Consider the following 144,179-nt stretch of genomic DNA (forward strand, 5'->3'; position numbering starts at 1 on the left):
ATAGGAAAGTGTGTGGTCATGTACTTTGGTAGAAGGAATAAAGGCACAGACAATTTTCTAAGTGGGGAGAATACACTGAAATCAGACATACAACTGGACTTGGCAGTCCACATGTAGGATTCCCTTAGGATTAACTTGCAGATTGAGGCAGTGGTAAGGAAGACTAATGGGCTAGAATATAAAAGCAAAGATGTAATGCTGAGGCTTTATAAGGCTTTAGTCAGACGATTCTTGGAGTATTATGAGACGTTTTGAGCCCCATTTCTAAGAAAGAACGTGCTGGCATTGGAGAAGGTCCAGAGGAAGTTCATGAAAAGGCTCCTGGGAGAAAGAGCTAATGTATGAGAAGCATTTGATCACTTTGGGCCTGTACTTACTGGAGTTTAGAAGAATAAGTGGGGATCTCATTGAAACTTATCAAATACTTAAAGACCTAGGTAGGGTGGATGTGGAGAGGATGTTTCCTACAGCCCCAGAGGTACAAGGATGGTCTCAGAATAGAAGGATGCCCCTTTAGAACAGAGATGAGGAGGAATTTCTTTAACCAGATGGTGGTGAATCTGTGGAATTAATTTCCACAGACGGCTCTGGAAGCCAAGTTTAAAGTGCAGATTGATAGGTTCTTGATCAGTAATGGCTTCAAAGATTACGGGAAGAAGGCAAGAGAACGAGATTGAGAAGGACCATACATCAGTCATAATGGAATGCCAGAGTAGACTCAATGTGCCGAATAGCCTTATTCCGCTCGTGTTTTATGGTCTTATGGTCTATTGCCATCAAACTCTGAACCAATTACCTCTTTCATATTCCCTTCCCAGCAGAGCCACCATGTTTTTGGACACTGAAGTCTACATTTTAGTTATTCTGTTATTGTCACTTGAGCCCTCCAGATTGCAATACCCTCCATGCACCATTATGATGCTTTGTACTTGCATTGAATTTACTGTTTTATTCATTATTACTGTGTGTACTGTTTACAGATTGCATTGCAACCTGGTGTTTATGTCAATAAACTAATCTGAATCTGAGTAGTTAGAGCATTTATTAAAATGTTATACTGATAATACTCAGCTAGATAGAAGGGAGAGCACATCATTCAAATCCCAGGAAATTAGCAAAATGAGTCATAGAATCCTACAGCAAGAAACAGCCAGCGAAGTCTGTGCCAATTGTCAAGCACTTGCATATACAGTATAAGGCCCCTCCCAGGCTGATGGAGTAACACTACATATTCTGTCTGACAACATGAACATCAATTTCTCCAGCCTCTGGTAATTTCTTGTTTCCCCCCCCCCCCCCCCACTTCTCTCTTTTTCCATTCCCCATTCTGGCTCGTCTCTCACCACTTCTCTTCAACTCACCTGCCTATCACTTTGATCTGGTGCCCATCCTCCTTCCCTTTCTTTCAACGTCCTCTCCTATCAGATTCCTTCTTCTTCAGCCTCTTACCTTTTGCACCTATCACCTCTCAGCTTTTCACTTCATCACCCCCTCTCTCATCCACCTGTTGGCTTCATCTATCACTTTCAAGCTTGTACCCCTTCACCTCCCCTCATCTTCTTGATCTGCCTTCTTCGCCCTTATTTTCCAGTCCTGATTAAGGCCCCCAGCCTGCAATGTTGACTGTTTATTCCTCCACATAGACGTTGCCTGACCTGCCGAGTTCCTCCAGTATTTTGTGTGTGTTCCCTATTTTCTAGGGTGGTGGGGTGGGGATATGTCTCTGTCAAGGGAGATGTAAGGTGCTCCTTCCCTCTGCTAGCCTACAGGTCACCCTTGGGCAAAGTGTCACACTGGCTTAGCCCCCTGAGCAGGGTCATGTGAAGCCATGGGAGCAGGTGCTACACCTTGTGCAAGGGTGACAAGCAGGCTAACAGAAGGAAGGAGCATCTGACACCTCTTTTGGTAGACATATCTGTACCCTGCCATCCAAGGTTCAAGTACCATGCTGAATACTTGTGGAAGTATTCTTGGCCATCTTTTCAACACAAGTCTGAAGGAGCATTTCGCTTGGAGACAGTACTTTACACATGAGTATTAAACTGAAACCCATTCTGTCTCCTCATGTGACCTAAAAGATCTCATGACGCTCTCATGGAAGAGCACAGTATCTTGAAATTTGCATGGAAATATATAATTCTTAACATTAAGGAATTTAATTAGTTTTTCATCACATTGCTCTATTTAACTTTAAGGAAAAGAGTGTTTGAAGTCTGCAACCTACAGGTCCAGTCAAAACTTTTGGTTTATGGAGCAGTTGTCCTTCCTACATTACTGTACGGTGCTGTATCATTGACCACCTACAGTAGACCCCTGAAAGCCCTGGAGAAATACCGCCAAAGATCCTTATGAAAGATCTTGAGGATCAGATGGATGGACTGACACACTAGCACCAGTGTACCGGAGAAGGCCAACATGACCAGCATCTCCTCCAGGATAAAGCAACGCCAACACTGATGAATAGGTCATATCATCTGCATACCTAACTCAGGCCTGCCCAAACAGATGCCCAAACAGATGCCTCACTCCCAGCAGAAGGAAGGTGAGCGAGCCCTCAGTGAGCAAAGGATAGAAAATATCAAAATTAGCCTTGCAACATTATATTCAACATTGCATCGAAAAACTGGGAAGACGTTGCACTCAATAGGTACACCTGGAAGAAATCTGTTCAAGAGGGAGCTGCACTATATGAGAACAGCCTCTGCTGTACCACAGAGAACAAGGGGCAGCTGCGAAAGGAGAGACTGAACAACCAAAAGACCCAACCACTGACCACAGCCACCACCTTCTCTCACCCACACGGCACCGGAAGATGTGGATCCTGGATCGGCCTCTACAGTCACCTGAGGACCCACTGATAGACAACCACTAGGGAGAACAAACTCGACTCAATTGATCACACCTCATTGCTGCTCACGTCACATTGGCTGCTACAAGTCCCAACATTAATCTGCACTTCGACGTTACTCAATTGACTGCAAGGGATTGTAGAATACCTTTAATGGAGAAAGCTGCTACATAAAAGTTCTTCCTTCACAGAGAACAGAGAAGAGTTTAAGCTGCCCCATCCAGTGCACTCTCTACTTCACAGTTCAGAGCTGAGGTTTAGGTCTGAACTTTTCAGTCAGAGATTCACAATGTTAACAGTCACACTACTGTAAAGTTCACAAGCAAAAGTGACGAAAGAGCACACTGCTCCTATGGTATGCGCACAATAACTATGAAACACCAGGGCACTTTCACTGATAATAGACTTCATCCATGATCATCCAATGAAACAGCGACAGTATGCTATGAAATCCTCAGCAATGACCCTGCTGTAGATAAGGTTGAAGGTAACCTCTGCTACTTAATTAGATTGTTTGTTCAGCACCAAGAGCTGGAGGGGCCAAAACGTCCTCCAACTGAATACTAAGAAGACTAAAGTCATTGCCTTCAGTGCCTATCACAAATTTTGGCACAGACAACAGGAATTCTGCAGATGCTGGAAATTCAAGCAACATACATCAAAGTTGCTGGTGAACACAGCAGACCAGGCAGCATCTCTAGGAAGAGGTACAGTCGACGTTTCAGGCTGAGACCCTTCGTCAGGACTAACTGAAGGAAGAGTTAGTAAGAGATGGTAAGAGCTCTTACTAACTCTTCCTTCAGTTAGTCCTGACGAAGGGTCTCAGCCTGAAACGTCGACTGTATCTTTTCCTAGAGATGCTGCCCGTTCTTTGGAACAGAGGTCAGTTTCATTCACCAAAATCAACTTCATTCCACACAGATTCCCTGAATTTACAAAACACCAGATATGAATGCATTTTTATTCTTATTTGACGTGTACCAGAAATGTTCCTTAAAGTTCCAGTCAAGTCACTTTTTATTGTCAGTTCAACCATAACTGCTGGTACAGTACACAGTAAAAACAAGACAATGTTTTTCAGGACCATAGTGCTACATGAACAATACAAAAACTACACTGAACTACGTAAAACAACACAAAAACTACACTAGACTACAGACCTACCCAGGACTGCATAAAGTGCACAAAACAGTGCAGGCATTACAATAAATAATAAACAAGACAATAGGCACAGTAGAGGGCAGTAGGTTGGTGTCAGTCCAGGCTCTAGGTATTGAGGAGTCTGATGACTTGGGGGAAGAAACTGTTACATAGTCTGGTCGTGACAGCCCAAATGCTTCGGTGCCTTTTGCCAGATGGCAGGAGAGAGAAGAGTTTGTATGAGGGCTGTGTGGGTCCTTCATAATGCTGTTTGCTTTACGGATGTAGCGTGTGGTGTAAATGTCTGTAATGGTGGGGAGAGAGACCCCGATGATCATCTCAGCTGACCTCACTATCCGCTGCAGGGTCTTGTGATCCGAGATGGTGCAATTTCCGAACCAGACAGTGATGCAGCTGCTCAGGATGCTCTCAGTACAACCTCTGTAGAATGTGGTGAGGATGGGGGGTGGGAGATGAACTTTTGTCGGACCTCGCAAAAAATAGAGAGACTGCTGGGCTTTCTTTGCTATGGAGCTGGTGTTGAGGGATCAGGTGAGATTCTCCGCCAGGTGAACACCAAGAAATTTGGTGCTCTTAACGATCTCTACAGAGGAGTCGTCGATGTTCAGCGGAGAGTGGTCACTCCGTGTCCTCCTGAAGTCAACAACCATCTCTTTTGTTTTGTTCACATTCAGAGACCGGTTGTTGGCTCTGCACCAGTCTGTTAGCCGCTGCACCTCCTCTCTGTATGCTGACTCATCGTTCTTGCTGATGAGACCCACCACGGTCGTGTCATCGGTGAACTTGATGATGTGGTTCGAGCTGTGTGTTGCAGCACAGTTGTGGGTCAGCAGAGTGAACAGCAGTGGACTGAGCACACAGCCCTGGGGGCCCCCCGTGCTCAGTGTGATGGTGTTGGAGATGCTGCTCCCGATCTGGACTGACTGAGGTCTCCCAGTCAGGAAGTCTAGGATCCAGTTGCAGAGGGAGGTGTTCAGGCCCAGTCGGCTCAGCTTTCCAATCAGTTTCTGAGGAATGATTGTGTTGAATGCTGAACTGAAATCTATGAACAGCATTTGAACGTACGTGTCTTTTTTGTCCAGGTGGAGGGTGATGGCAATGGCGTCATCTGTTGAACGGTTGGGACGGTACGCAAACTGCAGGGGGTCCAGTGAGGGGGGCAGCAGGGTCTTGATGTGCCTCATGACGAGCCTCTCGAAACACTTCATGATGATGGATGTGAGTGCGACGGGACGGTGGTCGTTGAAGCAGGACACTGAAGACTTCTTTGGCATGGGGACGATGGTGGCAGCTTTGAAGCATATAGGAACGACAACGCTGCTCAGGGAGATGTTGAAGATGTCAGTGAGAATCTCTGCTAGCTGGTCTAAGCACTCGGCCAGGAATATTGCCTGGTCCAGCAGCCTTCCGTGGGTTGACCCTGTGCAGGGTTCTCCTCATATGGGCCACGGTAAGACACAGCACCTGGTTCTTTGGAGGAGGGGTGGTCTTCCTCGCCACCATGTCATTTTCTGCCTCAAAACGAGAATAGAAGTTGTTTAACGCATCTGGGAGGGAGGCATCACCAGCACAGGCAGGTTGTTATAGCTTGGGTTTGAGGTGGGGATAAGCTCGCACTACCTATTAAATGTTCCAAATAGTGTGAGCCTCAAATAACCTCTGACAACCGAGTCCTGCTCCGGGTCATTATATGCATGTGGTTTAACTACTAAGCCTAGCAGAACTGTTTCAACTGACAGGAGAAGGGGTAAAGATGGCTTTCTGGTGCCTTAAAACCAGTCACTTTGAGCAGATGAGGCTCATTAGACATGGTTGGCAGCTCATCTAGGAGAAGGAAAACTCTGATCTCAAACCTCTGCTGTCTTGCAGCTGTACCCGCTCAAGGGGAAACTTTTAGGAGTAAAATCCGGAGCTGGAGTCCCTGAGCAGTCCTATGTTGAATTCAACAAATGACTGGCAACTCCTGCAGCACTGATGGTCCCAAATTGTATTTTTCTCTGCCATTCCTTTGGGTTCATCAGATGCGTGGAGAGGCGGATCCTGCTACATAGCAACAGCTTGCTCTCCATATTGTATTGCCCTGGCTTGTGTATCACACTGACAGCTAGGACACAATGTCCATGGTTGATTCCAAACTGATGGAGGGCTTGTCATCAGAAAGCAACAATTGACCGAAGTCCAATTGACGTCATGATCCTCATGCTCAAGGGCTTATAATTTCCAAGCCAGCTAGGACAATTACCTACCAACCACTCACCTCTTCCATTTCTCTCAGTTCCCAGCCATTGTTTCTACTGAAAATGCAGCACTGATATTCTGGAAATATTTTGATTGGATGTTCATACTGATTCCATATTTTCCCAATATTTAAGTAGACTAAGATCTCAACCGGATTCCTGCCCCATAGGGGAATCTTGCACACCAACACCAGAAGAGGAAAGGGCAACATGAAAGATAGCTAAATTGCACAGTGGTCGGTGCAGAAATTCCTCAATTCAAGGAATATCCTATGGGATATTTGAATCTTTGAAGTGTGAGTACAATAAATAGAGAATTACTCCCCACACACAGGAATACACTGTACCAAAATACCCATGACATAATTTACCACATCTTCTTGATTAATGAAGTTCTGGTTAATAAAAAGCTTCCACATCCCTTTTGAAGGTTGGGGATGATCATATCCAGCTTCTTACAAATGTTGCAAGTTTAGTCCTACACCTCTGTAGAGTAGTTGACATGGAAAGGGTACAAGAGTACCTGGAAGGGAAAACCGGATCAGAGACATTCAGTATTACAAATGAGAGACAGTGAAGACAGTGACAGAGATGGTGACAGAGACAGAGACAGACAGAGAAAGTCAAATAGACAGACAGACAGAAAAAAAGGCAGAGGAAGATGTTGGAGTGTGGGTGAAACAAAAAACAAGAGGGAGAGAGAGAGAGCTTGCTAGTGAGGGAGTGTGTTTGAGAGAGGGCATGTGTATCTTAGAGAAAGCTTGAAGGAAAGCAAAGGTGCACAGAAAACAATGAACGAAGAAACCTAAAGATGGAGAAAAACTGGAAAACAAAAATGAAAGGCACTTATTATAACAATAACTCACCTAAAAGTTGTTAAACCTTTTGCGATTTCTTTCTGACACAACATCAGGAAGGACCAGCTTAACCAAATAACCTCTTGGAAAGCCGATGGTATCTGGTTTTAGACCCTGACTGGTTCTATCCTCCATTGTAATCAAACAAGGGTATGCTTGGGAGGAGAGAAAACTAAACTTTCACCCGATCCCATTGGGACATTTGTTCCAATATTCCCAAAGAGGTTCTTCAGTAAAATGTCCAAGAGTTGATGGAACATATTCACATTGTTCAAAACACCAATTATGTAATTAAGCATGAGGATAAAGGATGAACACTGGGTGGATGAAACATCAGACATTAAGCAGGCAGGGTTTAAACACAAATTTAAAATCTACATAGTTTAATCAAGCTTTGGAATGATCAGAGAAGGCAATATAATTGTGATACTTCATTGCAGACAAAGGATACTAATTCAGTTAGTTCCTGTATACATGAATGAAAATGCAAGATGAACAAGCACTTAGAAATGCCCTTGTGTTGCTGCTATGGTGCAAAAATATAGTGAGCTAGATATTCTTTGATTAAATTGCATTAATTTAATGCAGGACTTTGTGAATTGATTTGTAATCAGAAGGTTATAGAGGGCATCAAGGGAAGAGGCAACATCAGAGGAAAAAATACTGAGTGGAGGAACACCAAGGACATGTATAGCGCTGGTCGTTGAGAGTGTTTTGGTTGAAGGGTGTGCTTGTGGTAAGGATCATGGCAGCACAGTGGTTAGCACAATGCTTTACATTACAGGTGATCCAGATTCAATCTGTGCCACCACCTGTAAGGAGTTTGTACGTCCTCCTTGTGGATTTCCTCTGGGTGCTCCAGTTTCCTTTCCACACTTCAAAGACGTACCAGTCGGTAGGTTAATTGGTAATGGTAAATTGTCCCATGATTAGGCTAGGATTGAATTGGGGGATTGCTGGGTGGTGCATCTCGAAGGGCCAGAAGGGCCTGTTCCATTCTGTATCTCTATAAATAAATAAAAGTGATTGGACAGGAGTTCGCAGCTTAGGCTAGAGATGGGATTTGTGGAGCCTGAGAGACATTAGTAATGAGAAACAAATGGTTGGCATGGAAGGATTCCCCAAGAAAAATTCCTAAAGAGAGCATACTTGCCAAAGGGTTAATGCTTGGATTCCCAAACTCTGAATCATAACTAACTTATAACTAATTTATAAAGTTATCTTTATGTTAGTTATAAAGAACTTATAACTAACAAAATAAGCCCCAGGTATTTAATTAAAGTGAAGGTTGATAGGTTCTTGATTTTATCAGGGCATGAAAAATTATGTGGAGAAGACAGGAGAATGGGGCGGAGAAGGAAATGGATTATCCAGGAAGAAATGGCAGAGCAGACCCGATGGGCCGAATGGCATAATTCTGCTTCTCTCTCTTATGGTCTTATAGTCTTAAAAGCCATTTCGTTCAAAATATCCCACACTGTTCTCCATTACTGCTCATGTCTGTGTATATGTTTGATCGAGGACACATTTTCAAAATTAGTTAAACCTCACACAACCATGTTTCAGAATCGGAATCAGAATCAGGTTTATTATTGCTCTTATGCGATGAGAAATTTGTTAACTTAGCAGCAGCAGTTCAATGCAATACATAATCTAGCAGAGAGAAAAAAAAATAAATACAACAAAACATAATAATAATAAATAAAGAAGTAAATCAATTATGTATATTGAATAGATTTTAAAACGTGCAAAACAGATATACTGTATATATAAAAAAAGTGAGGTAGTGTCCAAAGCTTCAATGTCCATTTAGGAATCGGATGGCAGAGGGGAAGAAGCTGTTTCTGAATCACTGTGTGTGTGCCTTCAGGTTTCTGTACCTCCTACCTGATGGCAACAGTGAGCAAAGGGCATGCCCTGGGTGCTGGAGGTCCTTAATAATGGACAACATTTTAATTTAAAATGTTGCACTAAGCTCTCACAATGAACAGTTAAAGTTCCAGAGCAGCATTTATGAATCCCATTCAACACTGTTGTAGGAACAACATAAATTCAATCCCCTTCATGTAAGTGGTCACACTTTGAATTTCATGCAAACTATTTAACAGCCTCCTCTGCCACACTTACTCTACCCAGCAGGCAATCGTAGTAAAGGAACTGGAAGTCACGCACACAATCTACCAGCAGTCAGGGATGTACCATGAGAAGGGACACCAATCTCGCTGACATTGGTCACAAAACGGATGAATATATTTTAAAGATAATTTAGTAAGCAGGCTTCTGTAGCTTTGTTGTCTCTATATTTTGTCCAGTAAAATCTGGCCCCACACTTGTCAGAGTAATGGGTATTTACTATATGTGAGAGACTTCAAAATTTTACTCGGAGAGCAGACTGGGTTGCTCTTTCAAATGAAAGATTACTTTTGCTGGACTTATTTCTGAAAATTTACACTTCAATTAGGTAAATAGAATAAATAAAGTTCTAATTTGTTCATGCATTAACTGGCCTTGAAGCCAGGCTGAATTCTTAGATATATACAGTAACTGCATTCACTGGTATTGTTTTAATATTATTCAAGCTGCGGAAAGCCGCAGCATGTTTACTTCCATCGTGTTTAACCTCCAGTCCTTCACTGGTATTTAACAAGCTTTCATGTTATATACAATGTTGTCTCTGCTATTCAAGATATTCTCACCATTTCTGATAAGGGTGCCTCCACTAGCAAATCTGATGTGAGGACTGTTCCTGGACTCCTTCTGCTGACTCTACAGACAACAGCTTTCTGAATCCTTCTGTCTTGCCGGCTCGGTTATCCCAAAGATATCATTTACCCATCTTTCCTCCCGAATGAGAAAAACATAGATTACAGTATCTGAGAATGTCAACGTGAACAACTCCCATTGCTGTGTTGTTCCTTGTGGCACATCGGGTGGCAACTTTCCCTCTTCATTAGCATTTTTGTCTGTATTTTTATGAGGCTGAGTTGCTAGCTCGATGCTCAGCCCAGCATGGATGGAAAGAGTGCAAGGAGCTGGCCGGATTAGAACCTGGAATGACTCGCCTCGAAGTCCGGTGTGGATGCCACGACACTACCGGCCAGCTGACAGTGACTTGTAGCTCTAATGAAATAGACTGTTGAGGTCCTTGAGGTGTTCAGTGAATGGCTGTTAATGTTGCATGCCACTGTCACTGTGGATACGAGGCTGAAGCCATGACAAAGGACTGTAGAAAGTAGGAGAATGATATTACCATATGATCATAAGATAAAGGAGCAAAATTAAGCCATTTGGGCCATTGAGTCTGCTCTGCCATTTCATCGTGGCTAATCCATTTCCCTTTCAGCCCCAATCTCCTGCCTTCTCCTCGTATCGATTCATGCCCTGACCAATCAAGAATCTATCATCCTCTGCCTTAAATATACCCAATGTCCAGGTCTCCACAGCTGCCTGTGGCAGCAAGTATGATGCTGATTACTTCCAAACTAGCCGATTGTGATGGTAACCTGTCAAACTGGTGGTGTGGACAGATTCATGGTCTTATTCCAGGCATTGCTGCATCTGCTGCAAACTGTCAACACACTTTTCAATGCTGTAGTGTCCACTTTAAGGCCAATATGCAAATCAGTATCCAAGAACTGACAGAAGGCCTCATCCTGTTCCCTTTTCAACCAGTGCTGGGCAGAGTGGGCAGTGGGCTTCCTCTGTATCAGCTGATGATGCAGCCAACAAAAGATGGAAAAGGTAAGCAATTCTTTGTGTGAGACTGAGGAAAGAAGGACTCCATCTTCCTCAAGGATTTATTAAAGTCAAAGTCATGTTTGTTGTCACAGGCATGGGAACATGTGTGCACAGGAGCAATGAAAAATGTACTTGCAGCAGCATCACCAGCACCTACCATTATGTAAGTATTATTTACAAGATAAACAGACTCTACCATAAACATAAATTAAACACATTGTCAAGACCATAAGACGTAGCAACAGAACTAGGCCATCTGGCCCATCGACTCTGCTCCATGCCAACATGTCTGATCTATTATCCCTCTCATCTCCATTCTCCTGCCTTCTCCCCATCACTTCTGACGCCCTTATTAATCAAGAACCGATTACCTTTTACTTTAAATATACTTAGCTTCCATGACAGTCTGTGGCAATAAATTCAACAGTTTCATCACCCTCTGTATTTTTTTTACAAGAGAGAACACAATTAGAACAAAAACAATTTCTATTTTAGTGCAGAGCGAGCAAAGAGGTCATGGTGTTGTTAAACTGTAGTGATCAGGGTTGCGCCAGTTGGTTCAAGAACTGAATAGTTGAAGAGAAGTAACTGTTCCTGAACCTGGTGGTGGGGGACTTCAATCATCTGTACCTCCTGCCTGATTGTAGCTGAGAGAAGCTGGCCTTGCCCCTGATGGTGGGAATCTTTGGTCATGGGTGGTGTCTTCCAGAGGCAGTGACTCTTGTCAATACAGTAAATGTATTGGAGGAGGGGAAGATGGCGGGGCGATGTAGCTTGCGCGGCCACTCCGGTGAATTATATCTGTTATCTGTTTAGTAGGGTGCCGTGCACAGTCCTGATTTGATGGAGACAGACATGAGAGAACGGAGGAATATCTGGAGAATCTTCTGAAATGCCTTTTTCGCTGCTGTTGTTACTGTGTGATCCTGAATCTCCAGAGGGGAAGGCCCTGAGTCCTCCGCTCTGCTTCCGGCTCGGCCACCAGGACGGAGTCGAAGCGCTTGGCAGAGATGGTGCCCGGTGCTCGGTGTCGGAGGGCTGGTCGGAGGCTCGAAGTTTTCAGACAGACTCAGAGTCGGCTGAGGTTAGGTGCTTCCAATGCATCAACAGTTATCGGTGCCTGGAGGTTTATGGCAGAGAGAGTTTCTCCTATCGGGGACTATCGGGAGTCGATCGGAACTTAGAGACTTTTTTTTACCGTTCCCATGGTCTGCTCTTTATCAAATTATGGTATTGTTTTGCACTGCTGTAACTATATGTTGTAATTATGTGGTCTTGTCAGTGTTAGTCTTTGGTTTGTCCTTTTTTTGTGATATCAATCTGGAGGAACGTTGTATCATTTCTTAATGCATGCATGCATTTCTAAATGACAATAAGCGAGGACTGAGTGTCCTCATAATCTAATCTAATCTAATCTAAATGTGTGGGAGGGATGTCTCAGTGATGCACGGAGCTGATTCTACTACCCTCTGCAGCTTCTTGCATTCCTGCATGTTCCTCTTGCTGTACCTCACGATAAGTAACCGGTCAGAATGCGTTCAACAGTACATCTGCAGTACTTCATCTGGCTAAAGTTATTCTAGTATAGGCATCAGCTGGTACGTTCAGTGTTGTCCAGACATGATGCCCTAGTTCTAGGAGGGTTATTTTCTGACCACTGATCACCATTTTCAATACCGCTGACACTCCACTCAAAAAGAGTCAGGGTTGACTTTCACAAAGGATGCCAGGCTTCTAATAGGCATGATGCACTCACAGGCCATTCCAAGTTTACATTGTTTTACATCTGCTTGTGGAACTGTTTTCATTAGAACAAAGATGAGTGAGAACACGTTTTATAGCAGCTGTAAATTGTATGCAATTTTTAAAAAATTATCAGGGAGGAACTACAGATCAGTGAGTCAGTAATGTTACGAGTATCAGTTCTCAACAATAATGATCTGCCAGGCATGGACAGAATGTGTATTTACTGACAACTACCTTTATTGGCTCAACTAACAAGCATGTGAAATTACAAACTAAATAGCTGTGTGCACGCCCATTAGGTCTGCCTGAGCCTCTGTGAGCAGTCAAAGTTCAAAATTCAAAGTAATATTTACTATCAGTACATACATGTCACCACGTACAACCCCAAGATTCTTTATCTGTCGGCATATTTAGCTAATCTAAAGAACACTAACTGAAATGGTGTCAGTGGACAACAACCTGTGCGAATGCAGATGTTAATTAATAGTGAAAAATAATGAGCATGAAATAACAAGATAAAAGTTAGTCTATCTTCAGTGGTTAGGAAGATGTTGGAGCTGATTATTAAGAATGAGATCTCAGGGTACTTGGAGGCACATTATAAAATAGACCATAGCCAGCATGGTTTCCTCAAGGAAAACTTTGCCTGACAAATCTGTTGGAATTCTTTGAAGAAGTAATGAGCAAAGAAATGGCAGATGGAATACAGTGTTGGGAAGTGTATGGACTTGGGAGTAAGAGACTTGGGAGTCCTTGTGCAGGATTCCCTAAAGGTTAATTCATGGGTTGAGTCTGTGGTGAGGAAGGTGAATGTGATGAAGGCATTCATTTCTAAAGGATTAGAATATAAAGCAAGGATGTAATGTTGAGACTTTATAAAGCACTGGTGAGGCTTCATTTGGAGCATTATCTTACAGAGGATGGGCTGAAACTGAAGAGGGCTCAAAGAGGTTCACAAAAATGATTCCAGGATTGAATGGCTTGTCATATGAAGAGCATTTGATGGCTCTGGGCCTGTATTCACTGGAATTCAGAAGAATGAGGTGTGACCTCATTGAAACCTATCAAATGGTGAAAGGTCTCGATAGAGTGGATGTGGAAAGGGTGTATCTTATGGTGGGAGAGTCTAAGTCCAGAGGACACAGCCTCAGAATAGAGTTGTGTCCTTTTAGAATAGAGATGAGGAGGAATTTCTTTAGCCAGAAAGTGTTGAATCTGTGGAATTCTTTGCTACAGACAGCTGTGGAGGCCAAGTTTTTATGTATATATAGGGGAAAGGTTGATAAATTCTTGATTGTTCAGGACATGAAGGGATACGGAGAGAATGCAGGAGACTGGGGCTAAGAGGTTAATTGGATCACAAATGATGAAATAGCAGAGCAGACTCAATGGGCCAAATAGCCTAATTCTGTTCCTGCATCTTATGGTGTTATTGTCTTTTAAATGAGTCCCTAAATGAGTGTGGTTATTTCTTTTTGTTCAATAGCCTGATGTTTGAGGGGCAGTAACTGTTCTTGAACCTGGTGGTGTGAGTCCTGAGGCAGTTGTACCCGCTACCTGATGCCAGCAGTGAGAAAAGAGCATGGCCTGAGTAGTGAGAACCTTTGATGATTGACGCTGCTTTTCTATGGCAATGTTTCATGTAGAAGTATTCAATGGTTGGGAGAGTTTTACCCCTGATGTACTGGGCCGAATCCACTACCTTTCGAAGGAGTTTACACTCAAAGGCATTAGTGTTCCCATACCAGGCCATAATGCAGCCCGTCAGCACACATCTATAGAAATTTGCAAACAACAGGAATTCTGCAGATGCTGGAAATTCAAGCAACATACATCAAAGTTGCTGGTGAACGCAGCAGGCCAAGCAGCATCTATAGGAAGAGGCGCAGTCGACGTTTCAGGCCGAGACCCTTCGTCAGGACTAACTCATATCTAGAAATTTGCCATGGTTTTTCATAACATGCCAAATCTCCGCAGATTCCTGAGGAAGAAGGGGAGCTGTTGTGCTTTCTTTGTAATTATATTTACATGGCGAGTCCTGGACAAGTTCTCTGAGATAGTGACAGCCAGAAATTTGATGTTACTGACCCTCTCCACCTCAGGAAAGTAATACCTGGGAAAAGGAGACTACACTGGCCAGGCATTCCTCTTGATCCCGATGTAATCTCTACATTTCTGATATGGGGTCATCTACTGCAATGGCTGGTCCCCACTGAGTTGTCATTGCCTGTGCTCCCAATATTCTCCGTTCTTATCCTTTTCCTTACCAGATCAATCTGAGATGTTTCAATTTCATTGGCTAGGGTCATCTGATTGATCTGTGTCAGCTTCTCATTGGATCTGACCCAGGGCTACAAACAGTAGTGCCTTATTGCTCTTTCCCCCAGTCTTGTGCTTTAGGCAATTTCTTTTGTTCTAGTTCAAACCAGTTCAGCTAGGTCAGCCAAACACCGGACTCAGACAAGCAGACCAGAGGCTGGTCCAACTGCAAGCCTGCCATTTTACATTATAAACAGCTTTTTAATCTGAAGATGGTCTCTGGTGTAGCAGATCAATAGCAGAAACTCCTTCAATTGCTCTGATTAAGTTATCTCTGAACAAGAACCAATTCAGAAAATCGCGGCTGCAAGGACAGTCTTACAAAATGGCCACTTCCATTCCTGTGACGACATGGCAAAAATAAACCCTCACAACATGCTGGAGGAACTCAGCAGGTCGGGCAGCATCCGTGAAAACGATCAGTCAACATTTACTGTCTAGGTAGTCTCCATCCCCTTGGTATGAACTTAGAATTCTCCAACTTCCAGTAATTTCCTTCCCCTCCCTTCCCCTATCCTTGTTTCACTCTGCCACCTCCCCCAGTTGCCTATCACCACCCTCATGGTTCCGCCTCCTTCTACTACCCGTTGTGTTTTCTCCTGTTCCTTCTTCACCTTTCCTGCCCATCACCTCCCAGCTTCCCCTCCCCCACCCCTTTATCTTTCCCTTTACTGGTTTTTCACCTGGAACCTACCAGCCTTCTCCTTCCCACCCTCCCCCACCTTCTTTATAAGGGCTCTGCCCCTTCCCCCTACAGTCCTGATGAAGGGTTCCGGCCCGAAACGTTGACTCATCATTTCCACGGATGCTGCCCGACCTGCTGAGTTCCTCCAGCGTGTTGTGAGTGTTGCTTTGACCACAGCATCTGCAGGGTATTTTGTGATGGCAAAAATAAAGACTTTTGCTTTGTCTGTTTTCACCACGCTTGCCTCATTTCTGTTCCCTGATTTGTAGACTGTTGTTCTTTCTGACCAACTATAACAAGAATACAGAAATTTAGGTTTATCGCCAAAAACAAAGGGAGAGGTTAGGAGATTCTTTTGAGCCCCAAAACGTCATTAGGACAATGTAATGTAATGTAAGAACGTAAGAGTGAAAATAGAATCCAACTAATCCTCTCTGAACCATATAGATTGACAAGATTTTGTTCATTGACTTAATTTGATAGTAGTGATGGTGTAAAACGTTGGCTGTATTTCCCAGTCAACTGAGAGGAATTCAGTGCTGAGTCTATCTTCCCTCAATAGCACACCACCATTCTGATGAATATGCTTGACTGTGGAGTGTGGGAGAAAACTAGAGACACAAAAGACTGCAGATGCCAGAAACTGGAGTGTCATTCCCGAAGAAGGGTTTTGACCCAAAACATCAGCTGGGGGGGAGAGTGAATTATGATGCTATTAGACAGGAACTTGGGAGCGTAAATTAGAAACAGGTGTACTCAGGGAAATGTACAATGGAAATGTGGAGGCTGTTTTGTGTGACCCTTCATCAAGACTGAAATTTTAACGTATCGGCCTGAAGCATCGATTGGTCAATGTTCTCCATAAGTGTGGAGTTTCACCAGCATTGTGTGTGTTGGTTCAGACATACTGTGAGGCCCTCCGTTCGTCGGGGTTGACCACGGGTGCTGAGTCCCAGCTGTCTATGTGATACTCAAGCCCGGGCAGTATGATATGGAGAAAAGCTGTTGCCCATGTAACAGGCTCCCTCTCTCCATACAGCTGATAAGTCCAAAGGAACAGCTGAGACCGATACAGTTTGGCACCAGCGACATTGTAGGAGTTGCCAGTCAGTGTTGAACTCAATCTGGACTCCAGCTTCAGATCTCCCCTCCAGGTTTACTCCCAAAGTCTTCCCCATGAGTGGGTATAGCCACAAGGCAGCAGAGGTTTGAGATCCGAGTTTTCCTTCTCCAAGATGAACTGTCAGCCATGGCTGATGAGTCCCACCTGCCCAAAGCAACTGGTTTTAAGGCACCAGTAACCTGCCTTTGCCCCTTCTCCTGTCAGTAGAAATGGTTCCGCTGGGCTTAGTAGCTAAGCTACATGTGAAGGCCAGGAGCTGGACTTGGTTGTCAAAGGCTATTCGCCACGCCATTGGGAGCATTTAATAGGTAATGGGAGATTATCCTCACAGCCTCCCCGCAGTTACGACACCGTGAGGAACCAACCACACCGTAGAATCTACAGAAAAGATAGCATCACCACATGTTCGTTATTTGTTAAAAAAAAACGAGGTTGCAACAAGATATTGGTAGTAGCTTGTCTTAAGGAGTCATGGAATATATCTAGTAAATTACAGTGTAGTTATAGAAAGAGTAGACAATGGTAATACAGACAAGATTTTCAGAAGCCTTTTAGCAATATGCTGTATAATAAGTTAATGAGGAAAGTGAGAGAATGTGAAGGCCGGAAATGGACAACCAATCCTGCCACTTTTTTATAGCGGTTATTTCCCCACTACTGGTTAATGCAATGCTATTACAGCTCAAAGCATTCAGAGTTCAATTCCAGCACCATCCGTAAGGAAATTGCATGTTCTCCCAATGACTGTGCGGATTTCCTCGGGGTGCTCCTACAGTCCAAAGACGTATCGGCTCGTAGGTTAATTAGTCATTATAAAGTGTCCTGTGATTAAATAGATGGCTTGCTTTGCATTATAGCTCATAGGAACATAGAAACATAGAAAACCTACAGCACAATACAGGCCCTTAGACCCACAAAACTGTGCTGAACAGGTCCTTACCTTCAAACTACCTCGGTTTACCCATAGCCCTCTATTTCACTGAGCTCCATGTACCTATCCAGGAGACTCTTAAAAGACCCTATCATTTCCACCTCAACCTACGCCGCCAGCAGCCCATTCCACGCAATCAACGCTCTCTGCGTAAAAAACTTACCCCTGACTGCTCCTCTGTACCTACTTCCAAGCACCTTAAAACTATGCCATCTTGTGCTAGCCATTTCAGCCCTGGGAAAAAGCCTCCTACTAGCCACACGATCAATGCCTCTCGTTATCTTGTACACCTTTATCAGGTCACCTCTTATCTTCCACTGCTCCAAGGAGAGAAGGCCGAGTTCACTCAATCTGTTTTCATAAGGCATGCTCCCCAATCCAGGCAACATCCTTGTAAAACTCCTCTGCACCCTTTCTATGATTTCCACGTCCTTCCTGTAGTGAGCTGACCAGAATTGAGCACAGTACTCCAAGTGGGGTCTGACCAGGGTCCTATAAAGCTGCAACATTACCTCTCGGCTCTTAAACTCAATCCCACGATTGATGAAGGCCAGTGCACCATAAGCCTTCTTAACCACACAGTCAACCTGTGTAGCAGCTTTGAGTGTCCTATGGACTCGGACCCCAAGATCCCTCTGATCCTCCACACTGCCAAGATTCTTGCCATTAATGCTATATTCTGCCATCATATTTGACCCACCAAAATGAACAACCTCACACTTATCTGGGTTGAACTCCATCTGCCACTTCTCAGCACAGTTTTGCATCCTATTAATGTCCTGATGTAACCTCTGACAGCCCTTCACACTGTCCACATACCCTCAACCTTTGTGTCATCAGCAAATTTACTAACCCATCATTCCACTTCCTCATCCAGGTCATTTATAAAAATCATGAAGAGTAGGGGTCCCAGGTCAGATCCCTGAGGCACACCACTGGTCACCGACCTCCATGCAGCATATGACACATCTACAACCACTCTTTGCCTTCTGTGGGCAAGCCAGTTCTGGATCCGCAAAGCAATGTCCCCTTGGATCCCATGCCTCCCTAATTTCTCAATAAGCCTTGCATGGGGTACCTTAACAAATATCTTGCTGAAATCCATATACACTACATCTGCTGTTCTACCTTCATCAATGTGTTTTGTCACATCCTCAAATAATTCAATCAGGCTTGTAAGGTACAACCTGCCTTTGAAAAAGCCATGCTGACTATTCTGAATCATATTATGCCTCTCCCAATGTTCATAAATCCTGCCTCTCAGGATCTTCTCCATCAACTTACCAATCACTGAAGTAAGACTGACTGGTCTATAGCTTCCTGGGCTATCTTTACTCCCTTTCTTGAATAAGGGAACGACATCCACAACCCTCCAATCCTCCAGAACCTCTCCCGTCCTCATTGATGATGTAAAGATCATCGCCAGAGGCTCAGCAATCTCCTTCCTCGCTTCCCACAGTAGCCTTGGGCACATCCCGTCCGGTCCCAGTGACTTATCCAACTTGATGCTTTCCAAAAGCTCCAGCAGATCCTCTTCCTTAATACTTACATGCTCAGGCTTTTCAGTCCACTGCAAGTCATCCCTACAATCACCAAGATGCTTTTCCGTAGTGAATACTGAAGCAAACTATTCATTAAGTACCTCCGCTATCTCCTCTGGTTCCATACACACTTTTCCACTGTCACACTTGATCGGTCAAGTTGGTCATTGCGTCAGAAGGGCCTGTTCCCCACTTTATCTCTAAGTAAATAAATAAATAAACAAACAAACAAACAAACAAACAAACAAACGGTCTTGACCTTAAACATCACTGTTCATCACCCCTTATAGATGCTGCTGACCCAATGAGTTACTCCAGCATTTTGTGTGTAATGTTGGAATCATGACTGATCAAAAATTCAAATTATAAGCTTATGCATGATATTGAACCTTAATACTTTGTTCTTTTAGCATTTGGGGAAATGTAATATCGTCATTGTATAAACAAGTGATATCCAGGACCAGTTAATTTCATGTGACTGTGTAATGTCTGCTGATGATGAATCACATTCATAGTTGGTGACCCAGGTAACATGATTTGAAGGGAGTTTCCTCTTTTGCAAGTATAGACAATATAAGAGATAGGAGCAGAATTAGGCCAATTGGCCCACCGAGTCTGCTCTGCCATTTCAAATAATAAAACACCTGCTGCTTAAGAGGCAATTGAAATGGAGGCATTGTTCAGTGTTCAGAACTGCTGCAACTTTTTACTGCTAACCCTTAAAAATTCCTGTCCGTGATCCTCAAGAGTCACACCACCAGATTCAGGAGCAGTTGGTTGAACACCCTAGTTGGATGGTCTTTCATTGATTCTGTTATGGCTATTATTCCATAGATTTGTAGGGTTGTACAGTATATGGTGGCTTATGAACTTTGATAATAAAATTTACTTTGAACTTTGAACTTTAAACTTTAAACGATGAATTTGAGTGTTAAATCAACAAGAGAGTTTTGAGAACCCTAGACGGGTATTGGAAATACCTCTTAAAAATGCATAGAATAATAGCAATGCTTAAGGGGTATATAGACAGGCAGGGATATGAAGCATATAGACCTTGTGAAGGCAGATACGCAGTTGAAATTTACATCAGGTTTGGCACAGACACTATAGGTCAATGGGCCTGCTCCTGTGCTGCTCTCTTTTGTGCTCTTTGTAAAATACTTTACCCAGTTGACCTTAGGAGGGAGATTTAGCATGACAACTTACGAGGGGTGATTGATAGGTTCATGGCCTAAGGTAGAAGGAGTCAATTTTAGAAAACCTAGCACATTTATTTTTCAACATAGTCCCCTCCTACATTTACACACTTAGTCCAGCGGTCATGGAGCATACAGATCCCTTCTTTGTAGAAGTCGCGTCTTGGACCTCCAGAAAGTGGTCCACAGCAGGGTGATTGATAAGTTCGTGGCCTAAGAAAGACAACGATGAGTTATTAACTTCAAACATTCTGCATAATCACTCAAAGAATTGAACTGCATGTGCATGTAATGAGAGCTGTATAACTCATCTCCTTCTACCTTTGGCCACGAATTTATTAATCACCCCTGCCGTGGACTACTTTCCAGAGGTCCAAGACGCTGACTTCTACAAAGAAGGGATCCGTATGCTCCACAACCGCTGGACTAAGTGTGTAAATGTAGGAGGGGACTATGTTGAAAAATAAATGTGCTAGATTTTCTAAAGTTGACTCCTTCTACCTTAGGCCACAAGCTTATCAACCACCCCTCTTATTACCAATACTGTCGTCAAATCCCATGATTTTTAAAATTTATTTCTCTTTCTACCAGCCTATTCTTTTTCGTTATGATCTTTCCATAAAAACTAAGTTTAAAGATGAATTGACACAGTTATCTTTTCACCACCAACAAGCAGGATGTTATATCATCTGGAGTGTGGCTGAGAACTATTGGAAAGTACTGTTGTGATTGCCAGGTAGGGTCTGGTCGGTTTTCAACCTTTCGTTCCACTCCCCACATGCAACATTTGGTTATGTTGCAGATGAATGAGGCAAAAACTGGTTTACCTCTTCTACTTCCAGAGAACTGTAAGTCAGTATCATGCTGATCACATGGCAGACAGAAACAAGTTTCACATGCAGTCAGAATAAAATGAAATTATCATTTAGTTAATTAGCTAAAAACTCATGAATTTATACTTCTACCAGATATGTTTGCAAGTCAGTATTAATTTCTGCTTAATGGGCGTGAGACTGAATGATTGAATTTTTATTCTGCTCTGGTTTGATATGATGTTCTCCCCCCCCCCCCACTCCAAATGTATTGGCAGCAGCTGCTGACAGAATGGATCTGATAACATTAATGCTGTGGTCCACAACAGCCAAGCTGGCATATGTTGTGGAATTGACAGTACCATGGGAAGATGGTGTCGAAGAAGCTTATGAGAGGAAAAAGACCAAGTACTCTGAACTGGCAACTGAAGTTGCCCAGAATGGCTGGAAGACCAAGATTTTCCCTGTAACAGCGGGATGCAGGGGATTCGTTGCTACATCTACGACTAGTCTATTGAAGAAGATGGGAGTGAGGGGTCACTCCCTCCAACAAGCAATCAAGTCCTCGTCAAATGCAGCAGAAGAAAGCAGTAATTGGATTTGGATTAAAAGGAAAGACAACAACTGGGCTGCAAGATGAAGACAGGAGGGTATGGAACTGAGGGGGGTGTATCTGGGACACCAGGTAGCACCGTTGAGCCCTCTGGAGATGTCATGGGCTTATTAACGAAACATCAAAGAAGGAGGGTGCCCCCCGATAACCTCGATGACATACCTACCTTCCCTCCGTGTCACCACTCCAAACCCACTGCCAACATCAAGAGTGCCAACTTACCATAGGGATTGAAACATCAAGTCCTAGTAGCTGTACAAATAATGAGCATCTTCCATCAAATCTCATTTGACAGGGATTGTATATTACCTACTACACCAAGCAGTCCAGTTCTAAAGAGCTCAGATGTTTTGCCTGATGTTTACTCAAACATTGTTCTGTTTCAGATAAAGATGCTCTATCTAATATTCTGCTATTTGTTTCCTATTTATATGCTATTTAAAAAGTATCGCGGTTTGGAATTAGAATTGGTTTATTATTGTCACATGAACTGAGATACTGTGAAATGCTTGTCTTGCACACTGTTCATACAGATCAATCTGTTGAAGTATAACAAGGTAAAACAATTACAATGCAGAATAGAGTGCAGCAGTCACAGAGAAAGTGCAGCGTTCATAACAAGGTAGATTGTGAGGTGAAGAATCCATTTTATCAAAGGTCCATTCAAGGTTCTGGTAACAGTGGGATTTTAGCTGTTCTTGAGCCTGGTGGTATGCTCTTTCAGGCTTTTGTATCTTCTGCCTAACGGAGGAGATGATAAGAGAGAATATCAGAGAAGGATGGAATCTTACGTTATGTTGGCCGGTTCACTGAGGTAGCGAGAAGTATAGATAGAGTCCATGGAGGGGAGGTTTCTGTCATGTACTGAGCTGTGTCCACAAGTCTCTGCATTTCTTGTGGTCACATGTAGAACAGTTGCCGTACCAATTCAGATAGGATCTATTTAATGTGCATCAATAAAAATTGGTAAAAGTCAATGTGGGCATGCCTTATTTTTTTTGGCCTCTTGAGGTAGCAGAGGCATTTGTGAGCTTTCTTTGTGGTTGGGCCGGACAGGCTGTTGGTGATGTTCACTGCCAGGAACCTGCAGCTCTCAACCCTCTCAATCTCCATACTATTGATGTAGGCAGGACCATGTGCACTGTGTCCCTCCTGAAGTCCACGACTGGCTCATTGGTTTTGTTGACATTGAGGAAAAGGGTGCTGTCATGACACCATACTAATAAGCTCTCTGTACTTGGACTCAGTGCTATCTGATATTGTGGTGGTTGTCTGTCTTGCCCGACGATGACAGGAGAGCTGTGCGGGAGAGTTTTTAAAGTGGAAAAGCCTTTGCAATGGGGCAGTTCCACTCTCTCAACCTCAGAAATCCGGGTCCAGTGGTACGAACAGGCTCCACAAACTGGGGCCTTCCTTGGTTGCAGTGGATGACCATGACGTCTTCTGTGTCTTGTCATGCCCTTCACTCTCCACGGAGCGTTACAGTGCGGCCTTCCTGACCATTGAATCTCACTGTATACCTCATCCTCCCGGTCCACCGGAGCGGATTTTGCAAGTTATACCAGGTGAGGATAGCCAGTGGATCTCACGCCCCGATGAGATACGTGTGAGCCCCGCTAGTTATCCTCACCTGGTTTAGCCCGTCTGTTGAAGCTGTGTACCAGGTAGTGGCCGCTGTCGCATACAACATCTACTTTGGAGACACAGGTGAGAACTGAGTGTGTGGTGGGGACCAAAGGTGAGTGAGCTGCCTCCAGGTTGGATACAATATTTTATTTGGTGTATATCTACCAGTGCTGACTTAGCTTGAAGTAATGTTCTGATTTGGTCATATATACCATCTATTATTTTATATATGTCAATGAAATAATCATTCAGGACTTTGCAGTGACCAATTTAATTTTCCATAAATCTTTCTTGATTTGCTGATATCAGAAACTATATTCATACTCTGCTCTTTAATTTTATGGTCCCTGTTTGGTAAAATGTAGTTGAAGGATATGGGATAGTAGGAATAAAGGGAAACTTTTCTCATTGGCTGCTGGTAACTGGTAGTGTTCGACATGTGGAGCAGCAGGTAGTATTGAGGAAGCAGGGAGTCTACAGAAGGACTGGGACAGATTGGGAGAATGGGCAAAGACGTGATAAAGTGTATGGAAATGTACAGTCTTGCTCTTTGATAGGAAGAATAAAGGTGTAGACCACACTCTAAATGGGGAGTAAGTTCAAAAATCAGAGGTGCAAAGGGTCTTGGGAGCCCTGGTGCTGGATTCCCTAAAGGTTAGCTTGAGGTTTGAGCCAGTTCCAAAGAAGGCGAATGCAATGATAGCATTCCTCCCGAGAGTTCGAGAATATAAGAGCAAGGATGCGATACTGAGGCTTTATAAGGCATTGAACAGAGCACACTTGGAGTATTGTGAGCAGTTTTGGGCTCCTTATCTATGAAAAGATGTGCTGGCATTGGAGAGGATCCAGAGAATGTTCGTGAGAATGATTATGGGAATCAAAAGGTTCATGTTTGAGGGGTTTTTTTTAGCTCTGGGCCTGTACTCACAAGTTTAGAAGAATGAGGGTGGGATCTTATTGAAACCGATCGAATATTAGAAGGTCTACATAGAGTGTATGTGACAAGGATGTTTCCAATAGTGGGCAATTCCAGGACCAGAAGGCACAGCCTCATAATGGAGGGATGTCCATTTAGATCAGAGATGAGCAGAAGTTTCTTCAACCAGAGGCCGGTAAACCTATGGAATTAATTGCCATAGATGGCTGTGTAGGTCAGGTCATGCATATATTTAAAGCAGAGGTTCATAGGTTCTTGATGTAGTCAGGGTGTCAAAGGTTATGGAGAGAAGGGTCGAGAATGGAGTTCAGAGGGATAATAAATCAGCCATTATTGAATGGCAGAGTAGATTTGATGGGCCAAATAGCCTAATTCTGCTCCAGTGTCTCATGGAACTATGGTCTAATAGAAGACTGAAAGAACATGAAGCCTTTCAGTCACTCAAGGTGCAAAAATTGTCATGCCTGGCACAGATCCAAACCCCAAGGATTTGTTCATTGGCCAAAAAATTAGGAGGCACAGAGAAGATAGTACTTTTTTAAAAAAATTATGTGCTTTACTTTGCAGTTTAATTATTTCTAAATATTTTATTTAATTTGTGAATTGTTTTGTTTTTATTATTTTCATTAGCTTTAGATTTAGAAGTTTGGAAAGGACTCAAAAAGTCACCTTTGTGCCCACATCACTGTGTTTCAGGATAGAGGGGCAAGCTAAATAGACCCCTCACATCGCACCCAGGTACAGTAAGTGCATGTATGTGGAAATTGTGAGCGGTGGCTCCAGGAAGGGCGGTTGTGTCCACACAATCTGACTCAATCACAAACACACACAATTATACAAACACAAATATATGCATGTAAACAAATTTATGTAAAATATCCTCAGGTGTTTTGAACTGTATCTTTGGCATCATCTCTCTGGACTCTGCTCTGCTGTCTGCAAAGAAAATTTAAGCACCCATCCTTCTGTGCACAGACATCTCTATCTCTCCCCCCATTTGTCTGTCTACCTCTGAACATCTCTCTCTCCCTCCCTCTCTCATTCTCTCTCTCTCTCTCCCTTTCCATATCTCTATCATCTCTTTTTCTATATCCATCTGTGCATCTGTCTGTTCATCCACCTCCTTCTCTGTTAGCCTAACTATCTATATGTCCACTGAATTAAGTTGGAATCTGGACCTCACAATTTACCTTCTTCTGGCCTTGCATTTTATTAAATGCCTGTCTGGACTTTCTCTGTAATTGCAATACTTTATTTCAGTATTCTGGTACTGCCTTTGCCCTGTAGAATCCCAATGTACTGATGTGATGAAGTAATCTGTATGAATGGGAAGCACAACAAAGTTTTCCACTGTACACATGACAATAATAAATCTATTTAGCTATGTAAATCATGCAGACACATGCAGTTATGCTCATGTGCATCCAGACATACAGTACTGTGCAAAAATCTGAGCTAGGGTGCCTATGACATTTGCACAGCACTGTATTTGTCAACATGGAGTGGAGAGCAAGCTTGTTAATCTGGTGGGAGCAAAGAATGTTGGGAATGGTGAGGGAGGAGTGCCACAGGAGGAGTGTGGGACAGGTGGCAGAGAAGGAGTGCCAGGGGTGGGGGTTGACATTGGTGTAGTCACACATAGCCCTGATACACCAGGCAAGGTCATTTCAGTCCAAACAATTGGTTTATTGCTCATTACAGAATGCCCCTCTGGTGCTTCCCTCTCCCTCCTCCCTCCCTTCCCCTTTTCCCAACCATGATTCCCCTCTCCCTCTTCTCTTCCCTCCCCTCAGTCCACAATAGAGAACCATATCATGAAATTTGTTTTTTTTTGTGGCAGCAGTACAGTGTAATATATAGAACTACTACAGTACTGTGCAAAAGTCTTTGGCACCTTACCTATATGTATGTGCCTAAGACTTTTACACAGTTCTATATATATACAGTATATATGCACATACATACTATGTAGAGATGCTCTCAAACATTACTGAAAGTGTGATAACACGGCAGCCTCAAAACTGTAGGAATCTGGTTTCATTCATCCTGTCTCTGCAGAGTATATATGCTCTGTGCATGGTTTTACCCCCCACCACCCCCACTGCCCCCCTCCCCAGGTACCCTGATTCCAAAGATGTGATCGAATGGAGGAGTATTGTAAATGATCCTCAGTGCAGGGAGGTGGGCTGAGGATCAGATGAGAGTTGACAGGTCAATATGAGAGAATACGTTGCAGGTGTATGGGAAGTGAGAGGGAAGGAATTGAACTGCTAGGAACTGGGAAGGACTCAGTAGATGAAATTACCCCCAACACCATAATAAGTCAGTAAATTCTGATCGAAAACTAATACAATTTGTCATCTTCTACAGATACATTTCTTTGATTCATTCAAAACATTACGCTTCTCCCCAAGCAATGCAAATCTACAGAGATTACAGGTATCACACTTTGATGGATAAATCCCCATGTGATTTCTGAAGTTACTTGTCAGAAAGATACAACAGAAAGAGCAAAAGGTGTGGAACCACTCAAATATACAGGTTTCGGATCTCAAATACATTTCAGAAGTCAAACTCCACCAAGGAGAATAAATAGTTCCTTTTTAAAACACATACAGACTGTTCTCTTAAGAGTTTCTATCAGGAAATATTGCAACACACCCACAGCTTGTTTACAAGAAAGTATGATGCAGTCATGTGGAAGATATCATGGAAAAATACATCCATTATTTATGTCACCACAGCCGATTACATTGTTTTTCTTACACCATCATTTAAAGGAATGCCGTCCTTACAGGGGACTGGCTGGAAAATCTTCCATCATTTACTGATCTGGCATATCCCACAGTAATGACATTTCTTTCAGTTGTTTTTCAGGAAAAAAAATAAAAAATGAAACAGTGATCCTTTTCATTCAATAACTCACACCCGCGGAGCTCAAGTGACCACACATGAATGAAACCAACAGGGAACCAGTACCTATCTAATTCTCTGAGGAATTATACACCATCCTAACTGAAGGATTAACAATACCTCTATACCTGTTGATTGTCAGCCACCTTCTTATGTCCAAGTTATGTTTGCTTAGCAAATTAACATGTAGTGTGCGCAAGGAGCTTCATGGGAGCATTATTAAACTGAATTTAAGATTAAGTGAAATGTAGGATTGTGATCAAAAGTTTAGTTAAAGTTGTAGACTTCATGGAATGTCTTAAAGAGAAGGTTTAAAAAAGGAACTCAGAGGTTCCACAAAATTTTAATGCACCCATTAGGCAACTTCTAAGCTGTATTTTACTCTGGTCTTCAGAGGCAAATTTAGAGAATTTCAATCAAATATGCAACACCTGTTTATTCCTCAGATGCACCTTTGGAATTCTGTAATATGAATTAAATGCAGAAACCAGTGCTTCATTTTTTTAGATCAGCTGAGTGGATTGATCTTGCTTCCTCCAGCAAACCGCTACATGAGATGCTCCATCTTATTACAGGAGAAGTATGCTAGGTGTTTGTATGTGGACTTAGTTATTCAGAAAATAAACTCCTTGAGTTGCATTTTTGTGGCCGCTGCAGCAGATTAATCAACTGGCAATTCTCTCAAAATGCTCTGTCTGTCATCAATGTGCAGTAAGTTATCAAGAAAGTTGATTAAGGAAAGGCAGTAGATGTTGTCTACATGGACTTTAGCAAGACCTTTGACAAGATCCTGCATGGGAGGTTGGTCAGGAAGCTTCAGTCACTTGGCATCCAAGACGAGTTATTCTCCACGATCTCCAGCAGCAAAGGTGCACCACGAAGCTGTGGGCTTAGCCCGCTGCTCTACTTGCTTTACACTTATGACTGTGTGGCTAAGCACAGCTCCAATGCAATGTACAAGTTTGTTGATGACACCACTGCCATTGGCCGAAGCAAAGCTGGTGACGAATCAGCATACAGGAGGGAGATTGAAAATCTGGCTGAGTGGTGCCACAGCAACAACCTCTCACTCAATGTCAGCAAGACCAAGGAGCTGATTGTTGACTTCAGGAGGAGGAAATTGGAGCACCATATTGGGGGATCAGAGGCGGAGAGGATCAGCAACTTTAAATTCCTTGGTGTTATCATTTCAGAGGACAATATGAGGACAAACTAGCCAATTATATAAAGCAGGATATGAAAAGTTTTTTCAGTTATATAAAGAATAAAAGGGAGGCGAAAGCTGATATTGGACCACTGGAAAATGATGCTGGTGAGGTAGTAATGGAGGACAAAGAAATGGCAGATGAAATTAATAAGTACTTTGTGTCAGTCTTTACTGTGGAAGGCGCTAGCTGTATGCCGGAGTTCTCTGAGTGTCAGGGAGCAGGTGTGAATGTCATTGCTATTACAAAGGAAAAAGTCCTAGGTAAACTTAAAGGTCCTAAGGTGGATAAGTCATGTAGACCAGATAGACAACATCCCAGAGTCCTGAGAGAGGTTGCTGAAGAGATAACAGATGCATTAGTCATGATCTTTCAAGAATCACTGGATTCTGGCATGGCCCCAGAGGACTGGAAAACTGCAAATGTCACTCCACTCTTTAAGAAAGGAGAAAGACAAAAGAAAGAAACTTACAGATCAAACAACAGGAATTCTGCAGATGCTGGAAATGCAAGCAACACACATCAAAGTTGCTGGTGAACGCAGCAGGCCAGGCAGCATCTATAGGAAGAGGCGCAGTCGACGTTTCAGGCCGAGACCCTTCGTCAGGACTTATAGATCAGTTGGACTAACCTCAGTGGTTGGAAGAGTGTTGCAGTCCATTATTAAGGACAAGGTTTCAGGGTACTTGGAAACTAATGATAAAATAAGTCAAAGTCAGCATGGTTTCTGTAAAGGGGAATCTTGCCTGACAAACCTGTTAGAGTTCTTCGAGGAAGTAACAAGCAGGGTAGATAAAGGAGAGGTAATGGATGTCACTTACTTGATTTTCAGAAGATATTTGATAAGGTGCCATACATGAAGCTGCTTAAGAAGAAAAGTCCTATGGTGTTACAGGAAATATACTGGTATGGATAAAGGAATGACTGACAGGTTGGAGGCAGTGAGTGGAAATAAAGGGGACTTTTTCGGTTGGCTACCAGTGACTAGTGGTGTTCTTCAGGGCTCAGTACTAGGACTGCTACTTTTCACATTGTCAGTGATTTAGATAATGGAATTGATGGCTTTGTGACAAAGTTTCTCGATGATATGAATATAGGTGGAGGGGTAGATAGTGCTGTGGAAGCAATGTGTTTTCAAATAGGACTTAGGCAAATTGAAAGAATGGGAAAAAAAGTGGCAGATAGAATATAGTGTTGGGAAATGTATGATAATGCATTTTGGTAAAAGGAATAGTGCGGACTATTATCTAAATCGGGAGAAAATTCAAACATCAGAGGTGCAGAGGGACTTGGGAGTCCTCATGCAAGAGTCCCAGAAGGTTAATTTACTGGTTGAGACTGTTGTAAAGAAGGCAAATGCAATGTTGGCATTATTTCAAGGAGAATAGAATATAAAAGCAAGGAGCTAATGTTGAAACTTAATTAGACACTAGTCAGGCCGCACTTGGAGTATTGTCAACCTTTTTGGGGCCTTAACTCTGAAATGATGTGTTGTCATTGGATAAAGTCCAGAGGAGGTTCACAAGGATAATTCTGGGAATGAAGGTGTTAACATATGAGGAGCGTTTGGCAGCTTTGGGCGTGTACTCACTGGAATTCTGAAGAATACGTGGCGATCTCGTTGAAACCTAGCAAATGTTGAAAGGTCTAGATAAGGTGGAAGTGGAGAGGATGTTCCCTATGGTGGGGGTATCCAGAACTAAAGGGCACAGCTTCAAAAGAGAGGAGTGACCTTTTAGAACAGAAATAAGGAGGAGTTTTTTTTTAGCCAAAGAATGGTGAATCAGTGGAATGCTCTGAAAGAGACTGCAGTGGAAGCCAAAGCCATGGATATATTCAGAGTGAAAGTTGATAGATTCCTGATTGGTTGGGGCATCAAGGGATATGGTGAGAGTGCAGGTGTATGGAGTTGAATGGGAACTGGGATCAGCCATGATGAAATGGCAGAGCAGCCTCGATAGGCTGAATGGCCTAATTCTGCTCCTATGTCTTATGGTCTTATGGGCCTGTTCTGGGCCCAGCATGTATGTGCAATTACGAAGAAAGCACGACGGTGCCTCTACTTCCTTAGGAGTTTGCAAAAGTTCAGCATGACATCTAAAACTTTGACAAACTTCCATAGATGTGTGGTGCATTATAGATGACTTGGATGAATTATAGCCTAGTATGGAAACACCAATGCCCTTGAATGGAATACCCTGTAAAAAGTAGTACATACAGCCCAGTCCATCAGGTGTAAAACCACCCCCAGCACTAAGCACATTTCCATGGAACATTGTCACAGAAACGCTGCACCCATCCTCGGGGACCCCCACACCCCACACCCCACACCATCAGGAAGAAGGTACAGGAGCCTCAGAACTCACACTACCAGGTTCACGAACAGTTATTACCCCTCAACTATCAGGCTCTTGAAGCAAAAGGGATAACTTTACTCAACTTCACTTGCCCCATCGCTGAACTATTCCCACATTCTTCCTCTCATGTTTTCATTATCTATTGCTGATTTATTTACTATTATTATTTCTTTATTTTTATATTTGCTCAGTTTATTGTCGTTTGCACACTAGTTGAACACCCAAGTTGATGCGGTCTTGCATTGATTATTATTCTATTATGGATTTAGTGAGAAATCCTGCAAGAAAATGAATCTCAGGGTTATATATGGTGACACATATATACTTTAATAATACATTTACTTTGAACTTTGAAATTTACTTTCACTTGATTTGACATTGCCTTCGCAGGAGAAGCCTGAGAGTGGTAGTAGGTAGTTGCCTCTCTGACTGGAGGCTTGTGGCTGGTTAAGTGCCGCAGAGATCAGTACTGGATCCATTGTTGTTTGTCCTCTATATCAGCAAACAGGGTGATAATGTGGTTATCTGGATCAGCAAATTTGCAAATGACACCAAGATTGGAGATGGTGTGCACAGTGAGGGAGGCTATCGAGGCTTCCAGTGAGATCCAGACCGGCTAGAAAAATGGGCTGAAAAGTGGCAGATGAAATTTAATGCTGATAGGTGTGAGGTTTTGCACTTTGGGAGGACTGACTGGGGTAGGACGTACACAGTGGAAGGTCGGGCACTGAGGACTGCGACAGAACAATGCAATCCTGGAATACAGATCCATAATTCCTTGAAATTGGTAGACAGGGTTGTAAAGAAAGCTTTTGGCACTTTGGCCTTCATAAATCAATGTATTGAGTACAGGAGTTGGGATGTTATGTTGAAGCTGCATAAGACATTTATGAGGCCTAATTTGGAATATTGTGTGCAGTCTGGTCAGCTAACTACATATATGAAAGATATCAATAAGATTGAAAGAGTACTGAGAAAATTTACAAGGGTGTTGCCAGGACATGAGTACTTGAGTTATAAGGAAAGGTTGACTAGGTTAGGATTTTATTCCATGGAGCATGGGAAGAATGAGGAGAGATTTGATAGAGGCGTACAAAATTATGAGCAGTATAGATAAGGTAAATGCTAGCAGACCTTTTCCAATGAGGTTGGGTGAGACTAGGACCAGAGATCATAGGTTAACAGTGAAAGCTGTAACAGTTAAGGGGAACCTGACCCTGTGGAAGTGGTGAATGTGGGTTCGATTTCAGCAGTTAAGAGAAATTTGGATAAATACTGTATATGGATAGGAGGGGTATGGATAGATACGGCCCATGTGCTGGTCAATGGATTAGGCAAAATAATAGTTCAGCAGAAGCTAGACGGGCCAAAGGGCGTGTTTCTGTGGTGTAATGCTTTACGATACTAAGTCACGTCCACAATAACCCTCCCACAAACACTATGGACAACCTACTCCGTATTATGGGAATGCAATACCACCAACCCTATCAAATACATATGTCCACTTTTGTCCAAATCTTCTCACAATTTCTACCCCACGTCTAAACTCTATAAATTTCAATTTCGGCATTTAGACAGGTCGACCAAAACCAGCCTTTCAACCAAAAACAAGACCAAAGGAAGATGCAGAGGATTGTAAATTTAGTCGGCTCCATCTGGGGTACTAGCCTACAAAGTACCCAGGACATCTTCAAGGAGCGGTGTCTCAGAATGGCAACGTCCATTATTAAGGACCTCCAGCACCCAGGACCTCCATTACTAAGGGCCTCCAGCACCTATCCGTCTGTAGAGATGGGCAGCCAGGCAGAGCAAGTCCTCACTGGTGTTTAAGCCACTGAACTCCTGCCTTCAAATGCCCTGACATTTCCTTACAGGAGGTAAAGCTGTGTGAGACAGAGATTCACCTTTTGTCAAAGGCAATGAGACTGTCTGATTTTTAAATTTGCCTTTAGAAAAGACATTAAAAAGCTGGAAAAAAATTCAAAGTTCAAAAGTTCAAAGTAAATATTATTATCTAAGTACATATATGTCACAAGATACAACCCCGAGATTCATTTTCCTGTGGGCCTACTCAGCAAATCTATAGAATAGAAACTATAACAGGATCAATGAAAGATCAACCAGAGTGCAGAAGACAACAAACTGTGCAAATACAAATATAAATAAATAGCAATAAATAATGAGAACGAGGTAATGAGATAGAGTCTTTAAAGTGAGATCAAATGATGGCACAACTGAGTGTAGTTATTCCCTTTTATTCTAGAGTCTGATGGTTGTGGGGTAGTAACTGTTCTTGAACATGGTTGTCTGAGGTCTGAGGCTCTTCTACCTTCTACCTGATGGCAGCAGCAAGAAGACAGCCTAACCTAGGTGGTGGGGTTCCTGATGATGATAATGCTTTCCTACAAGAATGTTTCCCATGTAGATGTGCTCAATGATTGGGAGGGCTTTCCGGTAATGTACTGGGCAAATCCAGTACCTTTGTAGAATTTTCCATTCAAAGACATTGGCGTTTAATTAAATTGTATTTTTTAAAATGAAAAAAGCTTAAAAAATAATTAAGATTGCATTAAAATGCTAATAAATAATACAGGGCATTTAAGAAACTCTTAGATAGGTTCATGGATGATAGAAAAGTGGAGGGCTATGTAGGAGGGAAGGGTTAGATTGATCTTAGAGTAGGTTAAAAGGTCAGCACAACATTATGGGCTGAACAGCCTGTACTGTGCTGTGGTGTTGTATGTTTTATGTTCTATAACTGAAGAAATAAATAGCCAGACTACCGGGTATAGAACCCTTGTTATTCCAATGGAGTGTAAGTAAAGAGGAAATCTTAATGAAGCCACTTCTGGTTCTACCATTCGGAGCTGAAGTCATCATCTAGATCAGGGATGGCCAACCTTTTACATTCCATGCGTCAATTTTTTCACTCATGAGTTCAGATGCGTCATACAACTCTTGTACCCCCATTCAATTCTTGTAAAAATATGTTAATATAGAACTCGTGCGTGAAAAAATCGCATCTGAACTCATGCGTGACATAAATGACAGATGGAATGTAAAAGGTTGGCCACCCCTGATCTAGATCAAGGCTTCCCAACCTGGGGTCCATGAACCTCTCCGATAATGGTAGGGGGTATGGCATAAAAACGGTTGGTAACCCCCAATCTGTAGCCTCAACAGCTACAGGGCCAGAGTGCACAAGCTACTAAATCAACTACTTTGCAGCCGCAGGCACATGGAACATTTCCATGGATCTGTGAACTAACCTGCGCTTGGTCAAATCTCTCAAATCCTGTTTAGAAATTGTGAAACCTCATCCGCCCACTGATGTCATTTTATAGTGTACACCATTATCCTTTTCAATGAAATCCATTGTCTTCTTTGCCAGGTTTCTCTATCAGTTCTTAGTAGCCACCTGAGATCAAGGTAATCACACATCTTGCTAAACCAGAATTCCATTCACAGACCATATCTCAATTTTCTCCACTCTTTATCGATTCTTATCTAAATTAAGTGAAAACTTTGGAATGACAAAACTTCTTATTTCAGTTCTGGTGAAGAAATCTATTCTTTGGAAATGCAGAAAATGAGAATATTTTGAATTGTTTTTCTTCAATACCATCATCCCACAGAGACTAGTGGAGAAACTGTCGCTGCTTGGCCTTAGCACTGCCATATGTCGCTGGATTCTGGATTTCTTGACAGAGAGACCACAGTCAGTCCGTGTTGGCAGGAACATCTCTGACTCCATCACACTGAGCACTGGATCCCCACAAGGCTGTGTGCTTAGCCCATTGCTATTTATACTGCTAACACATGACTGTGCAGCCAGATTCAAGGAGAAGCTGATCATTAAATTTGCAGATGATACCACAGTGGTGGGGCTCATCAGCAAAAATGATGAAATTATGTACAGGGAGGAGGTCAAACACCTAGAGAGCTGGTGCAGGGATAACAATTTGATGGTTAATGTCACCAAAACCAAGGAGATGATCATTGATTTCAGATGGTCTCAGCCTGAGCACACACCCCTCAGCATCAGCGGCTCCACAGTGGAAAGAGTGGAAAACATCAAGTTCCTTGGGGTGCAGATCTCGGACAATCTCACCTGGTCCAGGAACACCACTGGGACTGAGAAACGGGCCCAGCAGAGATTGCACTTTCTGAGGAAGCTTAAACAAGCATCACTCCCCACTAACATCTTAACTACATCCTACAGAGGCGTGGTTGAGAGTGTGCTGACCTTTTGCATCACAACCTGGTACTCCAGCTGCAGTGCTGTCGACAAAAAAACCTTGCAGAGGGTGGTTAGGGGAGCAGAGAAGGTTATTGGGGTCTCCCTACCTTCTGTCCAAGACCTCTTTCAGAGCCGATGCCTCCAGAAGACACGGTACATCATTAAAGATCCCTCACAGCCTCTCCATGAACTGTTTGTTCTTCTGCCATCAGGCAAACGTTACAGGAGCATCAAAACTAAAACCACAAGGCTACTAAACAGCTTCCTCCCACAGGCAGTCAGACTGCTAAATAGCTGCTCTACCTGACTCTGCTTTGGACACTTTTAACTTGCAATGGACACTTATAACTGATTTTAACGGACATGTGGCTGTTGTGTTTTACTATTCATTGTTATGTTTATTATTTAGTGTTGCATTTGTTATGTTACGATTGCACTGCCCCTGAAAAACGCTGTCTCATTCTGCCCTGCAGAGCTGAAGTATGGTTAGAATGACAACAAAGTTTTTTGAATCTTTGAATCTTGAGTCTTGAATCTTTGGGTTGAGGAAGAGACAACATTTATTTTGAAACTAAGTATTTTGGTTTCAAGAATAGATGCCAGACATGATAAAAAAAAATATGTGAAAGGTAGAAACAGTACAAAGAATCTTTACACTTGTGGCTGTTACATCCTGTAGCGTACCTACATCCCATTTCACCACTGCTGTTTAGGGCACCAATGAAGGTGCTCCATCATTGGCAGTGCTCATGGCTTTCTCCATAGTGCCAGTAGCTTCCTCTCAGTTTTCACTACAGTCAGTCATGCAAGTCCCAGGTGGAGACTCGGGAACGCCATCGCACACAGATGTAGAAGGATTCTTCATTGCTGTTTCAATAACAATTCTGCTTGACCAGTCAGGAGGACCTGGGAACCACCTACCCTTTGACCTGTTTGGCATGGATGACCCTACTAAGAGACAAAGCATAAAGCCCTGGCTCCAGCCTAGATAGTTCTCTGGGTCCAAGCCTCCAAACCACGGCAAGATTGTGGAGGATTCGATATTGTAAACTTCAAAAAATCGCCGACAAACATGGCACCATTGCACCTCACGTGGCCTCTTTAGGTGTTCCTCCTGCCATTGCTCAAGAGGCTTCCCGCGCCCAGCTCTCCTGCTCCTGCCCAGGCTCTGGTACTTAACCACAGCCTCAGTGTTTGCTGCATGTACTCCTGCACTTTGGACAGAGCCACTCTGTAGTTTTCCCTTACAGGCATCTCAATGTACCAGAACACAACAACAACTTTCAGGCAGACCAAAGGCTGTCCTTCACCAAGTTGACAACCTTCCATCAGCACCTGATGTCTGTCTCTGTGTGTGTCCCCAGGGACAGCCTGTAGATTGAGGAGTCCTCTGTTACACAGTTCCTGGGGATGAATGGGGACACGGACTCATGTATCCATTTCCACACTCCCTTAGAAAATTCACAGTTTGCAGAAAGGTGGGTGACCATTTCTACTCCACTACAGCAGTCCTAAGGTCAAGGTACATTGGGATGATATGTCACATGTAGAGGAGAGCTCTGACTGGGAAGGCATGTCTCACGACCAGCCAAGTGAAGTCTTGCTGCTGGTTGCTATATCTGTCCATGAAGCATTCTAGCACATGGCTTGGACAACTGATTGGAGAACAAACCCATCGAACCACTAATGTTCCTATCTGCAGGACGTTCCCTGCTGACCACTGCCTGATGGGCTTGTAGTACTTGGAAGAACTCTTTCACAAATGAACAGTACTGCAGAAATGTCCAGATGACTGGGCCATTGTGTGGTAGGGGGACCACCCAGACAGTTGGATGTTGCTGTAGAAGATTGTTATCAGGATGAGGACAATGTTGGGTATGCTTTTGTCCCCATTCTCTAGGGGCACATGCAATGTGACCTGATGGTCTTGCTCCATCTTGGAATCCCAGATAAACAGGAACGTGTCTCAGATGATTAGTGAGACAGAGGAACGAGGAACAGGCCACGCTCACACCAAGTACAGCAGCCCTGACAGCATATGATACCGGGTGATCAAGTTTTTCCTACTTACTGACAGAACACGTTATTTTCCACTGACTCAATATTTATTTGACCTTCTCATTCTGCTTCAGCACCTTTAGCTAGTCAGACCTGATGGTGAAGGGGATGTTGGAATGGTTGGGCCAGTTTCGGAAGAGGATGGCCTTGCTTTTCTTGTAGAGGGCTCTGGTCTCAAATGCCAAATCAAGCTGGCCACAAGTGCAAATCACTCCACTCCCCTTGACTGCAGAAGCAGTTGCTGCAAGTTTCTCTGGAGTTTGCTCAATTCTCTCTGAGCGTGTCTTGCTTTCTGAACACCTTTGAAGATAAAGAACCTCTTGACGTCTTCCCTGGTTGCTTCTCTCATGTAAGGGGAACTGTGAAGGTCCCTGTTGATTCTGCAATTGTACACCCCTTGTAATCCAGATATCTCACCTCTCCCGGAAGTTCCAGGAGTCTCCCACATATTGATAGTGGCTCCCTGATACCCACAAATTATATACAATATCCCGGTAATTGATTTTTTTGAGAGTGAACAAGAGAGCGAGAGAGAGAGCAAGCGCAACAGTGAGAGAGAGTGAGAGAGAGAGAGAGAGAGAGAGAGAGAGAAAGAGAGAGAGAGAGAGAGAGAGAGAGAGACAGCACGCCATGGCAGAGTGTTCCAAAAAAAAAATAGAAAACGTACGTCACCCCAGACTACACTAAAGTGTACCCCTGCCTAATAGGGGTCAAAAATAATGACAGTGTTGTTCGCTGCACTGTTTGCAAGTGGTTAAGACTGTAAAAGACATGTTGCGGTGAGTTTAACAGGTGTTATTCGTTCATTAGCATAGCTAACATTATTTAAACCAGCTGGCTAGCTGCTAAGGAGCTACACTATTGCAGACATCCCACCTCTCCCAGAAGTTCCGGGAGTCTCCCACAAATTGATGGTGCTACCTCCCTGAAATGAGTTTTTACAGGGTGGGATGTCTGGTAATCTATCCCTTATTAACCTTGAGAAGGTGGTTGCATTGTAGTCCTTCTGGTAAAGGAATCCCGCAATGCTGTGGAGCAGGTTCTGGGGCATCCCGTGAGTCAGGACAGGGTGCGGTCAAGAAACCCAGCAGCATTTCACGGTATTATCGTTGTGTCGGTAAAAGTTGCAGATCTGAGTGCTGTTGCCAGACTCATCATCATCATTATGTGCAATGTCGTATAATCTGGGAGATCTTGGTCTTATGACCACAGTAGTTCTTGGCAAATGCTTCCACAGAAGTGGTTTTGGCAGCGCCTTTACCAGGCAGGTGACTCCAGCCATCATCCATACTCTTCAAACACTGTCTGCCTGGCGCCAGTGGTCCCAGAGACAGAACGTGTGATAATGGACAATAGACAATAGACAATAGATGCAGGAGTAGGCCATTCAGCCCTTCGAGCCAGCACCACCATTCACTGTGATCATGGCTGATCATCCACAGTCAGTACCCTTTTCCTGCCTTCTCCCCATATTCCTTGACTCCGCTATCTTTAAGAGCTCTATCTAACTCTTTCTTGAAAGAGTCCAGAGAATTGGCCTCCACTGCCTTCTGAGGCAGAGCATTCCACAGAACCACTACCCTCTGTGTAAAAAAGTTTTTCCTCAACTCCGTACTAAATGATCTACCCCTTAAACTGTGGCCTCTGGTTCTGTACTCCCCCAACATCGGGAACATGTTTCCTGCCTCTAGCGTGCCCAATCCCTTAATAATCTTACATGTTGATATGCACCAGCAGCTCATACAACTATCCACCACCTGTTCCCATGGCTTCATGTAACCCTGATCAGAGGGCTAAGCAGGTGCTACTCCTTGTGCAAGGGTGACCTGCGGCTAGTGGAGGGAAGGAACACCTTACACCTCCTTTGATGGAAACTTATCTCCACCCTGTAACACAAGTTGCCAGACTCTCTTTGGTAAATAACTGCAATGAATTTGTAGTTAGTACAATAACATCCATTCAATGTTTCTAAATGGAGTAAATACTTACAAGAAGGGGTGTCAATTGAGTAGACCGCCTTGTCCTATACAGTGTCCAGTTTATCCTATGTTGTTGGCGATGCACACATCTCCAGGCTAGTTCTTCATACTCCTGGCTTATGCCATACAGGTAGTGGAAAGGCTTGGGGATTTATGGAGAGAGTCACTTGCCCCGTGATACCTGCTCTCAGATCTGGTTCTTGAGTTTTTGATCAAGGTTGATGAGGAACTCTGGCGGGAGTGTACACAGAGTGAAAAGGTTAAACTCTGTCTTTCAAAGAATGATCATTGTCCGGTATTTTGTAGCAAAAATGTTGCATGCCACTCATCAGCCCATGTGTAAATGTTGTCTAGATCTGCTAGGTGTAATTGTGGACCGATTCATTCTCAGTGAAGTGGCAAATAGAATTAAATATTGTATAATTATCAACGACCATCGTTAATTTTAAAGAATGATCATATAAAGGCCATTGTTGAAAGACAGAAAAGGTGAGGCTTAGTGCAGGCCTGCATACCTTACTGACATCATAGATTTTGTGTGAGGTTTGACTTCAACCATTAGAGTGTTTTTGCATCGATGCCCATTGACCAGGGCTCCTTCGAGCTTCACTGAGTCAGATGCTGCTTTGAATCAACAGCTCTCACCTCACCTCTGAACTTCATGTTCGGACCAAGGCAGGACAAAAATGAGGTCCAGAGGAGAGTGGTCTTTATAAAGTCCAGGCTAAGTTTTAGTGAGTAGTTATCGGTTACTGTCCCTTTGTTGCACTGTTTACGGGAATTTTTGTTACTTTGATGATGGCTGAGCATGGACTAGCTGGATGGTCATCCATGTGATTAGATTCGTGCAAGATGTTGGATTAGCCAAGTCGTCAAGATTATTATCATTTACCTATATACACGTATACCGGCAAATGAAACAACGTTTGCCCAGGCGAGGGTGTAAAGTTTAGTAGTACACGTAACACGTATAACACAGAAAAACTGAGGAGAATAAGAATTAAATCTACAAATGCATTACACATGGATAAAGAAAGTAATGTGTATAAATTAAATATTGTAGGGTATAGAACAAATTAATCGGTGACACGTCGAGTGCGATGTGGCAGGGAGTTCAGAAGCCTAATGGCCTGAGGGAAGAAGCTGCTTCCCATCCTGACCATTCTTGTCTTTATGCATCCGAGTCTCCTGCCTGATGGTAGAAAGTCAAAGGGGATGCTGGATGGATGGGTGGGATCCTTAATAACACTTACTGCCCTCCTGATAAATGTCCCAGATGGATGGCTAAAAGACCCCTATGAGCCTCTCAGCTATTCTCACAGTGTTTTGTAGGGACTTCCGGTCCAATGCTCAGTTGCTCCCATACCAGACGGAGCTGGGGCTTGTCAGGAGGGTGCTCCTGTAAAATTCAGTTAAGATATTGGGGTGACACGATGTAGTCTCCTTCCTGATGAGAGTGGGACAAACAATCCATGAGCTGAGTGAGAGGGATCATGTTACTGGTCCTTTTCAGGAAGCTTTCTGTATTTATGTCCTTGATGGTGAGTTTTCTGGTGCCGGTGATGCATCGGTCAGTTTTGACTACCCATTGTACAGCCTTTCTGTCCATCGCAGTGCAGTTTCCACACTATACAGTGACGCAGCTATTTAGGATGCTCTCTACTCCACATCTGTAGAACGACATGAGAACGGATGTGCAAAGTCCAGCTCTCTCAGCCTTCTTAGAAAGTAGAGATGTTGGTGAGGTTTTTTTTTTGACTGTGTAGGATGTATTCTGGGGCCACATGAGGTTGTGTGAGATGTGCACTCCCAGCAGTTTGAAACTGCTCAGAGTTTCCACTGCTGAGCCGCTGATGTAAAGGGGTTGTGAATAGTACGAGTTCTGCTGAAGTTGATAACCAACTTCTTTGTCTTGTTGATATTAACGAAGAGGTTATTTGCTTGGCACAAGGCCTCCACCTCCAATCTGTAGGCCATCTCGTAGTTGCTGGCAATGAGCCTAATCACAGCTTTTCAAGTTCGTGCCATCAGCAAACTTTACAATGTGATTGCTCGGGTGTTTAGCCGACCATGTCAGTGCTTGAATAATCCTGACAAGCCATCCCTCTGAGACCTCGGAAAACTGTTGTCTGTAAGGAGGCTAAAACTGCTAGGTGGGGAGCATGTTTCTATTTACTTGCTGGAGCCAATTCTGTTGCCTCACCTGCCCACAAAGGTTGGACACATTTATCATCCCACAAAAGCTGGAGGTACTCACCTGGTCAGGAAGCATCGATGGCTAGAACGTGGACAGTGTCAGATTTCTGCATCTGTAGTCTTGTGTGTCAATATCCGCCACCCTTTTTCTCTCCCCTCTTCTCCTCTTTTTCTCTCCCCTCTTCTTTCAGATCCTCTTTATCTCTCTCTTTCTTGGCCACCGACCTGCCTTCTCCTCTCTGATCTCATTGTTAACTCTACATCAAGGCAATATCAGTATGAGACCATAACTGGCAGTGAGACTGTGCACGAGTAGTAAGTCTGTGTAAAAATCGCTGAATGTCTCGGCTTTGCTTATTGCGTGGCGGCCGGGGCCGGGGCCGGGGTCGAAGTGCTCGGCAGAGATGATGCTCGGTGCTTGGTGTCGGAGGGCTGGTCGGAGACTCGAAGTTTTCAGATGGACTCAACAGTCGGCAGTGATCGGGTGCTTCCAGGATGCTGCATCGACAAGTTTGCGGTGCTGGAGGTTCATGGCAGGGAGAGTTTTTCTTCCTTCTACCATCTGCGTGAGGTGATGGGACTTTCGAGAGACTTTGAGACTTTTTTTTAACCGTGTCCATGATCTGTTCTTTATCAAATTACGGTACTTGCTTTGCACTGTTGTAACTATATGTTATAATTATGTGGTTTTTGTCATTTTTTCGGTCTTGGTTTGTCTTGTGTTTCTGTGATATCATACTGGAGGAACATTGTATCATTTCTTAATGCATGCAGTACTAAATGACAATAAAAGAGGACTGCGTGTCCTCATAATCTAATAACCTAATCTAATCAGTATGAGACCATAATTGGCAGTGAAACTGTGCATGATTAGTAAGTCTGTGTAAAAATCACGGAATGTCTGTACAGAAAAAAAATAATTTCATGAGATTTAACCATCCCAGAACCGAATTATGTGCTTGTACTGGAAATGTCTGTGCAAAGGATGTTTTAAAATTGCAAAATGATCATGCACTTTCAATTTTTGATCTAGCAATAACCATCTAGCCAACTATAATCCTTCTTACTTTGTGCTTTGCTTTTGCTCATGTCAGCAATAACCGCAGGGAATGAAATAAGAGGTCTGCCAGTCATAGCTTGCCTCATAATGGAAGTGAATAGCGAGTGATACTAGGTTCAAGATGTAAGCCAAGTTTTGTTCAAACAAACATCAGTAATCAGTACACAAATCACACGATATGCTATCATTAATTCCAATAATGGCTACTCTTCTGAAACTTCCCAAAAGAAATTCCTTTCCTTCTTTTAGTCACTGTGAGTGAAAATAGTCCACAGCAAACCAATCAGAAATTGGAACACTAGAAACTTCCTACTGCTCGTGCCTCTTGAGGTTAAGAATTGTACTTTGGCCTAATTTGAATAATAGGGACTTTCCCTTGTTTTTTCTTGCTCAAACAATATGTGTAATCAAACCATAAAATACTTTTTTCATATGTTGCTAGCTCAATGTCTGATTATATTCAGAGGTTAAGATCATGGCCTTGCTTTTTTTCATTTGAGATGTAAATTGTCCTATGATTAGGCTCAGATAAAATCTGGTGAGTGCTGGCAGGTGCGGCACAAAGGTTCGGAAGGGTCTACCCTGTGCTGTATCTCAATAAATTATTGCTGTCTTATACGACACAGAATTAGTTGTTTTGCAGCAACAGTTCAGTGTAAAGACATACAGTTGCTACAAATTATAAAATAAATATATAAAAAAGGATAACGAGGTAGTACCCTAGGACTCTCTGGAAATCTTATGGCGGAGGGGAAGAAGCTGTTCCTGAATGATTGAGTGTGTGTCTTCAGGCTCCTGTACCTCCTCCCTGATGGGAGTAACAGAAACAGGTGATGGATGCCGCATTCTTGAGCTGTCACTTCTTGAAGACATCCTTGATGGTGGGGAGGGTTGTGCCTGTGTTCAGGCTGACTGACTCCACAACCCTCTGCAGCCTCCTGTGATCCAGAATAAAAAGGCAGGGGGAGGGCAGGATGACCCACCTGGCTTCACCTATCACCTCCTAGCCAGTCCTCCTTCCCCTCCCCTCCCCCACCTTTTTATTCTGGCATCTTCTTCTCTTCTTTCCAGTCCAGAAACATGGACTGATTATTCTTTTCCATAGGGGCTGCCTAACCTGCTGAGTTTCTCCAGTGTTGTGTATGTGTTGCTTTGAAGGGGAACAAAATAATTGTTACTCTAGATCTGATTAATGCAGCAAACAAACAAAAACACAATAATATTAAAAAAACACAATAAATATAAATATGTAAGATGAGTTATATAGAGAGATTGATTGTACTCTATGTCCATAAAGTGAGACTAGAATTGGAAGTACACTGTAATATTTGTATACTCCGCCTGCACCTGACAACCTTTACTTCTCTTTACCTACTTTTCTAGCCTGAATGATCAGTTAGTCTTTTCTCCATACCTTTCGAAATTTCCAGTTACTGGAACTGCCCCTAACCATAGTCACGCTTCCCATCAAGAGTCACTCCCACCCTTGGCATCCGTACTCCCCTTAGTTAGGTATAGTCACTTGATAACTTGGTTTGGGAGTTTGTCTTCACTTTTTTCAAGGAAATGGCCACATATAGGCTTGACAACAGCCAGAGACTTGGAGAGATAAGCAAAGGTCTCAGGCCTCAGCTTGAGCTCTTAGGTAGGATCACCAGAGAGATCAAAGTACAGCTTATATATATGGGTTCGACAAGCCGACTAAACCAGGTGAGGATAGCTGACGTGTCTCAAACCCTCGGTGAGAGAGGGAGTTGTCTATTCCAGCACGTGAAGACAGACTCCAGCGGATTGAGTGGACGAGACCCATGGAAGGTCCAACGGTCAAGAAGGCGGTCTCTGTAAGCGTCATGGAACGTGTAGAGCAGGACAAGACACAGAAGATGTCCTGGTCATCCACTGCGCCTAGTCCCATCTCCAGTTGTCTCGACTCTTGTGTTGCCACTGGATCCAGATGGGAACTGGAAAGAGAGAGTGAGGCTGATGTTGCGCGACTCTCCCTCACTTAAATCCAAATCATGCGCTGGTCTTGACATCATCATAATGGTGTCAAGGTCTTCATTGACGTCGACGATAGATGAACACACATATATTAAAAAAAAAGAAACTTCAGATGCTGAAAACCTGAAATAAAAACGTTAATTGATGGAAACACTGAGGAAACCAGGCAACATCTGGGAAAAAGAGTCAATATTCCAGGTCAATGGCCTTTCATGGTTGGCAGGTATCTTAATAGTATGTGTGATGAGATACTAGGATTCACAGTTAGTATGGAATTATGATGTTTATAAGTGATATTACAAGCATGTGGAAATACAAGATAAATTAGCACAGATTACTGGGACTCAGGCAGTGGTGTTTACACAGTGACATATCCTGCACTGGTCCAAAGTCAATGTCAAAGCCACATTTATTGCCATATGCACAAGTATATGTGTGTACACTTGCAATGTAAAACTTCCTTGAAGGAGCATCACAGGCAAATATTACAAATATTACTCTCTCACGGTGGTGTCTGAAAAGAGGATGCTGTCTAAGTTGTATGCCATCTTGGTCAATGTCTCCCATCCACTACATAATGTACTGGTTGGGCACAGGAGTACATTCAGCCAGAGACTCATTCCACCAAGATGCAGCACAGAGCGTCATAGGAAGTCATTCCTGCCTGTGGCCGTCAAACTTTACAACTCCTCCCTTGGAGGGTCAGACACCCTGAGCCAATAGGCTGGTCCTGGACTTATTTCCTGGCATATTTTACATATTATTATTTAATTATTTATGGTTTTATATTGCTATATTTATACTCTGTTCTTGGTTGGTGCAACTGTAATGAAACCAAATTTCCCTCGGGATCAATAAAGTATGACTATGACTATGACTATGACAAGCAGAATGCACAAGAAAAGCATAAATTAAATACAATTTTTATAGGAAAGAACATAATGAGAAGAAATAAAAATTCATGATTGTGCAGTGATTAAAGTGGTCATAATGTCACTAAACTGAAGTGATTAGGGTTGTGCTGGTTGGTTCAAGAGAAGAAACTGTTTTTAAACCTGGTGGTATGGGACTTCAGACTCCTCTGCCTCCTGCCTGATTGCAGCTGTGTGTGGTGTGGCCATATAGTGGAGATCTTTGATGATAGACAATGCCATCTTAAGGAAGACCATGAGACATACGGGCAGAGTTAAGCTATTCAGCCCATCGAGTCTGCTCTGACATTCCACTATGGCTGATTTATTACCTCTCTCAATCCCATACTCCAGCCTTCTTTTCATAATCTTTGATGCCCTGACTGATCAAGAACCTATCAACCTCCACTTTAAATATACTCAATGACGACTTCCACAGCCAACCGTGGCAATGAATTCCATATATTCATCACCCTCTGGCTAAAGAAATCAATCCTCATCTTCATTCAAAATGGAGGTTCTTCTATTCAGAGGCTGTGTACTCTGGTCCTAGACTCCCACAACATAGGAGACATCCTCTCCACACCCACTCTACCTAGGCCTTTCAACATAGGGAATTCTGTATGAGAATCTCTGCACCTCTGAATTCTGAATTTTCTCCCTGTTTAGAAAATAGTCTATGCTTTTTTTTCCTTCTGCCAAAATGCATGAGCATTCATTTCCCAACACCATATTCCATGTGTCACTTCTTTTCCCATTCTCCTAATCTGTCTACATCCTTCTGCAGCTTCCCCTGCTTCCTCAAAGCCACCTGCTCCTCCACCTATCTTGGAATCATCTGCCAACTTGGCCAGTAAGCCATCAATTCTGTCATCCAAATCATTGACGTACAACATAAAAAAAAGAGGTCCCAACACCCACCCCTGAGGAGCACAAATGGTTATTGGCAGCCAATCATAGAAGACTCCTTTTATTCCCACTCTTTGCCTTCTGACAATCAGCCAATGCTTATTAAGTTCAACAGCCATTTCTTTATCTCCCATTACTACTTATCCAGCATCAATCTCCAGTGCTCCGATATCTACTCTCATCTCTCTTCAAGGAGTCTTCATCTCATGTTTTTGATATTTATTGTTACTTATTGATTATTATTATTTCTTTTTCTTTTTCTCTTGCATTTGCACAGTTTGTTGTCTGCCGTATTAGATGTGGTCTTTCACTGACTCTATTATGGTTATTGGATTTATTGAGTATGCCCACTAGAAAATGAATTTCAGGGTTGTATATGGTGACAGAAATGTACGTTGATAATAAGTTTACTTTGAACTTTGAACTAAAAAAACCTTTATATTATTAGCAAGTCTACCTTCATATTTTATCTTATATCTCCTTATAGCTTCTTTAGATGCCTTCTGTTGGATTTTAAAAGCTTCCCAATCCTCTAACTTCCCAGGAATTTTTTGCTATATTGTTTGCCCTCTCTTATCCTTTTATGTCATCTTTGACAGCTTATCAACAACGGTTGCCTCATCCTCCCTTTAGAATTCTTCTTCATCTTTGGGATGTATCTATCCTGTGACTTCCAAGTTGCCCCCAGAAACTCCAGCTATTGCTGTTCTACTAGTGTCCCCTTCCAATCAACTTTGACCAGCTCATCTCTCATTAAAATGCCAAGTTCAAAGTTCCTAGTAACTATATTACCAAAGTACATATATGTCACCACATGTAACCCTGAGATTCATTTTCTTACAGGCATACAATAAATCCATAATAGAATAAATACCATATCAATGAGAGATTGCGCTAGCTTGGGTGTTCAACCAAAATTCAAAAGTAAAATTTATTATCAGAATACATACATGCACACAATGTGCAAAAGACAGCAAACTGCGCAAATACAAAAAGAAAGAATAAATAAATAAATAAATAAGCAATAAATATCAAGAACATGAGATGCAAAGTCCTTGAAAGTGAGTCCATAGGTTTTGGAACATTTCAGTGATAGGGCAAGTGAAGTTGAATGACATTATCCTTTCTAGTTTAAGAGTCTGATGGTTGAGGGTAATAACTATTCCTGAACCTGTTGGTGTGAGTCCTGAGGCTCCTGTGCCTTCTTCCTGATGGCAGCAGTGAGAAGAGAGCATGACGTGGGTGGTGGGGGTCCCTGATATGAAAGCTGCTTTCCTGTGGCAATGCTCTGTGTAGATGTATTCAATGGTAGGGAGGGCTTACCCATGATGGGCTGGGCCATATTCACTACATTTTGTAGGATTTCAATTCAAGGGCATTCATGTTTCTATACCAGGATATGATGCAGCCATCTAGAGAAGTTTGTCAACGTTTTAGATGTCATGCTGAATCTTTGCAAACTTATAAGGAAGTAGAGGCACTGCCTTGTTTTCTTCATAATTGCACTTATGTGCTGGGCCCAAGCACAAGTTCACCAAGGAATTTAAATTCATGCTGTGTAGTTCCCTTTCCTTCACTGTAATGCTGATAAATCTGACTTTATCTTCTCTCCCTCAAACTGCAGGTGGATTCTGTCATACTCTGATCACTGTCTCCTATGGGTTCTTTTACCTTAAGCTCCTTGAGGTAGGGAGGATGTGCTCACGATACATTGGGCAGAGTCTGCCATTCTGTGCTGTTTCTTACCTTCCAGCACATTTGAATTGCCGTGATACAACCAATCAGGTAGTTTCAGCAGAACATCTATATCGGTTTGTTCGCATGTTCGGTGAGAGGCTGGACTTCCTTTATGGGGTTCAGGAGAGAAAGAGTTCAAATCTTCCAGGCATTGGCATATTTACAGTTGAGAGAACAACCTTGAAACAATCAGGCTGGAGTTAAAGTACACTGGTATCTTTTAAAGGGATCAATGTTTAAAAGAGGTTTTAAAATTGAGATGGCTGAAGCTAAGGAGAAGTAATAAATTGTAATGGTTATTCATAGAATTGTATATTTGAAGAGCAGTGATCATTGGCTATGTGGTAAGGTGTAGTTTTGTTCTAAATTGTGATTTTCTTTTTCTCTGTTGATGTTTGTTTCACATGTGTCACTGCCTGCCCATTCCTCCGCTGGCATTTAGAGCAGCAGCGAAGCTTCTCCATCTCAAGCAGAGTTCAGGGCTTCCTTCATCATAGCAGTAGCTTCCTCTTGGTTTTCACTACTGTCAGTCATGCAAGTCCCAGCTGGAGACTCAGGAATACTGTCACACTCAGATGGAGAAGGATTCTTCGTCGCTGCTTCAAAACAATTTTGTTGTTAGCCCTGAGTTGAGCCCCCGAACCTGGAGGACCGGTGGATCGTGCTTAGTCTGGCCTTTACCCTTTGACCTGTTTGGCATGGGTGACCCTTTTACCAAGAGCCAGAGCATAAAGCCCTGACTTCAGCCAACATTGCTCTCCAGGTCATTTGAGGCACAAAAGCCTCCAAACCTTACTACAAGGTTGTGGTCCTCTCGGAGGTTCATATGTGAAAACGAACATATTACGTCCAATTTATTCTGCCTTGTTATTGTTTTACCTTGTTCTACCTCAGTGCACTGTGTAATGATCTGATCAGTATGAACAATATGCAAGACAAGCCTTTCACTGCATCTCGGTACATGTGACAATAATAAACCAGTTCCCATTCTAATTCCCCCAATTTACTGATCCTTGTCCTTCTGCAGAAATTTGAGGACTAATCCCAAGTGAAATTGGCGCCACAATAGTATAGTGGTTAGTGCAACACTGTTACAGATCGGGGCATTCCAGAGGTTAGAGTTCAATTGTGCTGCCGTTCTGCAGGGAGTCGATAGGCGTTCTCCCCATGGAATGCGTGGGTTTTCTCAAGGTGCTACGGTTTCCTCCCACAGTCCGAAGCCCTGCCAGGTAGGTCATTGCAAGTTGTCCCGCGATGAAGTTAGAGCTAATTGGGGTTGCTGGGTTGCTGGGGCGGTGTGGCTTAGAGGGCTGGAAGGGCATACTCCACACTGGATCAGAATCCAGATCAGGTTCATTATCACCGGCATGTGATGTGAAATTGTTAACTTAGCAGCAGCAGTTCAATGCAATACATAACCCAGCAGAGAGAAAAAATAGTAATAATAAATAAACAAATAAATAAATTACAGTATACATATATTGAATAGATTTAAAAAACGTAAATCACTAAATGTAAATAAATAAAAATTGCAACAGCCGTTACTGGAGGATTAGGAAAACTGTAAATGTACAAGAGTGACAGAGTGTACTAGGGTGTTGTGACTGTGAGAGTAGAAAGCAGAAAGGTAGGGGATAGTAGGAGCTGCTAACCAGCCAGGTATTTAATTATCCAGTAGTTATTAAAAGAAAGAACAGATTAATTAATTGCAAGGACTTTGGTAATAATTAGAAATAGGGCGATTTCTAAAACAGTCACTTGATCAGGAGAAAGGAATGTGAGGCATGAATGCCACTATTATCAGCCAGGCCCTCTGAATGAGCCCATTGTCACCTCAGGACATGAAGGCTCCACAATAATGTTTGATATCAGAAAGTTACAGTAATATTCCTACCACTAAGCATACACCCCTGAGACAATTCCCAATGTAATTATTAAACTTTGAGCATTTGCAATCTAAAAATAAGATAGGGACAGAGCGAGATCATGACGAAGCAGGAACGTAGTTAATAATTTACATCACTGCCGTAAAATTAAAATCTGCATAGAACCTGGCCCTGGTGTTCAAACCTGTTATTTGCAGCGATGAAGTCACTGGTGGACTCTGCTCGCAGACACAGCTGCTTGGAAAGATAAACTCTTCATTATTGTGCTTTTGCACGTAAATAAACCAATGTACAAGCTCACCCAAGGAAAGTCGACCATGAGAAGTTGCCAACCCTTCCCACCGTGGTATGTGGACTGAGCAGATGTGACGTAAAATAAGAGACAATCATCGATAGGGAGAGATTACCAGACAGCGGCCTGAAATAGTACAAGAGCTACTGTACTTCAGTGCTCAGATGAAGAGGAAAACCTGAAGAAGTCATGTTGTCTCCAGAGGATAACCTACTTGGAGCATGAGTAATCTCCTTGGAGATTTGCCTCCCAAGTAAGATGTTGGAAGGATTCCTGGTGTGACTCAGGTGCTAGTCATGTCCCCCATACCAAACCTGGGCATTTTGGAACTGAGGATTATTTTCAAGTGTTGTTGCTGCTGTGTAAATTGTGGTACAGTACTCATGTGTGGTGTTGAGACCTGCTGCTGGTATCAGCAGGCTCCAACATGGTGGTTTAAAGAGCCCAGCAAATATCTTTTCCGCCAGTATTTCACTGCAAACACAGTGCAGTATTGGCTCCACTTGCTGACCAGCTGAGAAATAGATGTACAGTACTGTGCAAAAGTCTTAGGCATATATACATAGCTAGTGTGCCTAAGATCTTTGCTTACAACACTGTCATTACCATCATCATGTGCCATATCAAATGACATGGGCAATCAAGATCTCATTACCATGACTGTTCTTGGCAAGGTTTTCTACACAGGTGATTTGCCATTGCTTTCTTCCGGGTAGTGTCTTTGCATGACTGGTGACTCTAGCTATTATCAACACTCTTCAGAGATTGTCTGCCTGGCGTCAAAGATTGCATAACTAGGACGTGTGATGTGCACTGGCTGCTCATCTGACCATCCACCACCTGCTCCCATGGCTCCATGTGACCCTGATTGGGGGCTAAACAGGTACCACACCTTGCCCAGGGGAGACCTGCAGGCTAGCAGAGGGCAGGAACACCTTACACCTTTGGTAAAGACGTACCTCCACCCTGCCGCCCAAACACTATATCATTGGTTAAAATAGGAAGGTGGTTGGGAAACAGAAATAAGACACTTAGCTTTGCAGTAGCTCAGTAGTGTGAAGTGTTATTTGGTAACTGGAAAGACATAATATACAGTACTGCGCAGAAGTCTTGGGCACCCTAGTTACAGTTTATTTATGTGAACCTAAGGCTTCTGTACAGTACTGTCTGTGTATAAGAAGGGCCAGAGCCGCCTATACTTCCTGAGGAGACTGAGGTCCTTTGGAGTATTCAGGCCTCTCCTTCACATGTTCTACCAGTCTGTTGTCACCAGAACAATCTTTTATGTGGTGGTGTGCTAAGGCAATGGCATCGACATGGATGATGCCAACAGGCTCAATAAACTGATTAGAAAAGCTGGCTCTGTTATGGGAGTCAAACGGGACACACTGGAGGCTTTGATGGAGCAAAGGACCCTGCAGAAAATTTTGGCAATTCTGGACAATGTTTCTCACCCTCTGCATGCCACCATGGTTAAACAGAGGAGCATTTTTAGTAATAAACTAAGACAACTACGTTGCTCCAAAGAGCACTACATGGGGTCTTTCTTACCCTCGGCCATTAGGCTCTATAATGAGTCAGTCTTTAGCTGGGAAGTGGTGACTCCCTCCTGTTAGACTGTTTGTGGTAACTTATTTTTATTCTTTCTACTTCTCTTCCAATATTTATATCTGTGCACTTGTAATGCTACTGTGACACTGTAATTTCCTTTGGGATCAATAAAGTATCTATCTATCTATCTATCTATCTATCTCAGTCGAACCTCTGGTATATGCCATGGCCTGCCCTTGGCATGGATTTCCCTTGACACCATTCCTACCTCAGCACCACTCTGCCATCAGCTTTGCCACTGTCTCACCAGAATATCCTGGATTATAAAGTGCCAAGTAACAATGTTTTTACCAGTCCTCCACTCGTCTGCAACAGATACTTTGAAGTGTTTCCATTTCCAACTATTGACCATTGCTGGAGCGGACTTGGAGGCAATTTGATGCGGCACACCGAGGCAAGGCAGCAGGGCCCAGGCCCGAAAGCGAAGAACGACCCGCGGACGGGCCAATTTAAGTGCTAGGCAGAATCAAGGCAGTGGGACCCCGGGCCTGAGAATGTATTGAAGCAGCAGGGCCCAGGCCCGAAAATGAGGAACAGACCAATGTTTGGCCGATTTAAGCCAGTTTGAAAAGGTCAGGGTGTCAGGGCCAGTGTTCAGCTCTCTGCTCATGAGGTTGACTCATCCCTGCGCTGAACTGAGGCTGTGGCCTGCAGCTAACGGTCTCCTGGGTCGGCTGCAGTAATAACTGGCTTTGTGGCTGTGTACTCACTTTCATGAACCTCAGTTCGGAATGTTAATTCTTCACTTTCATTTTTTGCGCGGATTATTTTTCTCCTGAACATTGGTCTTTCTTTAATGGGTTCTATTGGATTTCTTTGTTTTGTGGCTGCCTATAAGGAGATGAAGCTCAGGATTATACACAACACACATACAAATGTAGTCTGAGCATTTTTACACATGGTACCCAAATAGTAATGTTCCATATGTTTCTACTGGAGCAAATGGGGAATGTCATCTTTGTTGCATGTTTGGGGCTTGTATTACCTGAGATAACTGCATTGGTGACTACCTTAGACAGACACCCTAAAGCTCGAGGGATTTCTATAATACCCATAGTGAGACCTCCAACATTTTTACCTCAAAAGACTTGCAGTTTTCTATCCTTTGCACTCTAGTGGTTTCCTGCCAAGCCCACCAACTAGTATCAGAATGACTGAACTGCAGTGAGCACTATCACATCACTATTCCCATTTCTACACTGCATTGGTGAACTACAGTAGAGAAACAGGGTCTTCAACCCCTCCAGTCTATGCCGATCTGATCATCTGCACAGACCGTATCCCTCCAGATTCCTCCAGTCCTTGTACTTAGCCAAACTTCTCTTAAGTGGTATCATTGAACTTGCATCCACAACTTCTACTGGCAGATCATTCCACACTCGCTCTACTTCCTGAGTGAAGAAAATTCGCCTCAGAGTCACCTTGAATAGTTCACCTTTCACCCTAAACTTATGACCTCTCGTTCTAGTTTCACCCAACCTGGTGGGAAAATGTCTGCATGTCTTTATAGCTCATAATTTTATATAACTCTATAAGACCTCCCCTCATTCACCCATACTCTGTCCGCCCCTGTTCCCTGCTCTTATCTGGGACATGTTGACTGAACAAAGCTGATGGACATCTTTAAGTGCCATCTCCATGTTGATAGCACCACTGTTCACTCCTGTGAATACTAAGCCCAGTGTATGAGATTTTTCTTCACTCTTCCAGTCCATTTAATCAATGAGCTTCCTCTAAAAAGCTCTGAAAGTTTCCATTTCTTCCAGAGTCTTCAGGGCATTCACTGTTTTCTCTGTCCGGGGTCACGGGAACTAAACTTGCAGTCCACACAACTCACTGTACTGAAACACTGCTTCAACAGTTTCAATATGTTGTATCAGTGGTTCTGGAAAGACTCAGACATGTCAGACAAGAGAAAATCTGCAGATGCTGGAAATCCAAGCAACGCACACTGTACCCTTTTCCTAGATGCTCCCTGGCCCACTGAGCTCCTCCAGCATTTTGTGTGTGATTCTCGGACATCTCATGTGTCACCATTACTAACACATCCAACATTGATCACCACACCCTTCAGCACATTTAGCTCTTCTGTGCCTTCCTCATGAGGTTTCAACAATGTCATTCACCCTCAAGAATTTTTACACTTGTTTCAAATATGGTCGGATAACTAAGTCTGTGTCTCCCAAGCTCACTGACGTATCCACCACATCTACTGTCTGCCATCATCTCTGCTCTATGTAGAGAATTCTGCTCTCTGTTTCTTTCTGGTGTTGGACAGGGTGTAGAATTGTTATTTTCCTTGTCGTTTAGCTTTCCTATGTTTGCTCGTATTTTTATATAATCACCTACAATACTGTGTGTAAGGGGGTTTCGTCTTTTATGTTATGTTATGTTATGTGTGGAGGCTAATTAAAATCTTAGGCACATACGCTTTCAAAAAAGAGATGGATAGAGCTCTTAAAGATAGCGGAATCAAAGACTATGGGGATAAGGCAGGAAATAGATACTGATTGTGGGTGATCAGCCATGATCACAGTGAATGGCAGTGCTGGCTCGAAGGGCCGAATGGCCTATTCCTGCACCTATTATCTATTGTCTATATATATATATATATATAGCTTGGGTGCCTAAGACTTTTGCACAGCACTGTATTGTCAACATGGTGCAGAGGGTGAGTTTGTAAAACTGGCAGGAGTAAAGGATGTTGGGAATGATGAAGGTGGAGGGCCACAGGCTGCAAGACAGGAGGCAGAGAGGAATGCTGGGACGGAAGGTGACGTGGACGTTCCGCTCTTGTAACACTTAATAAAACACTCACAAGCAATACATTTTATGCCTCATTCCAGACTTCTGAAGAACTTTTGGATTGCAAAAGCATCAGAATATCCAGCATGGTCATGACAGCCTACTTCCCCAGTGGTCACCTGCTTGTTAAAGTTGATGTCCAAATAATGTCTCCTAAATGGGTCCTACACCAAGCTGATCCACTCGGGTTGGCTTTATGGTGCCTTTCCTGCCACACGCGACAGAATACTCTCTTTATTTGGTAAAGGGGATGTGTAAATGCGTATATGTTGTTTGTATACTGTAGTTAAGTTAGATACTTCCGTCTATTTTGTAATATGATTGTATCTACATGGAGGTGCAGTTATATTCTAATTCATGTGTAGTTGTCAGCTAACTTTGTTGGTTATTAAAGACGGTGTGTCCTAGTACTAAATAAGAAGGAGCTCATTGTCCGCAGCATGAGAGAACGATAGGGCCTGCCAGGAGTTCACACGGGACAGGAATAAGTGCGGAACTATTATTGTGTTTTCTGCTAGGTATCATTTTGTAAATATTGGCAGTTTTCTTTTCATTATTTTGGCTAATTTTTGTAAGTTTGATTTTTAACGCACCTAATAAACACCCTTTCACGAAAATGGTAAGCAACTCCAGTCTTTTTTTTCTTTGGTCATAAGCCACAATGATGTTAGGTTAGCTATCTGCCTACCAATTTCTCTTTGAATCCACCTGCGTTGTCAGGAAGAAAAAGGTTTCCTTGATCCTTGGATCTGGTTGTTAATTGATAGGGAGAGGGGAACTAGCTTCATTTATCTGGGAACAGAACACGTTGAGGTCATGTGCAACAACTAGGATGGTTCAGGCTGGTGCCCTTTTAAAATTATCTGCTCTGTGCAACGAAGCATGAAGATTGTCCAGCAAGAACGTTGTCTTGTGCAGAAGTACTTGAGTAACTCAATATATTATAGACTGCACTGGTGATGATGATTCACAAGACTGTTAACGAACACTCAAACTCTAATGAAGTCACCTTCAAAATGGTGTATGATAATACAGAAACTAACACTACCGAGAAAGTTGCAATTAAAATCATGTTCTTGAGTTTCAGTCTTTAAGGGCGGCAGTGCCGGGCTCCTTGGGGTTATGACCGGTTCTGCCTCCGCAGCTTCACTCTCTGATTATTTTATCCATCACAGTTTCTGGCACACAGAGAGGGCAGTGTTGGTTTCACAGGGGTCCTTGACAGTCCACTGGAGAATATTACTTACTCCTCTGAGGAAATTAGATCCCAATAACAAGGACTCAATTGCTGCACAAGCTCACTATCATGTCTCCTACATCTATCAGATAGCAACTTATCCTCCTATGCACCAGAGAAAACAATCTAAGTTTGTCCAACCTCTCTTTACAGTTCATACTCAACTTCTTCTGCACCCTCCACAAAGCCTCCATATCCCTTGGGTAATACAGTAACCAGAATGAGACGCAATGCTTCCCATGTGGCCTTTCCAAACTTTCATCCAGCTGCAATATGACTTGCCAACTTTTACACTGAATGCCCCATCCAGTGAAGGGAAGGATGATGAAGACCTTCCTACCACCCTCTCCACTTGTGTTTTCTGGTAGCTACATAGTCCTCTGTCAATCAATGCTTCCAAAGGACTTGCTATTTACCGTGTATTTTTGACCCCCGCAAAATGGACCACTTCACATGCGTCAGGATTAAACTCCAACTATCATTTCTCCATTCAAATGTCCAATTGATCTGTATCAAGTGGGATCAGCTGACAAACTTCCACACTATCTGCAATTGCTCCAATTTTTGTGTTGCCCAAGCCTTTTAATCAGACCCATTAACCTTTTTGCCCAAATCATTTCCATATGTCCAACATGGACCACACCTGGAGTATTGTGTGCAGTTTTGGTCCCCTAATCTGAGGAAAGACATCCTTGCCATAGAGGGAGTACAAAGAAGGTTCACCAGATTGATTCCTGGGATGGCAGGGCTTTCATATGAAGAAAGATTGGATGAACTGGGCTTGTACTCATTGGAATTTAGAAGATTGAGGGAGGATCTGATTGAAACGTATAAAATCCTAAAGGGATTGGACAGGCTAGATGCAGGAAGATCGTTCCCGATGTTGGGGAAATCCAGAACAAGGGGTCAGAGTTTGAGGATAAAGGGGAAGCCTTTTAGGACCGAGATTAGGAAAAACTTCTTCACACAGAGAGTGGTGAATCTGTAGAATTCTCTGCCACAGGAAACAGTTGAGGCCAGTTCATTGGCTATATTTAAGAGGGAGTTAGATATGGCCCTTGTGGCTACGGGGATCAGGGGATATGGAGGGAAGGCTGGTGCAGGGTTCTGAGTTGGATGATCAGCCATGATCATAATAAATGGCGATGCAGGCTCGAAGGGCCGAATGGCCTACTCCTGCACCTATTTTCTATGTTTCTATGTTTCTATGTTTCTATGCAGCATTGTGGAGCACCCTTGTCCAATCAGTATAAAACCAATCCACCACAACCCCCCTGTCGTCTATCACTAAGCCAGTTTTGTTTCCCATCTAGCAGCTCACTATGCGACTTAATCTTCTGGTTCAGCCCATCATGAGGGAATCTTGTCAAATATCTTACAGCACCCACTGCCCTGCCTCGTCAATCAGATTTGGTACCTCCTAAAACTACTCAATCAAGTTTGTGAGATATAACCTTGTCCTTACAAAGCCATGCTGACTATCCCTAGTACATCAAAATGCGAGTGAATCCAATCTCTAAGAATCTTTTCCAATGATTTCCCCATCACAGATCTAAGAAACATAGGCCTATAATTTTCTGGATTATTTCAATGATAGAGGAGGTGGAGAGATGGAAGAGGCTACAAAAATAGGCTCCTTACTGAAATAGGGAGGATTGGAATGTGGAAGGATTTAGGCAAGAAGATGAGAGCTATAAACTGGGGCTACTGAAGAAGCAGGATTCTCCGTGGGCCAGTGACAAATAAACAAAAATAATCTGGTGCAAAATAATGGCATTAATTACAAACATCTGTTGTATCTGAAAGTGAAAGGTGTGTTTTTTTAAGTTATAGTAAAAATATTTAACTAGTTTATTCCTTGACCTTTTGTATGCTTTTGGAGTTCAGATATGCTGAAGGCAATTTCATTTACCACAACTGAGCAAACCAAGGTCCCTTCCCTCACATTAAAGTCTGTTAACATTTCATGATCTTGGTTAATGGTCAATGGCAAAAACAACCCCTTCAGATATTTCGGATGCTTATCTTCTGAGGTTATTGAATATCACTTACAGACATTGTTTGTACTAAAAAAAAGTTTTGGCCAGCTTTGGCTTTGAAATTGTCAAATTCTCCGCATGCATCCGTTAAAGACAAAAGGAAGACTTGCAAAAATATATCACCTTCTGAAACCTCAGCATATCCCAAAATATTTTATAGCTGTTTTAAAACATTGCTATAATGTCTACATTATAGATGTAGGGAAAACGTACAAGTTTGAGGGGAGATTTTATTGACTTATACAAAATTATGAGAGGTATAGGTAAGGTAAACGTAAGATGTTTTTCCCCCCACTGAAGTTAGGTAGGACTACAACCAGAGATCATGGGTTAAGCGTGAAAGGTGAAAAGTTTAAAGGGAGCATGAGGGGAACTTCTTCTTCACTCAGAGAGTCGTGAGAGTGTGGATTGAGCTGTCAGCAGAAGTGGTGCATGCAAGCTCAATTTCAATGTTTAAGAGAAGTTTAGATAGGTACATGGATGGTAGAGGTATGGAGGTCAGGGTGCAGGATGATGGGATTAGGCAATCTAAATTATTCAGCAAGGACAAGATATGCCAAAGGGCCTGTTTCTGTGCTGTACTCTATGACTCTATACAAACAATGTATGTACAGTAAGAAACCTTGAACAAGCATGAGTGATAATACTCAGATAATCTACCTTAAAATTCTCTTTCTATTTTTTCAGACTGAGGCATGGTTACATGATATGCTAATATTGTTTTAAGATGATGGTAAAAGGATTAGAATCTTGCAACACAAGTTTTACAAGTTTGCTGGTTCCCCAAATCACCTGTCTTCTGCCCACAAATGGTGCTACTATACCACTAGACTTACTGTAGATTCAGGCAGTTGCTGCTGCAGCTTTTAAAAGAACACACACTCACTCAAGGAACACTATTGCAGCTGCTGGAAAGTGTAACTTCTTAAAGAATTCCTGCTGCAAAGGTTGGATAGGTAGAGGAGGTTTATTCGAGGGTCTCAGAGAGGAACCGGGCCATTTACTAGACAGCATTATCTGCAAGAGGGATCTTCTATGTGCTTGGGGCCCCTGGAGACCCTTAATGCTAGCAGAGCTCTTGGCCGGAGGTTGCCAGAACATTGTTAAAGTAATATTACACAAAGGTAGTCTGTGACTGCCTGTACTTTGGGGGAGCATGTAATTGTAGAAGATCCCCTCGCCCCTGCTTCCTGCATGTGTGGACTGAGTGTTTCATCAAGGAGAGAGTATTTATCATCCCTCCAGAGCTCAGGTGACCATCCTAACACAGAAATGAGCAGCAGACTCCAGGATATGGCTTGGTCAGCGGCAACAGCCTATGGTAAATCCAAGACCCGGGAGTCTGATGACAGCAGTGACTTTGATTACCATGGCTAAAGCCGTCCAGATGAATGCTTGAGGCCGGTTTTAAGGATCGCGTAAACCCACCAATATCAGTCAGGATGATCTTGATGAAATATAACTTGTGTAAATATTGCCGTTGAGAGGAACTTAGCTATGAGCACGTATTCCTGTAAACCCTGGGTGGGCAAGGCCTTAGCTGATGAGCCCTTCAATGCCTCCTCTCGCATGGTCCTCCTAATGCCTGTGACACCCTGATGACACCCAGGCTAATCAACCCTTTTGTTCCACCTCCATACCTTTCTGTAGGAGAATTAAGTGTAGACGAAGACCTGATGAAGGCCAGTTTTGAGAACAGAAATATAGTTGAAAATGCAAGGTGACTACCTCTTAGTGTGAGCAGTGTGTAGCGTATAATACTGTAGAACAAGTTACAAATTAAGGAAAGCAGGATTAGTAAGAAACTGGCTGTTCTGGGAGTAAACAGGAAAGGTTGCTTTTCGGACAAACAAGCAGATTGTACTGGAGAGAAAAATTAGACTTTGTTAGATTTGGGGGAATTTTACACCAGATACTGTACATCGTTCCAGCACCAACAGAAAAGTCAGAGGTTGAATTTACAACAAGCACTAAGATGCCAAGAGTTTGGGGTGAAATTTGTTCTGTTTTAGAGGAAGTTTAGTTCATTCATCATTCTGAGGTGTAATTTCTTGATGTTTGTTGTTTTAGACAGATTGCATGAGGGAGAAATATTGTAGAACAATGTTCAAATCTCTCTTCTTCTTGTAAAGATTGCTCAGTACGGAATTGGTTTTATGCTTCCCCTGACAGGGGGAGGCAGGTCCCACATGAGTGACTGAGTCAACCTCCAGGTTTTGGAGGTACTTCAGCTTGCATCTATTTTATCCACAAGCAAATGTGGTTCTGATTATTGATGAGGGGAATCAGTGGCACAGTTATCATCATCGCCATGTGCTTAGCAGTGGGGTCAAAGTGCTGCAGGCAAAGATCTAGCAACACATCACTCAAATGATATGGGGTGAATTGTGTTGACTGTTGGTCAGTGCTTTCAATGAAAGCCAATGGCCAGCAGATGTTCACGCCTCAGGAAACCTTGGCCCTTCCTTCACATGCAATCAAACACGAACGTCTGAGTTGTTTAGAAGGTTGGGTGCCAATGCACCTGTCCGGTTGCTGGATCCAAACTGAGCGTTAAATGGAGCAGATCTGGACACTTTGTACCTGGTCCTTTGCTTTACCCCGGTATTGCCTATAGCAACAGCAATCCCATTCTTTGGAGACTGCGGATAATGGGAGGCAAGTCCATTGCTTGTTTTATTTTTTTTAATTTATAGAGTTACAGTGTGGAATAGGCCCTTCAGATCCAGCAACCTCTGATTTAGCCGCAGCCTAATCATGGAAAAACTTACAATGACCAATTAACCTACTGACCGGTAGGTCTTTGGGCTGTGGAAGGAAGCCCGTGCAGTCGTGGGGAGAATGTACAAACTCCTCACAGACAGCAGCAGGAATTGAACTGCAGTTACCGGTACTGCAGAGTGTTGTGCCAACCACTACACCACCGTACCTTACTTTAGAGTTTTAAGTTGCTTGTTAGCATCTCAACAACACTGATTTTCTTTAAATTTTAGAAGATTGCAATCTTTAAAAAATACACTTCTATAATCTATTTGGATTTTTCTTCAGTGTCTGACCATCAGAAATATTTAGACGTTGTTTAGAAAATCTTCAACAGTCTTTGCCATTCTGTGTGTAGGGCCGTAGGTCTGGGCAAAGGGCCAAGGTGACCTGATCCAGTGAATTTTTCTCCACTTCATTGGATGATTTGTTAACCATTAACACAATGTGAAAATTCCTATTTGGGCACTGTTCAACATGTTGAAGGTAGATAGCAGCTTTATAAAGCATGTTTCTTTAAGTCAGTGCATCATGTGATTGCCATACAGCTGAACAGTGAATCAAAATGAAGTAATGGACATAGACAGGAAAATCCAATAGCCTTCATGAACTCTAGATGTCTGAAAACCAATTCAATGTAAATGAAGTACTCTCAGGGTCCTATCAGAGTGCTAACGTAGCAAACTATGACTGCTGATTTCTATAGTGAGAGAGCTGCATCGCTGTTACAGGTCTTCAGCACTAAACTGCATGTCTGGTAACCTCATTGATTCCGTCAAATTTGTTGTGCAACAGGATTTGGGAACAAATGTTTTGTGGCCATTCTTACCTTAAATCTAGACTACCAGGAAGACTGCCCCGGCTGCTCTGCTCTGTGCCCACTAATATGATGAACTGATAACTGAGGCTTTGTACCTGCTCCAGAGTTTGAGATCTGAGGACTCATTTTCTTGGTTTGAAATATTGTGGCTTACTTCAACTGTCTGCATGACTTGTATATATTTTTTTCTTTCTCTTGCACATCGAGTGTTGGTCTTTTATTTTTATTTTTATTCTTTTTATTCTTTAAATTGGGTTCTTTCAGGTTTCTTGCTTTGTGGCTGCCTGTGAGCAAGCAAATCTCAAGGTTGTATAATTTATAATAAGTGTACTTGACTCCTGAATCTTAAATCTAGACTATTATTTTACACAGATGATATGGGCTTCACGGTCTGTTAGTATTAATTGCCCCTTAGGCTCCATCTTGAACCACTTCACTGAGGTTCTGGTCTACTCATGATGCTGTTAGGGAGGGAGTTCCTGTATTTTGACCTAGAGATGGTGAAAGGAAAGCAATATTTTTCCTAGCCAGGATAGTGAGTGAAATTACACTTATGATCAGATTCACTTTGTTCAGTTTGTAGGTGGTTGGGTTAGGGAGGATGAAGTGAGAAGCTGAGAGGTGATTGGTGGAAAAGGTAAAGAACTAAAGAAGAAGGAATCTGATGGGAGAGGAGAGTGGGCAATGGGAGAAAGGGAAGGAGGAGGGGAACCAGAGGGAGGCGATAGGCAGGTGAGGAGAAGGGAGGGGATAAGGGGAGGGCCAGAATGGGGAAAGAAATTGATCTCCCCTCTCCCCTTCTCTCTTTTTCCATTCCACATCCCCGTGATCCTCCAGCGTTTTGTGTGTGTGTGTGAGACTCTCATCTCAGCCATTTTAGTTTAGAATGTCTTGTCTGTTTGCTTCTTCACAAACAAGAATCTACAGAATATTTTAACTTCCTAATATAATAGTGTGAGATTTACATCAAATTAGTTCAGCGAATTCCATTCTTATTGTCTGAGGAAAGTAATTTTAATGGGTCACCTCCTGTACTGGAACCCACAAGCAGGTAAGTCAGATTGCAGAATTACAGTGGCAGAGGATGGAGATATTCCTTGGCCTCCCACACTGATGTATCTGTCAGTGGAATCCTGCCATGTTACAACAAGCTTCCATGTAAGATTGAAAACTGCATCTTATTATGCCTCTCCCCTTTTGGACCCAGTATGCAATTCAGCAAATTTTGCTAACATATTCTCTGTTTTGGTTACATTCTGCCCTAGTTTGTCTATGTTTAATATTGACTCCATTTTTGTTCCTTCTGTTAGCACAGATTATTTCCTTCAGCTCTACATTTCCTTTGCTTGTTGACACTCTCTTTATTGAGTATGCCCACAAAAAAATGAACCTCAGCGTTGTATATGGTGACATATATGTACAGAACTTCGATAAAAAATATTTTGAACTTTGAACTTTTCTTATTAAGCTATCTACCACATGGCTTCAGTTATTGCCCAGCGCCTTCCTCATCTTTAAGCAATATTTTCTTTCTCCTGGATATTTCTCCCAATCTTCTCTGCATTTTAAAGCAACATAGCGTCTCTCTTTTCCAGTTCTGAAGAAGGATCTAAAACATTTATGCTGTTTCCCTTTCTACCAATGCACCATAACCAGCTGCAGGTTTACAGTTTTTATTTTGCAAATTGCTATGGTGTTTGGTGTCCTCCCTGGAGCTCTGATGACATCGTTGGCCCTCAGAAATATATCCAAGTCATTCTATATATGTGATATGTAGCTGAGCCCATTTTTACCTCCTTGTTCTCAGACACAGCTGGTATAGTACATTCACCACCTGCCATCGCCAATGCCATAAAGATCCCAACTCTGTCTTCATCAGACGTAATTACTGAAAAGTGGAGGTTGATAGGTGCTTGATTAGTAAGAGTGTCGAAGGTTAGTCAGAGAAGGCAGCAGAATGGGGTTGAGAGGGATAATAAATCAGCCAAGGCAGAGCAGACTCGATGGGCTGAATGGCCTCCTTTGTCTTGTGATCTTATGGTTTTCTGGTGTTATGACCTGCTACCTCCCCATCCAAACTCAGTGTCAACATCGTGTCCAGTACTGTTCTGCATCAACAGAGATGAAATATTAACAGAGCATATATTTATTGAAGACACTAATTGTGAATTCAAAGTCTGAGTTCAATGGTGTTTCAACACTCATACCATGTGATAAAAATATGTTCTAAATGATATTTCATATTTCATCACCAACCTCTTAAAACAGTTCAACACTGTGGATGTAAATGCTACCGGACAATTGTCACTGAGACAGCTTTCGACATTCCACTTGGGCGCCAGTGTAACTGAAGCCTGCTTGAAGCAGGTGGGAACCTCAGACTGCCAAAGTGAGAGGTGAAAGATCTCAGTGAACTCTCCAGCCTGTTGATCAGCACAGCTCGTTACTATGCAGCCAGGCACTGCATTTGGGCCAGATGCTTTCTGTGGGTTCAGCCTCCTGAAGGATGTTCTCACATCGCCCTCAGACACTGAAATCGCAGGGTCATTGGGGCATGTGGCAATTCATGAAGGAGCCTTCATGCTTTGATAGTCAAAGTGAGCATTGAAGTCATTGAGCTCATCTGAGACCAAATCCCTGTTGTCACCTCTGTCACTTGGTTTCACATTGTAGGAGGTGAGAGCAGTCAAGCCCTGCCACCGCTGTTGAGTATCCCTTGGTGATTCAAGTTTGGTCCAGAATTGCCACTTCATATGTATTTTACTTCGTATCCAGACCTGACCGATATTGATCTGCCCTTCAGCAGTTTGTGGATCTCATAGTTCATGACATATTGTGTCTGGAATCCCTCTTGGTCTCATCTAACAAATTCTGCCCCTCAAAAACCCTTTGCACCAAAGAGGTGCCAATCAGTATTAGGGAGGTCGAGGTCACCCATGACAACAACCCTGTTATTCGTGCACCTTTCCAACATCTGCATCCCAATCTGCTCCTCAGTGTCTCTGTTGCTATTGTGGAGTCTAGAGAACACTCATAACAGAGAGACTTCTCCCTTCCCACTTCTGACTTCCACCCCACACTGACTCAGTAGTTGGCCCCTCCATGACGTCCTCCCTTTCTGCAGCTGTGATGCTATCCCTGATTAGCAATGTCACTTCACCTCCTCTTTTAACTCACTCCCAGTCCATGTTGAAAGTTCCAAATTCCAGAGCATCCAAGGAGCCATCCCTGCACCTGTTCAAGTTCATTGTCCAAGTTTAATTGCCATTCAGCTATGCATGAATACCCCATGAATACAGCTGAACAAAACAACACTACTCCAGGGCCAAGGTACAAAATGTAGCACCAACAGTCACACACAGCACAAGACAAATTTAAGATAGCAAGCACATATACGATGTCAGTAAAGTGCAGTCATACAAAAAAAATAGTCCAAGACCTTGAGTCCATAACTGTTGCAGCAGTCTGCAATTGAACACAATACAGCTTGCTTTCTGCCAAGTGACCACCGGGGGCAGTGCCAACTCCTGCTTGGACGCCGTGCCACACTGCCTCCGGTGGAGCAGAGCTACTCTGACACCTCCGTCCTGGGCAGCTGTTAGCAGACGACACTGCCCAGTCCTCACTACGACCAATACCATGCTGCTGCCTTGTTGTCTTCCAATAAATTAGTGCACTCCACATTAACAATGTCCAAAAGGATCTTGTGATCACAAACAAAGCGACTTAAATGATCACTTGTTGCTAGACTGCGCACCGACTCCTCTGACACCTCTCCGATACAAGCAGCTGCATGATCCGCACCAACTCCAGCTCCTTCGCTTTCTCTGCCAGTCAGCCATTCACTGATGGGGTGGATCTGCAGAACTTTAAGTTCTCAATGTCCAGCAGGGTCTGTTGATCATAAACAATAAGATTTAAAAAGATACTATCGACCCCGTAGAAGCCATTGTAATCGAAGGTGCCACCATCTTACTGGAAGTTACAGACAAGTTTCTATAATGGCTACACCATTGTAGTTCCATGTACTGATCTATCCTGTAAGTTCATCACCCTTATTGCTGTTACTTCTTACATTAAAGTAGACACATTTCAACCTATCCAAACTAACGGCATTTAAGCCCTATCCACTGCCCGTTCTTCCTCACAGTCTCTCTACACATCACACTTACCTTTACACCAACTGCTCCACTCTCTAACCTATCACTCTGGTTCCCATTGCCCTTGCAACCTGATTTATCCCCTCCCCCATAACTCTAGAAAACTTGCCCGCAGGGACATTCATCCCCCTCATGCCGCTCCTGTACAGGTCACACCTCCAAACGAGATCCAAATGATCCACAGCCCCTGCCCCCTGTGCCTATTTTTCAGCTGCACAAGCACCTGCCACATCATCCTGTTCTTACCCTCACTGGAACATGGTACAGACAACAATCCAGAGATTACCATCTTCGAGGTCCTGCTTTTTACTTCCTGCCTCGCTCCCTATGTTCATTATTCCCTTTTCCTAGATAAACTGTTGGTACCAATATGAACCATGACTTCAGGCTGCTTACCCTCCCTCTTATGGATGCTGTAGACTTGATTGAGCCATCCCTGATCTTGGTATCTAGGCATCCATATTCCTCCTTGTAGTCTCTTTTATATATGTGCCTTTCCCCTCTAAGTATTTAACGTCTGCTTTCCGAAGGGTGTCATAGCCAGGGGTGGTAGTGGGGATAAGTTACCACAACCTATAGAGCACTTCCAATGATGTGAGCCTCAAGTAGCCTCAGACAACCAAGTCAAGACCCTGGCCTACACGTAGGGCTTAGCTACTAAAGCCCAGTGGAACCATTTCTACTGACAGGAGAAGGGGCAAAGACAGGTTACTGGTGCCTTAAAACCAGTCACTTCAGGCAGATGGGTTCATCAGATGTGGTTGGTAGCTCATCAAGTAGAAGGAAAACACTGATCTCAAACCTCTGCTGCTTTGTGGCTATGCCCACTCATGGGGAAGACTTTGGGATTAAACCCCAGGGGAAAAATCCAGAGCTGGAGTCCCGAAAGCAGTCCTACATTGAGTTCAATGCTGACTGGCAACTCCTGCAATGCTGCTGGTGCCAAACTGTATCAGTCTTTGCCGTTCCTTAGGGTTCATTAGATGTGGGGAGAGTGGGAGCTTGCTACATGGGCAATGGCTTACCCACATATTGTACTGCCCAGGCTTGCATATCCAGCCATATAAGGCCCAACATCCATGGTCAACTCTGACAGACGGAGAACTAAATTAATGTATGTCTCCATATTAACGCTCAGCTATTACCTTACATCATAACTCAGTGAAAACTTGTGAGCATTGTCTATATGGTGTGTCAGTATTGTTCTATATGGTGTGTCGGTATTGTTCTGTATGTTGTGTTAGTGTTGTTCTATATGGTGGTTCAGTATTGTTCTATATGGTGTGTCAGTGTTGTTCAGTATGATGTGTCAGTGTTACCATTTTGGTGTGTCTGTATTGTCCTGTTTAGTGTGTAGATTTATCAGTGGTAATCAGCCTTGCCGTTAATAGCACTTAGTGTATTTTATCTATCTCTACCAAAGCAGGTGTAAGGTGTTTCTTCCCTCCACCACCCTGCAGGTCATCCTTGGGCAAGGTGTAGCACCTGTTTAGCCCCCCACCCCCGATCAGGGTCACATGAAGCCATGGGGGCAGGTATTAGATGGTTGTATGAGCAGCTGGTGCACATCACAATTCCTGTTTATGGAACCACTGATGCCAGGCAGACAATCTCTGAAGAGTATTGATAATGGCTGGGATCACCCATCTTGTGAAGACACTGCCCAGAAGAAGGCAATGACAAACCACTGCTGTAGAAAACTTTACCAAGAACAAGCATGATCACCATGATCGCCTACGTCATATGGCAGAGCCCCTAACGATGATGGGAACGATGATGAATCTAGTCAAAGAACCATTAAATGATTCTAATTGTCATATTAATACATTTAGTTTCACTCTACTCAAAAAGATACCACCTTTACCTACTTCATCATCACTGCTACCAAATTCTAATCCTGTTTCTCTTCTTCCCCGACCTGACAAAGGATCTTGTTTGCGCAACATTAACCGTGTTTCTCCTTCCTGCCTGACCTGCTAAGTTTTTCTAATATTTTCTCTTTTAAGTTCAGATTCTCAGCATTAGTGCTTTTTGGAAGGGTAGGCAGATGAGAAAAGATTGGCAAAGAATGTTCCACAAAAGAATTGAAAATGAATGATTATGTCTGGGCAGCACAGCCACCTGAAGAATAAAATCTGAAGAATGTAGTTAGTCACTATGTACTGATGTATATGATAATGTGATTGCTCTTTGGGATTTTCAGTTGTTCATGTGGAGAATCAGATATGGATTCTGCATATCTCTATTCTCTCTCCCTCTCCCTCTCCCCTCATCCACTTCAGTCCCTCCCACCTATTCCCCTCCCCTCTCCTCGTCCACCTCACTCCCTCCCGCCTCTCTCCTTCCCCTCTCCTCATACACCTCACTCCCTCCCACCTCTCTCCCTCCCCTCTCCTCATCCAGCTCACTCCCTCCCGCCTCTCTCCCTCCCCTCTCCTCATCCACCTCACTCCCTCCCACCTCTCTCCCTCCCCTCTCCTCATCCACCTCACTCCCTCCAACCTATCCCCCTCCCCTCTCCTCATCCACCTCACTCCCTCCTATTCCCCTCCCCTCTCCTCATCCACCTCACTCCCTCCCACCTAACCCCTTCCCTCTCATTCACCTCACCCCCTCTCTTCCTCACACTCTTACTCTCCCTCTTTCTCACACCTCTCACACTCTCTCTCTCCCCCTCCTTCTCTCTCTCCCTCCCACTCTCTCCCTCTCCCACTCTGTCCCCCACCCACACTCTCCCCGTCCCACACACTCTCCCTCTCATTCTCTCACCCTCCCTCTCTCATCTTCTGACGCACACACACTCTGTCCTCGGGTAGCTACCTCATCACTTTACAGGTTATCCCTGAAACTTGTTCTACATTAAGACCCTTCTCATGTGCTTATATTACTAGAATATGTGACGTTTCACAGGTGGTCATAAGCTTCCAAAGGCAATTGAAGTCTATATTTGTGCAGGATCAGTGATCAGAACATGACATCTGATTGTTCAAAATGAATGTTTTGGGTGAAGTTGCTATTATATTATCACTGCCTTTACATTATTGCTTCAGATGTCACATGATTAAATGATAGCATGTTACATAACAGATGAATTGACAAAAGTAATGCATTAGAGATACAAACAAGTTATTAACTGATCTAGACAATAGAGTGCTCAGTCCAGGAATGATCTGCACTTTTTGTAGCATCAATTAAAAATGTAAGCTACTTTGAAGAGAACTTGTTTAAATCATTAGGCTTTCTGACACGCTTTTTAGTTTTGATGAAAGTTATTGACCTGAAATAATAAGAATTTCTCTCTACACTGATGCTGTCTGACCTCTGTGTATTTCTAGCATCCTCTGATTTTCTTTCCTTTTCCATATGCTAAAGGTTGTCCCTGTTACGTTTGTTCATAATGAAGACAAACAGCATGGATAAATACTAAAACATTTTATTTATAGAACAGCTTCAGCTCAACACTGAGTGCATTGCACCAATATCATTTTCAGTTCAGGGTGAACCACCCGCATTTCCCACTAGGAACTGAAGTTCTTTATTATGCACACATAATAACACATCTTTCCCCTTTAAAGAAAAACAAACGCAACACTAAGTCCTCATAGGCCTGCAGGGAACAATAATACTTTCCAACGAAGATAATTTTAATTGAAATGAGCAGAAACAGTCCCTTATTTACTCAACAACTTCCAATCAGTCTCTGAGGTGGTTCGTTGATCCTTTCTGGTCTGCTATTTGTTTGCACAGATGTATTGTTTTCATTTGCTGCATTAATATTAGTGCCTTTCTGAGAACTCTGATCAACATATTCATTTTTTACATCTGCTGGCCCCTTTGGGGTACTGGCAGGTGAGGTGTCACCGCTATGGGTTGGAGCTTGGCGTCATGAATCCACACAGTTCCTTCTCAGAGGTACTTCTCGCTCCACCTGGACCTGGTAAGAATGCAGAGTAACTTCCTCTTGCACATATCCATGTGCCAGAATCGTGATCTTGGATTTTCACTCGATCCCTAGGCTTCAAGACTCGTAGGCTTTCTGAAGTCTAGTCACAGTACCGTTTCTTTTTCACTTTCCCTTTCACTTTATCCAATTTGACCTTGTGTGCTCCTTTAGGTGTCAACAGGTTTTAATGCACTGGAAGGTTAGTGCATATGCATCGACCCATCGGCATTTGGGTTGGTGAAAGTTCATTCTGCAGCATCGCATTTCTGTAAATCATCAGACTTTTGTGGAAATCCTTTTGTCCGTCTTATGCTTTCTTCAAAAGGCCCTTCACTCACTTGACGGAACTCTCTGCTAGGCCATTAGATTTTGGGTGATGGGGGCTAGAAGTTATATATCGAAACCACCAATCACTGGCAAAGAACTCAAATTTACAGCTGGAAAATTGTGGATCATTGTCTGATACCACTTCACGTGGATCTCCATACCTCACAACCACAGCTTCCAGGAAGGTGATGACCACTTTGCTGGATGTTGATTGCAGTGTTGCAGCCTCTGGGTAATTGGAAAAGTAGTCTCTTACAACAATAAGACTCTTCCCATTACATTCAGACAAATCCACTCCAACTTTGAAGTACGGCCTGTTTGGTACAAAGTGTGGTGTAAGTGGTTCTGCTTGCTGCTTTAGACTGTAGGTAAGGCATATTCCATGTGAAACAATGGTCTGGCTGATGTTTTGGTCCGTTCTTGACCAGTACATCACTTCATGAGCTCTTTGCTTACATTCCTCCTCATCAAGATGCCCTTCATGTACAGTATCTTCTGGAGCGTTTCCTTGCAATGTGAGACTGGAATCACAAACCTGTTCCCTTTGTAGACCATAGTTTCCACTATTGACAGTTTAGCTCTGCATGCCCAATAATCCTGAATACATATTGGACAGTCTTTCTCACCAGCTGGCCATTCTTTCTGTGTTGTCTCTTTGAGTACGTTCATTGTTTTATCCATCCCTGCTGCTGTCCTAATCTTCTCTGTTGTATCAGGAGATATTGGAATGTAGGTGACAGTCATTCTCTGTATCTTGTTTTACGGCGGTTGGCATCCAGCTTAATGGTACAGACATTAATATCTTGGTCATTCTTTTCTTTCTTGTTGACTGCTCAAGAGAGTGCATCAGTAGCATACATATATTTTCCCAGTGTGGAGATCACCTTCACATCACATTTCTGCAGCCTTATCAATATAGAAACATAGAAACATAGAAAATAGGTGCAGGAGTAGGCCATTCGACTGTATCCTCATCGGACAGTCATTCACTGGTTTGGACATAATTGAGACTAGTGGTTTATGGTCTGTTTCCAGGTCAAAAGCTTGCCCATAGATGTACTGATGGAAACTTTTGCATGCAAATGTGCTAGCAAGAAGTTCTTTCTATATCTGTGCATAGTTGGCTTCCACACTTGTTAAAGCCCTTGATGCACAGGCCACTGGTTGCCATGTGTCATCATGTTGCTGCAGTAGTACTGCCCAAGGCCATATTGGGATGCATCAGCCAAGATCCTAGTGCACTTCCCCGGATCATAAAACTGCAGTTAGCAAGCTTTTCAGCCTCTGGAAACACTCTTCCTGTTCATGAGACCAAATCCACTCATTTTGCTGTACCTGGAGTGACCTAAGTGGTGCTGACACAGTAGACAGTCGAGGGATGAACTTAGTCAGATAATTCACTATCCCCAAGAAACATTTCACTCCCTCTTTGTTTTGGACATCTCCATGCCTTCAATAGCTGATGTCTTTGTTGGGTCAGGCTTCACTCCTGATATGACATTTTCTATGAAAGTAAGTGTCTTAACACCAAATTCACATCTCCCTCTATTTAATTTCAAATTGACATTCCTTGTCACTTCCAGCACCTGTCTCAATCATGCACCATGTTCTTCCCCGGTGGATCCCCAAACAATGATGTCATCCATCGTGATTTTGACACCAGCTATGACCTCAAAGGTCACGTGGATGGTTTTAAGGCAGACTTCTGGGGCAGACAGAATCCCATTCAGTAGCCAAAAAAAGTGATACTGTATCTTCTCTGTGGTGTTAAAAGTACTTGCCTCATCAACCTTCATCTGCCAAACCCAGATGACACATCAAGTTTGATAAACCACGTGGCTTCTTCAAACCAGGACATGATCTCCTCCCATGTTGGCTATTTAAAATGCTCTCTCTTGATGGCCTTATTGAGATCTCTTGGGTCTAGACATATCTGCAATGCTCCATTCTTCTTGCACAATGACCAGAGAGTACATCTAATCTGTTGGTTATTCAATTTTCTGTTTGCAATTTATCCATTCTATACGTGCTAGCTCTTGTTTAAGTTTTGTCTCGAAGTGCAAACTGAACTTTCCCGCATTCATAGACAACAGGAGCTACTGTCTCATCTGCATAAGCCCCTCAAAGATACCTGTGTACTCGTCCATGAGTGTTGTGTGGTCATCTTTGGTCTGTAAAACCACTAGGAAAATTCTTTTCACCAGGTTGAGCTTTTAGCTTTTAACATGCACTCAGACCTAATATAGGCTGTAATTTCTTTTCTACAATCAGTAGCTGTGCCATTAGGTGCTGCCCCTTGTGTTTGAAGGTCACTCTACAGCCTCCTTTTACTGGAATGCTCTCTCCAGTATAGTCTGTCACTTTTAACTTCAATGGGTAAATCTTGCTCTTTACTTTGAGAGTCTTGTAATCATCCACGGACAACAGATCCACCTGGGTTCTGGTGTCAAACTTGTATGGAACTTCTGTCTCATTTACTATCACATTCTGTTTTACCAGCACCGGCAGTCTTTAGAGAATCTACAAAGACTTCCTCTATTTCCTCAGCAACTGTGTGTACCTTTCTTTGGGCAGTCCCAGCTTTGCAGCACTTTACAAAATAATTCTTCTTTCCAAAATTATTCAGGACTTTCCATTAGCAGGACATATCCTTGGAACCTGCATACCCCCACATTTGCTCCATTTTCTGCTTGAGCCTTTCCCTTTGCTTTGAGAAATGACTTCTTTTCTGACCCCCTGTTTTCACAGCATGCACTGTTGTGTCTGCCTTGTGCAGCTCCTTAGCTTGTGCTTGTGTGGTCTCTGCTGCCCTGCATATATTCACAGACTTTTCTAGTGTCAAATTTTTCTCCGGAGCAGACTTCCTTTCAGTCCATTATCTGTATCTGAAATTCCACAAACTATTCTGTCTCTTACAAGTGAGTTTCTCAAATTTCCAAACTCACAGGACTTACTCAGTGTGTGAATCTTAGTTAAGTATTGGTCAAAGTATTTGTTTCTGGTCACAGGGAAATAACTCCTATCTCTCAAGCATGATGTTTCACATGGGACAACATACTCCTCTAACTTTGTCATCTAAGTGTCCAATGTAAAGGCTGTTTCATTAGTCTGAAAGCCATTATAGGTATCCAAAGCATCTTTGTCAATTACAGGTAGGAAAATAGATGCTTTCAATTTTTCATCAGTTCCTCCCACTCTGCTAACCACTAAATTCAAAGATTCAAAGCACATTTATTGTCAAAGAATGTATAAATTATACACCTTGAGATTTGTTTGCTTACAGGCAGCCACAAGGTAAGAAACCCAAGTTACCCAATTTAAAAAGAAAGATCAAAAGCCACTGTGCAGAGAAAAAGAGAGAGAAAGAAACACGAATCATGCAAACAATAGAAGCAAGCCTACAGCATTCCAAACCAGACTGAGTCCAGATCCGCTCCTGGGGCAGCCACAGTAGGTCCAAGCCTCGTCCCAATTCATCACACCAGCAAGACAAAAACACAGAGCAGCCAGGTCAGTTCACAGACCCGGCGCCGTGGAGAAGGGAATGAACCTTCGCAGGAAAGCAAGCAAATGTCAGCCCGACACTCGGGCTTCCAGATTATTTGTGCCGGCATTTAAATTGTCCAAGCATCGGCTAGTGCCTTGCTGTAGGACCCCAGCACTAGGATACGCCTGGTCTTCCCAGCCCGAAGCCATTCTCTATCTCACCAAATCAGCTGGGCACTTGGAGCGATCCAACCTCGCACCCGGGTTAGGTGGACGGGCATTGATATTCTTCCGCATCGACTCCTCTCCAAATCAGTCACCCTATCTTCGGCAGCAATACAACTCCGTCTGCTGCTCTGGCCTGGCTTAAACACATTGCTCCTGGCAATGGTCCAGCATGGCTAATCCCCTGAACTAACCTCACCTCCATCTGCCTCCTCACTGTCTGCAGCAACAGTTGACCACAATTTGCTTCAGAAAATATATCATAAGTGATGTTTTTAGTGGGAGCTCTTGCCTTTCTGTCTGCCAGTAAACTGCTGCACGCCTTCAGTAACATCATCTTAAACGAGAATGATTCAATATATACTGAATCGCTATTTGAAGTGTTTCATTTTAAAAATCTTTTTATTGATATATAATCTTCTGCAGCTTTAAAGTGGTACAAGATTCCAGCAAATTGATATATATATACAGTTAATAAATCTGAAGAAAAAAAAACATCAAAAAGAATAATATATAATAATGAAAAAAATATTTTTTATAAAGAAAAGAAGGGAAAAGTGAACCCAAACTACTAAAAGAAAAAAAAAGTAACTACAAGAGAAAGAAAAAGAAAAAAGAGAGGAGAAAACCATTAGGAACCAACTCCTGGAGCAATAGAAGCGTTTCCAGTTATCAGTTAGATTGCTGGTAAACAGTATAGTTACAGGAGGACTTATTGTAGCCATGAGGGGAACTTTTGGCCTCTCACCTGAATTTCTTTTGGTGAATTTAGGACAACGCGCTCACTGGCCAGTTTTTCTCACAGTGACTGGCGTCATTTCCTTAGTCGCGCACGGTGTTAATTTGCTCGTGATGCTTAGGCCTGGTGCCAACTTCTGACACCATGTTATGTTTGTTCTTAATTAAGACAAACAGCGTGGGTAAACGTTAGAACATTTTTTCTTACAAGGGCCGCTTCAGTGCCATTTCCAGTCCTGGGTGAACCGCTCAAATTGCTCACTGGGAGATGAAGTTCTTTATTACGTATGCATAATAACAAATCACAATGACTGAAAACATTATTACCTGAAGAAGGGACTCAGCCTAAAACATCGACCGTTTATTCACTTCCATTGATGCTGCCTAACCCGCTGAGTCCCCCCAGCACTTTGTGTGTGTGTTGCTGTGGATTTCCAGCAACCTCCGGCTGCTCCGTGCTTCGTGTCTGGAGAGTCACTTTCATTCTGTATGCGGTTGCTTGCTTTTATCGGTTGCATGATTTACATGTTTTATTCCTCTCTCTCTGCACATTGGGTGCTTTGTGGTCTTCTTTAATGGGTTCTTTTGGGTTTCTGCTTTTGCAGATGCCCGTGATTGATACATTCTTTGATAATAAATGTACTTTGAATTTTGAACTTTGATCTGCAAAATTTCCCTTGTTTATGAATGTCATTGCTGATATGATGTGTAGGGGAGGCCATGGTGTTAAAGTAAGTTGAGGGCATGTAACAAGTAACCACGGGAGTGTTCACACCTGAGTCAGGAGGTATATTTTGTAGGAATCCTCAGGGAATATTTCACCAACATCAACATCAGTCTCTCTGGGGCTTCTGGTTTTCTGATGTGGTCATGACTGAAACCTGGCAACAGTCACAACCACTTACAGTGCTACAAAAAGAGCAAGGCAACATTGGCTATGCCAACTCTGGATCTTACTTTTTCTTTTGCTATGATTGGCTCCTTCCAGGTTGCTCTGGAGAGTTAAAAACATTTCTGGCAAACCAACAACTGGTCTACCCTTTCCTCCAATCCAGACACCAGGGCTCACGTCTGATGACTCCCCTCCTCGGCCATGGCCTTTCTTCATCAGTGACTCCCAGTAGGTTTGAGTGATAGTGCATTCCTCATGATCACTATTTTTCAGGGATATTCAAATTACATCGGGCACCTAGAATACAAGGGTTTTTGTGCTAAAAGAGTCATAAGGTCATTGAATTCTGGAGTCATACTGCACAGGAACAGATCCTTCAGACCAACATGCCCATGCCAAATATTAACCCATCAAAACATGTCCCAGTTGCCGGCATGAGGAACATGTCCTTTTATGCATTGCCTATGTGAGTGTCTGTCTAGATACCTCTTTAACATAGCTAACAAGTGCTGGCTATGATCGTTAGACTATCTAGCAACAGTAATCAGCTGTATTATATATGATATGAGTTCTGGAGCCATACAACAAGGAAAGAGCCTGTTCAATCAACCATGTACACACTGAACACGAGCACCTACCTGTATTAATACCACCTTCTACCACTGGGCACACAACCGTCTTGGCAAGGCAATTCAAACGCAGGTCTGGATACTTAAATGCTGTCAGTGACTCTGCTTCTACCAGTCTCTCAGGTAGTGCATCCCACAAACTCGCCACAGTATCTCTCAGATTCTCTCTAAATCTCATCCCTGTATGTCCTTTGGTTTCACTCAGCTCTGGTAAGGGAAAAACTTTCCCGTTTTCCACTCTTCCCACACCCCTCATAACATTATATGTCTTGCCCTCATCTGCTCTGAGGACAACAGATCTAGCCTCTCCTGTCTCTCCTCATAACTGAATTGGTCCATCCTGGGTTAAAGTTCAAAGTCCATATTATCAAAGTACATATTTGTCACCATGTACAAACCTGAGATTCATTTTCTTGCAGGCATACTCAATAAATCCATATTAGAATAATAACCATAATAGAATCAATGAAAGATCACACCAGCCAGGTGTTCAGCCAATGTGCAAAAGACAAGAACTCTGCAAATACAAAGAGAAAGGAATAATAATAATAATAAGTAGGTAAGCTCTGCCATTCCAATATGACTGACTTATTATCCCACTCAACCCCATTCTCCAGCTTCTCCCCATGACCATTGACATCCTGGTTGATCAAGAACCTATCAATCTCTGCTTTAAATACTCCCAATGACTTGGCCTCCACAGCCATCTGTGCCAATGAATTCCACTAGTTCAACAACCTCTGGCTAAACAAATTCCTTCTCACCTTTGTATAAATGAACTTCCTTCTAGTCTGAGGCTGTACCCTCTGGTCCCAGATTCCCCCACTATAGGAAACATCCTCTCTATCGAGACCTTTCAATATTCGATAGGTTTCAATGAGATCTCCTTCAAACTTCTAAACTCCAGTAAGTACAGGCTCAGAGCCATCAAACATTCCTTATACATTAACCCCTTTCATTCTTGGAATCATTCTCGCGAACGTCTGCTGGACCCTCTCCAATGCCAGCACATCCTTTCTTAAATCACTGCTCACAATACTCCAAGTATGGTCTGAACAATGGCTTATAAAGCCTCAGCATTTCATCCCTGCTCTCAAAATTCAACACATGCAAGCTTAATATATAACTTTACTATAATCCTATCTGCCAGTGATTTTCGTGACTCTTCCTTCCTTTCCTAATATCAGTTTAAAGTATTTCCCTACACTTTTTATATCACCACAGCCTTCTCATCTCTAGTTCTCTCTACCTGTCGTAACTTTCTTTTTTCTCCTTCATCACTAGACATTCAGCGTCCCTGTACTAGTCAGCTTGCCCTTGAGCACTTGTTATTTCTTCTTTTACATTTCCCACTGTGAACTCGTTGGCAAGTACAGTAGATACTCCAAATCTACTTTGCCAACTTCTGCCTTATTTTAGTAAAATTAGCCTTCCCCTGCCTTTAGAAATTTATTACTGATCTATCTTTTCCCAGAACCACTGAACTACATTGATGTGCTAGCTTATCGAAAGCAACATATAAACATACAGTTACAGTAGGCAATGTTGAATTTAATTCCAGGTAAGCATGTTTAAGAATAAAGAAGCCTTTCTCTAGTTGATGGGATTGGCTGGACCACACTTGCAGTACTCAATGCATCTCAGTCTCCATTCTTAGGGTGTCGTACAGTCAGAGAACGTAGATCAGTACATATCTCAAACAAGCCTTTCAGGTCATAATTTTGTGTTGAACCAATTAAAATAGTAATCAAATGGCCAACTAAACTAATTCCCTCTGACTGCAGAATGTCCATATCCCTCTATTTTCCTCAGAGTCATGTGCCTATCTAAACGTCCCCTAAAAGTCTCTAATATATCTGCCTCTAACACCACCAGCCCAGACAGCACATTCCAGACACCCTCCACTCTCTGTGTAAAAATCTTGCCTCATGTATCTCTTTTGAAATTACCCCCCTTACCTTAAGTGAATGGTCTCTGGTATTAGATATTTCAACCCTGGGAAACGATTCTGTCTACTTTATCTATGTCTCTCATAATCGTACAAACCTCTATCAGATCTCCCCTCAGCCTCTGACGCTTCAGGGAAAACAACCCAAGTTTGCACAGACTCTCATGATAGCACGTGCCCTCTAAACCAGGCAGCATCTGAGTAAACCTCTTCTGCACCCTCTTCAAAGCCTCAGTATCCTTCCTATAATGGGGCAGCCAGAACAGTGTGCAGTAGTCCAGATGCGGTTTAACTAGAGTATTATAAAGCTGCAACATAACTTTCTGACGTTTGAGCTCAATGTCTCGACTAACAAAGGCAGGCACGCCATAACCACCCTATCAATCTGTGTTGCTGCTTTCGGTGATCTATGAACTTGGACCCCAAGATCCTTCCGTTCATCAATACTTTTAAGGGTCTTGCCTTTCACAGTGCATTTCACATTGTATCAAACAGCACATAAAGAGGCCCTTCAGCCCATCTCATTCATTTTACCCATCATACTTGGTTAGAACTAATCCTGTTTACTTCCATTAAGTCCATAACCTTCTATGCCTTGAGATTCAAATGTGTGTCTCGACTGTTGTGAGAGTATCTGTATCCACCACCTCCCAGACAGTTCATTCCAGTTTTCACCCATTATCTACTTGAAGATGTTCCTCCTCAGATCCCCCTTTAAGACTCTTACTCTTTTTACTTAAATTTATACTTTTTGTCTTTGACACTGGCACCATGGGAAAAAGATGCTTCGGGTAAGATGGCGGTGTGTTCGATTGCAGCGGCTACTACGGGGCCGACCAAAGGTGTTATTATCCTTTTTAAATATATTTGTTACAATTGCAAGACCCTGCTAGACATAAAGAACTCAGAAGTCTGCAGGTCTCCCCTATCACTGAGTTGCTCGTTTGCAGAAACGCCGAAGGAGCTGGACTTGGTGCAGATCGTGCTGCTGCATACATCAGAGAGGTGCTGGAGAAGTCAGTACGTGAATGCGGTTTGCGGTTTAACATCAGGTGAATGTCCCAGTTGCTTCTCTTGTGGTTGCAGCACCCTGTTCGACATTGTTAATGTGGAATGCCGCAAGTCCGATTCACTGGTTAATTGGCAGACAGTGGTGGAGCTGTGTGGCCCCGTCATAGCAAGGACTGGGCCTCAAACCGAGGTGTTGCCTATTCAAAGCCGCCCAGCAGAGAGGTGTGAGAGTCGGTGCACTTCGCCAGAGGTGGTGTGACATGGTAGCCAAACTGGAGTTGGTGGTGCCCCCAGAGTTCGTACTGTGTTTGATTGCAAACTGTTGCAACGTTCATGGACTCAGGGTTTTGGACTATATTTTTTTGTGTGACTGTATTGTACTGATATCTTGTATGTGCTTGCTGCCTTACATGTGCCTTGTGCTGTTGTGACTGTTGGTACTGTGTTTCGTACTTTAGTCCTGGAGGAACGCTGTTTCATTTGGCTATATTCATGGGTATTCATGTATGGTTGAATGATAATAAAACTTGAATTTGAAGGTTTGTACAGTCTATACTGTCTAACCCATGGACCAAGACCATTAAGCAAGTGGTCCATGGACCCCAGGTTAGGAACGCCTGGTCTAACCACTCAGCATTCTATATACCTTCATCAAGTTATCCCTCAGCCTCTGCCCCCTCTGCTCCAGGGAAAACAAGCCCAGTACATCCACTGTCTGCTGATAACTATGTGGCTCCATGCTGGGTAACATCCCTGTGAACCTTCCCCACAACACACACACAGAATGCACATTGTTTGACCAATCTATTAGAGTTTTTCGAGGAGGTTATTAGGAAAGTGGATGAAGGGAAGGCAGTGGATATTGTCTACATGGATTTCAGTAATTTGACTTTGACAAAGTCCCACATGGCAGGTTAGTTAGGAAAATTCAGTCGCTAGGTATACATGGAGAGGTGGTAAATTGGATTGGACATTGGCTCAATGGAAGAAGTCAAAGAGTGGTGGTAGAGAATTGCTTCTCTGAGTGGAGGCCTGTGACTAGTGGTGTGCCACAGGGATCAGTACTGGGTCCATTGTTATTTGTCATCTATATCAATGATCTGGATGATAATGTGGTAAATTGGATCAGCAAATTTGCTGATGATACAAAGATTGGGGGTGTAGTAGACAGTGAGGAAGGTTTTCAGAGCCTGCAGAGGGACTTGGACCAGCTGGAAAACTGGCAGCTGGAGTTTAATACAGACAAGTGTGAGGTATTGCACTTTGGAAGGACAAACCAAGGTAGAACATACAGGGTTAATGGTAAGGCACTGAGGAGTGCAGTAGAACAGAGGGATCTGGGAATACAGATACAAAATTCCCTAAAAGTGGCGTCACAGGTAGATAGGGTTGTAAAGAGAGCCTTTGGTACATTGGCCTTTATTGATCAAAGTATTGAGTATAAGAGCTGGAATGTTATGAAGAGGTTGTATAAGGCATTGGTGAGGCTGAATCTGGAGTATTGTGTTCAGTTTTGGTCACCAAATTACAGGAAGGATATAATAAGGTTGAATGAGTGCAGAGAAGGTTTACAAGGATGTTGCCAGGACTTGAGAAACTCAGTTACAGAGAAAGGTTGAATAGGTTAGGACTTTATTCCCTGGAGCGTAGAAGAATGAGGGGAGATTTGATAGAGGTATATAAAATTATGATGGGTATAGATAGAGTGAATGCAAGCAGGCTTTTTCCTCTGGGGCAAGGGGAGAAAAAAACCAGAGGACATGGGTTAAGGGTGAGGGGGGAAAAGTTTAAGGGAACATTAGGGGGGGGCTTCTTCACACAGAGAGTGGTGGGAGTATGGAATGAGCTGCCAGATGAGGTGGTAACTGTGGGTTCTTTTTTAACATTTAAGAATAAATTGGACAGATACATGGATGGGAGGTGTATGGAGGGATATGGTCTGTGTGCAGGTCAGTGGGACTAGGCGGAAAATGGTTCGGCACAGCCAAGAAGGGCCAAAAGGCCTGTTTCTGTGCTGTAGTTTCTATGGTTTCTATGGTTTATCCTTCCTTTACTGCGGTGACCGTACTGCACTCAGTGTTTTAAAACATTGTAACATGGTGTCCAGCTTTGAAATCCGATGCACGGCCATTGAAGACAACCTTCCTAGATATTTTCTGCACCATCTTATCCAACTGTGCTGCCACTTTCAGAGATCCATGGATTTGCACCACAGTCCCACTGTAGTTCTAAACTCCCTGGGTCCTCCTATTTACTGTGCAAGTGCTAACTTTGTTTTCCTTCCCGAATGGATCACCTGACATTTGTCAGGATTAAATTCTGTTCACCATTCCTCTGCCCAGCTCTCCAGCTGTTCTATATTATATTATTGCATTAAACAATCTTCTGGTATAGCACCACTATAGGTCAAAGTCAAAGTACATTTATTGTCAAAGTACATATACTATATACAGTGATGTGATTCATCTCCTTTCAGGCAGCCACAAAACAAAGAAACCCAATAGCACCTGCTGAAAAAACAGAAGACCATCAAACACCCAATGTGCAGGAAAAAAAACACAAATCATGCAAACAACAACAGCAAGGAAACAACTGAAGTTCACAAAAGTGAGTCCACAGGCACAAAGCCAACTCAGGAGCCCGTTAGTTGCAGGCTAGAGTCTCAGTTCAACGCAGAGGAGAGTAAACTTCACAAAGCAGCAAGCTGAACACTGTCCCGTCCCTCGCCTGCGGCCTTGACACCCTGACCTTTTCAACGTGGCCTGGCACTGAAATCATGCAAACCTCAGGTTGTTCCTTGCTCTCGGACTGAGCCCTGCCACTTCAGTTGCAGAGGCTCAGCTCACGGTGAAGAGACACTGACCTGAAATGTTAACTCTGTTTCTCTTTCCATGGATGCTGTCTGACCTGCTGAGTGTTTCCATCCTTCTATGACTTGCTTTATTAGACTGATTCCTGGTCCTAAACACTTGGCTATAAAATGGAGTTTAGGAAAGTACTCTGTAAGCACCTAATAAGGATTGATAAGGTATATGCTGTGAGGCTTTCAGACTGGAGCAAATAGAACAAAGGAGTCTGTGCTTAGAAATTTCAATACAGTCTAAAGGGTGTGTAGGAAGAGTCAATTCACCTATATACAGATAATTATTCAGTAAATTTTCCAGTAATTTTAGCATAGCTGATCCTGTATTTTCCTAGAAGCACACCATCTGGATAGAAACATAGAAACATAGAAATTAGGTGCAGGAGTAGGCCATTCGGCCCTTCGAGCCTGCACCGCCATTCAGTATGATCATCGCTGATCATCCAACTCAGAACCCTGCACCAGCCTTCCCTCCATACCCCCGATCCCTTAAGCCACAAGGGCCATATCTAACTCCCTCTTAAATATAGCCAATGAACTGGCCTCAACTGTTTCCTGTGGCAGAGAATTCCACAGATTCACCACTCTCTGTGTGAAGAAGTTTTTCCTAATCTCAGTCCTAAAAGGCTTCCCCTTTATCCTCAAACTGTGACCCCTCGTTCTGGACTTCCCCAACATCGGGAACAATCTTCCTGCATCTAGCCTGTCCAATCCCTTTAGGATTTTATACGTTTCAATAAGATCCCCCCTCAATCTTCTAAATTCCAACAAATATAAGCCTAGTTCATCCAGTCTTTCATCATATGAAAGTCCTGCCATCCCAGGAATCAATCTGGTGGACCTTCTTTGTACTCCCTCTATGGCAAGGATGTCTTTCCTCAGATTAGGGGACCAAAACTGCACACAATACTGCATGTGTGGTCTCACCAAGGTCTTGTACAACTGCAGTAGTACCTTCCTGCTCCTGTACTCGAATCCTCTTGCTATAAATGCCGGCATACCATTCGCCTTTTTCACTGCCTGCTGTACCTGCATGCCCACTTTCAATGACTGGTGTATAATGACACCCAGGTCTCGTTGCACCTCCCCTTTTCCTAATCGGCCACCATTCAGATAATAATCTGTTTTCCTGTTTTTGCCACCAAAGTGGATAACCTCACATTTATCCACATTAAATTGCATCTGCCATGAATTTGCCCACTCACCTAACCTATCCAAGTCACCCTGCATCCTCTTAGCATCCTTCTCACAGCTAACACTGCCACCCAGCTTCGTGTCATCCGCAAACTTGGAGATGCTGCATTTAATTCCCTCATCCAAGTCATTAATATATATTGTAAACAACTGGGGTCCCAGCACTGAGCCTTGCGGTACCCCACTAGTCACTGCCTGCCATTCTGAAAAGGTCCCGTTTATTCCCACTCTTTGCTTCCTGTCTGCCAACCAATTCTCTATCCACATCAATACCTTACCCCCAATACCGTGTGCTTGAAGTTTGCACACTAATCTCCTATGTGGGACCTTGTCAAAAGCCTTTTGAAAATCCAAATATACCACATCCACTGGTTCTCCCCTATCCACTCTACTAGTTACATCCTCAAAAAATTCTATGAGATTTGTCAGACATGATTTTCCTTTCACAAATCCATGCTGACTTTGTCCGATCATTTCACCGCTTTCCAAATGTGCTGTTATCACATCTTTCATTGCTTAATTGTTAATACTGGAAAGTGTTCGTTATCGCCCATCTAAATATGACACAACCATGACTTCATTTCCCGTATCTGATTCCCTTGTTCATTCCTGTAGAACTTAATAAAGTATAACCACCAAGTCCAAAGCCTTGTTCTTGACTCAAGGTCAATATCACCATATCTGTCAAAGTCTTTTCATTCCTTCAAAGCAAGCTAATTCCCAGAAATGATAGCTTGCTGGTCGAGTTGTACTTGGTTCTGGATTGTCCGAACTATTAGAAGTGTTCAAAATGATGCATCTCGCAGATAGTATGCCCGAATTAATGAGGGAGGTATCCAGACCTTCATCTACAAGGGAAAGGGAAGAGATTATAAATTGGTGACCCATGTCATTGTGAAAGCAGATTACAAAATTCTGTTGAAAGTTACCACAAATCAAGTCTTCTCTGGAACTGTTGAGTCCCCAGATTAGACCCTGTTACGTACCCCGTAACTGGGCTGCCAAACCAGCAGAAATGGATCACTCAGTTGGAGTCTGGAGTACTAGAACTAATAAAGTTTTATTAAAGAAACAAGCAACACAGTAATTGAAAGGATAATAAATGCAACAATTCAGCGATGATAAACACACATGTGCACAGAATTAAGATAACAGCATCAATCAAGCTCTATCGTTGTCTAGGGGTAAATGACCAAATTTCAAAGTGACTCAAAGTTCAGTCCAGTTTAGTAGTTCAGTTCGCAGTAATTGTTGCCATGGCGATGGACAACGGGGGGGGAGAGAGAGAGAACAGGAACAACTGATCATTGAGACACGGCTTCACTCACAGACCGGCGATATGGCTCACAAGCAGCTTTTGGGCAGGTCCTTGGTGATGTCACCTGAGGTCACCGACTGTGACCCCTCCTCCAGATGCGGTCGATCCTCTGCAGTGAACCCGGCACCCAGCCAAGGGCGGACACACACCGGGTTCCCGCTGATCGTACCTTTCCACCCTGGCCGTTGTCTGGTACCTCCCACCGACTCGTGAGAGGCGTACCGCTTCCAGGGTCTCATTACCTCGGGTGGCGTGTGTGTCTGCCTTAGTGAACCTGTCCCTTTTTATCCCCCTGCTGGGGTATCGCCAGTCCATCACTTCAAACAGTTCAAGGTTCAAAGGGGGGAGCCGCTCCAGACAGCTCTCTCTCTCCCCCGTCCCTTCATTACACATCTCCAGATGCTGTTTCATTGTGTCCCTTATCCCTCTCTTGAAGACAGGTGGCAGACCAACTGCTGATCACACAGGACAGCTAACATCTTATCTATGTGTATTCGTCACACTTCCCCCCTTTAAGGATTTTTACCAGGAGGTAAAAATTACAAACATGAATACATTATTTGATACACGCACAAATATACATCTTTATCAGCTATTTGGCTAACACAGCGAGTTTGAAGTTGTCAACACCTTGACAGACAGTCATCGCATTTCTGTTCCTTTTACACGTGTTATTAATAATCCCTTAGACCAGGCTCCAACTCAGCAAACTTCATAGTGGCCAAAAACACTGATGAATTGCGACCAATGTAACCTCTCATTTGGTTTTGTCCCGGACCACAATAACAAGGGTCGTCCCATTCCGACTCAGTTTTCTCTCGCAAGGGCTTAGTAGGAGGGGGACGGGTATTGACCGCAGAGTTATTGCAAAACTTCCTGCAGTACCCCACCATCTCCAAGAGCCTTCTGAGGGCCCTCTTGTCTGTTGGGGTTGGGAGGTCAGCGATAGCCTGCACTGTAGCTTGCATCGCTGCCAGCTGCCCCTGTGTCACCCCAGTTCCCAGGTAAGTGACCCTCGTGTGGCCGAATTCATTTTTTTCAAGGTTCACTATCAAGCTGGCTTCAGACAGCTGTATTAAATTGCCAATACACACCTCTGTGTTCATCAGCTCTTTAGTCACTGAATTACTCATTATATATGAATGTTGTTTACTATGCTGACCTATTGTAACAGACATCACCCAACGTCCCAGTTCTTTGCATTGCCTCGGGACAATCAAACACACGGGTGCGAGTCGTTTAATTACTTCTTCTAAAGATTCGCTTTGTTCGGGGATTAAGGGAGAGACCTTATCAGTAGACCTGGCCAAAACAATAGCCTTCTCCCATCTGATCGATCCCATACTAATCTTTTCAAAATGTTTTTTTTCTCTTATCAGGGGGCCCCTAGCTTCAGTGATTTCCACGCTAACACCGACTAGGTTTGTTAGCATATCAAAAGCCGGTGACCGTCTCAGTTCCCGTCGGTCATGATCAATAACATTCTTCCCCCTGGGCAGCCGGTAAATCTCTTTCATGATTCCACCAACTGTTTCCTCCAGCACCGCAAAATGTCCACCGGGGGGGTACCTCGTGGCCATGTTAAAAACCTCATCCCCATAACTCTTTTGCACCACCCCCCATTCCTCATCTGCGGGTACTGTACTTGATTTCCCTTTTTTCCTTAGCACTTCCTCCTCCACACAATAGCCTACTAGTTCCCTTGTTAAAGCTGTGTTAGAGAGAGCTGTCTCTGCCAAAACCATCAGCCCCTCGTCTCGCTCCTGCGGCTGCACAAATTCTTTCCTGGCTACTGCTACGTCCGTCCCAGCTCCCTCACTACCTCTTGTCTCACTACACCCCGTCTCATACAAGGTTGGCAGAAACGTTTCAGCTAAGTTCACTATCGCGGGCCCGTGATGAACCTGTGAGTCCATGGGCGGGGCCTCAATGCTGGCAGGCTGACCTGTCAATCTCACTGCTGGGAACATGATTCCCCCGGCGATGTCATTACCGAGCAAGACTTCCACGCCTTTCATCGGTAATTCGGACCTCACCCCGATCGTGACTAGTCCAGAGACCAGGTTGCTTTGTAAGTGTATCTGGTGCAAAGGGACTGACTCTGTCCCTTCCCTAACACCTTTGACCTCTACCTCCCCAGTCTGGGTCTCTGAGCTAAACTCTAATACACTCTTCAGTATTAGTGACTGACACGCTCCCGTGTCTCTCCAGATCCGCACTGGAACTGGTTTTAACCCCTCCTTCACTGACACCAATCCGGCCGAGATAAACCTCTCGCGCCCTTCCTGGACTTTTTCAGACCTGTCCTTCCCTAGCGGTTCGCTTAACAGCTCGATACAGCCATTCAACATTGCCGTTTTTCCTTTTCCCGTCTCCTTCCTTGGGGCAAAGCACCTGGACGCAAAGTGTCCGGCTTTCCCTCAATTATAACAGACGACCCCAGGAGATTTCCTACCAGACTGCTCCCGGTCTACCTTATCCTTTTCACTAGTCCCCGGCTTACTTTCTGACTTTTCCGACGGACTCTCCCCGCCGTCCTGACTACCCTTCTGGTAGCCTTTACTCAGGGCAAACTTCATTTTATGCGTCAACGCATACTCATCCGCTAACTTAGCAGTTGCGGCTAACGTGGCTGCCTCTTTCCCATCGAGGTAGGGTCTCATAACCTCAGGGACACAACCTTTAAACTGCTCAATCAGGATCAGTTGTAGCAGTCTGTCATAATCCCCCTCTACCCCCTTTGAGGCGCACCAACGCTCACAATATGTCTGCATCTCACGGGCAAACTCCAAATACGTGCGGTCCCACTGCTTCCTCGCATTCTGGAACCTCTGCCGGTATGCCTCCGGGACCAACTCATAAATCCTGAGGATGGCCTCTTTCACCACCTCATACCTTCGGGCATCTTCCGCGGATAAAGCAGAGTAAGCTTCTTGGGCTTTCCCTTTCAGTACACTCTGAAGTAACACAGCCCACTTATCCCTGGCTATTCCTGACTTATAGCCACTTTTTCGAAGTGGAGAAAGTACCGATCCATGTCGGTGTCGTCAAATGGGGGAACCAGCCTAAACTCCTGGGTCGCCCGGAACCCTCCACCTTGGTTCGGCACGAGCCCCTGCTCGGCCCTTATCTTTAACTTCTCCAGCTCAAATTCCCTTTCCCTCTGTTTCCCTCTCTCTTCTCGCTCCCATTGCCTCTCTTTCTCCTCTCTCTCTAACTGTCTCTCTCTCTCTTGCCTTTCTACCTCTTTCTCTTTCTCCCGCCTTTCGAACTCTCTCTCCTGCCTTTCTAACTGTTTCTCTTCGTGTTCTAACTGCCGTACCCGGAACTCATGCTCGAGTCTCAGTTTTTCAAGCTGTACCTGTACCGCGTCTCCAGCAGGTTTTTCAATAGACACCACCCCCAGCTCACCTTGGGGAAACACACCTTTAGATACATAGTGCTCTACAATAGCTCTGTGTATCTCCTCTCTCCTCATTGTCGACTTCACCTTAGCAAGATTCAACTGTTTGGCCACAGCTATCAATTCCGATTTCCTGGCATCCTCTAATGCCTCCAAGGTCGGCGCCTTTATAAATTCCTCAGCCTCCATTTCTGCTGTTTGTCTTTTCTTTCTTTCGGGAATTTTAACCCAATCAATTTACTCTGTCCCAAATTTAGCGTTCAAAATCTCGGACGAGCCCCCACTTATGTTACGTACCCCGTAACTGGGCTGCCAAACCAGCAGAAATGGATCACTCAGTTGGAGTCTGGAGTACTAGAACTCAGAAAGTTTTATTAAAGAAACAAGCAACACAGTAATCGAAAGGATAATAAATGCAACAGTTCAGCGATGATAAACACACATGTGCACAGAATTAAGATAACAGCATCAATCAAGCTCTATCGTTGTCTAGGGGTAAATGACCAAATTTCAAAGTGACTCAAAGTTCAGTCCAGTTTAGTAGTTCAGTTTGCAGTAATCGTTGCCATGGCGATGGACAACGGGGGGGGGGAGAGAGAGAACAGGAACAACTGATCATTGAGACACAGCTTCACTCACAGACCGGCGATATGGCTCACAAGCAGCTTTTGGGCAGGTCCTTGGTGATGTCACCTGAGGTCACCGACTGTGACCCCTCCTCCAGATGCGGTCGATCCTCTGCAGTGAACCCGGCACCCAGCCAAGGGCGGACACACACTGTGTTCCCGCTGATCGTACTTTTCCACCCTGGCCGTTGTCTGATACTTCCCACCGACTCGTGAGAGGCGTACCGCTTCCAGGGTCTCGTTACCTCGGGTGGCGTGTATGTCTGCCTTAGTGAACCTGTCCCTTTTTATCCCCCTGCTGGGGTATCGCCAGTCCATCACTTCAAACAGTTCAAGGTTCAAAGGGGGGAGCCGCTCCAGACAGCTCTCTCTCCCACATCCCTTCATTACACATCTCCAGATGTTGTTTCATTGTGTCCCTTATCCCTCTCTTGAAGACAGGTGGCAGACCAACTGCTGATCACACAGGACAGCTAACATCTTATCTATGTGTATTCGTCACAACCCTCATAAAGATTTCTGTTATCTTGCACTGCTCAGGGATACACGTGTCTACACACAAGACAAGAATTCACAAACCTACTTGGTCAACACAGAGTGGGAAGATGTCTTTGGTGGACTATTCACAACAAAGACGTGAAAACGAGTAGGGGGAAATCCAAGGCAACAGAAACATTCTGGTCAAAATCTCCCATTGCAAGACAACATCGCCAATAGGTTGATGGATACCTAAAACCAAGCTGAAACAGAAATTGGGATTGTGGCAGCCAAACTCCCTTCTAATCACTGGAGAACATGCTCAGCAGCTGCCAGATGACCTTAGCGTGGCCCACAGCCAGTTTGTAACTTCCTGATTTTTTCATGGTTACAACACTGAGATCATTGCAGTTTGCTGGTTAAAGCTAACTTTATCTGAAAGATAATAACTCATTATTTTTCCACAAATGCTGCTTGACCTGCTGAACATTTCTGACATATTCTGCTTTTGCTTTGAATTTCCAGATGGACATCAGTTGGCACAGGTGAAGGATATCAGGAACTATAATTGGTTATTATAAATGACACCTTTATAATACATACTATACTGTTTGGAGCCATTATCCCAATAACGGTGACTGCATGTGCTAAGTGTGAATAGTTGTTGTTGTTCCATTCCACGCCCTGTGGCACAACGGACAGCAACCTTGCCTTTTTCTTTAGCATTTTGTTTGCTTTTTACAAGGCCTTGTTCCTAGCTCGATACTCAATGCTGCGTAGATGGAAAGCATGCAAGGAGCCGGCCAGATTCAAACCCGAGACCGTTTGCCTCGAAGTCCAACACAGATGCCACTGCACCACAGGCTGGCAAGTGTGAATGGTACCTGTGTTGAACTTTTTGGTTTTTGTGTGTTTTTTTATGTGGTTATCTGCATTATAGCTCATGTTAATTTGTAAATTTCCAGCCCAAATTTTCAAACATTGAAGATAATTCAGCAGAAGAATGATTTATTTTAAAATTCCATCCAACTGATGTTTGACTAATTGTCACCCTGATTTTTTGACTTATTACCTTAACTCTTGTAAACATACACTCCGTTTGGCAGAAATGCATGAAATAGTAAACAATGCAATGTTTTTCAAATGATCCGATTACTGGGGTCTACCCCTGTGTACGTGGTTGATGAGCTCCTAGTCATTGGAAACCTGATCTGGGAGTGGTATTTCAAATCTCTTCATCAAATCAACTTTCCAGTAAAGAGAAGTATCATTGTGTAGGTTTCAGTTCCACATCTTTAGCAAGTCCAATGCTGAAAACAAACTGAAAAGCCCTAGAGCCAGAATGAGTTTTTACACACCCAGAAATAAAGTGCGATCAATTTACTGATTGGATGAAACAATAGGATGTAACTGCGAGCCAGTTATTACATTATACTGACTCCCTGCCTGTTTTTAAGTGATCTGCATGTTAGGTCCATATCTTGTTTGGGCATGCAGTTTGAAAATCCTATGTTCTTCATTTTTTAAGCTGATAAATTCTGACACGTTCTGACCTGCAATTAATCTCTTCTTTTGCAATGTTCAGTATTAAAAAGCAGGATAGCATCCTGCGATGGTTTTGAATAGCTCTGAGAAGAAGCCCAAATGAAACATACATACCGTTCATCGCTTTTGTTTCCCTCATAACTCTTCTGCACCCCCTGTGTGTTAATGCACCAGAGATCCAAACTCCCAGGGACATGTATGTGACGCAGACAGCAGGATTTGCTTGCTAGCGAACTGAAGCTGGGCAAATTCACAAAATCAGCAACTGAACTGTGTATTTGTGTTGACAGGGTGAGTCTGAAAAAATATTCACAATAACTTCAGTGTGCTGACTTGAAGCAGAGACTCTGCTATATAAAAGGTTAAGGTTAGTATCTGCTTAGGCAGTTTCTTAGGGTAGAAAATCACTTATCCACTACAGTTTTGTGGGCCTCGAGCTGGAAAATAAGGTCACTGTAAGAACAGTGGAGTCTTCCGCGAATGGAGCAGGACCAGCCAGGTGAATGGATGGTTTGTAAGGTAGTCTACTCCTTCCACCTTATTCAAAGCATCTTTATCTACATGATGCCTAGCCTCAGAGTTCTCATTACCACCTTGGATGCTCGTGCTCTGCTTCAAGTGGTCTAGCCCAGAGGTTCCCAGGAGTCAGTAGGGATGTTGCATTTCTTCAAGGAAACATCCAGCACAGCCTTGAATCTTTCCCTTGCTTGGCCAGTGAACTCGTCCAACAACACAGAGCGGAATACGGTGCCTGCTTAGGAAGTCTAGTGTTCAACATATGAATATTATATCTTGCCTATTGTCATCAAATCAGTGGTTTCATGACTGGAGAGGGTGATGTATGAGTGGACACTGACATTAGTTCTTGTGCCCTTACGGTGAACTTGGAAGATTCAGTGGAGGCAGTGTTATGGGCATTTTTCCAGTACATTGGCATACCTTCTGCTGGTCATCCAGGTCGCAGAAGCACAGGGGAGGACCAGGAATCATTAATGCTCATTTGACTATGAATTTTGTGTCAGATCAGAGGTCTTCATCTTCAAATCCCTTTCTCTTCTATGGACTACAAGTGTGCACTGCAACATTGACGATGGCAGTGAAATTGATCTTCGATGTCTACCTCCATTGAAAGACAGCTTTCGAGATATGGAAGGTGGTTCATATTTTCAGCTTGTATATATTTTATACTTGCGTACTTTTGTTTGACCAGATGAACGTGGTGCCTTCAGGCATTTGGAAATTGCTCCCAAGGATGAGTCAGATTTGACATCATTTTCTGATCTCAATCCAACAGAAAATTTGTGGGCAGAACTGAAAAAGCGTGTGCGAGCAAGGAGGCCTACAAACCTGATTCAGTTACACCGGTTCTGTCCGGAGGAATGGAACAAAATTCCAGCAACCTACTGTGAGAAGCTTGTGGAAGGCTACCCAAAACATTTGACCCAAGTTAAACAATTTAAAGGCAATGCTACCAAATACTAACAAAGTGTATGCAAACTTCTGGCCCACTGGGAAAGTGATGAAAGAAATAAAAGCTGAAATAAATCATTCTCTCTACTATTATTCTGATATTTCACATTCTTAAAATAAAGTAGTGATCCTAACTGACCTAAGACAGGGAATGTTTTCTAGGATTAAATGTCAGGAATTGTGAAACACTGAGTTTAAATGTATTTAGCTAAGGTGTACGTAAACTTCTGACTTTAACTGGCTCGTGGATGATATCAATGTCTGAACTCTACTGTAACAGAAAAGTCTAGTCAGTCTGAAGCAAACATATGAACACAATATATTCAAACTGAATTGTGGAGAGCTTTGTGTACCTATACCACTATTTTGTTCTTGAATGTAAGTGATATGGTCTCCTCAGGCTGAATTGCCTTGAGAAAGCGGTGTTGAGCTGCCTTCTTAAACTGTTGCTTGAAACTTGAAAGCTTTTTAAAAAAATTGATCAGTTACTATCATGCTCCCTGGGTTCATACCTTTCTTTATGCAAAACGTACTCCTCTCCATCACACTCCACTATATTGCCCTCAATGGCTGATGTATGCGTAAATGCTTCTCACTCTTTGGTACCTGTGCCTGTAGCGGAAGTGAGTGGACTGTTGTGGATTTCGTCTCAAAACAATCTATCTTTCCGCCAGCAAACCTATAACTACTAGCATTAGTGCTAGAACTAGAATGGCCTCTCCTCTAGTCGGGCTGTCCACATGTTCAAAGTTCAAAGTTAATTTATTATCAAAGTATATATATGTCACCATATGCAACCCTGGAATTCAATTTCTTGAGGGCATTCTCAATAAATCCAATAACCACAATGAAACCAATGAAAGATGGCTGTATAATGGAGATCTTGCTCAATGCATACCAGCTGAGAGCACTGAAATGCAAAAGAGCAAAAGAGCATCATCATCTCAAGCAGGGGTTCCCAACCTGGGGTTGACAGACCCTCAGTTAATGATAAGGCTCCAAGGCATAAAAAATGGGGAGTGCCTCTGACCTAAAGGGTAAACCAAGGATCACATGTTGGACTAGTACCTGCAGTGTGAAGTTTCAGTGTGGAAAATACAGAGAAGGACTCTCCAATAATAAGCTTTATAAGCAACAATGCCTCCAGCTTCATTATCCAAGAATACTGTGACTTTGAAATAAAGTGAAAAAGCAATGATAACTCTATCCATATAAATGCTGCTGATTGCTCCAATACAGTCAGAGAAATGCAAAGTGTTGCTGAATCACAAGATATATTCCAGCATGTGGGTGGCTGGGTGGAGATCCTACCTCCCTCGGCTAGCCTGCAGGTCACCCTCGGGCAAGGTGCAGCAACTGCTTAGCTCACGTGACCATGGGGACAGGTGGTGGATGGTCGTATGAGCAGCCGGTGCAGATCACAAGTCCTGGTTGTGGAACCACTGACACCCCGGCGGACAATCTCTGAAGAAAATGGCTGGGACCACTCGTCTTGTAAATACACTGCCCAGAAGAAGGCAATGGCAAGCCAGTTCTGTAGAAAAATTTGCCATGAATAATCATGGTCAAGACCATGATTATATGACATGGCACATAATAGTGATGATGGTAATGACACAGAAAACCCAAGGCCAGGTGCAATATGTTGGATCCTGAATGATCAAGAAATGAAGCTATCAATATTAGGAGCTAGCTACACAGACAGAATAATATCTAGTAGGAAAAGGGAGGCTAAAGATAGGTCATTAAACATTTTTGGAAAGCGCTGAGCTTTAGAAATAGTTGTATTTTTCCTCTCCACCAGAAAATGAGCTCAATGACTTTGTTTGCTCTTGTTTATACCTTCCAAACTTCTCTGAATGAATCGACTGAATCTTCCAGAAGAAGAAAACGAACCTGATTACAGGTAAGCCAACTGCTGCAACTAACCTGCAACTAGTGAGAAGTACCGTCTGCATTTCTACCTATCTGCTTTGATGTAGCAAGCTTCATCTACACCCCATCTTTCATGGCCGTTCTCCAATTCCTGTTTCCACTTGGAAATTGCATTGCATACAGTATTTAAATTCAGTACTGCTTGGTTAATGTAGAGAATTTCAAATCTCTTTTTTTACCTCATTCACACAATTCTTCCTCAACTTGTGCCTTGGGCACATATTTTATTGTGTTATGTGCTTTCAGCCTAAAGGCGCAATATGCTCAGATTTCCTCTTGAAATTTTAGGTGTAACATATTGTGGCTTTCATGCCAAAATCCTCATGAGAACATAAATTCTTAGTTCCATTGCTCAGTGCTTTGAGGTATAAAAGGGTTTTAATTTACAATGCTTAGTCTTCATTTATTCAATTTAGCTAATTTTGCATGGTTCGGTGTGTGCGTGTATGTGTGTCTGCAGAAAGGGCAAATAGTGGTCTGAGGTGGTTATGACAAAGGAGTTCAATGCAAGAGTGACAGCTTAGTGGGCAAAGAAGAAAATTAACCTTGGATCACATTTAAATTATATTAATAAGATCAGTCCAAAGTTCATAAACTAATCGTTTGTTCATTATGTTCCATGTCGTATTACGTAAACAATTATGTTCTTTCTATGACCATTTCTACAGAAATGTTTTGCCATTGTCTTCTTCTGGGCAGTGATTTTACAAGATGGGAGACCGCAGCCATTATCAATACTCTTCAGAGGTTCTTTGCCTGGCATCTGTGATCACATAACCAGGACTTGTGAAATGCTCTAGCTGCTCAATCGACCATCCACCACCTCTCCCCATGGCTTCATGTGACCCCGATCAGGGGGATCTAAACAGGTGCTGCACCTTGCTAAGGGTGACCTGCAGACTAACAGAGGGAAGGAGTGCCTGACCCTCCTTTGGTAGAGATGTACCTCCATCCTGCCATGAATTAGTAAGTAATTATAATAGAATATAGTTAAGTAGGTGTGAATAATGTTGCAATATTTGCTTCTTTTTGAAATTCTAACACCAGGATCCTTTGACTGAGCTTATTCATTTAATGCATAGTTGATTTTTTGCCAAGGAAAAGTGCAAAAATGATGCCAGGAAACCTGTAGAATGGAGGACGGAATTCCGAAGGCATCAGAATCCTGCTGTAATTTCAATGACAGACAAATGAAATCTCTAGCAAACAAGTTTACACCTGAAACTGCTGGCTTCCAATCTTAGTCTGCACTCAGCTTCATAAAGACACTGCCCCTGACCCACTCTTTCGACAACAATCATAACTTACATTGAAACAGTGCTTTGAACAAATTAAAGCCATCCATAGCAACCATCTCATGGCATCAATATCAATAAAGTTAGATTTATCCAATGATATTCGGGCACAGGTGACTAGAGGTTTGATCAAAACTGTAAGCTTTAGGGTAAGTGTTAAGTCAAAGCAGAGGTTTACAGAGAGAGAGAGTTCCAAAGCTTAGGGCAAAGGTCACTGAAAACCACTGTTGGCAGTGGAAGAGAGATTAAAGGTCAACAGTCAGAGTTAGATTAAGCTGAGATATCAAAGGGCAGTGGGGCTAAGGAAGGTTGCATTAAAAAAGGGTGATGCCAAAATGGATGTGTAAACAAGGATTAGAGCAAAGAACGGCGAACACAGAGAAAGCTGAGTAAATTGGAATTTGTGTAAGGACAGGGAGTGAGCAAATCACCTTTTTGATGAACTCAGCCATTATCAGATGTGGCAGAAGGGAGTCCAGGTGGGTGAGAATTGGAACAGGCAGGATGAGGGGTGAGAAAGGAAAGCTGAATGTTAAGCTTACAAGATCTTCCCTGTTGGGAGTCCCTGGTTCCATTGCACAAGGACCCCATATATCAGTTCACCTGAGTATTCCAGTTGAACGCAGAAGGACAGAACTGTGACTCAGGTGAGGTGGGAGAGTGCCTGGATATTCCTCAAGATGAGGAATAGGCCTGGAATACCAGAAAGCATTTTTATTAAAATCTAAGCATTGGCCCTGAACACACAAGGAACAACAGATTGCTGAGTGTGGGGATCAAGATCTTTTTTCATATCCCTCCACTGACATCTAGGCACCCAGAATAAGCCTCTGGTTTTCTGATCCCTTTCAGCCGTACGCATGTGACTGTTTAGCATGATCCCGAATCCTTTGAGGACTCACTTGGATCCAGAGCCATCCTGGCACATATGGATGCTCCACTACAAACTCACCCTCAGTTTCAATGGCTACGGACCTTCAACCCGGAGCATTAACAAGAGGAAATCTGCGGAGCGACACACAAAAAACGCTGGAGGAACTCAGCAGGCCAGCAGCATCTGTGGAAAAAAGCACAGTCGACATTTCGGGCCGAAGCATCCTACTGAAGGGTTTTGGCCTGAAACGTTGACTGTACCTGAAACATTAACTCTGTTTCTTTTTAACTAACACCGCCTAACATGCTGGAGGGCTTCCGGTATTTTTTTGTTTCTTTTGCAGATTTCCTGCATCTGTGGGTTTTTGTCATAAGCTTCAATGGGAAAATGTCAATCACCTGTAGTTATGCAGTCCATGCTGTTACGTTTTGTTCCTAGATTTAGATCGCTGAATGATATCCTCAATTTGAGAACAAAGAAATCCTTATTACCGATTGAATGCAAGATTAATTACCATCTGTCATCAGATTGCACAATCAAGTAAAGAGTCTGCTGAACACCATATGGGCTAGGTAGTCAAGTAGTTCAGTCTCTGCTATGCCATGACTCTCACTGAAATGATATCCTACCCTCTCCACACCCACGCTTCAACTTCATATCCACAAGTGTCTTGTGGAGAAAATTGGGAAGTTAGAAACATAGAAAACCTACAGCACAATACAGGCCCTTCGGCCCACATTGCTGTGCTGAACATATACTTACTTTAGAAATTACCTAGGGTTACCCATAGCCATCTATTTTTCTAAGCTCTATGTACCTATCCAGGAGCCTCTTAAAAGACCCTACTGTGTCCGCCTCCACGACCGTCACTGGCAGCCCATTCCACGCAGTCACCACTCTCTGTGTAAAAACTTACCCCTGACATCTCCTTTGTACCTGCTTCTAAGCAGCTTAAAACTGTGCCCTCTCATGTTAGCCATTTCAGCCCTGGGAAAAAGCCTCTGACTATCCACACAATCAATGCCTCTCATCATCTTATACAGCTCTGTCAGGTCACCTCTCATCCTCTGCCGCTCCAAGGCCAAGTTCACTCAAGCTGTTCTTGTAAGGCATGCTCCCCAATCCAGGCAACATCCTTGTAAGTATCCTCTGCACCCTTTCTATGGTTTCCACATCCTTCCTGTAGTGAGGTGACCAGAACTGAGCACAGTACTCCAAGTGGGGTCTGACCAGGGTCCTATATAGCTGCAACATTACCTCTCGGATCTTGAACTCAATCCCTCAGTTGATGAAGGCCAATGCACAGTATGCCTTCTTAAGCACACAGTCAACCTGCGCGGAAGCTTTGAGTGTCCTATGGACTCTGACCCCAAGATCCCTCTGATCCTCCACACTGCCAAGAGTCTTACCATTAATACTATATTTTGTCATCATATTTGACCTACCAAAATGAACCACTGCACACTTTTTCCGGGTTGAACTCCATTTGCCAGTTCTCAGCCTAGTTTTGCATCCTATCGATGTCCCGCTGTAACTTCTGACAACCCTCTACACTATCCACAACACCCCCAACTTTTGTGTCATCAGCAAATTTACTAACCCATCCCTCCACTTCCTCATTCAGGTCATTTATAAAAATCACAAAGAGAAGGGGTCCCAGAACAGATCCCTGAGGCACACCACTGGTCACCGACCTCCGTGCAGAATATAACCCGTCTACAGCCACCTTTTGCCTTCTGTGGGCAAGCTAATTCTGAATCCACAAAGCAAAATGTCCCCTTGGATCACATGCCGCCTTACTTTTTCCATAAGTCTTGCATGGGGAACCTTATCAAATGCCTTGATGAAATCCATATACACTACATCTACTGCTCTACCTTCATCAATGTGTTTAGTCACATCCTCAGAAAAATCCGGCAGGCCCGTAAGGCACAACCTGCCTTTGACAAAGCCATGCTGACTACTCCTAATCATATTATGCCTCTTCAAAAGAGAAGAAAATACTATTTGAGAAGTGTGACAGTGATGCACTGGTTTTAATAGCTGGGATTGGACACTGTCTAATAACTTTAAAACAACAATTTGGTAAATGAATTGTAGCATTTGATCCACTCCTGACAGATATCATTATGTTTGTTACTGGTGGCGTGGATTTAGAGAAAAGATGCATTTCCAAAAATCAAAAATTGTCAGTATGGCTCGTGACTGACATCACAGAGAAAGCCTCAGATTGTACCTGATAAATATAAGTGTGGTAATGATTTAACCTTTCAAAGACCTTGCCCAGTGCAGAAGGCTACATGCCTTCCCGTCATTTTGCAGAATTTTCTGAGCTCAAACCACCATGAAAGTTCCAACGTGTTCACAACTGTGATGACAGAGAGTGGGTGAAGGAGAGAGGGCACGCTTCAGGAGACACAGGAGACTGCATGTGCTGGAATCTGGTGCAGAAACAAACAATCTGCTGGGGGAGCTCAGAGGGTCGGGGAGCATCTGGAGGAAGAGTGGGATTGTTGGAGTTTTGGGCTGAATCCCTTCATCAGTCCTGCCTGGGCTCAGTGCATTCCTCCAGCAAGGTGTTTGTTACTAAGAAAACATTTCAGATTATTTAAATCAATGATTCATTCTTGATTTGTCATGCATCCATCAATGGCCAATGAGCTTTGCAAAATCAATAAGATGCTGTCTGAGTTACATTTTTAATTTCCACATCAGTGACACCTATTATCTATAGATACTAAAATGTCAAAAAGTTGACTTCTCTTTCAGAAGTAATCTGGTTTTCTTTCTGTACAAAGAACTAATTTCAGAATCATGATCAGGTTTATTATCACTGACATAGAGTATGTCATGAAATTTGTTGTTCTGTGGCAGTGGTACAGTGTAAGACATAAAAATTATTGTAAGCTACAATAAATAAATAGTGCACAAAAGAAATAACCGGGTGGTGCTCATGGATTCATGGCCCATTCAGAAATCTGATGGCAAATGGGAAGAAGCTGATCCTAAAACTTTGAGTCTTGGTGGTCAGGCTTCTGTACCTCCTCCTTGATGGTAGCAAAGCGAAGAGGAAACGTCCCAGACAGCGAGGGTCTTTAATGAGGATGCCCTCAAGAGTGGGGCGGTTGTGCCCATGATAGAACTAACTGAGTTGACAACTCTCAGCATTCTCTTTCAATCCTGTGCATTAAAGCCTCCTTACCAGAGCTGGTACAATCTGTCATAATGCTCTCCACATACACCAGCAGAGAAATGCTAGCATCCTTGGTGACATACCAAATCTCCTCAGGCGCCTAATGCAGTACCTTCTTCATGATGTGTTGGGCCCAGAATGAGTCCTCGGACGTTAATGCCCAACAAACTGAACCTACTTACCTTTTCTACGCTGACTCCTCAATGAGGACCCGTGTGTGGTCTCCCAATATTTTAACATAAGCAACAAATTAAATAATAACTATTTAAGATATTCTACATAGTCTTACCCTTCTACTGAGTTCCAATCAAAGTTTTCATAGATGCGTGTACCAGGACATTGTATTCTATAAACCAGCTTCTCATTCTGAAGTAATCCTTGGGTGGGTGATGACTGGTTGACAAGGCCAGCATGGGACCTGTAGCCTCTGCCACAAGTAAGGCCTGAGTTGCACTCCTTCTGCTATTTTCCAGAGGCTCCTGTGTTGTCCCTGTGAATGCCATCCTGAGCAATCCTTCTTCATTTTGAATAATCAATTGCCAGCGACGTAATGCTGAGGTTTTAAAAAGCATCGGTCAGACCGCACTTTTGGGAGCAGTTTCGGGCCTATTTCTCAGAAAAGATGTGTTGGCATTGGAGAGGGTCCAACGAAGGTTTACGAAAGTGATCCTGGGAATGAAAGGCTTAACATACGAGGAACATTTGATAGCTCTGGGCCTGTGCTCATAGGAGTTTAGAAGAATGAGGGAAAATCTCAGTGAAACCTATTGAATATTGAAAGATCTAGATAGAGAGAATGGGGAGAGGATGCTTCCTATACCGGAGGAGTTTAGCACCAGAGGGCACGACTTCAGAATAGAAGGATGTCCCTTTAGAACAGAGATGGGAGGAATTTCTTTAGCTAGAATGTGGCAAATCTGTGGAATTCATCACCATAGGTAGCTGTGGAGGCTAAGTCACTGTGTATATTTAAAACGGAGGTTGATAGGTTCTTGATTAGTCAAGGCGTCAAAGGTTACTGGAAGAAGTCAGGAAAATAGGGTTGAGAGGAAAAAATAAATCCACCATGATGAAGTGGTGGACAGATTAATTCTGCTCCTGTGTCATATGGATTCTCATGAGTTGCACTTTTTCAAGGAGCTTTTAAAAATAACATTCTCTGTCCGTTTCATGCCATAACACAGCTGAGAGTGTCCATTTCAGAATATTGGTGTCTGGATGGGAAGAAATCAGCAAAATGTAATGCCAGTTGCTAGTGTTCTTCCTCCTCCCCCTCTGCTGTCTGAAAGATCAGAAACATCTGAACTATCTCTCTAGTTGCATGCTATCTCTGTTTATAAGACCATAAGATATAGGAGCAGAATTAGGCCAGTTGCTCCATCCAGTCTGCTCTGCCATTTCATCATGTCTGATCCAATTTTCCCCTCAGCCCCAATTTCCTGCCTTCTCCCTGTATCCCTTAACACCCTGACCAATCAAGAATCTATCAACCTCTGCCTTGAATATACATAAAGATTTTGTTTCCACAGCTGCCTGCGGTAAAGGATTCCACAGATTCACCACCCCCTGGCTAAAGAAATTTCTCCTCATCTCTATTCTAAAAGGATGCCTCGCTATTCTGAGGCTGTGTCCTCTGGTCTTAAACTCTCCCATCATAGGAAACATCCACTCAATCGAGGCCTTTCACCATTCGATAGGTTTCAATGAGGTCGCCCCTCATTCATCTGAATTCTAATGAATGCAGGCTCAGAATCATCAAACACTCTTCATACGAGAAGCATTCAATCCTGGAATCATTTTTGTGAACCTCCTTTGAACCGTCTCCAATTTCACCACATCCTTTCTAAGCTAAGGTGTCCAAACCTGCTCACAATACTTTTAAATGAGGCCTCACCAGTGCTTTAAGTTTCAACATTACATCCTTGGTTTTATATTCTAGTTCTCTTGAAATGAATGCTAACATTGCACTTGCCTTCCTCATCACAGACTCAACCTGCATATTAACCTTCAGGGCATCCTGCACAAGGACTCCCAAGCCCCTTTGCACCTCAGTTTTTTTTTGTATTTTCTCCCATTTAGAAAATAGTCAACCTTTTCAATTCTACGACCAAACTGCATGACCATACACTTCCCGACACTGTATTCCATCTGCCACTTCTTTGCCCATTCTCCTAATCTGTGTCCTTCTGTAGCCACTCTACTTCCTCAAAACTACCTGCCCCTCCACCCTTCTTAATATTGTCTGCAAACTTTGCCACAAAGCCATCAATTCCATCAGCCAAATCATTGACATATAATGTAAAAACAATTGGTCCCAACACAGACCCTTGTGGAACACCACTAGTCACTGGCAGCCAAACAGAAAAGCCTCCTTTTTGCCTCTTTGCCTCCTGCCAATCAGTCACTGCTTTCTCCATGCTAGAATCCTTCCTGTAATACCATGGGCTAGTAGCTGGTTCAGTGGCCTCGCATGTGGTACTGTGTCAAAGGTGCCACACATTAGGCAATGTGACTGTTAGGTACATAAGAAGATTTTCCTACAAGGAGTTAAATTGCATTTTCTGTTTTCCCAAACTACAGCTATTGCAGAAGGTTAATTAGATTAACGCAGTATTATAACATTTATTATGCGTCTTCCAGAACTAAACTTAACATTGTCACAATGCATTGGTTTGGATTCTGTAACAATTCCTTGACATGAGCAAGTACTTATCCATAAGCTTATTTATTTACAATTTGCACTTAAAGTTTACGACTGACATGAAACATTCTTTGTGGTCAAACTCTGTTTAAGGAGAGCTACAGCCAATTGTTCTCCAGGCTGTGATCTTGAAGGAATGTGGGTGGAGAGGAGGGAAGATTTGAAGGAATTCATGCACACTGAACTTTGATCACCCTACCCTCATGAAGCAATGTCCCTCTTACATCAACAGTCCAGAATAGTCTGCTTTGACTTTCTCATTCTCCCAGCATGTCAAGGTCCTGAAGAAGGGTATCGGTCAGAAATGTTGACTGCGTTTTCTCCTCCGCAGATGCTGCCTGACCTGCTGAGCTCCCCCTGCATTTTGTATGTGTTGCTCTGGATTTCCAGCACCTGCAGAATCTTCTGTGTCTATATAAAGGTGTAGGCCAGAAAAAAAATGCTCATTACATTTTGTAAAGCATATTGAAACACACCTCGCAGATCTGTCCAAGATATGAAGTATTTTGTCAGCACCCTCACATTACTGTAAGGTAGGTAACTCAAAAGGTCAAATTGCAAAGTACATTTATTATCAAAGTAAGTATAGAAACTTGACATTCGTCTTCTTACAGGCAGCCACGGAACAAAGAAACCATAGAACCCATCGTTTCATTGTCATTTCATTGAGTACACCACACAAGAGGCTGGAGTCCTTGAAGCGGGTGCTTTATTAAGAAAACAAATGTGTACTGGCAGACAGATAGGCAGATGGCTGTAGAAGGAGAACTGGCAGAATATGGTCTGGCAAATCACTCACTTTCGGACAAAATTATGTCACTGTTCAGGCTAGCAATTTGTTTGTACCTAGTTGTGTAGATCTGAGCATCAGCACAGGAGTTGTATGTGGCGCAACAAACAACTCCTGGAGCAAAATTAGTTTTGAGCATGTTTGTTTGTGGCTCCTAAATAACTCGATCGCTTTGCAAACAGAAATAACTGTGTCTGTGCCAAGCCCCTACCCCCTTGCCTTGAATTTACAGGTAGGAAATTAAACATTAAATTGAGCTTTAGCTCAAAGCTAAGGGTTCAATGTTAGTTAGAGCAGAGATGATTAGTCCTGAAGAAAGGTCTCGGCCTGAAGTGGTTGTCCTTTTATTCATTTCCATAGTTGCTGCCTGACCTGCTGAATTCCTCCAGCATTTTGTGTGTGTTGCTTCAGGCTTCTAGCATCTGCAGATTTTCTTGTGTTTAGAGGGCACTTTGGGAAACAAAGTGATAGTTTCCCCCATGTCCTGGCAACCAAGAATACAACAGAACAGAACTTCATTGTCATTGCTTAAGACAACAAGATTGCAAAGCTACTCCAGTCCATGCAAAACACATATTTGCAATGCATGAGGTATGGCTTAATTTTTAAAAGTTCCCACATTATACACAGATAGATAGATAGACATACTTTATTGATCCCGATGGAAATTGGGTTTCACTACAGTTGCACCAACCAAGAATAGAGTATAAATATAGCAATATAGAACCATAAATAAATAAATAATAATATATAAATTATGCCAGATGGAAATACGTCCAGGACCAGCCTATTGGCTCAGAGTGTCTGACCCTCCAAGGGAGGAGTTGTAAACTTTGATAGCCACAGGCAGGAATGACTTCCTATGGTGCTCTGCGTTGCATCTCGGTGGAATGAGTCTCTGGCTGAATGTACTCCTGTGCCCAACCAATACATTATGTAGTGGATGGGAGACATTTTCCAAGATGGCATGCAACTTGGACAGCATCCTCTTTTCAGACACCACCGTCAGGGAGTCCAGTTCCATCCCCACAACATCACTGGCCTTACGAATGAGTTTGTTGATTCTGTTGGTGTCTGCTACCCTCAGCCTGCTGCCCCAGCACACAACAGCAAACATGATAGTACTGGCCACCACAGACTTGTAGAACATCCTCAGCATCGTCCGACAGATGTTAAAGGACCTCAGTCTCTTCAGGAAATAGAGATGGCTCTGACCCTTCTTGTAGACAGCCTCAGTGTTCTTTGACTGGTCCAGTTTATTGTCAATTTGTATCCCCAGGTATTTGTAATCCTCCACCATGTCCACACTGACGCCCTGGATGGAAACAGGGGTCACCGGTGCCTTAACCCTCCTCAGGTCCACCACCAGCTCCCTAGTCTTTTTCACATTAAGCTGCAGATAATTCTGCTCACACCATGTGACAAAGTTTCCTACCGTAGCCGTGTACTCAGCCTCATCTCCCTTACTGATGCATCCAACTATGGCAGAGTCATCAGAAAACTTCTGAAGATGGCAAGACTCTATGCAGTAGTTGAAGTCCGAGGTGTAGATGGTGAAGGGAAAGGGAGACAAGACATCATGGACTATCATGGACTAGTTATGGACTAGTTATAGTCATGGACTATTGAAGTCACTTATCATGCAATAAGTGACTTCAATAGTCCACAACACCCTAAGGCCATCGGCAAGCCAGTGTGTAGCATTATTCAGCTGCACAACAGCCCTTGGGAAGGAACTGTTTTTCATTCTTACTGTCTTGGCTAAGATGTTTCTGTATCTTCTACCAGATGGCAGGAGATTAAACAGTGTCCAGGATGGGATGGGTCTTTAATGTGATGTTCTAAGCATGCCATACAATTTAGAGTTGTAGATCATCCCCAGGCCCAATAGTTGAGTCCTAATGAAGTGCTGAGCTGTCCTAATCACCCATTGGAGGGCTTTGTGATCTGTCTTGCTGCAGCTAGAGTACCACACTGTCAGTACGCTGTCTATCGCACATCGATAAAAGTTCTGACCAGGGGTTCAGCATGTAGGAGGGTGGGAATCAGTTTGTTGGGGATGACACTGCAGTGAGCAGTGGGGTAAATTGAGTGGAAATAAAACTGAGTCCTGTTCCTATCTGCCTTTGTCATCTTATCTCACATTTCTTTACAATGTAGGAGAAGCGTTCAGTCAACATGAGCTCAGGGCAAACCTCCAGTTATTTTCAATCCATTCTCTCTCACGTGCCCAACAACTCCACCCTAATTCACCTGGCGCATTTCTACACTAAGGGTCATTTACAGAAGCCAATTAACAGATCATCACTTCTTTGGGCTGTGGGAGAAAAGTGAAATGCTCAGGGTAAACAGAAGTAAGGGGAATGTACAAACTCCACCCAGACTGAAAATTGGCGACAAGGACCGAACGTGGATCACTGGAGCTGAAAGGTACCCGTGCTGCCTGTTGTACCACTCTATTCAGGTTGAACCTAAAAATGCATGTTCTTGTTTTCTTTGTTCCACATCAGACCTTCCTAATCACTAACTCACGCAATGCCCCAGCCCAGTCAAGGGATTGAATACAATTGGCATGAGTGATTGTTCAGTCAGCTCACTGATGCCACCAAGCCGAATTGCCTGGAACAACAGCTCCTGGAAAGCTGCATCGTAAATATTTCCTCTTTTCCCTGTAAATGTGCAGTCGAGTCAGACCCCTCAACCACCAGACAAAGGGGATAACTTCACTCACCCCCTCGCTGTACTGTTCCCACAACCTATGGGCTCACTTTCAAGGCCTCGTCGTCTTGTGTTCTGGATATTCTTTGGTTTATCATTCATCAGTATTATTTCTTTCTTTTTGTATTTGCAGTTTGTTATCTTTGGCAAACAGGTTGAACAGCCAGTTTGGTGTGGTCTTTCATTGATTTTATTTTCGTTATTATTCTATTATGAATTTGAGGATGCTGCAAAAAATGAATCTCAGGGTTGTATATGGTGACATATATTTGTATTGATAATAAATTTGCTTTGAACTTCGAACTTTTGAAGAAGTGGGCCATTCAGCCCATCACATCCATGCTGACCTATTTGCCCATCTACACTAATCCCATTCACCTGCATTAGGACCATACCCATTTAACCTTGTCAAGTTAACTCTCTCTCTTAAATGAGTAATTGTATCTGATTCCACCACCTCCTCTGGGGGCACATACCCGATATTAACCACTCCCTGTGTAGAAGTACCCCTCCGATCTTGTTTGAAACTCTTTACTCTCATCTAAAAACTTATGATCACTTGATTTTGATATCATAGAACCATAGAAACATTACAGCACAGAAACAGGCCTTTTGGCCCTTCTTGGCTGTGCCGAACCATTTTCTGCCTAGTCCCACTGACCTGCACACGGACCATATCCCTCCATACACCTCCCATCCATGTATCTGTCCAATTTATTCTTAAATGTTAAAAAAGAACCTGCATTTACCACCTCGTCTAGCAGCTCATTCCATACTCCCACCACTCTCTGTGTGAAGAAGCCCCCCCTAATGTTCCCTTTAAAATTTTCCCCCCTCACCCTTCACCCACATCCTCTTTTTTTTTCTCCCCTTGCCTCAGTGGAAAAGGCCTGCTTGCATTCACTCTATCTATACCCATCATGATTTTATATACCTCTATCAAATCCCCCCTCATTCTTCTACGCTCCAGGGAATAAAGTCCTAACCTATTCAACCTTTCTCTGTAACTGAGTTTCTCAAGTCTCGGCAACATCCTTGTAAACCTTCTCTGCACTCTTTCAACCTTATTTATATCCTTCCTGTAATCTGGTCACCAAAACTGAACACAATACTCCAGATTCAGCCTCACCAATGCCTTATACAACCTCATCATAACATTCCGGCTCTTATACTCAATACTTTGATTAATAAAGGCCAATGTAACAAAAACTCTCTTTACGACCCTATCTACCTGTGACGCCACTTTTAGGGAATTTTGTATCTGTATTCCCAGATCCCTCTGTTCTACTGCACTCCTCGGTGCCTTACCATTTACCCTGTATGTTCTACCTTGGTTTGTCCTTCCAAAGTGCAATACCTCACACTTGTCTGTATTAAACTCCATCTGCCATTTTTCAGCCCATTTTTCCAGCTGGTCCAAATCCCTCTGCAAGCTTTGAAAACCTTCCTCACTGTCCACTACACCTCCAATCTTTGTATCATCAGCAAATTTGCTGATCCAATTTACCACATTATCATCCAGATCATTGATATAGATGACAAATAACAATGGACCCAGCACTGATCCCTGTGGCACACCACTAGTCACAGGCCTCCACTCAGAGAAGCAATCCTCCACTACCACTCTCTGGCTTCTTCCATTGAGCCAATGTCTAATCCAATTTACTACCTCTCCATGTATACCTAGCGACTGAATTTTCCTAACTAACCTCCCATGCGGGACCTTGTCAAAGGCCTTACTGAAGTCCATGTAGACAACATCCACTGCCTTCCCTTCATCCACTTTCCTGGTAACCTCCTCGAAAAACTCTTAGATTGGTTAAACATGACCTACCACGCACAAAGCCATGTTGACTCTCCCTAATAAGTCCCTGTCTATCCAAATGCTTGTAGAGCCTATCTCTTAGTACTCCTTCCAATAATTTACCTACTACCAACGTCAAACTTACCGACCTATAATTTCCTGGATTACTTTTAGAGCCTTTTTTTTAAACAACGGAAGAACATGAGCTATCCTCCAATCCTCCAGCACCTCATCCATAGATACTGACATTTTAAATATATCTGCCAGGGCTCCTGCAATTTCAACACTAGTCTCCTTCAAGTTCCGAGGGAATACCTTGTCAGGCCCTGGGGATTTATCTACTCTGATTTGCCTCAAGATAGCAAGCACTTCCTCTTCAATCTGTATAGGTTCCATGACCTCACTACTTGTTTGCCTTATTTCCATAGACTCCATGCCTGTTTCCTTAGTAAATACAGACGCAAAAAAAACCGTTTAAGATCTCCCCCATTTCTTTTGGTTCCATACATAGCCAACCACTCTGGTCTTCAAGAGGACCAATTTTATCCCTTACTATTTTGTTCTTAATATACCTGTAGAAGCTCTTTGGATTATCCTTCACCTTGTTTGCCAAAGCAACCTCATGTCTTCTTTTAGCCCTCCTGATTTCTTTCTTAAGTATTTTTTGCACTTTTTATACTCCTCAAGCACTTTATTTGTTCCCTGTTTCCTCTACATGTCATACAACTCTCTCTTCTTCTTTATCACAGTTCTAATATCCCATGAGAACCAAGGTTCCTTATTCTTATTCACTTTGCCTTTAATCCTGACAGGAACATACAAACTCTGCCCTCTCAAAATTTCCCCTTTGAAGGCCTTCCACTTACCAATCACATCCTTGCCGGAGAACAACCTGTCCCAATCCACGCTTTTTAGATCCTTTCTCATTTTTTCAAATTTGGCCTTTTTCCAGTTTAGAACCTCAACCCGAAGACCAGATCTATCTTTATCCATGATCAAGTTGAAACTAATGGTGTTGAAAATAATGGGGGGAACACCAGTTATTGTGCCAGATTTGTAACAAATATAACTAGATGAAATCCTACTGAAATCTGACCATTTGTAAGCTATTACCAAAAGAATGGTTCATAGCAGATTCAGGGAGAAAGATCTCTACCCACTTTTTCCAATCTAACTAGCAAATGTTTCAATCTATTGGACCAGGAGTTTCTGACCACGTTCAGCACAAAGCCTGCCCTCCAAGCTCCTCCATAACAATGCCTAATTTCATGCCTGCCACAGCCCACCTTCAACCATCATCCAGTCAAATTTCAGTTTTAAAATCCTAATTCACATTTTCAAATGTGTTGTGTCAAAGGCCCCACTCATCACTAATACCTGCAAGTCCAAAAATCATTCAGAATTTCTTTCCTCTGCCTTTTGATCACCATGATAATTAATCACTCCACCAGTGACACCTGTTTTCCTTTACACTTGAAATAAGCTCTGGAATTCTCTTCCAAATCCTCTTTCTCCCCCTTCGCTCCAAGTCCACTGCAAAACTTGCTTTGTTATCCACCTTATATCTCTTCCAATGACTGCCTTCTATCTTTTTCATTGCTGTATCCCAGTTCTCTGATGCAAATGAAAGATGCAGGCTGAGTGGACATCTACTTGCCTATTCAGTTGCAAAAGCAACTGTTATGAAGTGCCTAGGTTCATTTTCCTGGGACAACTACAGAGAGATATTACATATGTACATACAAACAAGCAGGAAGAGGACACTCAGTCTCTTATCCTACTCCTCCACCAAAAATGATTATAGCTGATAAGACTGATCTCAACCACACATACCCGATACCCACAGTAACCCTTTGCTATCCCCTTGCTCCTCAAGGAGCTTCTACCTCTCATCTTTAAAATATTTTTAAACAGTAACCCTTCATTCTAAATTCCTCCACATCAAGAAACCACCTCTCCACATTCAGCTGTTAAACCATGCAGGATCTTTTGAGCTTCAATTGATTAAGTGACAGCAGATACAAGCTCTCCCTGTACTATCTTTCCATGTAAAGATCGAGCAGCCTTTCTCTGATCCGTAGTAATAACCTTTCTTAAACAAGACGACCAATGTTGTCTTGTCAGGATCTGAGAACAGAAACAATTTACCTTCGCTGAGCCCTTAGCATTTTAAAGATATTATGGTAGTACTTGCATAAGTAGCAGCATAACAGATCCACACTGATGTTAACACCCTGGAAGAGACTGCTCCAATTTCTATTCGCTCCATATTATCAACATATCTTTCTAATTCTTCCTTATGCTAATTGTCTGTTACTTTTTGTGGTAGCAACTTGCATACTCAAACTAGTGCAGTAGTGTAGAGTACCTCTGTAGTCATCCCCCTCAACAGCAGGTATATTACTTTGGACACTGTTTGGGGTGGGGGGAGGGGTTTGACCTAACAGAGTAATGTCACAGTGATCAGGTGTCTGGTACTTAGTCTGCCTTTGAAGGGAAAGGGTGCGGAGAGAAGAAGCACACTGTGGTGACAGGGGATTTGTTAGTTAAGGGAATGGACAGGAGGCTGTGTGTGTGAGAGTGAGATTCCTATATAGTATGTCGCCTTCCAGGTGCCTGGGTCTGGGACATCTCTGATTGAGTCCTCAGCATTCTTAAGTGGGAAGGTGTACAGCCAGAGGTCATGGTCCACGTAGGTACCAATGAAATGGGTGATATGAGTGACAAGGTTCTGTATAGGGAGTTCAGGGAGTTAGATGCTGAGTTTAAGGGCTGGACCTCCAGGTTGTGATCTCAGGATTGCTAGCCATGCCACATGCCAGTGAGGCCAGAAGTAGGAAGGTTATATAGTTCAACATGTGGCTAAGGAGTTGGTTCAGGAAGGCACAAGATTTTTGGATTATTGGGCTCTCTTCCAGGGAAGGTGGGACCTGTACAGAAGGGACGGTTTGCACCTGAACTGGAGGGGGACTAATATCTCATTGGGAAGGTTTGTTAATGCTGCACAGTTGCAGGGGGATAGGAACCAGATTGCCAGAACAGTTAGTGCAGAGGTTGTGGAGGCAGATTTTTATCCTGAGGATAAAAGGCAGGAGCGGGTCACGGTAGCGTAATAGACCTTTGACCAGCAATCAATTGGCATTTGGGATTGATTAGTGAGAGCTAATTAAAGAAAGGCAGGGGCAAGCGCGGTGGCCATCGTCGCAGCAGCCAGAGTGGACATAGAGTGGTGATCTCAAGGCTGTAGCTCTATGAGGTTTCACTCAAAGCAAAGGAAAGAACGCTTAAATTTTTTTCCTTCGCTTCTTTATATCTGGTCAGCTAGGATAGTAGAGATGCCAGGCAGGATAGTTGAATGGGAAGGCAGGGAGACCTCCAGTGACCTGGCGACTACAACTGTGAGAAGTGCATCCAGCTGCAGTTTCTAACTAACCGTGTTAAGGAGTTGGAGCTGGAACTGGATGAACTCTGGATCATTCAAAAGGATAAAAAGGTGATAGGACATATACCAAGGTACACCTTATTTACTCCCTGTTTCCTATACGTGTCATACAACTCTCTCTTCTTCTTTATCAGAGTTGCAATATCCCTTGAGAACCAAGGTTCCTTATTCCTATTCACTTTGCCTTTAATCCTGACAGGAACATACAAGCTCTGCACTCTCAAAATTTCTCCTTTGAAGGCTTCCCACTTACCGATCATATCCTTGCCAGAGAACAAACTGTCCAAATCCACGCTTTTTAGATTCTTTCTCATTTCTTCAAATTTGGCCTTTTTCCAGTTTAGAACTTCAACCCTAGGACCAGATCTATCCTTATCCATGATCAAGTTGAAACTAATGGTGTTATGATCACTGGAACCAAAGTGCTCCCCTACACACACTTTAGTCACTTGTCCTAACTCGTTTCCTAATAGGAGATCTAATATTGCATCCCCTCCAGTTGGTACCTCTATATATTGATTTAGAAAACTTTCCTGAACACATCTTACAAACTCTAAACCATCTAGTCCCCTAACAGTATGGGAGTCCCAATCAATATGTGGAAAATTAAAATCCCCTACCACCACAACTTTATGTTTCCTGCAGTTGCCTGCTATATCTCTGCAGATTTGCTCCTCCAATTCTCGCTGACTATTGGGTGGTCTATAATACAACCCCACTAATGTGGCCATACCTTTCCTGTTTCTCAGCTCCACCCATAAGGACTTAGTAGACAAGCCCTCTAATCTGTCCTGCCTGAGCACTGCTGTAATATTTTCCCTGACAAGCAATGCTACTCCCCCACCTTTCATTCCTCTGCCTCGATCACATCTGAAACATCAGAACCCTGGAATATTAAGCTGCCAGTCCTGCCCCTCCTATAGCCAAGTTTCACTAATTGCTATAACATCATAATTCCGCGTATCAATCCACGCCCTCAACTCATCTGACTTTCCTGCAATATTCCTGACGTTGAAATATATACACCTCAGGAGATCTTTACCACCACTCACAACCTTTCTATTTGTGGCTTTGCTTGAACTTTTAACATCATTTATTTTCACCCCAGACTCCCTGTCAGCTCTGGCACTCTGGTTCCCATCCCCCTGAAAATCTAGTTTAAGGCCTCCCGAACAGCACTAACAAACCTCCCTGAAAGGATATTGGTCCCCCTGTAGTTCAAGTGTAACCCGTCTCTCTTGTACAGGTCCCACCTGCCCCAGAAAAGGTCCCAATGATCCTGAAATCTGAAACCCTGCCCCCTACACCAGTTCCTCAGCCACTTGTTCATCCTCCAGAGCATCCTATTCCTACCCTCACTGGCACCTAGCACAGGTAGCAATCCTGAGATTACCACCCCTGAAGTCCTGCTTTTCAACTTCCTACCAAGCTCTCTATACTTACTCTCCAGGACCTCCTCACTCTTCCTTGCTATGTCATTGGTACCAATGTGCACCACGACATCTGGCTGATCACCCTCCCACTTCAGAATGTCATGCAATCGATCAGAGACATCCTTGACCCTGGCACCCGGGAGGCAACAAACCATCCTGGATTCTCTGTCACGACCACAGAACCTCCTACCTGCACCTCTAACTATCAAGTCCCCTATCACTACCGCTCTCCTCTTTTTCCACCCTCCCTTCTGCACTGCAGAACCAGACTCAGTGCCAGAGATCTGGCTGCTGCAGCTTGTCCCAGATAAGTCATCCCACCCAACAGTATCCAAAGCGGTATACTTGTGTTGAGGGGAATAGCCACAGGGGAACCCTGCTCTGCCTGTCCTTTCCTCTTCCCTCGCCTGAAAGTGACCCAATTTCCCGTGCTCTGCTCCTTTGGCGTAACTACCTCCCTGTAGCTACTATCTATAATCTCCTTATTCTCCCGAATGATCCGGAGGTCACCCAGCTCCTGCTCCAGTTCCCTAAAGCGGTTTGTTAGGAGCTGCAGCTGGATGCACTTCTTGCAGGTGTCGTTGTCAGGGACACCGGAGGGCTCCCTGACTTCCCACATCCTGCAAGAGGAGCATTCCAACATCCTGCCTGGCATTCTTTCTACTCTAAACAATCTGGACAAAACGCTTACCGAAACCTACCCTGGACTCTGCCTGTTCTCGCCGAAGCCTGTTGAGCCAAAGCCGTCCCACTCTGCTCCCTCTCACTCCGCTGCCCACTCACAATGCTGCCTGCTGTATATGGTGGTCTGTTTTTAAACCTTGGCACGCTATGTCATGCGCCTGCGCAGTGCAGACCCTTCTCCCTGAGCAGTGTTTAAAAAATGTGGGTTTCCCTAATGTGGGTTTTGACTCCCCATACTATCTATCTCTATTATAATTTTATATACTTATATCAGTCAACCCCGACATCCTCCTTCACTCTGCATATCCAATCCCTCCCCAAGAATAAAGATCTTTAGTCCAGGCAACATCCTGATGACCTCTCCTCTGCACATCTCCCAGTGAGGTTGCAAGGACTTCAAGGTTGTTGGAAGTTTTGTAGTTGAATTCTGCAAAGATCAGACGAGATCTCAAAAAAATTTGAATTTGTTAATCCCAAGAGAGTGACACGTACAAAATGCTGGAGGAATTCAGCGAGTCAGGCAGCACCTATGGAGGGGCATAAACGGTCAACATTTTGAGATGAGACCCTTCATCTGGATTTGATGAAAGGGTCTCGTTCTGAAACATTGACTGTTTATTCCCCTTCATAGATGCTGCCTGACATGCGAGGTTCTTCCAACATTTTTTGTGTGTTGATCAAGATGAATCAGCATCTGCAGAATCTTCATCTTCACCCCTTGAGGGTCCTCACCCTCAACATCTAGCAGAACTGTTCCTCTCTGTCAACGTCTTGCAGAACTGGTCCTCACTCTCAACTAATTCTCTTCCAGTTCCTTCCACTTTCTCCAAACTCAGGGGGTAGTCATGGGCACCTGATGGGCCCCACTATGCCTGCCTTCTTGTTGGCTATGTAGAACAATCCATTTTCCAAGCCTTCCTTGGTAGAGCTCCCTAACTCTTCCTGTGCTACATTAAGGAGTGAATTGGTGCTGCTTCATGTACCCATGCTGAGTTCATCAATTTCATCAACTTTGTCTCAAACTTCCATCCTGCCCTTAAATTCACCTGGTCCATTTCTGACATCTCATTCCCCTTTCTCAACCTCTGTCCCATTCTCTGGAGACAAACTGTCAAACTGTCTACCAGTACATTTTATAAACCTATCAATTCCCGTGGCTATCCTGACTATACCTCTTCCCACACTGTCTCCTGTAAAAATGCTATTTCCCTTTTCTCGGTTCCTTCATCTCTGCCACATCTGTTTCCAGGATGAAGCTTTCTGCTCAGGGCATCCGAGATGTCCTCTTTCTTTAAAGAACAGGGTTTCCCCTTCCTTCATTATTGATGTTGCCCTCACCCAAATCTCCTGCATTTCCCAAAAATCCATGTCACCTCATCTCCCCACCACATTATCAGTGATAGAATTTCTTTTCTCCTTACTTACAACCCCATGAGCCTCCACATGCAACACCTCATTCTCCACTGCTTCCACCATATTCAATGGGATCCTACCACCCTACACATCTTGCTTTCTGCAGGCTTGTACCCTCAGTGATTCCCTTGTCCAGTCGTCCCTTCCCACCAGTTTCCCACCTGACACCTATCCCTGAAAGCAACAGAAATGCCTATTCACCTCCTTCCAGCTGAGGCAGCACTTCACCCACAAATCTGTTGGGTTTGTCTATTATATTTGGTGCTTCCGATGCGGTCTCCTCTACAGCGGTGAGGGTTGCCGTAATTTGGGGACCACTTTGTTGGGCACCTCCACACCAACTGCCAAAAGTGGAATTACCTGGAGGGCAACCAATTAATTTCTATTCCTGTTCCTGTTTTGACATGTTGGTCCATGGCCTCCTCTTGTGCCGCGATGAGGCCACCCTCGGGGTGGAGGTACAATACCTTATATTTTGTCTGGGTTGTCTCCAAACATGAACATCGATATCTCCTTCCAGTAATTTTTCTTTCCCTCCCACTCTGATAATTCTTCAATAACCCACACTTCCCTCTTAACTTGCCTCTTGGGGGTAAGGTATTGATGTGGATAGAGAATTGGTTAGCAGACAGGAAGCAAAGAGTGGGAATAAATGGGACCTTTTCAGAATGGCAGGCGGTGACTAGTGGGGTACCGCAAGGCTCAGTGCTGGGACCCCAGTTGTTTACAATGTATATTAATGACTTGGATGAGGGAATTAAATGCAGCATCTCCAAGTTTGCGGATGACACGAAGCTGGGTGGCAGTGTTAGCTGTGAGGAGGATGCTAAGAGGATGCAGGGTGTCTTGGATAGGTTGGGTGAGTGGGCAAATTCATGGCAGATGCAATTTAATGTGGATAAATGTGAAGTTATCCACTTTGGTGGCAAAAGTAGGAAAACAGATTATTATCTGAATGGTGGCCGATTAGGAAAAGGGGAGGTGCAACGAGACCTGGGTGTCATTATACACCAGTCATTGAAAGTGGGCATGCAGGTACAGCAGGCGGTGAAAAAGGCGAATGGTATGCTGGCATTTATAGCGAGAAGATTCGAGTACAGGAACAGGGAGGAACTACTGCAGTTGTACAAGGCCTTGGTGAGACCACACCTGGAGTATTGTGTGCAGTTTTGGTCCCCTAATCTGAGGAAAGACATCCTTGCCATAGAGGGAGTACAAAGAAGGTTCACCAGATTGATTCCTGGGATGGCAGGACTTTCATATGAAGAAAGACTGGATGAACTAGGCTTGTACTCGTTGGAATTTAGAAGATTGAGGGGGAATCTGATTGAAACGTATAAAATCCTAAAGGGATTGGACAGCTAGATGCAGGGGGATTGTTCCCTTTGTTGGGGAAGTCCAGAACGAGGGATCACAGTTTGAGGATAAGGGGGAAGCCTTTTAGGACTGAGATTAGGAAAAACTTCTTCACACAGAGAGTGGTGAATCTGTGGAATTCTCTGCCACAGGAAACAGTTGAGGCCAGTTCATTGGCTATATTTAAGAGGGAGTTAGATATGGCCCTTGTGTCTACGGGGATCAGGGGGTATGGAGGGAAGGCTGGTACAGGGTTCTGAGTTGGATGATCAGCCATGATCATAATAAATGGCGGTGCAGGCTCGAAGGGCCGAATGGCCTACTCCTGCACCTATTTTCTATGTTTCTATGTTTCTATGTTTCGCCTGTCTATCACCTCCACCTAGTGCCTGCCCTTCTTCCCTTTCTCCTAAGGCCCACTCCCCGCTCCAGTCAGATTCCTTCTTCTCCATCCCTATATCTTTCCCACCCGCCTGGCTTCACCTATCACCTTCTAGCTATCCCCCTTCCATTCTCCCTGATCTTTCATTCTCAGGTCTTCCCCCTTCCTTTCCAGTCTTGAACAAGGATCTCAACCTGAAATATCAGCTGTTTATTCATTTCCATAGATGCTGCTTGACCTGCTGAGTTTCTGCAGTATTTTGTATGTGTTGTTCTGGATTTCCAGCATCTGCAGAACCTCTGGTGTTTACCCAAGAAGTGGTGTGGGTTAGAAAAATACTGCCCCAAGACTGGAGGAGTCTGAAACCTTCACCACATTTAAATGGCACCACCTGAAGCACTGGGGGCATTTTGGTCCGAGAGCTCAGGTTTTGGCTGGAAAAATTTTCCCGGCTGATCAGCTGAATGGCTGCTTTCCTATTTATGAGGAAACTGGAGTTATGACCACAATACAAAAGCAATGGATGAGGCTAACGCTGGAAGAGAGAAGAGGTCTCAGCTTAGGTGAGGTTTCAGTGACTGTGAGAGTCAAGGACATGAGGGATTTGAGCTGAAGGATCAGAATTCTAAACTCCAGGGCTCAGTGTAGGTTTTCACAAATGAAAATGGCGGGCCTTTTTATGCTTATGCAAAACCGTAACAACTCGTTAATTGTACTCCAAACATTGAATATAAAGTCTTATTAAAAACTCCAGGTAATTACATCATCACGTCAGATCAGACTCTTAAAGTGAACCCAGACTCAATGTCAGTGGTTGTGAATTATGCAAGTTTCCATCCTACACAGCAGCCCCCACTGCACCCAGAATTCTCCAAAATTGGCATGGTGCGCCTGTCCAGAGCTCTGATGAGCTGTCCGGCTCGGGTGCTATGTTCCATGGGTTTAGGACCAGCAGAGGCCTCTGGCTTATCCAGGGGTATGTTGACGCGGTCATGGTCATGTCGTGACTCCAGGGGCACAGTAGCAGAATCCTCCAAATCTTGGTGGTCCAGTTCAAGGCAATCTACTGAAATACAGGTTTACCTTCCAAACCATGGAACAGGACATCGTAATGGAGTCTAAGGAGATGTTGGTGTGCACCATCGCAGAAGAAAATAAACAAGGTGGAATATAGATCAATGGGATCGCGAGAGAGTTGTACGCCATGATGGGAGGTAGAAATATGTGTAAACGAATTAAATTTACAGAGGAGGGTGAAACACTGTTGAAAGGCTGACCAGGCAGTCGTAGCATCAGGAATAAAATCACCTGGTTCTCATAAGGGCTGCCCATACACCAACTCAGCCACGGACGACTGCAGGTCCTCGTTTGGAGCTGTTCTAAGCCCCAGCAGGACCCATGGGTGACAATCATGCCAACACTCGTCAGTCAGGGAAGCCCTCAGCATAGCCTTTAAGGAGCAGTGAAATGGCCCACATAGGCCATTGGACTACAGGCGATATTCTGTGGTGTGATGTAGCCTAATAGTGAGGTTCTGACCATTGCAGCCCAGAGGTCTAAAATGAATTGGGAACCGCGGTCAGAGGAAATAGCAGATAGGGTGACAAACCGAGTCACCCAGGTGCTGATGAATGGTCGAGCCACATCTGCAGCCATCGTCGATGCTGGAAGAACAACCTCTGGCCACCTGGTGGTATGGTCCACCATGGTAAGGAGGGGCGTGAAACTGTGGGAAGAGGGAAGAGGACCAACAAGGTCCGCATTGACATGGTCAAACCATCGCTCAGAGACCTCAGCAGATGCCAATGGACATTACAGTTAATTTTTGCCCGCTGGCACGCCACACAAGCTGCAGTCCAATCACACACATCCTTTCTGAGGTCGTGCCACACAAACTGCAGTGCAACCAATTTTGGTGAGGCCTTCTGGCCAGGATATGGGAGGCCATGCATGGAGTCAAAAATAGTCTGCTTCTAGTTTGCAAGCATGGTGGGGTGAGGGCGACAAGTTGAGATATCACACAGGAGAGAAACCCCAGCTTTCCAGAACTTAATGTCAGCCAACTGCAGGCCTATGACTGTTCGGTAAGCCTGGACCTGTGGGTCAGTAGCTTGGACAGTTGCCATGCCAGCATAGTCAACCCCTATGTGTATGGCCTCAATGGCCGGTCACCGGAGACAATTAGCCACAGCATTATTTTTTCACATAATATGTTGTATATCCATTGTGAACGTGGGTATGTAGGCCTGGTGGCGTTGCTGCCATGTTGACCAATATTTTGGCCATCGCATGCATGAGAGGTTTGTGGTCGATGAGCGCTGTGAAATGGCAACCCTCTAGAAGAAAACAAGAATGGCAGACAGCCAGATAGAGAGCAAGAAGCTCACTGTCAGATATGTTATACTTCCTTTCCGGGAGACTGATCCGCCGGCTGAAGAAGGTGAGTGGCTGACACACACCTCCAACCAACTGTTCATGCGCAGCACCCACAGCACAATCTGAAGCTTCAGTAGTAATGGCTCCGGGAGTGTCGGGGAGTGGGTGCGCCAGTAGGGCATCATTGGAAAGAGCGTGTTTAGTATCATCGAGTGCCCTGGACAGTCAAGCACGTGATTAAGGAGTACTGCCTTTAAGAGTACTATACAGGGGGAGCATACGTTCAGCAGCTCATGGAATGAAGTGGTGATAGCAACTCACCATGCCTAGAAGCTCCTGTAATATTTTAGTAGTGCAGGACAGTGGGAAATCCAAAATAGCTGCCTCTTGATGGGAGGGGTTTCCCTTCTGCAGAGATGCAAAGGCCGAGAATGTCAATGGTTGACAACCCAGACTGTCATTTTGCAGATTTAATAATCAACCTGGGTTGGCTGAAGCACTCAAAAAGTGTGCAGAGATGAGATACATGTTTGGAATTGTAGGCACTGGTGACAAGTGTATCATCCAGGTAAACAAAAAGAAAATCTAAGTCTTTTGATACAGAGTCCATCAGCCGTTGGAAAGTCTGTGCTGCATTTTTCAGTCCAAACCGCATGCGCAGAAACTCAAAAATCCCAAATGGGGCTATCACAGCTGTTTTGGGAATATCCTCCGAGCACACAGGCACCTGATGGTAGCCCACAACTAGATCGACTTTGGAAAAAAATTACCTTTCCAGCTAAATGTGCTGAAGAGTCTTGGACGTGTGGGACTGGCTAACGATCGGGGGTGATGACATCATTAAGGTGTCAGTAATCACCACATGGGCGACAACCACCATCGGATCTCCGGACCATATGGAGGGGTGAAGCCCATGGGCTACTCGACTGGTGTACCATGCCAAGTCTTTCCATGTTGGCAATTTCAACCTTAGTGGTTGCCAGCTTTTCTGGGTCATGTCTACACATGTGGGCATGGACTGGCAGGCCAGGTGTGGGAATGTGTTCCTTGACCCCGTGTTTTGAGTCTGTGGTGGAGAATGTGGGCTTGGTGAGGTTTGGAAATTCACCCAGCATTCGAGTAAACTCACATGCTGTGGTACATGAGCTAGACAGAGTCTCTGTGGGGAACTTACTAGGGGGTCAGGGTAACCACCCAAAGTCCTTGACATCCACAAGTTGGCAGTTCTTAAGGTCGACTAACAGTCCTTGGGCACAAAGGAAATTTGCAGCAAGCAGAAGTCTACCCACTTTAGACAGGATGAAGACCATGTGCCACCCACTGAAGCAGAGATTCACCCATCGTGCCCTGTAGGTTTGGATCCTGTTGTCATTGGCAGCTTCTAGCGAGGCTGAATTGCTCTTTGCTTTCTCATCATTGGGCGTTGCTGGCAGCACACTCACTTGAGCACCTGTGTCGCATAAGAAGCGTTGCCCTGAAAGGGCGCCCGTAATGAACAGTAGACGACCCTGTCAGCTGGAACTCACGGTGATCACAGACCTCCAATATCCCGATGTGTTGGCACTGTTGAAGCTTCAAGGCAGTCAGCACTTCCTAGCGTTCCTACCAAAGCGAGCGTGGTAAAATACAGGCCTGGCGTCGTCTGTTGCACAGCCACGGGCATCCTTATTTTGGGGGCCTTGCTGACCAGGCTGATTGAGGCAGGGAAAAGAGTTGGAATTATTCATCTCTGCCCGGCTGACTGTAGACCATCAGCCCTTTTAGCAAGCTCCCTCTGGTCATTCACGGGTACATTGGCAAGAGCGATGCAAACTCGATCAGGCATTAGCTGCATGAAGAGTTCTTTAAAAATAAAACAAAGATGGTGAAATCGCAGGAGAGACAGCACATGGTCCATTAACTCTGACAGCTTACTATCGCCGAGGCCGGGTAAGGAGAGCAACTGTTTGGCGCGCTCAGACTCCGATAGTCCAAAAGTCTATAAAAAGGTGAGTTTTCAGCGATCAGGATTCAACCAGACTCACCACTCTCGCAGCTGTGGAACTGCTGAGTGATGCTATCACGTAGTACAATTTGGTGCCAGCGGTAGAGATTTCTCGTAGAGCGAATTGGCCCTCAACTTGTACGAACCAAGCGAATGCAATTTGCTCCCCAAACTCCGGCAGTTTCAAAGCAACAGCATTGGCCGACATGTTCATTAACTCTGGAATGTGGTCCTGGATCACATCAGGATTGCCAGTGTTGGTTCTCACAAATAAAACAAAGTGAGTCATTTTATGTTTAATGAAACCCATGACACATTTCATTGAACTCCAAAACCTACACACAAAAGCAGGTTCAAAAACTTTATGTAATAACGTCATCATGTCAGGACAGCCCCTTAACGTGAAACCCCAATTCACTGTCGGTGGTTATGAATTATGTATATCTCCCCCAACTATGCTACCCTACAACTTCCTCAAAGAAGGTGAGTTTAACGTTGGTAGTAGGTAACTTATTGGAGGGAGTACTATGAGACAGAATCTACAAGCATTTGGATAGACAGGGACTTATTAGGGAGAGTCAACATGGCTTTGTGCGTGGTAGGTCATGTTTGACCAATCTATTGGAGTTTTTCGAGGAGGTTACCAGGAAAGTGGATGAAGGGAAGGCAGTGGATATTGTCTACATGGATTTCAGTAAGGCCTTTGACAAGGTCCCGCATGGGAGGTTAGTTAGGAAAATTCATGTCACTAGGTATACATGGAGAGGTGGTAAATTGGATTAGACATTGGCTCAATGGAAGAAGCCAAAGAGTGGTGGTAGAAAATTGCTTCTCTGAGTGGAGGCCTGTGACTAGTAGTGTGCCACAGGGATCAGTGCTGGGTCCATTGTTATTTGTCATCTATATCAATGATCTGGATGATAATGTGGTAAATTGGATCAGCAAATTTGTTGATGATACAAAGATTGGAGGTGTAGTAGACAGTGAGGAAGGTTTTCAAAGCTTGCAGAGGGATTTGGACCAGCTGGAAAAATGGGCTGAAAAATGGCAGATGGAGTTTAATACAGACAAGTGTGAGGTATTGCACGTTGGAAGGACAAACCAAGGTAGAACATACAGGGTAAATGGTAAGGCACTGAGGAGTGCAGTAGAACAGAGGGATCTGGGAATACAGATACAAAATTCCCTAAAAGTGGCGTCACAAGTAGATAGGGTCGTAAAGAGAGCTTTTGGTACATTGGCCTTTATTAATCAAAGTATTGAGTATAAGAGCTGCAATGTTATGATGAGGTTGTATAAGGCATTGGTGAGGCCGAATCTGGAGTATTGTGTTCAGTTTTGGTCACTAAATTACAGGAAGTATATAAATAAGGTTGAAAGAGTGCAGAGAAGGTTTACAAGGATGTTGCCAGGACTTGAGAAACTCAGTTACAGAGAAAGGTTGAATAGGTTAGGACTTTATTCCCTGGAGCGTAGAAGAATGAGGGGAGATTTGATAGAGGTATATAAAATTATGATGGGTATAGATAGAGTGAATGCAAGCAGGCTTTTTCCACTGAGGCAAGGGGAGAAAAAAACCAGAGGACATGGGTTAAGGGTGAGGGGGGGGAAAGTTTAAAGGGAACATTAGGGGGGGCTTCTTCACACAGAGAGTGGTGGGAGTGTGGAATGAGCTGCCTGAGGAGGTGGTAAATGCGGGTTCCTTTTTAACATTTAAGAATAAATTGGACAGATACATGGATGGGAGGTGTATGAAGGGATATGGTCCGTGTGCAGGTCAGTGGGACTAGGCAGAAAATGGTTAGGCACAGCCAAGAAGGGCCAAAAGGCCTGTTTCTGTGCTGTAGTTTCTATGGTTTCTATGGTAAGTCTGTAAGATTCATTAGAAATGACCTAGCACGCACAAAGCCATGCTAACTATACCTAGTCAGTCCATGTCTATGCGAGTACTTATATATCTGGTCCCTGTGTACATACATCTATTGATGCTTCTGGACACATCCTCAGTGATGTTCCTGGAATCATCGGGTGTTTCAAGTCTTTCAACATCATACACCCTCCTCCAGGTGACCCAGCCGGGGCTGATCAGACCCCAGCTTGTGTCCAGATGGCTAGCTACTTATGACTCCATGGCTCCCCTCTTTCGAGCCACGGCCATCTTGAGGCCCTCTCTGCCGTATCAGTGGTACTGCAGATGGCTCTCCTCTTCCTCTCTCCCTCGATGCCCAAAATGCTGAAGGCTCTAACTGAAGAACGGGCTACGAATCCCCTACAACCAACCTCACTGGGAGACACCTCGCTCTCCATCCAGCCTGCTGACAGTTGCTGACCAGTCCTGCATACTTGGAGAGCTTCCTTTCAAAGGCCTCTTCCAAGCTATCTTCCCATGGGACTGTCAGCTCCAGCAGCACCACTTGCTTAGTAGACTCAGACACTAGGACAATGTCTGGTTGCAGGGTGGTGGCTGCGATATGGTTGGGGAACTTCAGCTGCCCTTCAAGGTCCACCAACAGCTGCCAGTCCCTTGCAGAGGTCAGGATGCCTGCAGATGTTCTTTTGGCAGGTATTGGCTGCTCCCCAGCTCTGACAAAGGCAATGGTCTGCTTGAAGGGTCGGGACCGCTTCGCCCATTCAACTCCTGCGCTGACGGCTTCAGCGATGGTCTTCAGGACCTGATCATGCCTCCACCTGTACGGTCCCTCACCAAGTGCCCTTGCACAGCCGCTGAGGATGTGCTCCAGGGTTCCTCGCTTGCAGCACAGTGGGCACTCAGATGACTCTGCCTTGCCCCATGTGTGCAGGTTTGATGGGCTTGGAAGCACATTGTACACTGGCTGGATGAGAAATTGGATGCGGTGTGGTTCGGCTTTCCAAAGATCAGCCCAGGGCACTTTCCTCTCAACCGCATTCTCCCATCTTGTCCAAGCTCCCTGTTGCTTCATTCCCACTGCCTTGCAGGCTCTCACCTCCTCCACTACTGCTCTCACCTCCTCCTGAACTAGACGATGCCTTTCCTTCCCTCTGGTGTCCATTTGGGGAGTTGGAAAGGATCTTAGCCCAGCTCGGCCTCGAGTGACCACTCCCACCAGCCTCCTGTGACGCAGCCTCGCCTCTGCCTCCTGAACAGCTTCCCCTGCCCTCCACTTCCTGCCAGTACTTACTTGGATCCCTGCTCTAGCCACCTTCGGGTCACTTGAGTCTCTATGCTGTAGCACTTCTCTGGCTCTTGTTACCTTGAATTCTTCCTCCAAGGATTTGAAGGGCAGTTGCAGTGTGTTGTGGTGTCCATAGAGTGCGATGCTGCTCAGGCTCTTTGGCAGCCCCAGCCATCTCCTGAGGTGGTTGCTAACCCTCCTCTCTAAGGTTCGACTGTCGAGGTCGGAACTGCATAGATGAGGAGGGGCCACAGGATTCTGGGAAGAATGCCATGCTGATACACCCAGGCTTTAAACTTCCCAGCTAGGCCAGACTTGTCCACAGATTTCAGCCAGCCATCCAATTCGGTGCTGGTTGCCTGAATGGATGTTGTGTCCCTTAAAGAGCTGTCAAAAACTTTGCCTAAGCTCTTGACTGGCTTTTCTGTGATGGTTGGGATGGCTGTGCCTGCGATGCTGAACCAAAACTTGTTCTCCACCTTCCCTTTCCTCAGCACCATCGATCTTGATTTGGCTGGTTTGAAACGCATCCAGGCCCACTCCACCAGCTTTTCGAGCCCTTGCAGAATCCTCCGGCAGCCTGGGACTGATTCTGTGGTGACTGTGAGGTCATCCATGAATGCCAATAGGTGGTTGCCGTTGAGCAGAATTCATTCTGGGCCCTCTGCACTCTGGTTCAGCAGACTTAGTGAGCATGTTCATGGCTAGGGAGAACAGTGTCACTGAGATAGTGCACCCTGTGATGATGCCGATCTCCACCTTGTGCCAGGTGGATGTAATTGCTCCTGAAGAGACCCTCATCCTGAAGTTGCTGTAATAATCAGCGATAAGGTCTCTGATTCTGCTGGGGACGTGATATTTGGTCAGTGTGAGCTGTACCAGCTTGTGCGGAATGGAGCCGTATGCGTTTACCAGGTCGAGCCACACACTGACAGGTTGCCCTTGTTCTCTCTGGCCTCCCTGATGAGCTGTGTCACCACACCGATGTGCTCCAGACAGCCCGGCATCTCTGAAATGCCACCCTTCTGGACTGATGTATCAATACAGGTGTTCTTTGCTAGGTAGGTGCACAGCCGGTTAGAAACGGCACTGAAGAAGATCTTTGCCTCGACACACAGCAGGGAGATGATGCGAAACTGATCTATCTGGGTGGCATTTTCCTCCTTCGGGATCCACATCCCTTCAGCCACTCTCCACTGTTCTGGAATCTTCCCCCTTCTCCAGAAGATTCTCAGGATCTTCCACAGATGCAGCAGGAGTTTGGGGCAGTTCTTGTACACTTTGTACGAGGTGTTGCTTGGTCCTGGCGCCGAGCTTGTCCTTGCTTTGCGGACGACCTCTCTGACTTCCTTTAGTTGCAGCTCTGACATGTCGAACTGCACATCCGGTTCAGGTGGGTCTATTAGGATGTCGCACTCTCCCAACTCCTGCTATCTTTCAGGATCATTATATATCTTCTTCAGATGTTGGTCTATGTCTTCCTGCGAACAGGCCAGTTTCCCACTGCGCTTCTCCCCCAGCAACTCCTTGGTAAACATGAAGGGGTTGGCGATAAAGGCAGCACGTTTTCGGGCCCTTTCACGACGCCGCCTCCGATGCCACTCTGCCCGGCGGAGGACCCTGATCTTCTTTCGTAGTATGCACATCAGCCGGGCCAAGCCAATGCGCTCCTCTTCTCCTGCCTCCTTGTATTGGGACTTCAGCGCTTTCATCTCCTGCCTGATGTTGTGGATCCTCAATGCTCTTTGCTTCTTCGAGTAAGATGTTTTGAAGCCTTCCTTCTCCTCTTCTCCGAACCGTTCAGCTGTGATACTGACAATAATTGTTGTCATGGCTTGCAGCTTTCTATCAACCCCTCCCTTCGCCGTTGCCTCCAGAATTTGGTTAACATCTTCATCAAACTGCTTCCACAGTGAAGTCATGTTAGCTGCAGGCCATTTGATCCGCCTCCTGTTCGACTTCATGTTCGAGCGATTAGTTTGAAACACTTGGAGGTTCCGGGCACTATGGGGTGACTCCGGGCCTGGCCCCTCCTTCGTCTTACCAGGTTGGACACCTGCGCGTTGTGCTGCTCCTGCTCCCGCCAAACACTTCATCCTCGCTTGGTGGATCTTCAAGCCGCGATCGCTCTTGTAGATTTTGCCACATGCACACTGCTTCCTCATTGTCATTTGTTCATTGCCTGGGAAGTTAATAACTTATCTCCTTCTAGCTTAGGCCACGAACTTATCAATCACCCTTGCTGTGGACCACTTTCTGGAGGTCCAAGACGCTGACTTCTACAAAGAAGGGAACCATATGCTCCACGACTGCTGGACTAAGTGTGTACCTGTAGGAGCGGACTATGTTGAAAAATAAATGTGCTATGTTTTCTAAAATTGACTCCTTCTACCTTTGGCCATAAACTTATCAAACAGCCCTTGTATTCACCAAGAACAATCATGGTCATGCAAAGACCATATTCGCCGTTGTCATACAACACGGCACATATCATACCAGAAGGAAGGACAAATCCTAGACTCGCAAACACAAGGAAATCTGCAGATGCTGGAAATTCAAGCAACACACATAAAATGCTGGTGGAACGCAACAGGCCAGGCAGCATCCACAGGAAGAAGCACAGTCGACGTTTCAGGCCGAGACCCTTCGTCAGGAGTAACTGAAAGAAGAGATAGTAGAGATTTGAAAGTGGGAGGGGGAGGGGGAGATCCAAAATGATAGGAGAAGACTGGAGGGGGAGGGATGGAGGGGGAGTTAGTTTCTTGCTTTCATACACGTAAATTCAAGAAATACAATATAATTATTGGAATACTGCACCCAACAGGATGGACAAATGACCGATCTGCAAAAGACAGCAAACTGTGCAGATGCAGAATAATAAAATAATAATAATAGTAAATAAATAAAGAAGCAGTAAATATCAAGAGCATGAGGTGAAGAGTCCTTAGATTGTGGGGAACAGTTTGGTGATGAAGTAAGTGAAGTTGAGTGAAGTTACCCGTGCAGGTTCAGGAGCCTGGTGGCTGAGGGGTAATAACTGTTCCTGAACCTGGTGGTGTGGGTGAATCTCAAGGCAGTACGTGGTGACGTATAGCTACAGTACTTTGATAATGAATTTATTTTGACTTTGAGCTTTGAAGAGGAAACAAGTTGGTTTTAAGTTATGTGGTTCTGGGTCAAATGCGCAGGGCAAGGTAATACATCTATTAGAGACAAGGCCAGGATTGCTATGGGGACTAGTTGGAACATCCAATCGATGGTTTAATGGAGACAATCAGAGAGAGTGAAAATGAATAAAAACTATGAAATGATGACAGTTGGAGAGTCATTGCACAATCAAAAGAACATGAAAGTCATGAACTGTGGGTAATGCTCAGTAGGCTAAAACAGAAATAATCTCAAACTTAATTTCAAAATGGATGGCTTTCAGCTGACTGCCCAGGAAAGAAAACAAGTTACCTGAAATTGTAGATTTTGCTATTACGTCCTGTGTACATACATCTACTGATGCCTCTGGACACATCTTCAGTGATGTTCCTGGAATCATCGGGTGTTTCGGGTCTTTCAACATCATACAACTTCCTCCAGGTGACCCAGCCGGGGTCACCAGGACACGATGTGTCCAGATGGCTAGCTACTTATGACTCTATGGCTCCCCTCTTTTGAGCCACAGCCATCTTGAGGCCCTCTCTGCCGCATCAGTGGTACTGTGGATGGCTCTCCTCTTCCTCTCTCCCTCAATGCCCAAAATGCTGAAGGCTCCAACTAAAGAACGGACTACGAATCCCCTACAACCAACCTCCACTGGGAGACACCTCGCTCTCCATCCAGCCTGCTGACAGTTGCTGACCAGTCCTGCATACTTGGAGAGCTTCCTTTCAAAGGCCTCCTCCAAGCTATCTTCCCATGGGACTGTCAGCTCCAGCAGCACCACTTGCTTAATAGACTCAGACACTAGGACAATGTCTGCTCGTAGGGTGGTGGCTGCGATATGGTTCAGAATACCTTCCAATAATTTTCCCACAAATGATGTCAGACTCACTGGCCTATAATTTTCTGGTCTATGTTTTGAGCCTTTCATAAACAGTGGCACAACATTGGCTATCCTCCAATCCTCTGGTCGAATGCTTCACCCAAACTGTAATATGTAATATTTCAATAACAAAATGCAAGTCTATCCATTAAAGGGCATGCAATACCCTATTTGCATCTTAAGGTCCATTGTGATAGGTAGAAATGTCTAAGGCCGGGCAACAGGGCTCCAGTGAAGTTGTGTAGGCCAATCTCATGTGTCATGTATTGAAATGGTCAGGTCAGTTAATGTAGTTTGACACTCATCAGATACGGTGAAGATGTCATCAATCTGGGACAGAACAACACCTGATGTGAGGGAAAATGAGAAATAAAGACCCATTCAGAGCATGAACGGTCAAGTCATGATATCTGCACGATCTCATTAAATACTAAGGTAGGTTACAAATACACAACAGCGGCAATGAGGATACTGACTTTGAAAGTAAGTTTAACATTAGTTGATGAGAATGGAGAAATACCGGATCCAGCACTTCCAATATTTTACGGAGCCAGCTACACCAGGTCTAAGACGGACATGGTGGCTCAACTCATTTGAACCTTATGCTGATGGTAAAGGACTGTCAGTGGAAAATAATGCAACAGAAAATACAAAACAAAGAAGGAGAGAACTACTTTTGTACCTTGCAGGACCAGATGTGCAGAATATATTCTCAATACTACCAAACATGGGACAAGTCGCAGACTACACAGCAGCGGTGGATGAGCTGAAATCTTACTTCGTTCCCCAGGTCGGTGCTACGTTTTCCCGGCAGCATTTTCATCAGCTTGCCCAAAAACAAGGTGAGACGGTTTAACAGTTCTCTACTCGCCTTTGGCAGGCAGCAAAAGTCTGTGACTTTCGAATGGACACAGGTAACCAAATCAGGGAAGCCAAGGTGGGAGAATGTAACTCAGTCTATGTGCAGAGAAAACTACTGGAGAATATGCAGGGGCTAACGCCTGTCCGCACACTGGAAAAAGTAAAGGAACAATGTCAGCTATGTCACTCTGAGGGAGCCAGCCAGAGACCGTGAAGACACAACACATGGCAAAAAGACAGAGGGGAAAAGAAAGTCTACTGAAACAAATGAAAGGAAATGCTACAGGTGTGGAAACACAGGTCACCTGGGCAGAGACCCAAAGTGCCCAGCTCATGGACAGACGTGCAGAAAATGCACTGGAAAGGACCGCTTTGCAAATATGTGCTGGACATAAAGTGAACAATGTTGAGGATGAACAGAAGGAATTTGCATTTGTTGTTAATGAGACAGAGTCATCTGAAAATAGTACTTTTTGTGTAGGGAGTATAAATCTGAGCATGCTGGTAGATTCAGGAGCCAGAAGTAATATACTGTACTGGGTGAAAATGTGTGGGAAAAACTCAAGTCGGAGAAGATAAAGTGCCATTCATATATTCCTAAGCAGAAGAGAAAGCTGTCCCTATATTCATCCGGCACATCACTTCTGCTAAGGAATATATGAACGGTGGTGTTTGAATGTGAAATAAGTATTGCCAGCAGAACAGACCTGGCAGAGTTCATCGTGATAAAAGGCAATGGGGAGCCGCTCCTAGCTGGAGAAACTGCTACAAAATTGGGTGTGTTAAAGATTGGAGAAAATGTGTCAGTAGTGACAGGCATTAAGGAGTCACTGAGACTGCCGTACCGAAAAGTGTTTGAAGGGGTAGGAAAGCTGAACACGAAGAACATCATTGATCCAAAGGTAAAGCCTGTGGCCCAGCCACTCAGATGCATACCTTACAACTTAAAGGAGGCTGTTGAGAAAAAGATTGAACAGCTAATGAGAATAGACATTGTTGAGAAACTCCTTGGGTTAACCTGGTAGTAATTCTACCAAAACACAACCAGGACGTCAAAATGTGCCTCGACACGAGAAGGGCAAATGAAGCAATTGTGAGGGAGAGATAATCCATTCCAGATGAGATATTGCAGGGTATGAATGGAGCTGTGGTGGTTAGCAAACTAGACTTGAAATGGAGCTATCAGCAGCTAGAACTAACTCCAGAATCTAGAGAGATAACCACATTTGCTGTGCATAGTGGGGTGTATAGGTACAAGAGACTGATATTTGCAGGGAGCAGTTCCAGCATGCGACAGCAATTGCTTTAGCTGGAATTGAAGGAGTTGAGAACACCTCAGATGATGTGATTGTACATGCACCTAACCAAAAGCTGCACGGTGAGAGACTGCATGCTGTCTTAACGAGACTCAGACTGTGGACTGACACTGGACCCGGAGAAATGTCAGCTCAGTATGGACACATTAGTTTTCGTGGGAATTCTCTTGTCACAGAAAAGCATCGGACCAACCGAGGAGAGAGTGCAAGCAGTAACGGAGGATTGTGAACCACAAAATGCCACAGGAATTAGGAGTTTCCCAGGTCTTCTTGGCTACAACAGCAGATTCATACCACAATGTGCTTCTTTGTCAGAACCACTAAGACGATTGAGCAGGAAGGACACCCAGTTCAAGTTCAGGGAAGAATAGAAACAGGCATTCAAAGCCCTACAAGAGGAGCTAGCAAGAGCAGGTACATTGGCCTATTTTGATTAAATGTGCCTACTAAAGTGACAGTACTATTCATGCAAAAACAAAATGAAGAAATGGTACCTGTCTACTATGTGAGCCATAGTCTCACAGACTGGGAACAGAAATACTCACAAACAGAGTGAGAAGCATTAGCACTAGTAAGGGCCTGTGAAAGACTTCATCCTTATTTGTATGGGAGAAAATTTGACCTGATCACAGATCACAAACCTTTGGAGATGATTTACAGCCCAGGATCTAAACCAGGCTCACACATAGAGCAGTGGGTCCTGAGATTGCAACCATATGACTACAGAATCATACTCATGTCAGGAAAACAGAACATTGCAGACCCACTGTCAAGGCTAGTGGGGGCGACTGCTCAGAAAGAGAGACACAAGCATGATTCAGAGGACTATGTCAGGTTCACAGATGTGAGTGCTACGCCTAAAGCCCTGACAACACGAGAGGTCGAGAGATGCAGAGCTAGAGGAGGTGCGTAAAGCCAGCATGAATAGACACTTCAAGAACCGTAAGGCACAGGCACCCTTTGCAAATGAGCTGTGTGTAGTGAGTCATCTCATCGTCAGAGAGACACAGATTGTGTTACCCAAGTGCTTGCACACACGGGCACTCACCCTAGCTCATGAAGGACTCTTGGGAATAGTTGGTACAAAAAGCATCCCAGAGCCACGTTTTGGTGGTCTGGTATGGGTAAAGCAGCTGAAAAATACTGCAGAACTTGTCACGACTGTCAAACTGTATCTAGACCCGACCTTCCAGAACCACTAAAACTGACACTGTTACCAGATAGTCCTTCACAGAAGGTAGCTGTTGATTTACTTGGACCAATACCAACAAACCGTTCCATTCCAGTAGTAGTTCAAAACTACAGCCAATTTTGTGAATATGACATTTTGACCTCTAAAACGACAGCGAGCATTATTGACAGCCTAGAGAACATTGTCAGTAAATATGGACTGCCTGTGTCTATCAAGTCAGGTAATGAACCTCAATCCAGATCTGAGCAGTCCAAGGAATATTGTGAGAGTGATGGAATTAAACTTCTGAAACAACTCCAAAGTGGGCTCAGGTGAAGTGGAACGACAAAATGCATCACTGATGAAAAGGATTAGGATTGCTCGAGCAGAAGGACTTGACCAGAAACGTGAACTGAGTAAGTAGTTCAACACAAGAGAGACTTTTGACAAATAGGAGGAGATACAAGGATTTGACAATGAGGTACCGGGACAGGAGGACAATGTGATGGACAGTTATGGACAAGCTCAGGTTCACAGAGAGCAAAAACCATGAAAGCAAAGAGAAACCAGAGGAGAGGCCTCAAAGGGTTAGAAAACAACCTCTGAAGCTTAAAGATTTTGTATTGAAGTACAGCTTTAAATTGTGGGTTTTGAAACATTGAAAACTGCTGCTGGTTGAAAATGGAGTTTTCAGTTCCAGAGTTACCATTAGGTTGAAACAGAAAATGCGTATCAGAACATGCATATCAGAGAATATGTGTTGAATTGAGATGGTTAAATATGTGAGTTGAATGGGTTCTAAAACAGTGAAGTTCATTTCTCAGGAAAGGAGGGATGTCATATATTGAAAAGGTAAGGTCAGTTAATGTAGTTTGACACCTATCAAGTACAGTGATGATGTCATCAGTCTGGGACAGACCAACAGGTGATGTGAGGGAGCATGGAAACGAGAATGAGAAATAAAGACACATTCAGAGCATGAAGCATCTAGTCATGAGATACGCACTATCTAATTATGAACTAAGATAGGTTGCAAAGACACAACACCACATACAGTGGATGCAATGGATTGCAGAAGCATTGACCCAACCATATTATCGAGCAGAAGATGATGGAAACGGGAGGCCATTGATGGCCTTTGCTCCACTTTGGAGCTAAGGGCCCAAGTAAGTATTTATTCTACTCAAACAGAAAGACTCCCAGTTTTAAAGGTACTTCCAGCTTGCAGATACTCAAACACATCCATGAAATTTGGCTGACCATGGAATCTGTGGCAGGGTTAATGATCATGACAATGCTCGTCAATACTGCAGGGATTGGTCCCCTCACTCCCTTTGCTGAAAACCAAATGTTCAGGGTCTAGGAAATATACCCCAGCGGGAGTCCATCCCTTAGGGCAAGGTACGTAGAATCAAAGAGTCACATAATGTGCACATTAACCATCACTCATCTCTACTAAATGCACTTTCCATCATTCAAGCACTCATCTATATAAATCAATGCTGTGAGAATCTGTGTCTCCATCTCCATCACATTCCCAGCCAGTGCATTCCCCCGGGCTGTGATCTCAGGATTGCTACCTGGGCAACGTGCTAGTGAGGCCAGAACTAGGAAGATTACACAGTTTAATACATGGCTAAGGAGTTGGTGTAGGAGGGAGGGCATCAGATTTTCAGATCATTGGGCTCTCTTCCAGGGAAGGTGGGACCCGTACAGAAGGGACGGTTTGTACCTGAACTGGAGGGGAACTAATACTCCAGCAGGAATGTTTGTTATTGCTGGACGGTGGGATTTAAGTTAGAGTTGCAGGGGGATGGGAAATGGAGTGCCAGAACAGTTTTTTTTAAACAGTATTTTTATTGAATTTTATATATATTTCACATATACAAATAAACAATAATAATAATTAAACTACAAACGTTTATAAATAGTGAAACATGTCCTCATAATTTTCACAATCATCAAAGGAAAAGAAATATAACATTTCACATACTTCACATATTTAACAAAGAAATAAAATAAAAACACATCAGAAAAAAAACATGGAAGCACTCAACAAGACACAGCTATTTCAAAATGACTGTGTACCTTGATGTCCTGGAAACTCCACTAAAGGTTTCCACACATTTTTGAAATTTTCCTGCCCTTCCTCTGGTTATGTAAGTCAATCTCCCCAATTCAATGTAAGATGCCATCTCCTTCACCCATACATGTGTCAAAGGTATATCCATTTTTCTCCAAGATAAAGCTATCATCCTCCTGGCCTGCAGAAGTCCAAAGTCAATTAAAATGGACTGTTTTGAACTAATAGTAAAGTTCTTTGGATATATACCTAGTACACACATTTTTGCTTGGTGATGCACCTTTACTCCAACAATCTCAGATATAGTCTGAACAACTGTTTTCCAGTATTTTTTTTAACTTTGGACAGTCTCATACTCAGTGAAACAGAATACCCTTTTCTTCTAAACATTTAACACAAGTGTCCGGGATATCGGGGACCAACGGTTCAGCTTGACCAGGGTAATATAAGATCCAGTGGCCTGGTGGGGTCCAAGATGGCTGGGGGAAGTTCTGTTGCAGTGAATGGCCAGACCAAGCTTCAATGCAAGGGATGCCCTTTCCGCGCTTCACGGCACGTGTTTGCTAGATGGCCGTTGACCCTACGAGAGGGTTCATCTGCCCTTTGACAGGTCTTGTTTTTCATCCTGCAGGGTATCTAGCCACCCTCCTCACCAGGCAAGCCTGGTGGGGGAGCTGGTTTAGTCGCCGACCACCTGACCATGCGACAGGTAGTACTGGGTTACATGGTACCAGTAGCACTCAGACGAGTGGCCTGAGCTGACCATTCACTGTGTAAAACCTACCTTAGTTGGTCTCACTGAAGTACAAAACCTCACACTTGTCTGCATTAAATTCCATCTGCCATTTTTCAACCTATTTTTCCAGCTGTTGCAGATCCCTCTGAAACTATCCCTCTGGACAGTCTTCCTCACTGTCCACTACACCCTCAACCTTGGTGTCATACGCAAATTTGCTGATCCAGTTTATCACATTATCATCCAAACAACAACGCACCCAGCACTGATCCATGCAGCACACCACTAGTCACAGGCCTCCAGTCAGAGAGGCAACCATCTACTACAACTCCCTGGCTTCTCCCACAAGGCCAATGTCTAAACTAATTTACTACCACATCCTGAACGCCGAGCGACTGATCAGCCTCCCATGTGGGACCTTGATCACATGCCTTGCTAAAGTCCATGTAGACAATATCCACTGCCTTGCCTTCATCTACTTTCCTGCTGACTTTGTAGGGTTTCGCAAATAAAACAAAGTGAGGTGCTTTAATTTAATGAAACCTATAACATATTTTATTGAACTCCAAAACCCAAACACAAAAGTGCACTAAAAATCATCACGTCAGACCAACCTCTAAGAGTGAAGCCCCAATTCACTGTTGGTGGTGTGAATTATGTACATTTCTCTCAGTTACGTTGCCCTACACAGGACCCCCCCACCCCCATAATTCACATTGTGAGCCTGGCTGGAGCTCAGCCCAGCTGCCTGGCTTGGGCACGTGTTCCATGGGTGGAGAAACCACAAGTGTCTCTGACTCGTCCAGAGCTGCGTTAACAAACTTATGGTCATGTTGTGATGCCAGGGGCATGGGAGTGGAATACTCCAAATTTTAGTGGGCTAGTTTAAAGCGATCTACTGAACTACATCCTGGTTTTCTGCTCTTATCTATGATAAAAAATATTTTCTCCCCATTCCTAAACATGGAATGGGTCATCATCAGGGGGCTTATAGACATGTTGGTGTGCATCATGGTGGACAAACACAAACGAGGTGGGATACAGGTAAACAGGAACCCAAGAGTATGGTACATCGTAATGGGAGGTAGGAACAGGTGAAAAGGAATTGAATTTACTGAGGAGGGTGGAACGCTGTTTGGAGGCTTATCAGGCGGTCGTGCTGTCAGGAATAAAATTACCATACACAAACTCTGCCACAGATGATTGCCAGTTCTCTTTTGGAGCTGTTCTGAGCCCCAGCAGGACCCATGCGAGACAATCATACCAACACTCGTCAGTCAGGGAGGCCCTCGGTGCAGTCTTTAAGGAGCGGTGAAACGACCCACATAGGCTGTTGGACTACAGGTGATACGTTGTGGTGTGATGTAGCCTAATGGCGAGGTTCTGACCATTGCAGCCCAGTGGTCTGAAATGAATTGGGAAATGTGGTCAGAGGAAATATCAGAAGTGGTGCCAAACCGAGTAACCCAGGTGCTGATGAATGGTCGAGCTCCGTCTGCGGCCATCGTCAATGCTGGAGGAACAACCTCTGGCCACCTGGTGGTATGGTCCACCATGGTAAGGAGGGGCGTGAAACTGTGGGAAGGGGGAAGAGGACCAACAAGGCCCACATTGACATGGTCAAACCGTCGCTCAGGGAACTCAAAAGGTTCTGATGGTGCCTCAGCATGACCGTTAATTTTTGCCTGCTGGCACTCCATACAAACTGCAGTCCAATCACACACATCCTTTATAAGGCCATGCCACACAAACTTCAGTGTAACCACTTTCCATGAGGATGTGAGAGGCCACGTGTGGAGTCAAAAACAGTCCGCCTCCAGTTTGTGGTCCCTATGTGTGTGACATCAGTGGTTGGCCGTGAGAGGCAATCAGGCAGAGCTTTATTTTTCTGCATGTTAAAACTGTGGTATGTAGGCTAGCTGGTGTTGCTGCCGTGCAGACCAAGGCTCTGATATTTTGATCATTGCGTTCACGAGGGATTTGTGATTAATGAATGCTGTGAATGTTTTGCGAAGAAAAATCACTTCAGGATGTACATTGTATACATTTCTCTGACATTAAATTGTACCTTTGAACCTTTGAAACGGCGGCCCTCTTGAAGAACAGCCAGGTAGACCAGGACAAGCTCACTGTCAAATATACTGTACCTCCTTTCAGGGGAACGAAACTGCCAGCTGAAGAAACAGAGTGGTTGCCACATGCCTTCAATCAACTGTTCATGCACAGCATCTGCAGCTTGGTCCAAAGTAGTAATGGCTATTTTAGGTCAGGGAGCGGATGCTCCTGTAGGGTTGCGTTGGAAAGAGCTTGTCTGGTACCATCAAATGCCCGGTCATGTCTGCTGACAAGTCAAGCACGTGATTAAGGAGTAGGGCCTTTAAACGCACTGTACCGGGGGAGCACAAGTTCAGCAGCTCGTGGAATGAAGCGGTGATAGCAACTCACCATGCCTAGAAGCTCCTGTAATTTTTTAGTAGTGCAGGACAGTGGGAAATCCAAAATAGCTGCCTCTTGATGGGAGGGGTTTCCCTTCTGCAGAGATGCAATGGCCGAAAAAGCCAATGGTTGACAACCCAGACTGTCATTTTGCAGGGTTAATAATCAACGTGGCTTGGTTTAAGTGCTCAAAAAGTGTGCAGAGATGAGATATGTGTTCCGATTTGGATGAACTGACGGTAAGTATGTCATCCAGGTAAACAAAATGAAAATCTAAGTCTTTTAATACAGAGTCCATCAGCTGTTGGAAAGTCTGTGCTGCATTTTTCAGTCCAAATGTCATTTGCAGAAACTTAAAGAGGCCAAATGGGGTTATCAAAGCCATTTTGGGAATGTCCTCTGGGCACACAGGCAACTGATGGTAGCCTCAAACTAAATCACCTTTGAAAAATATTAATTTTCCGGCTAAACGTGCCGAAAAGTCTTGGATGCGTGGGACCGGGTAATGATTGGGGGTGGTGGCCGAGTTAAGACATCAATAATCACCAAATGGGCAGCAACCACCATCAGACTTCAGGACCATATGGAGGGGTGAAGCCCAGGGCCTATTCGACCGGCGGACAACACAAAGTCTGTCCACGTTGGCAGACTCAACCTTCGCGGTCACCAGCTTTTCTGGGCCCGATCTACACGTGCGAGCATGGACTAGCAGACCATTTGTGGAAATGTGGTGTTCGACCCCCCCCCCCGCCCCCCATTTTGTGACTGTAGTGGAGAACGTGGGCCTGGTGAGGTTTAGGAATTCACCCCACGCTCAAGTAAACTCACATGCGGTGGTGCACGCTCTTGACAGAGTCATTGTGGGGAACATACTGGGAGAGAAGGGTAACGACTGGAAGTCCTTGATATCCACAAACTGGCGTTTCTTAATATCAACCAACCGTCTTTGGGCATACAGGAAACCTGCACCGAGCAGAGGTCTAGACACTTTAGCCAGGACAAAGCCCCACATGTGACGTCGCTCACTGAAGCAAAGTGTCACCTGTCATGCCCCGTAAGTCTGGATCCTGTTGCTGTTGACGGCCTCCGGTGAGGTTTCATCGCTCTTTGCCTTCTCATCAATAGGTGATGCTGGCAGCACACTCACTTGAGCTGCCTCATCACACGGGAAGCGTCGCCCTGGAAGGGTGTCCTTAATGTATAGTAGATCACCTTGGCAGCTGGAACACAGGGTGTTCACTACCTCTGATGCCCCGATGCATTGGAACTGTCAAAGCTGCAAGGCGGTTGGCACTTCCTAGCATTCGTACCAAAGTGAGCGTGGTAAAAACACAGATCTGGCATTGTCTGTTTTGCAGCCGCGGGCGTCCACATGTTTGTGGCCTGGCTGACCGGGCTTCGAGGCAGGGAAAAGGAGGAATGATGCATCGCTGCCTGGCTGAGTGTAGACTATCAGCCATTTTAGCAAGCTCCCTATAGTTCTTCAGGTTGCATTAGCCGAAGGCTATGCAAACTTGATCAGGCGTTTGTTGCAGGAAGAATTTTTAAAGAATCAAACAAGGATGGTGATTTCCGAGGAGAGTCAACACATGGTCCATATCTCTGAGGGCCTAGCATTACCAAGAATGAGCAAGGAGAGTGACTGTTTGGCACCCCTCAGACTCCAATAATCCAGAAGTCTGTAAAAGGTGAGATTTCAGTGATCGGTATTTATCGTGTTCAGGCAGGTGTTCTGGTAGACTCACCACGCTCACAGCTGTGGAGCTGCTGAGCGACGATACCACATAGAAATACTTGGTGTCGTCTGCAGTGATTTCTCACAGCGCAAATTGGACCTAAGCTTGTACAAACCAAGCAACAGCATTTTGCTCCCAAAACTCAGAATTCAGAACTAGGTTTAATATCACCGGTACATGTTGTAAAATTTATTAATTTAGCGGCAGCAGTACAATATAATACATGATAATATAGAAAGATAAATAAATAAAATACAGTAGATATATATATATGTATATTAAGTAGTTAAATTAAGAATAGTAGTGTAAAAACAGAAATAAAAAAGTGAGATAGTGTCCAAGGGTTCAATGTCCATTTAGGAATCGGATGGCAGGGGGAGGAAGCTGTTCCTGAATCACTAAGTGTGTGCCTTCAGGCTTCTGTACCTCCTCCCTGATGGTAACTGGGTGGCAGTGTGAAATGTGAGGAGGATGTTATGAGAATACAAGGTGACTTGGACAGGTTGGGTGAGTGGGCAGATGCATGGCAGATGCAGTTTAATATGGATTAAATATGAGGTTATCCACTTTGGTGGCAAGAACAGGAAGGCAGATTACTATCTGAATGATGTCAAGTTAGGAAAAGGGGAAGTACAACGAGATCTAGGTGTCCTTGTTTATCAGTCACTGAAAGTAAGCATACAGGTACAGCAGGCAGTGAAGAAAGCTAATGGCATGTTGGCCTTCATAACAAGGGGAGTTGAGTATAGGAGCAAAGAGGTCCTTCTGCGGTTGTACAAGGCCCTGGTGAGACCACACCTGGAGTATTGTGTGCAGTTTTGGTCTCCAAATTTGAGGAAGGACATTCTTGCTCTGGAGGGAGTGCAGCGTAGGTTCACTGGGTTAATTCCAGGTATGGTGGGAATGTCATATGTTGAAAGATTGGAGCTACTGGGCTTGTATACACTGGAATTTAGAAGGATGAGAGGGGATCTGATTGAAACATATAAGATTATTAAGGGATTGGACACACTAAGAGGCAGGAAACATGTTCTCGATATTGGGAGAGTCCAGAACCATAGGCCACAGTTTAAGAATAAGGGGTAGACCATTTAGAGCGGAGTTGAGGAAAAACTTTTTCACACAGAGGGTTGTGGTTCTGTGGAATGCTCTGCCTCAGAAGGGAGTGGAGGCCAATTCTCTGGATTCTTTCAAGAAAGAGTTAGGTAGAGCTCTTAAAGATAGCGGAGTGAAGGGATATGGGGAGAATGCAGGAACAGGGTACTGATTGTGGATGATCAGCTATGATCACAGAGAATGGCGGTGCTGGCTCGAAGGGCCAAATTGCCTACTCCTGCACCTATTGTCTATTGTCTATTGTAACAATGAGAAGTGGGCATGTCCTGGGTGGTAGGGTTCCTTTCTGAGGCACTGCTCCTTGAAGATGTCTTGGATCCTACGGAGGCTAGTACCCAAGATGGAGCTGACTAATTTTACGACTTTCTGTAGTTTCTTTCAATCCTGTGCAGTAACCACCACCCCACCCCCACCATTGATACATCTGCTGAAGTTTTCAAGTGCTTCAGGTGACAAACCAAATCTCCTCAAACTCCTGATGGAATATAGCCTTCTTTATAGCTGCATCAATGTGTCAGGTTAGTTCCTCAGAGATATTGACACCTTGGAACTTGAAAATGATCACTCTCTCAACTTCTATGAAGGTTAGCCCATGATCCCTCATCTTACCCTTTCAGAAGTCCAGAGTCATCTCTTTGGTCTTACTGAGGTTTGGTGCAAGGTTGCTGCTGCGACACCACTCAACTAGCTGGTATAGGTCGACCCTGTATGCCCTCTTTTTTCCATTTGAGATTCTGCCTACAATGGTTGTATCATTAATAAATTTATAGATGGCATTTGAGCTATGTCTAGCCACACAGTCATGTGCATATAGACAGTAGAGCAGAGGTCTAAGCACACACCCCTGAGGTGCACCGGTGTTGATCATCAGTGAGGAGATCTTATAATCATTTCAAGCAGATTGTGGTCATCCTATCAGGAAGTCGAGGATCTAGTTGCAGAGGGAGGTACAGAGGCCTAGGTCCTGTAGCATTTTGATCAGGACTGTAGGAATGATGGTGTTGAATGCTGAGCTATAATCAATAACCTGACATAGGTATTTGTATTGTCCAGGTAATCTAAGGTTGCATGATGAGTCATTGAGATTGCATCTGCCATAGACCTATTGTGGCAATAGGCAAATTGCAATGGGTCCAGGTCCTTGCTGAGGCAGGAGTTCATTCTAGCCATGACCAACCTCTCAAAGCATTTCATCACCGTAGACATGGGTGCTACAGGATGACAATCATTAGGGCAGCTCACACTGCTCTTCTTGGGCACTGGTATAATTGTTACCATTTTGAAGCAGGTGAGAACTTCTGACCACAGCAGTGAGAGATTGAAAATGTTTTTAAACATACCCGCCAAATGGTTGGCACAAGGTCTCAGAGCCTTATCAGGGACTCCATCAGGACCTGTCGCCTTGCAAGGCTGCACCCTCTTGAAGGACAGCCTCTGAGGCAGAGTTCACAGGGTCACCAGGTGCAGCAGGGACCTTCACAGCTGTAGTTATGTCCTCCCTTTCAAAGTGGGCATTGAAGGCATTGAGCTCATCTGGTAGTGAAGTATTGCTGCCATTCATGATGTTGGATTTCGTTTCGTAGGAAGTAATGGCCTATAAACCCTGCCAGAGTTGACATGCATCTGATTTTGCCTCCAACCTCACTAGGAATTGTTTCTACACTCTTGGAATAGCCCTCTGCAAATCATACCTGGTGTTCTTGCACAAACCTGGGTCGCTAGACTTGAATGCCACAGACCTAGCCCGCAGCAGACGATGTACCTCCTGCTTCATCCACGGCTTTTGGTTTGGGAATGTACAGTAAGTCTTTGAAGGCACTCACTCATCCACACAGATTTTAATTGAGTCAGTAATAACTACAACATACTCATCTAGACTCAAAAATGACCCCCTGAATACAATCCAGTCCACCGCTTCAAAGGAGTCCTGTAGCACTCCTGTGCTTCCCTTGTCCATATCTTCTTGGTCCCCACTGCTAGTGCTGCAGTCTTCAGTCTCTGCCTATACTCAGGGAGTAGAAGTACAGCCAGATGATCAGACTTCCTGAAGTGAGGGTGTGGAATTGCACGGTAGGCATTCTTGATGGTGGTGTAACTGTGTCCAGTGTGTTGTTTTCTCTGATACTGCAAGTGATTTGTTGATGATAGTTATTGAGTGATTTTTCCAGTTAGCCTGGTTAAAATCCCCCAATATGATGGGGAAGGTGTCAGGGTGCGCTCTTTTGTGTATGATGATCACATTGCTCTGATCATCTACAGCCTGCTTGACACTGGCCTGAGGTGGAATGCACACCGCTCCCAAAATGATCACATAAATCTCCCACAGCAAGTAAAATGGATGACACTTCATTGTGAGATATTCCAGGTCTGGTGAGCAGAATTGGGACAACACTGATACATTTGTGCACCAGGAGGAGTTGATCATGAGGCATACACCTCCACTTCTGCTTGAGAGAGACTCAATAGTCCTATCGAGCGATGCAAGTGGATGCTTCCCTGGTATCATGGATTCCTGACTACCTGACTGGCAGACCACAGTACGTGTGCTTGCAACACCGTGTGTCCGACAGAGTGATCAGCAGCACTGGGGCTCCACAGGGGACTGTCTTGTCTCCCTTTCTCTTCACCATTTACACCTCGAACTTCAACTACTGCACAGAGTCTTGTCATCTTCAGAAGTTTTCTGATGACTCTGCCATAGTTGGATGCATCAGCAAGGGAGATGAGGCTGAGTACAGGGCTACGGTAGGAAACTTTGTCACATGGTGTGAGCAGAATTATCTGCAGCTTAATGTGAAAAAGACTAAGGAGCTGGTGGTAGACCTGAGGAGAGCTAAGGTACCGGTGACCCCTGTTCCCATCCAGGGGGTCAGGTGTGGACATGGCGGAGGATTACAAATACCTGGGGATACGAATTGACAATAAACTGGACCAGTCAAAGAACACTGAGGCTGTCTACAAGAAGGGTCAGAGCTGTCTCTATTTCCTGAGGAGACTGAGGTCCTTTAACATCTGTCGGACGATGCTGAGGATGTTCTACAAGTCTGTGGTGGCCAGTGCTATCATGTTTGCTGTTGTGTGCTGGGGCAGCAGGCTGAGGGTAGCAGACACCAACAGAATCAACAAACTCATTCGTAAGGCCAGTGATGTTGTGGGGATGGAACTGGACTCCCTGACGGTGGTGTCTGAAAAGAGGATGCTGTCTAAGTTGCATGCCATCTTGGACAATGTCTCCCATCCACTACATAACATACTGGGTGGGCACAGGAGTACATTCAGCCAGAGACTCATTCCACCGAGATGCAACACAGAGCATCATAGGAAGTCATTCCTGCCTGTGGCCATCAAACTTTACAACTCCTCCCTTAGAGGGTCAGACACCCTGAGCCAATAGGCTGGTCCTGGACTTATTTCATAATTTACTAGCATAATTTGCATATTACTATTTAACTATTTATGGTTTTATTACTATTTATTATTTATCGTGCAATTGTAACAAAAACCAATTTCTCTCGGGATCAATAAAGTATGACTATGACTATCCAGGTAGTGTAGAGTGAACCTGTCAATCTGAATTGCTGCATCCGGTATGAAAGGGGTTAACCAGGATTCCATGAAACAAAGGACACAAGCGGTCCTAGTGTCTCTCTGATAAAGCACCCTTGCTCTGAGATCTTCAATTTTATTTACCAGAGACAGTGTGTTTGCCAGCAAGGTAGTTGGTATTGGGAGTTGAAAACCTCACTTTTATAAAACACACCAACAGCCCAGAAAGGCAGCCACATTTCCATCATGGGATAGTGCAATGGCCACAGTTTCAAGTGACTGCATTGGCCAACATGTTGAATAACACTGGAATCCTCCTAGAGCATTGGGGTCACCAATGTATGTTTTCACAAATAAAAATAGTGTAGGTGTTTTATGTTTAAGAAAAACCGTAACAACTCATTTATTGTACTCTAAACACTGAAAACAAAGCGTGGTAAAATTTTTTTACGTAATTTCATCATCACTTCAGACCAGCCTCTTAATGTGAACCTTGACTCAAAGTCGGTGGCTGTTAATTATGTACATTTCCACCAGTTGCATTACCCTACATCAGAGCCATGAGCCAAAGGAAGACAATCTGGCTCAGTGCTTAATAATGCTCACCACCTGGACTAGGCTGCAGGTAAACAACAAAGGTGAAAGAGAACACGAAAGAGGGGACATGACAGTCTTCAGAGTGTGACTGCTTTTGGATTTTTGTTCTAACTTGTACTGACATGCATTTTCAAAGTGCTACACCTGTTGGTGAGTTTTTTTCTTATTTTCCAGATGATTGAAGGGATTATTAAAATGTGGCAGACAGGAAAACCACTCTGTGACAGGTTGGATAATTGGGATTCCAATCACACACCTCACCTTACACAGACCCTCAACATTGCAACTGGGTTGCTTCCACTCTCATCCTCTGGAATCTGAGCTCACCAAAATGTTCCTTGTGGGAGCCATAACCCAACCTCAGGTGCAATGGGAGATGCTCGATGGAATGGGCCAGTGGGAAGTTAGGAAAGGTGTTTGCTCTTTCCTTTGTCTTTGCTTGACCTTGTGTTCCCAAAGAAATGGCAGGTGTCTACGCTTTCCCAGGTGCTCCGTTCCTACTTTGATCTGTCAATAGCCAGAGTATGCAGATGAAGCCATTACTGTAAATTTTTATGGCATTGAAGTGTTTCATTGGAGAACTTGGAGAAGCAGATCTATTTCAGGAGTCTAGTCAGGCGATGGACCAGCTCAGCGATAAGGAGGCTGTCTGGCAGATGACTCTAATGTTGACTTGCTTATCCTGCCAATGAATTTGGAGGTATTTTTAGTATTAGTGAGGCATCTCCAGCTCTTTGAGGTGCTTCATTCAGGTAGTCTACATTTTTGAAGCTAGCAGGAGCGAGGCAGCCATTCTGTCTGATAGACCAGGACCTGCAGGACAGGCCTGAGGCTCTTGATCTTTAAATAAGGTTATTCTCAGATGTCCCAAGATTGTGCTAAAACATTGAAGGTGCCAATGGATTACATCTTGTGATGAGCAACCTAGGCAGGGATGGTTAGGACCCAAGTACTAGAGTATCTGACACTAGAATCAAGACATAACACGAGACTGAAATGAGGACAGGATTCTAAACTAGACAATTGATGAGAACCCAAAGTAAAGCTGACGATTGAGCACCGAGCCTCTGTTCAAGTGCTCCTTAAATATTAAAATTCTGGCATTGGAACATGGCCGCCAGTTAGTGGGGTGGGTCTGAGTATTTAAATGGGCCACGTTAGCTGTCCATATTCCAGAGCGTCTAAACCCCGGAAGCTGGCGTAGATGGGTGCATACTGTAACACATCTGTCTTCACAGAGAGTTGTTTGATGAGAAACGGGAAGTGATACACATTTTCAAGGGCCTAGTCACGAGAAATAACAGTCTAGTCATGAGAAATGAGTCTAGTCATGAGAAATGTGTCCACAGTCTAGCGTGAGAAACTAGTTTCC

This window comes from Mobula hypostoma, chromosome 3, assembly GCF_963921235.1.
Source record: "Mobula hypostoma chromosome 3, sMobHyp1.1, whole genome shotgun sequence".
Classification (NCBI taxonomy): Eukaryota; Metazoa; Chordata; class Chondrichthyes; order Myliobatiformes; family Myliobatidae; genus Mobula; species Mobula hypostoma.